This window comes from Cololabis saira, chromosome 12, assembly GCF_033807715.1.
Source record: "Cololabis saira isolate AMF1-May2022 chromosome 12, fColSai1.1, whole genome shotgun sequence".
Classification (NCBI taxonomy): domain Eukaryota; kingdom Metazoa; phylum Chordata; class Actinopteri; order Beloniformes; family Belonidae; genus Cololabis; species Cololabis saira.
In genome coordinates, this window is record NC_084598.1 from 34,395,307 (window position 1) to 34,539,485 (window position 144,179).

Here is a 144,179-nt window from a genome sequence, read left to right on the forward strand (position 1 = left end):
GTATTCATAAATACTCACACACTGCTAAATAAAAGTATTATGATATACTGTAATTATACTCACACACATACCTATACATACATACACATAGTTGAATATTTCTATATATTTGTACCCCATATAAATATTTATATAAATATACTTATGTATTAACTGCATCTGCTCTTTAACTATGTATATATCTACTCACACACACACACACACACACACACACACACACACACACACACACACACACACACACACACACACACACACACACACACACACACACACACACACACACACACACACACACACACACACACACACACACACACACACACACACACACACACACACACACACACCAGTACACCAGTACACCAGTACTTGAGTTGTAAAAAATCAGGAGGGATGGTGGATTTTATCATATGGGGACAGATAATTTGTGCTGATTACAAATAATATAATATATTACAAATAATAGCACTGCCCAAAACACCTGCAGAAATACTGCAGGAATAACATAGCAGCAGTTAAATGCAGCCTTCTGTAAGCTTTAAATATCCACTGGGCTTACATCAAATACATCAAAACACAACAATAAAAAACAGTTTTCTGAACTTATCAATATGATTCTGTCCTTCACAGGATAAGTAAAATGGATCACTGCAAAAACTCAAAATCTTAACAAGAATATTTGTCTTATTTCTAGTTAAAATGTCTCATTTTAGTAAAAAAAATCTCATTACAGTTAAAACAAGACTCATCACTGGAAAAAACAACAATTTTCACCTGTTTCAAGTAGATTTTAACTTAAAAAAAAGTACAAAAATCTGCCAGTGGAACAATTTTTTTTTGCTTGTAATAAGAAGATAAATCTTGTCCCACTGGCAGATTTTCATACTTATTTCAAGTGAAAATGTACTTGAAACAGGTGAAATTTGTCAAATAAGTTATTTTTCTGGTGATGACTCTAAATGTTGAAATAGCAGTAAAACCACATTCATTGATGAAATGACATAAGGGATGGAAAGGGGGGATGACAGTTTTACAGGGGGGATGATTTGGACCGTTTATTTCAGGGGGGATGCCGTCCCCTCTCATCCCCCCTGAACTCCAGTACTGCATATACCCATACATACACATGCATGCATACACACACATAATTAGTTGCCCATTTCTGTACACAATTATAAACAAATTCACCCAATAGTGTTATTTCAGGCCCTAAAAGCCGCTAAACCCCTTCCTCTTTGTACCTCGTGAAAATCATTATTTTATATCTGTTTTTAAACTGGTTAATGTTTGGACATTGTTTCAATTCTGAATCCATTCTGTTCCATAGTTTAACTCCACTGACTGATATAGAAAATCATTTCATAGTTGTTCGTGTTCTGCAAGTCTTAAAATGTAGAGAACCCCTTAAATTAAGACTGGTGACGTCACGGTTCCTCCAATATGGACGTGAAAGGAATAGAAATAGAAATAGAATAGCTAAGCCAAGCTCCCAGTGGTGACAGCTAAACCAAACACACCACACTAAACACACATTTAATCAACACGCTCCTCGTGGGACCAGCTCGCCACGAGATAACAAAAGTACAAGGTGGTTCGGTCGGTTATCTGCGCACTCACCTTCGGCATAATTTGCCGGGCGGGTTTCTGTTTTCGATCGTCGACGTCGTCGTTGTTCGCTTGTAGTGTCCGAGTCGGCTGGATTCGGGTGGCCACGGACGTCAGGAGATAATTTACGAGCCGCGGCGGCGCTTCCTCTGCAGCTCTGGGCCCGGAGACGCCTCCTCCTCCTCCTGCTCGGTGTTTCCTGCAGTGAAGTTCAGCCGGAGGTCACAGCGTCCCACCGCCGTTGCCCCGGCAACGGACCGACTGTTCACCTCGCAGGCGTTGACATCAGGCCCCCAGTCTCGCGCTCAGCAGGCACGCCGATTTTTTCCAGTGGCCAGCCGCGGTACTGCAACAAAAAATCCCATGGGGCCCAGAAAGCTTTTTTCCCATAGACCGCAATAGTAAAAGAGAAGCCTCTAAAACTGTTCACAGGAAACCTCCAGCTGTAATCACCACCAATTACTAATCTTTGTATTCTATATTTTTAAGTCATGGACTTTATATCAGTCAAAAATGTTTTATAACGGCCAGAAAAGTCAAAGAAAAGTCTCTTTCTGGGCGTGACGTCACGGCTGTGCCGTGGACTCGCAAAGCGCGGTCGTGTGTGTCTCGGGAACGAGGATGGCTGAAACTAAGCCGTTCGGCGGAATAATCACTCAGAAACACATTGCATTGCCAATTTGCACCAAACAGAAATGTTTAATAGCAAGAATAATAATGGTTTGTCATTCTTGTACTTAAACATTTCCGTTGTAGCCAACGGTGTATGGTTTGTGAAAATAAGATATCAGGCAGGAATAACACAAGTCTAAGACCCTGTCCACACGTAGCCGGGTATTTTTAAAAACGAATATTTCCCCCCCTCCGTTTATAAAAACATTTGCATCCACACATAACCGAAGATCTGCGTTTTCGACCACATTCATAAGCATTCTAATGATCCTAGATCATCTGCGGCTCCGCGGAGGCGCAGGTGTGGGTGTTTCCACTGAGATCCTCCTGCACACACACACCTAACGCACTTCAAATATGTATTCTTCTGTTGCTCTTTCATTTGGAGGCAGCGCCCTGCACGGGACTAAATGAGGGTCAATATTAACAAAATGAGCTTGTGGCGTGAGATCCCCACCTCACAATAAAACTGACCTCCATCAGGTTTGAGCAAACGTGCAGGGAGAGAGATGTGTCGTAGTTGTTGCGACGGTGCCGTGGAGTTTTAGATGTCATGTGTTTAACATCATCTTAACCCTTAATCCTCAGCTTATTTTATGACAGTGCTCCCGGGGAAGCTGCACCTCCGCAGCTCCGCGGGCACTGCGAAGCCGGGCAGTGCCCGCAGGGCAGTGGGCAGTGGGCAGTCCGCGGCTCCGCGGCTCCTACGCCGTAGGGTGCGCGGAGCCGCGGAGCCTACGGCGTAGCCTCTGTGTAACGCAGTAAATTAACCACATTTAAACATAATATTTGACATATTTAAACATAATACTTGACAAAACTTGTAATACAAAAAATATTTGTCTTAATGTAAGTAATAAACTTGGGAAGTTTCATGGTGATACCTGCTATTTACATTTTTACCCTATTTTAGCCTATTAACCTGGGGTGTCATATCTTAAATAAAAATGACTCGTTTTATCTTTAATTAAAAAAAACACACAAATGAACCATGTATAGTCTATAACCATGACTTTGAGAACAGCATCGGTTGATTTGCCCTATAAATCCCTAATTTCATTGTGTACATCTATCATTACCGGTCTGAAGGACTCATGAGCGCGCAGCGCTTGTCCAGAGCGCGCAGCGCTCGTTCACATTGCCCCGGGGCATGATGGGAGGCCCCAGAGCATCATGGGAGGTGACTCAACTGCGCATGCTCTATGGGCCCGTGTACCAGGAAGTAAACCAGGAAGTCAGAAATTTTTTCGGCGGATGCGCTGGGTGAGCAAACTCCATTGACCTGTTTAGTCTGACGTCACACCCTTTCAAAATAAGGCTTCCGGGTCCTGACGCTCTGACAGATAAACAAAACGAACGACAATGACGGACCCGGTGAACTTGTTTACAATCACTTCTTTCTTCACTGAGGTACCAGAGAGACTGAAAAACTTTTGATGTAAACGAAGATGAAAAACTTATGTCAGTAAAGTTATAGCAGGTTTTCTTCAACAAATCCTGCGTTTCTCTCTGTCTCCTCCCTCTTACAGAGTCAGACACGCTGTTTAATTTCCTCATTCACTCAGTCTGTAACGAAGCTCATTCATTAGCGGAGGTTTACTGTCTGTCACAATCTAAATCCTGGCTGGATATTATTTTGTTACTCGGTACTATCTAAAGTTACCGCTTTTACGCGCAGCAGTCATTTCTTTGAACAGCGGTTCAAATATTACACAGCGTGAATTCACTCAGCTCAGAATCAAACCTCTGTATGCCCTTCTTTTAACTCTGTGACTCTGTGAACACAAGACGGCTGTCAGTTTGTTAGAGCAGCTCCTGCACTGAAATGTTTATTACACATGATGTGTTATTTCAGTTTAAATTCAAATAATCGGTATTAAGCTTTAGACACGTAGGATCAATGAATAATGATCTCTATCACTCATGACGTCATTGATCGCACTGATGGAACATAATTATTATAATATTGTAGATTATATTGTAGCGACCCTCTCTGCCTGTCACCGGAATGCACGGGATGTCATGAATGGTGCGTGCCGGTGGTGGGTAGAGGGGGGGGGGGGGGGGGGGGGGGTTCAGAACTCCGGGTTTTCTTCTTCTTTTGTTCTTGTTAAGGGGTTGTTTTAAGTTCTACCGGAGACGTTAGACGTTAGAGAGTCAGTCTGCCGTTGGGATGGTCAGAGAACCTTGTTGATTGTTTTCCTGCTCGGTAAACTGGCAAGAAACTACGAGCCGTCTCCTCCTGGTCTGTCACTCTCATTACAATATCTTAATATTTCTGAGTGAGCAGGATCGTGGTGCAGCTGCAGAATGTAGACCTACGTTAGTTTAAAATAATAATTAATATGGTGCATAATCTGAACGTGTTTTAACAGCATTTCAATGACAATGTTTAAATTTACTAAATTTGTTGAAGTTCAGGATTAGGTTCAGAGTTTCTTATCAACTGCAGCCATTTCCTCTTCTCTTTCTCGTCGCAAGGAGAGCGGAAGAATGACAGTGGTATCAATGTCTTAAGACTCAGATCTGTTGTTACAACGGGGAACACAGCACTGTGGCATGTTTGAATGACAAGGAGCAGGACCCGGAAGCCTTATTTTGAAAGGGTGTGACGTCACGACTAAACAACTCAATTGAAATGAATGGGCGGCCATTTTCGATCCGGTATCCAGTTATATAATACATCCATGGTTGACATGTAGACGCAGACGCCCCGTCGACCGCTACTGCACATGCGCAGCATAGACATGTGTGCATAGGCGCGTCATGGACCGCTGCTGGCGCTGTTGGCGCTGACGAGCCGTGCGGCCGCCATCTTGGAGCGGGCACCCGCTCAACTCAGTGTCATCTGTCTGGCTGGCGCAGTTAAGTGTCAGCGCATTTAATCAGTCATAACTCGCAGAATACAAAACTTATTTTCACGGGGGGGGGTTTCTGCACAATATATATATATATATATATATATATATATATATATATATATATATTTACATTAGGGCTGTTCGATTTTGCCCAAAAATAAAATCTCGATTTTTTTCTCTCAAAATCCAATTTTCGATTACGATTACGATTATTTTGTGAATTGACAAAAGGCAAAGAAATGATTTCAAATATGCTGTTTTTTTATTGAACATTTTGTCCTTCACCAGAAGTGAAGGACATTTCTCCTTCACCAGAAGTGAAGGAAACTTCCCATTGGGCTTTAAGTGCAAACTTTGCTCTTATTAAACCAAAAATTAATGAATAAAGTGCAAAACTCTGTAAAATAAGTTGAAAAAAAGTTTTAAAAAATATAATAAAATATAAAGTTTTATCTCTGAAAAAAAAAATCAGCAAATCAGCACTTGCAAACATACAGTAAGTTATATTTCCAATTAAATAAAACAAGACATTTTCTAATTAAACTAAACTGGGTCTTTTCATGCTAAATAATAATGCAACCCATGAAGGAGGTAGAGGTGTGTAGTGTCAGTCATTACATTTGCTATTCACATTTGCAAGTTTTTTGCAAGGAACACGAGCCGGTCTACGGCATCTGGCTTGAGGGATGCCCGGTGGCACGTTACAACGCCCCCTCCTACACTAAAGAGCCTCTCCCATGGGGCACTTGTCGCAGGTATTGAGAGGTATTTCCATCAATCATTAATATGGTATCAATCATTAATATGTGTGCAGACAAGGTGTAAAAAAAAAAAAAAAAAAAAGTGAAAAATCGATTTTACGATTTTCACGTTTTAACATCGTTATAATTACATAATCGCGATTACGATTTAAAATCGATTAATCGAACAGCCCTAATATACATATATATATATAATACACACATACTTTTTTTCCATAAACATCTCCATATAGTATCCATAATATATATAGACACTATGGCATGCTGTTCAGGCAATTAATCTTTGAATATATGGAATGAAACAACTACCGGTAGATTAATTGAAAGAAAGATTGATTTCCTGAACGGCATGCCATAATACACATATAAATCTACTATGTATATCTATGTATATATATATATATATATATATATATATATATATATATATATATATATATATATATATATATATATGTATATGTATATATATATATATATATATATATATATATATATATATATATATATATATATATATATATATATATATGGTATATATGGTATATGGTATATATAACAACAACACTGCTCTGAGGGAAGATTTGCACGTTATTTCATGTTGATTTTGAGAGGCTTTACATCCCCAGTAACACTGGAAATAGTTGTAAACAGTCACGAGCAACATTAAAAATAGCATTTCATCGTTTTAGCCAACGTTAGTGTTGACTACTTGAATTATGTTAGGTTGGTGACAACAAGGTTCAGAATACAAGAATTGGCTTTATGATATTGATTTGAAACACATATCACACATATGCAGTGGCATAACTTCAGAAACGTACCCTTAACGTTACATCCCAAGGATGTAAGTTAGTTAGTTAGTTACGGCTGCTGCGTTCATAGCTGCCAGTCGCTCTCCTAACTGGATTTGATGGGCCAGGGGAGACATTTCGACTTTATTCACGAAATTGTATTTCAACTTTATTCTCGAAATTTCGACTTTATTCACGAAATTTCGACTTTATTCTTGAAATTGTATTTCGACGTTAATCTCGACGTTTCAACTTTTTTCTCGAAATTGTATTTCAACATTAATCTCGAAATTTCGAATTTTTTCTCGACATTTCGACTTTTAACACAGAGCTTTACCACTCTAAAATTTGTGAAGATATGTGTAAGGTTAAATAAAAACTTTTATGAAGAGTATGCATTATCACGGAAAATATTTGAATTTTGAACTCAGAGACAGTCAGAATTCTCAACAAATTGTTCCTGATGTTCAAATCACATTTTGATTTTTTTTTTCTTTTTTTAAACACATACTTGGTTCTGTGATTATACACGGTACAGCGCTCTGGCATCTTCAACACTGTTCTGTCTTATGCTGTCGTATGGGTAGGATGCCCGGCCCAAGATGGCGGCCGTATTTCTCGCGCCCCAGCGGTCGATGACGGGTCTGTGTATATATGTCTATGGTTCACCTCGCAGGCGTCAACGAAGCAGCCTCCATTTTATTTATCCTCTGGCGCGGGAACATCGCGTTTCTGTCGACAATGAATTTAACATAAATTAACCCTTGCAATTTCTTAATAATTTAATTTCACCGTGAATAACTTGATAAAATTAAATTATTCTTGATTAGAGGTTCAATGATTTATTTTTCCAATAAAAAATGAATTGTTGCAGACTGTATGTCACTAATATGGTCAATTACTGTCCCAGAAAATCTATTTAGCAGAATCATCACACCAGCCGAATGTGACGTCCCATGGCTGAAAAAAAGAAACAGATTCCCCCCACTGTTGTTTCCAAAGTTTGACGTCAGTCTCTGCAGAATGAGTTTCCTCCAAAAAAAAAGATGTCTTTTGCTCTTTACAAAAAAGAAAAAGTTGCCTCACGTTTAACACTGTTCTTTAACCCCACTGGAGTTCAAAGAAAGAAAAGATAACATTTGCCAAATTGAGGAAGTCCTTAGGAATGTGCCAGTAACCTGACGGATATTTACTTTAGCATTGAACATGTGTGCTAATGACGCCATAAACTGTTTAGATGCGGTGAATTTGTCACACAAGTCACAGCGAGGTTTCCATCGGAAGCTGTGGTTTGTAAATGTCATGAGGTCGTAGAAAGGGTGAAAACAAGATGCAGTTCCCAGAGTTGTCCACAAGAGGGTGCTCGAGGATCGCTCCCTCTGTGTGGTTGATGAATCTTAGTGAAATGCAACTAAGAGGGAGTTTATGGTTTTTGTGTTAATTATAATGTTTTATTTTTAAACGAGTGTTATGCTTATTAGAAACTTAAACTTGAAACCGCAACACGAGAATGTGATGACAGCTTAAGTAGCTCTAAAATAATATAAGATGTCTTTACTGTGGGATTTTTAAATTATATTAAGTATGATTCCAGTCTATTTAGGTCAAAGAAAGCCAGGCCCCTGGAGATTATGTTTGTATTTCTAACAGACTTTGATACACAGTATAGCACTGCAAGAGTGGCACTGTGTTATGCCTGCTCTGGCCATTTTAGGATTTTCTTTTTTCACCAGGAATTAGGGCTGTGCGATTAATCGATTTTAAATCTAAATCGGATTTATTAATCACAATCGATGTTAAAAAAAGGAAAATCGGAAAATCGATTTTCCTTTTTTGCAGCTGGCTGCATTACAGACAGAGCTCGTCTATTAATCTTTGTTTGGTCAAGAAAATGGTAAATGTTGTCACTTTAATAAACTCAAGGAGGATTTACAGTATCTTTCAATTGGACTTCATTCCCAATAGGGAAATTTGTTTGCTATTTTTCTTTAAAAATAAAGATAAAATATTTGAAACAATTTTTTCCATTGTCTTTTGTAGTTTTACCTAAAAAATCGAAATCGAAATCGAAAATCGGGTTTTCAGAGAAAAAAATCGGGATTTTATTTTTGTCCAAAATCGCACAGCCCTACCAGGAATGTCTTAATAACCTCTACTTTTTAATGCTCCTCGGCCTCCCTGGTATAAGGTGCTTGGGACAGTCTGATCGATAGTTGAACCTCAGGTTCAGGAGGAGCGATGCTGGTTCTGTCATGGCCGTGTAACTCTGGTCCGGTGTTCTGCCAATTTCTGCTGCTTTGCCAAGAAATGCTACCTAATAGTTTTCCACCTTTGTAGAGCTACAATTTTACTGTGTTTTACTACCTAGCCCACTTCCTTTTCTCCCAAGTGGTCCTTGTCGCTTGCCAGGCCGTTATTGTAAATAAGATCTTGTTCTTAATGACCTGCTTGGTTAAATAAAGGCGAATGACTGAATGAATATCAAATAAAGCGATAGAATAGTTTTTTTTCTCTTTATCGTATAATGTTCACAAAGTGTAATGCAATTCATGTCATGGGTAGTGTATTTTGACGGATCAAATACTCAACATCCCATATTATCCATTTTACATCGTGCAAGAAATGATGCAAACTTTGAAAATCGACTGTGCGTAAGCGCAGAACCACAAAGTAGCATTTCTCGGCAGGGAGCAAGGATTGGCAGAACACCGGCTCTGTACCCCTCCTACGGTCCTAAGTGGGATATGGGAGTTTGCCCAACTGGTTCACATGTGTTTTGAGGACTTAGACTGTTTTTAAGTGCAGCCAAGGAAGGGAGCGGGGTCCGATTTGGTGATCGCAGGATTGCATACTCTGTCCTTTGTGGATGATGTGGTCCGGCTGGCTTCGTCAAGTGGTGATCTCACTCTCACAGTGACGGTTCACAGCCGAGTGTAAAGTAGCAACGATGAGAAGCAGTGAAAAGGGCGGAGTGTCCTCTCCAGGTCTGGGATGAGGTGCTGTCTCAAGTGGAAAAGTTTAAACATCTGAGGGTCTTTTTCACAACTGAGGGGAAAACTGGAGCAAGAGACAGGTGGCTTGGGACGGTTTACGCAGTAGATCAGACGCTGTAGCATTTCTTGTGGTGAAGAAAGAGTTGAGCCAAAAGACAGAACTCTCTATTTACTGGTCATTTTGCGTTCCAACTCTCACCCATGATGTTGAAGTGTAGGCGGTGACTCTCCTGTCGACCTTTTTTCTCTCGCTCTGAAAATATCATCTTATTTGTTTTTGTAGCGCTAAAGAACTGCATCCAAAGGCAGTTTGATAAGCAACTGTTGGTGCAGCCCTTTAGATGTTGAGGCCCTATGGATCGTTTTCAGACACTTAATCTTATTAGATGTGGGTTTGATCTATCAGGGTAGGAGAGTCCAGGAAGGTCCACCTTTCATGAAGGACTTGGAGCAGAGCTGCTGCTCCTCCACATCTAGAGGAGTCACTTGAGGTGGTTTGAGCATCAGGGGCCGGATTCACCAATATGTTCTTAAGAACGATCTTAAGAAATGTCTTAAGATCTAAAATTAAGAAGTTCATAAGAAAGTTCTTAAGTACAATTCCTCAATATTTTCTCAAGAACTGTCTTAAGAACTGTCATTTCTTACGAATTTCTTATTTTTCCTACTTAAGAACTTCTTAAAATATGTCATTGCACACGCCAACAAACAACATTTATACAGGTAGTTTGCGTCTTAACCGTCAGTCACTCACTAAACATGGAGAAGGAGAAAAAGAGATGCAGGAACTTTTCAAGGTTATGGTGGATGAGATTAATGTGCGAAAAAAATACTATTGGGGAAAATTAATAATAATTAACTACCACGCTAACTAACATGCTAACTAACAGTTAACAGGTTCTTTGTGTAATTAATTACAAAGTATATCCTCAAACTATGACCTACTAGTCTAAACTTATCTAAAATGTGTTGAAAAAGGTGATATTTTCTTTTCACAGAAGAAATTTTAAGACAGGTCAAGGTTGTCTTAAAGTTAGGAAAAAAGTCAAGAACAAATTTGAGAACTTTTATTTCAAGAATACCATTTATTCTTAAGTTTTTTCTTAAGAAGAAACTTAAGAAGAAAGTTGAGAAAATACTTAAGAACTTTTTGGGAGAATATGACTTCTTCTCTTTTTTCTTCTTAAGACTGAACTTAAGAAAAAAATGACACTTAAGAAGATTTTTTTTCTTAAGAATGTTTTGTGAATCCGGCCCCTGGTTAGGATGTCCCTTTGAAGCCTCCCTAGGCAGGCGTTTCAGGCATGACCAACCAGGTTTAGTTCCCTGTCTCTGGGCTGCTTTGGGAACTCTGCAGTTTTCCCCTGGGAAAGCTAGAGGAGGGGACCAGGGAGAGGGAGGTCTGGGCCTTTTGCTTAGGCTGAGGCCCCATGACCTCAACATGGATAAGCAGAAGTTAATGGGCGGAGGGATGAATTGTTGTTTCAGGTTTCAGTTGCACATTTGAACATAGATTGTCAATGGAAATTCACTCACTTATGGAGCCACCCCCTAAAGGCCATTCAAGGAACTCAATGTTTTCATTCAACTGTATTGTTTCAGCTTTGAAATCCAGATGTTGCCCCTTGTTGTTAAGTCTATCATGCCAGATGTATCATATTTGATACATGAATTTCTGAAACCTCTGAACCACCGCCATGATCAAAAAAAGAAAAAAAAAGTTTTATACAAACTAAAAAATATATAAACAACTAAATAAAAAAAATACATACACTGCCAAATTTTTTGTTGTGATTTTACAATAAATAATTGGATAAGTTTGACTTTCACAGTAAGGATTACAGCAATATACTGTGAAACAAGTTCACAGCAATTTATTGTAATTTCCTATTCGTGACATTACAAGACATAGTTGTAAAAGCACAACTGTAACTTTACAGCTTCAATGACAAAGCAGTTCCTGTGATATTACAAAACATTACTGAGGAATTACAGCCTTTTGCTGTGCATCATTACAATAAGGCATTAGGTAAGATTATAAACTTAATGTATTCATACTGATAGAAAAACGAATTATTTAGAAATTGTTTAATACAAATTGGGGAGTGTTTTTCATTTGAATATATAATCAACACTTCAAATAAAAAAAATATTTTGTTTAATTCATATGCCACGCATTAATTCATCAAGACCTAGTGACTGCTTCTTGAATATATGTTTCAAATATAAACTTAAACAAGACACTTTTTTCGCAACAAAATATCCGTTTCAATTTACAAGGAATTACTTTGAGGTAGCACTGTTCAGTCCTTGTGGTCTTCTGTCCCATCTGCAAGGGAAAAAAGGCCCTTTCTCTCTCTTGCTCTCTCTGTCGTTGACACACAAGTGTACATGTGTGTTTTTGGTTTTCTCAGCTAAATGTTGTGATAGGACTTTTGTATTTTGTCAATTGTTCTACTTAAGGACCAAGGACTGAATTAAACGGAAAGTAATAATAACTATGTTTTTAATGTAAGATGTGCGGATTGTCCACCATTCTAGGCTCATAAAACATTCAGATTGTCAGGCTTAAATGACCTATATATATATATATATATATATATATATATATATATATATATATGTATATATATATATATATATATATATATATATATATATATATATATATATATATATATATATATATATATATATATATATATATATATATATATATATATATATATAAGAAGTTGCAGGTAGCATATAATGATGCGTTCAGGATCCTCCTTAAGCTTCCAAGATGGACAAGTGCAAGCACTTTATTTGTTAATTGTTATGTCCCCACCTTCCATGCTCTGCTGAGGAATCTTATGTTTAAATATGTGTCGACTCCATCATGAGTCAGAAAATTGTCTAATAACTGCAATCACACATCAAACGGAGTGATACAAGGTACACATCTGGACTAACATTGGAACAGATGTTTGCATGCGTTTTAATGTGTGACCTGTAATTTTTATGTATTTTCATGTATTTTATATGGAACCTTTTGAGTCTGTAATAGTATTCATTCATACAGGACTGTCTCAGAAAATTAGAATATTGTGATAAAGTTCTTTATTTTCTGTAATGCAATTAAAAAAACAAAAATGTCATACATTCTGGATTCATTACAAATCAACTGAAATATTGCAAGCCTTTTATTATTTTAATATTGCTGATTATGGCTTACAGTTTAAGATTAAGATTCCCAGAATATTCTAATTTTTTGAGATAGGATATTTGAGTTTTCTTAAGCTGTAAGCCATGATCAGCAATGTTAAGATAATAAAAGGCTTGCAATATTTCAGTTGATTTGTAATGAATCCAGAATGTATGACATTTTTGCATTACAGAAAATAAAGGACTTTATCACAATATTCTAATTTTCTGAGACAGTCCTGTATATCTATATAAGGGAATAATAATTTATTGATGGCACAAAAATGTGATCAATTGGACACAATTCGTGCTGTTTTATTACAAAACTAAATAAATAAACTAACTTGTGTATTTATGGAGAGTGCTGTTTGAAGAGGACACCTGAGTGTGAGAAACGGGACCCAGATTGGTGTGGCCCCTCATGTGTGGGAGGAGAGACTTGGGGAGGTGGTGTGAGGCGGTGTCATCCTGCAGGCAGCAGGTTTCCAGTCAGCGGAGGAGAGAGCAGGCTGTGCGCGCATGTCGCTTCCTCGCACTGATGTGTGACCGCAGCAGGAGCCGCTGTGGGCTGAAGTGGCCCCCGGGGCCCCGCACTGTCCCCGTGCCGGAGTCTTAGCCAGTCCAGCCGAAGGGTCGGCGGGTGCCGGCTTCCTTTTCGGACGCGCAGTTTTGTCGGACCACTATGAAGGAAAACGTCCCTGCGCGCCACGGCGGTGAAAAGCGATGGATCACTTTCTGCGCCGAAAGCGGGGCGGCTTGCTGAAGTCCCTGCTGAGTCTGTGCCTGGTGTTCGCGTCTCTCCTGATGCTCCACAAGCTGAAAGTGTCTGAGAAAGACGCTTTTTCCTACAAGAAGAGGGTGGTGAAACCCGCTCCGTGGAGCTCGGAGTCCCCGGTGCCAAACGCGTCCTATAACGGGACTCCGGCCTCCTGGGACGCGCAGACGCTCAACTGCAGCGAAAATGCGTCCATAAGGAGCCAGGACTGGTTCAAGCGCCTGGACCCCAGATTTCACCAGTTTGTCCTGCACAGACACTGCAGATACTTCCCCATGCTCATCAACCACCCGGAGAAGTGCGCGGACGGAGACGTGCATCTGCTGGTGGTCATCAAGTCCGTGATCGAGCAGCACGACCGGCGCGACGCCGTGCGTAAAACCTGGGGACGGGAGCGCACCACGGTGGACGGGAAGAACATCCGAACCCTGTTTCTCCTGGGGACTCCCACCACTGGAAAAGACACCAAAAACCTCCAGAAACTGATCGAGTTCGAGGACCAGATCTACAAGGACATCCTGCAGTGGGACTTCATGGACACCTTCTTCAACCTGACCCTGAAGGAGGTTAATTTTCTCAAATGGTTCAACATCTACTGCCCCAATGTGAAGTTTATATTCAAGGGAGACGACGACGTGTTTGTGAACACGCATAATCTGCTGGAGCTCATCAGCTTCAAGGTGGAGGAGCGCAAAGAGGCCGACCTGTTCGTCGGGGACACCATCTCCAAGGCGATCCCCATCAGGAACCGGCAGAGCAAGTACTACATCCCCAAGGAGCTGCACGACCAGCCGTACCCGCCCTACGTGGGGGGAGGCGGGTTCCTCATGTCCTCCCAGCTCGCCAGGAGGCTCTTCGCGGCCTCGGGGGAGTTTGAGTTGTACCCCATCGACGACGTGTTTCTGGGGATGTGCCTGAAGAAGCTGAACGTGGCCCCGGAGATGCACCCGGGCTTCAGGACATTCGGCATCACCAGACGCAAGCTGAGCCCCATGAACAGGGAGCCGTGCTTTTACAGACACCTCATCGTGGTGCACAAGCTGAGCGCGCAGGAGCTGCTGCGCATGTGGAGCGTCGTGCACAACAAGGAGCTGGTGTGCGCACGGAGGAGCTCCATGTGATGGACCACATATTTATCACCAAAAACCTGAACTCATAACTGATCAAACTATTCGTCCGATCTCATCAGTGTTTTTTTTATAGATATAGTTTGATTTTTAAATGACTGATCTACTGTAAGAAAAAATGCAGCACATTTGAATCGTCTGTAATATGGAAGTATAGGCTATTAGGGCCAGGCAGGAGAAAAATAAAAGTAATATTTTAGAGGAGGAAGATTTTTTTTTTCATTATGCACTTCGAGAATAAAGTCGAAATGTCGAGATAAATGTTGAAGTACAGAAAAAAGTTGAAATGTCGAGAAAAAAGTCGAAATGTCGAGAATAACATTGAAGTACAATTTCGAGAAAAAAGTTGAAATGACGAGAAAAAAGTGGAAATGTTGAGAAAAAAGTCGAAATGTCGAGATTAGTGTCGAAGTACAATTTCGAGAAAAAAGTCGAAATGTATTTCAACTTTATTCACGAAATTTCGACTTTATACATGAAATTTCGTCTTTATTCTTGAAATTATATTTCAACGTAAATCTCAACATTTCAACTTTTATCTAGAAATTGCATTTCAACGTTAATCTCAACATTTCATCTTTTCTCTAGAAATTGTATTTCAACGTTAATCTCGACATTTTGACTTTTCTCTAGAAATTGTATTTCAACGTTAATCTCAACATTTCAACTTTTCTCTAGAAATTGTATTTCAACGTTAATCTCATTCGACTTTTCTCTAGAAATTGTATTTCAACGTTAATCTCAACATTTCAACTTTTTTCTTGACATTTCCACTTTTTTCTCGAAGTGCACAATAAAAAAAAAAAATCTTCCCCTCTCAAATATTTTTTCTCCTGCCTGGCCCTAATACTCTTCCGTACCTGTATGTCTGATAAAATTGTAGAAAAAAACTTGACAGATGTTAATTCTCGGTGCCATATGAATCCCAACCATTCATTCATAGACTGAGGTGTTTTACATCCGGGGGGGAAATGTGTATTCACAAAGACAGAAACGTCCACTTGGATTACTTTCACAGATTTATTATAAAGCTTCCGAGAACAGAGTTTGGAAAAGTAAAACCAAAAAGCAGGGAATCTACTCCATCATCTCGTGTCATGCAATCATTAAAGATATTTAAACATTGTTTTCTTAAAATTGCATCAGAAATATTTCCAGCATCGTTTGGAGCAGCCGCGGTGACGCACACCAGTTACGCACGCACAATTAGACGGATATATTTGTAAAAACAAATAATAAAAACATCTGCAGGGTGAAGTGTATTATCATTGTAGAAAAAACCGCGCACATGTCTCGTGGTCTGATGGGTTTATGAACCAACCCCCACCGAAACGCCATTCTCTGATTTCAGGACTTCATTGTTCCTCCACACTGGCCTTTGTGGGAACAAACACATGCATTTATAGTCACATCATTCTTTTGAAAGCTATTCTGAAATTGTCAAGCAAATGATTTGAGAGTTTTTTCCTAATATATTGATATTAGATAAATGTTTAATACTGGATGTGAAATGAAGCATGTATCATGTACAGAGTCAGGATTAAATACCAAAGAAGGTACGGCTGCAATAATGCAGATTCTTGTATAAAAACTGTAAATAAAACTGGAAGTCTCTGGAAGGTCTCTGTAAATACACAATCATTGTTTCAATCATTTAATTTCTCAGTGTTTGAATAGCACCATGGAAGGCATTTGACAAAATAACTCAAGGCAGTTTCAGATGGATGAAAATACATTATATAAATCTCTTTATAGAACTACCACAACCATTTCTCTTAGTTTTACATGTCCTAAAAAAAGAAGCAGAATAAAGAAAAGAGAAAATGAATGGGATACTGTAGCCTGGCGGGAACACGCCCGCCTCATGCTAGTCATAGCTGCAGCTCCTCCAGCGGAGGCATAAAATGATACAAATGAAGTTGAGGAGTTGAAGTTGCTGGTAAATGTTTGTGGCCAAATATCCTAATTCAAATGTTACTTTGTGGCAAAATCAGAAATACAAATAGCATTTAGCTGACACTTGGGTAGCAGAAGATACCTAATGCTAAGCTAAAAGTAGTAGCATGTCGATGATTGATGAAGACTATGCCCCTAATTATACATACATTTGATATAATTTGACCTTAAATACCAAAAATAATAAAAAAAACATCTTGTACAGCTGTCATGGACATGAAATCTAGCAATGAAGACCAAAATCAATCAAGTCAGAGATTGACTGCACCTCTGGTGGCCAGTCCATGAACTGCAGCCTCTTATTTCTGCACTGGTATCGAACTGGAAGTTCGATTGTTGGCGTTTGACCTTAATAGCAAAGATGAAGATTGTTTGCATCATGTGTGAGAGGAGAACTGTTATACTAGTTTTAAAAGTAAATTTAAACAGACAATTTAGAGCCTGTTAAAATGCAGAATATTTAGACAATTATACTGATTACTGTCAATATAGTTATTGGAAACATTGCTTTGGTTAAAGTACTTTGATTTTTATGAGTTTTCTTGTCTTCTTTGGGACTGCATCATGTCAAAGAATATATGGCAAATATATGCCAAAAACCAAAACAATAAAATAAGCAAATCACTTAATAATACATGTCTGAGCAAGTACAAAAATGGGTTAAGCGTAGAACTTAGGGGGGAAGAACAAAAACAAAAATATTTGTTCAAGTTTTTTTGTTAAAAAAAAAACTATATTTGTATAAACCTGTTATAAGATCATAACTCCAGGTAACATTTAAGTCATCTAGACCAGAATTATGTATGAGACGCATAAATAATCATAACTCCAGGCAACATTTAAGTCATCTAGACCAGAATTATGCATGATATGCATAAATAATCTGGCAACACATGTCTTATTGGTTGTGTAAGATTGTGTCCCCTTGGGTCCCCTTGGGACACAATCTTGTGTCCCAAGATTGTGTCATGGAGTCTCCATGAATACAGTCTTGTGGTTGCCAGAGAAAAGGCGTTTTAGACTCAACTGATAAGAAGAATGTAATTTGATTTGTATATTTGTTTTTTAAATGTATCAAATGCATGTGTATGGCATTCCCAAGGATCTACAGTATTACATTGATTTTTATGAGTTTTCTCGTCTTCCTTGGGACTGCATCCTGTCAAAGAATATATGCTAATTATATGGGACCTGTAGAAACACAAGTGGGCTAAGTGTAATGAAGGGAACATTTGTGTGGATCCCACCTACAGTAATTGGTCACCACTTCACCGGTTAAACTGCTGGGTCCCACCCAGAAACCAAGTGGATCCGCCCAGAGTTCTCATGTGCAAACACACGCAGGCCCACCAAGGAAACCTGCAGACAAATCCACTTAGGACCCGTATTTGGAACCCACTTCTAAAGCCACACGGGGCCCTCATATAAACGCTAGCTGGGACTTCCAGTCCTGCTGTTTTCCCTTTTAACACGAGACCTACTAACTACAGGAAATGTGACACTTCTGCTGAAATATTAAAGAAGACATTTGCTCATTTGACAGTGCATCTGCAATGTTCAGTATACTGAAGCTTTATTTCACAAATATAAATACATTTGAAAAGGGAAAATAGCAATAAAATAACAAATTCATTTTTCAAAAAATACTGATGACAGTGTGAGTTAAATACCATAAAATACCCACCATTACCATCATCTCAGTGCAGAAGCATAAAAAACAGACTGTTAAAGTTAGAAGTCAAATATGCTCGCTTAGTTATTTAAATATAAACTAGTGCTATTTAAAAAAAAAAAAAGGCGGATAAACATTTTTTGTAAAGCCTGATGTCTTACAATCATTAGCATTGTAGTACTGTAATAAAGCAGCCAGATTAAAATAACATTTATTACTATAAATCTTTAGCTTTCAGCCTCTGAAGTGTTACAAACTATTTGTTGGAGTCAGTCTGCTCCTAACGAAACAATACCTGTACAAAGTGCATTAATTTATCGTTCTTGTCTTTAATTTCCTTCAAATGATCCAATGAAAAAAGCTTTTCATTCATCTCTCTCACTTGTGCTCAAGATAACCAGTAGGCATTAATTGGGGAAGCAAATCTGCAAACAGTTGTAAGATCTATTTGAATATGTCTGAGTTATATCCACCAGTACGGTTTGGGGATGACATCTTCCTCAGAGTCTGCATTTTGTAAGCATAGAAAGATCGTGGGGAAAGGACGCGGCTGGTCGCATTAAAGAAGATGCTACAGTCTAAAGACAACATATCTCCACCACACCTGCTTTCTTTTTCTTTTGTAGTTCACTTCAAGTCAACAGAGATCTCCTCCTCTACAGAGGCTTCAACTGGCAGTAAACATGTTGAAAAATAAGAGCCTAAGCCTCTTGTAAGGAGATATCACTTAACTGCGCACAGTGTGCTCATGTTTATAGGCTCTGGAGACACGATATATGGGAGAGATGGAGCGAGTCAGTTTATTTCATTTTTCTGAGTGAACTTCCCATCACCGATCAAACAGAGAACAACATCTCAGCTTCGATAACACATACAATTTTATGTTAAGCTGGTTTGTTTGTAAGCTAAAAAATTAGCTTAAAATGTTAAATGTTTCCTCAGCATTTATCAAAAGGTGTTTGACGACTGTCGTGCGTCAGAGGACACGTCTGAAACCAGTCACGTGTTGAATAAAAGTGCAGACATGCAGGGAAAACGCCGTTGGCGTTGCTTGTTGCTGTCGAGTTCCTCGTGTAGGTAAAGGCGCTGTGACGGTGTAGGTTTATTTTTTCCCTGGCGTATACCTCCTCGTTAAAGGTGCCAGGGCTGGAATCCTGCTGCCTCTGCGGACGGGCCGGGGTCTGGCTCCGACAGACCAGGCCTGCTTCAGCTTCACTCCGCCTGCAGCCCTGCCTGAACGCAAACAAACACCCAAGAGTCCAATTAAATTGTATTTAGGAACATGAATTAGCTGAGTGAGCCATCTTATCAGGGCAACCCGCATTGCTTTTGATGTGAATACAAACAGGGCGATTCTGTGACATCAGCAGCTTGTGATGATACCAGCGCCTGCCAGGAAAGCCTGTGCCCTATGATTGTAAACTATAAAGTTTACCGCTGTAACAAGACTTTCCATAATAAGTCATATACCGGAATTACGAGAGCATCAAACCTCGTAATCACCACACAGTCGGTCGGTGTGTTTTAACGGAAACATATTATGTCATTTCTTTTCAAAGCTGACACAAAAAGCAGAGTTCTTGCAAATCAGCACACTAAAACTGGATACAATGATGTTCATCACAGTACACTGAAAATTACAATCTTTTGCAGTTTTTTATCACGAGTGTGAGGGAAAACGGTCATAGATAGAAGGCCACGGCATGAAATCTTCCCACCGAGCACAGGCTCTTTCTATAGCTCTCACACTGCTCGTTGGGGAGGGCGGAGCCAACGGGAGTTACATGAATGCATTACCTTGTGCTGGCTGGGTTCTCTGGCCGACCGCAGTCCTGCGTGAGTTTTGTTTGCAGCCCTCTCTGCCCATGAGGTGAGCCTTCCAGGCCTGGAGCGGGGGACAAAGTGGCTCAGTGAGTCTGTTCCTCTACCAGGAACTTTTCTGGACTGGGACGACCACAGGTGACTGTACGCCCAGTCAGGGCCTGAACGATCGCCCTCCCCAGCACCGACAGTGAGCTCTTTCATTGGGCTTACACTCAAAGAGTCCAGCAAACAGTACCTGGCTTTTTTTTATTTTTGAATATGTGAGGTGAGAAACTTGCAAGCTGTGACTCTTATGGTTGAGTGTGTGTGCCCCATCGAAAAAAAAAAAAACAGAAAAAAACTTAAAAAAAAAAAAATCAAACAATGTTTGTTGTATTTTTAAGTTTTATAAGTGAGTTATTTATTTTTGCTCCTCTTCCTGCTTGTTGGCTGGTATTCTTAGACCGATAACAATAATAACATTCATGACAAAGCGCTTTTTGTGTGTTCACACGACGCTTCATGTGGCAGCTGGAGCGGCACAGTTACAACTAATTTGACATATTAAGTCATTTTAATCCAGACTTTTTACAGTGAATGAGGCTTATTTAGCACAAAATTCCATGAATCTGAAATATCGTCTTTTTTTTTTCAAATAACACATCAGGAGTTAACACCAAATATTTACTTTTCTTCCACTCCTTTTTATTTTAGATTTTTTTAGGATGTAACTGGTGCTTTTCCTTGTACTTCCTTTGTGTCAACACTAATGCACTACATCTCGTAAGTGACTGGGTACAAGTCAAACCATCCATCCATCATCCGTCCATCCATCCATCCATCCATCCGTCCATTCGTCCATTCGTCCATCCGTCCATCCGTCCATTCATAATATCTGATCCATAATAGCTACAGAGACTAATCTTACCTTTCTTTATAATTAATTAATTTCACTTTGGGGATTAATTAAGTATTTTTAAAAGGAATTGTATTCTTGTTCTTTCCTTTCGGTTTGTCAAACTGAATGCAAAGAGAAACTGTCAGAAATCTACCAACTATGATCAGTAAAATAAAAAAATTGTATTTTATTAATCTATAATCCATGGTTTTCTATGACATTGCTGCTGGTAAATTAACCTGTACTCTTGAGATGCCCAAAAGGTTCCTGCAAACTAAAAGGTGCAGTTCCAGGTCATGTGATCAGATTGGTTTCTTGAAAGATAAGTTGCATGATTCATTAGGTCTCACAAAGACAGAAACCTGAAAGTAAGAGAAGTGAAAGGAGACACCATTGTGACATTTCCTTATGAGGCTGAGAATCTTGTATACTGCATATCGACTCCAAGACCGGTGAAATATGACCGCTGATTATTCAATAAAGATAATAAGAAGCTCTTGTCTCTGTGGCTTTATTATGTAATTGTATCACCTTGGAGGCAAATACTTAATACATCTTGTAGTTTTAGTTTGTCCTATTTTGAACATACTCCCTCTGCAGTGCAGACTCTTGAACACTGAGGTGGTATGACAATGAAAACTTGAACTGAAACCGTTTCCTGTTACAGAATAAACTTTACATGCATAAAAGACAACCTTATCTTTATACAAAAGAATGAGGAAATGTAGCTCAGAGCGTGTGATTAGAGCACGTTATCCAAAAACACAGCAAAGACCACTGTACTACACTTATTAACAGCTGATCAGAGCATCTTTGAAGTCTCATCCTGAAAGTAGCAGGAATGTGAAGAATGTGATGGTATTTTTGTGCAGCCTGTTAAGAACAAAGCCTCTGACCTCTTTGATGTCTTTAACACCTAAACACTAGCTGTGTTTTCCCTCATATAAGACCCTTACAAGGTTTTATGTTAATGTGAAACATACTTGACATTTACACTTTTAATTATTTTCTATATCTTAATCCAGCATGTTCGATGAGACACACACAATCCTGTGTTTTTCTGCTTGAGCTATTGTTGAATAAGTGTTTATAACTTGCATTAACTCTGCCTCACCTCCTCTCCAGGCAGGAAGTTGGCGTGACACAAAGGACAGTGGTTGGAGTTTTTGCCCGCGACGGAGGCTGAAACAGAAATACAACATTTTTAAGCCACCTGTTATACAAGTAAAGAAAATCTTCCAAAACCTCAGAGGGGGAAAAAAAAAAAAACAAAACAGTAAAATAACATGACCGGAAAAAACAGCCTCAAAGACGCCACACCTTTCAGAACCTGGAATAAAAATCCACGCTAAATTAAAAAAAATTAAAATTACGAGAATAAAGTCGTAACATTACGAGAATAAAGTCGTAATGTTGCGAGAATAAAGTCGTAATAGAATAAAGTCGTAATATTATGAGAATAAAGTCGTAATATTACGAGAATAAAGTCGTAAAATTACGAGAATAAAGTCGTAACATTACGAGAATAAAGTCGTAATGTTGCGAGAATAAAGTCGTAATATTATGAGAATATAATTTATGAGAACTCTAACAGGAAGAGCTATTTATAATATATTATGACTTTATTCTCGTAATTTTACGACTTTATTCTCGTAATATTATGACTTTATTCTCGTAATTTTACGACTTTATTCTCGTAATATTATGACTTTATTCTCGTAATTTTACGACTTTATTCTCATTACATTATGACTTTATTCTCGTAATTTCCTTTTTTTGTTTTTTTGTTTGGCCCTAATACTCCGTCGTAGACTTCAGGTATATTTGAATACAAAAACAGTTTCACTGGAGTCACTTATTAATGAAATAATAATGGGGAACTTTGATCAACTAGCTTGTGACTGCAAGAAAGATGACGATGCTGGTGCGTGAAACCTTTGTTTGACTCAATATAAAAATGGTGAGAATAGGCTTGGTAGTTTATCACATATCTGCTGAAATCATGGAAAAACATGTTCTGTTGAATTTGGAAAACTGAACTTTTTCAGGATTACGCTTCTTTGTGGCCACAAAAACCCCTGTACATGCAGAGATGTCAATATTCAACAATTTGAGCCAATTAAATCAAATAATAAATGAAAACAGACAAGTGAAACCTTTGCACTCATCCATCCAGAAGACTACAGTAGCAGAGGCATGTTGGTAAATAAATGTAATGATTGAACTAAATCAGGAAACTAACACTAAAGGGTTGGGGGAGGAGAGGGACTTAGAAGTTACAGATGAGGAAAGGGGCTTAAACTGCAGCACCAAAGTTCCAGCAACAATAATTAAATAGTAACCATCGTATAGCTGACCTGGTGCTTTTCAACAGACCGTTGAAAGCGTTGCAACACTGCCTGAGACCGTTGTACAGAACGTGGAAGTTGGGTCAGTGTCAGGCCTGTCAACAGTTTCCTACAGGAGCGGCTGCAGCATTAAATCCTAATTATCCTCAGAGTTTCTGAAGCGCTTTCACCATTAAGTTGATACGCTCTGGCCTTTCTCTCATAGATCAGTGCACAAATAGTCTTTTTTTTGTGCATGTGAAACTTTTTCCCTCACACTGGGCTGGCGTATCGGCCCACAGGCACCTGTAGCTCAAGAAGTGGAGGGATTGTCCTTTAATAGGAAAACTGGCAGACTGTGTTTCAAACTGCCCTTGGCCTGATGCTGAATGCAAACAGAATCTAGATCTGGGTCATTGTCACATCAGCAAGGAAATCTGCCACGAAAAAAACAACAACTTAATGCCGTCAAATAAAGCGGAAAAGAACAGGTTTTTGAGCACCGTGGTCAGAGAGGCCGGGGCCGGTTGGACTGGCTGTATTATGAATTTTGTGACTCACGTTGCAGCATTTGCTACACACACCCTTTTTTTTGCTCTCTATTCCTAATTTTGCAGTCGCATGACAAGACTCTGGCATCTGCACTGTGGACGTGTGTGAACGGAGGTGCCTCAGTGTATCTGTTGGTTTTGGTGTTTGTTCATGTTTGTACCCGACTGGGCTGCTGCACAGAAACTGCCCTTCGAGGGACCAATGACGTATTCTGATTCTAAGTTCTGAGATGTTAGGGCCTCATTATTGTGGGCTGTAAAGTTGAGGAAAGTGACCATTTTAAGATTGCAAAAGGTTATAATGCTTTGCAAAACCACAAACGGGAGGTGAGAATATTGCGCCTTCGTAAGATCACCGTGAACGCACAGCTGGAGAGGGGAAGCACAATAAGGAGGGGATCACCGTGTTTGTGTGAAAAAATAGTGTAGTGAAGGGAAAGATTTACATGACGACACAAGACCACATCTATAATGCTTGGATACAGGAGCACACGAAGCAGAGCTGGAGCTGGAAGAGCTGAATATGTTAAGATTTTTTTGTTTAGGACTGACGAGGATCAGTATAGGATCAAAATCAAGCACATCGCAGGAGCAGCCAGGGTTAGACATCTTAGAGATAAAGTGAGAGAGGCATGGCAGACGTGCAGAGAAGAGTAGAAGGATGCTGGAGGTGGAGCTTCCAGGCAGAAGGAAAAAGGGGGAATTTTTAAATGTGGTGAAAGAGGATGAGTTGGGTGGTGAAATAAAGGAAGATAGAGAAACTAGGGTGGGATGCTCTGCTGTGGTGACTCCAAATGTCAAAAAGGTTAAAAAAGGAAGAGGATGATGGCACAATCCTAGGGAGCCTGAACCCCACCAGTCAGTCAGACCTGAAGATGCCTTTCACATTTCTATACATAATTCATATTGTGCTAGGAAAATAAGTCATGATTTTACTTTAATTTTGCATCATGATATAGTTACTTTATGATTGCAAAACCTGTTAAAACCTGGTGCAGAAGTAAAATGCTGCTGACTAACCGACATCTCATTTTGTAATCCAGCCTTCAAATGCTGCAGACAAGTTTAAAATGTTGAAATAAATTGCTCCAGAGGTTAATGTGGTACACTTCAAAGCAACATCCGTGGAAATGTAATTCAAAACAGTTCCTGGTTCAGTGGTAAACGAGCGGTTAAGATTACTGCATGTTTGTTTAGTGGACGGTAAAGACGTAATTTCACCATCTGGTTCGGTCTAAGACAACAGAAGAGAAAAGAAATAAATGGCTGTGAAAATAAATTGCAGCGTTTGCATAATATAAAACATTCTCTGAAGCTTTCCACCAGCGTGAAAGGAGGACAGAGAGCTCACGGTTGCAGGTTGGACCCTGAACGTGGCAGGCGAGCTCCTCGGTTCCCACAGCCTCGGAGCAGCGGGAACACCGGCTGAACTTGGACCTGTTTTCACATTCGCCCAAAAGGTGGTCGGTGAGACTGGCTATCTCAACTACCTGTGAAGAAAAAGCAGAGCTGTTCATGGGATCTCTTGGTTTCAGAAGAAGAAACAGTTTGATTTTTGAATGTTTTAGAAAATAAAGTGCCAAACTTTTTGATTCCATAAAAATCTACCTGTTTACATTCATCGCAGCGCTGAAGCATCGGACACTGTTTCCAGTAGTGAAGGTCCAACCCGTCTTCTGTGAATGACTCGTCCTTTTTCCCACAGAATATACACAAGCTGAAATAAAATCACCAAACACCAAACAATTAAACTGTTAACATGGCAGATGACTAATACGGCTCTTATGCAAAGATCATTTGGCATGACTCACTTGTCCAAATACTTCATTGGTTGTTGTATATTTACATTCTCTGCTGTGGTGGTTTGGGGGCCTTTTGTGACACCTGAAAATGAATATTTACACATCTGTTACTTATTCAAAAGAATTCAAGTTTTTCTTTCAAGTATAAAGTAAATCATATCCTTAGGACTCAAAAGAAAAATCAAATTGAAGACTTTATAAAATTAAATAAATAAACTGGTTCATATTGTGATGGAAAATCTTGCCTTGGATTAAACTAAAACTGCTGAGAGCAGCAAAATATATCCTTGGCCCACTTAGAATACTACAGACCGGTAGTATTCTTAAAATCATTATGCTTCCTCTGTTGTATTGTAATTCTGCATCGAGACGCCTCATGTATGTTTTGACCCTTTTGCATGCAACTATTTCATTAAATCTACTGAAATCTGGATCATCTCTCAAGTCTTATTCTTGGTAACGTAGACACTCAGTTTCGGTCCAGTTATTCACCTAGTTGGAAAGAACATATTAAAGAGCGTTTAATAGGTTTTTCCACGACACATGTGTAAGTCAATAGCGCGCTGGCTCGCGCTCATTGAGCTATTAAAGTTTGGGTAGAAGATCTTTTACTGAAAAAGCTTTTTACTACTCCCACGGACTGTGCTATTGCAGGGATTACACAGCATTTGGGTGATTTAAGTCCGTCTGTAAAGTCAAGTCTCAGAAAGTCATTTTTGATGATGTCCCTGAAACATCAATCCTAAAAAAACCAAACACAAAAACCCCTGAAGGAATTGCTTTTGTAAATTGAGTAACATCTCTAAACTCAGAACAATGGTGCCCAAGGATGAGTTTGAGATGACAATCCATGCTTTTGTGTTTTCAGGATTAGTTCCAACGCGTGTTTAAACCGGAAGGAGTTGACTTCAGAACTCTGCTGTGACGCTTCTGACCCACCAGTCTCTTCACTAGATTCCAGTTGATTACAAAATGAACGTAAAAATTCTGCTCCATCCATGGACAGGCCCCTCGTTACATCGCGGATGTGATCCGTTCCTGTAACCCTTCTCATAGTTTGAGGTCATTGGATAAGAACCTGTTAAAAGGTTCCTTGCACTCGAGTTGGGACTTGAGGAGACAAATCCTCGAATCCTCAAATCCATCGACTCTGGAACAAACTCCCGCTCTTTTTATGGCCATTGGACTGTTGATGCTTTCAAAAGGCATCTTAAGAAATGTTTATTCCCACAAGCCGTTTAGCCAAACAAAGGGCTGCTATGGCGAGTTTCCTCTATTGATTGTTGATTGTCTCAACCGTCTTTATTGAGTCTTATGTTTTTAATATGTCTTTTATATTGTGAAGCACTTTGTGACTGATGTCTGCGAAAAGTGCTAAATAAATAAACATTTCTTACTTACTACTATATTACCGTACCCAAAATTCTCGTCTCCAGTCGAAACTAAAAATCATTGTGTGTTAGCGACAGGGCTCTAAAGAAAACCGCCTCAGCCCTGCAACCGACTCAAGTGAAAACCCCTTTTCTTCTTTTAACACTTTTTTCAAAATATCATTGACGACTGTTTTTTCCAAAACCTCCTATCTGAGCTTTAAAATGTAAAAGGCAAGGAAAATTAAACATCAGTAAAAGAAAAATAGCAACACATTGATTTGTAGCATGAATGCTTGAATTTGTATTGACTATAGCGTCCTTACAAAATACATTTTTTACTGTTATGGACATGTTAAGATAACCATGCTACTTACGCAATTAAACTCTTGAGAGCGCTGCTGCTAAGCAACGGTCAACAGACATGAAAGGCTGCCTCTCAAAACATTCAATCATTTATTTATTTATTTTGAGCGTTTGCACTTTTCAATGCCATATTGAATTAACAAAAATACAAAAACAGAAGAAGTATCTCCAATTTATGTGACCTCAGAGCATACAGCACTCCACAGTAGATCTCGTGATGCCTTGTTTGACCCAACGTATTTTTTTTATTTCTAATTTCTTTCCATATGAACATACTTGCTTTGCTGGCTTTTTGGGACACTTTCTCAACTTTGTGATGCTCCTTTTTAAGGATATGTGTTTTAGAGGTGTCATTCCCTCTCTCCTACAGAAACAGAAATACAACAATGACAGAAATTCAGATTCAACCAAACCAACATTTTAACAGCAACATAGGACAGAAAGTTTGGATAAATTGTGCAATTCCAGTGGATATAATATAGACATGGACACATTTTTTACTACCCTTCCATTAAAGAAAAACAAAAAACAAAACACACAACGCCTACACCCATGCATAAACCTGACAAACGACAATATTAAATAATAATTTACTGAACGTTGACCAATGAATACTAGAGAATGCTTTTGAAATGTGGTTCCAAAGAAACATTAAAAAGTAAACTAATGAAACTGCCCTCTACCACTAGAAGAGACTCAACATAATTTACTTTGACATGTCACTATGATCATTGTAATTAGTGTTATTAAGTGTAATTAATTCACAAGTGTCTTCAATCTTGCAATCAGATGGTAATGATCTGGGGCTGCGTTGCTGCAGCTGGAAGAGATTCTATTGAATCTGTTTAGACATGTGAAATCTCAAGACTGTCAAGGTATTCTGGGGAAAATGTGCTGCCCGGTGACAGAAAACTTGGTTATCAGTTGCAGGTCATGGGTCCGTAACAGGATAATGACCCAAAACGCATAGCTAAAATCACCCAACAAAACTGGACTGGACTATTCTGAAGCGGCTCTATGAGTGTTGATCTAAATGCTACGAAAGATCTGTGGAAAGAGCTGAAACCCTTCAAACCTGAGACAGCTGGAGCAGTTTGTTCTTGAAGAGGGGACCAAAGTACCTGTCTACAAGTACAGAAGTCTCATTGAGTTACATAAATCACTCGATTAGGGTGATTGACTCAAAAGGTTAAATATTAAGCTGTTGGTCTCTTGGTTTTTCCAGACAGTTTCATTTTTATTTTTTTTTAAGTGAGTCTGGTGAACCGACATTCGTCTGATTTTAATTCCTCAATTTTCAATAAATTATAATTCATTATTATTTTAATCAGTTTGAATTTATGACATTGACCTTTGTGGTTTTCCTTCCCTCTTTAATGGTAGGATACCACTAAATGTATCTGTGTGTGCGCGTGTGTCTGTCTGTGTGCATGTGTGCGTGTGTGTGTGTAAAAGTTCAGTTTTGTTTCTAAATAATGTCATATGTAGCCGCTACCAGAAGGAAGGTTTCACCAAGGTTGTTTGAGGCAGTAAACACACTTTAACAATCCTCATGAGACGTGATGTAATTGCAGACACACAGCAACTCCACCTACTGTGATCTCTTTCAAGGCAGCCAGCTGCTCCTGAAGGGAATGGATCTCCTCCTTCTCCTTTTGTCCACCCTGCTGACTCTCACCCCACTTCAAAGTCCAAGTAAAGAGCGACATGCCATTAACTTATTTGTTAGTTATCTTTGTCTAGTTTTGCTCTTTATCTCACCCTAGTAACACTTTATCATAATCCCGAAGCTCCTCCAACTCTTGCAGCTACAGCAGTGTGGTGTGACTGTGATTAGCAAAACTCAAAACCCTTCTCATAGTACAATCAAGACGGCTAACACTGGTAAGAAACCCTACTCTGAATGGGTCATATTTGTTATCATGTGCAGAGATTTTTTCAAAAGCCAATGCACTAGAGAGTAAGGGTTTCCTTCAGCGTGTTTGTGTAGGTACATGTAAGTCACTGCCAATATTGGTACAAATTCATAAACAAAGTGACTGGGTGTCACTTAACAGTATGCAAACAGCCTTCCATTTACTTTATAGCATGGATAAACACGTGTGCATATGACTGGCAATTTGTTTAAACAAATTATCAAAAGAAAAAAAAAAAGACAGCAGATGTTTGTACCAGACCAAGGGCATTCAGTTGCATAACATTAAAAGCCACACATCTTCTTGTAATGGTCATCTTTGGGAAACAAAAGACCGACTTCAATGAGAATGGTGAAGGGTTTCATTTTGAGAGAATTATCAGAGTAGAGACATCAGGAAAGGTTCAGAAATGCATTATACACAGACAGCGGACAGCTCAAATTCTTGGTTTTACTGAGGAAGAGACAAAAAGAGAAATGAAATTGGAGAGGAGAGTAACAGCGCTTGCCTGAGTCTCCGTCAAGTTTCCGTTAATCTTGGAAAAGCCATCAAAGAGGGTTTTGTAGAGGAAGTTCTTGCGTGCGGCAGCATCGCTGGGCGGAAGGTAGCTGAGAACAGCACTCCTGTGTTGCTGGTACATGAATAAGATGATGCGGACGGCCAGCTCTCGGACCGCTTTAGCACTGTGTTCCAACGCCGCTGTACAGAACTGAAAGCAGAAAAAAGGTTTTAGATGAACACAAATGACTAAATACTGCAATTTTAACTTAATGTATAATCCAACACTGACATTTATAATGAAATAAATATAAAAATTACCGGTTAGATATGGCAGGGGATTTGATGTTCGATAAACAATGGAAATAAAATCAGTTTTCCAAAGTATTCTCACTTTCTAAAAATGATATAAGATAAGATAAGCTAATCCTTTATTTTCTCCCTCAGTGGGGAAACTTATTTTGTTGGCAGCAGTACACTTAGCACACACATGCAGGGGAGGGGTAAAAAGAGACTAAAAAGTAAAAAAATAAAAAAATATAAAAAATATATATAAAATATGTATAATTACAGAAATATGAGCAGTATATACAGTAGATTGAAATAAAATAAACAGTTTAAATATTGTATAAACCTTGTTTAGGTGACCTGTCATTTTCCCAGCTAATGTAATACACCTTTCTGACAGAGGTCAGGACCCACTCATTTAGTGCTAAAGTAGTTTTTCTGAACTTGTGAGCACATTTCCTTAGTCTGCCTGGTGTGATTAGTGGTTATCATTTTAAACATGCTGAGCGTTTAGTATGGTATGTCTGCACAGTGCTGTGTGGTCAACCTCTATAAAATTGTTGAAATACTCTCACGAGCAATTTTCGAAGAATTAAAATATTTAACTAACTTGGAGGACAAAAAAAATATGACAACAATGATCATCATCATTGCTTAAGTAAAAGTGGGTGAGAGAGTTTCATGTGGGACAGCAACTGTCAGGACGTTTCACGATGGGGAGGACGACCGGCCCCCGGGAGGTGCATTCTGGGAAATGTGCAGATCCCCGTACAGACAGTTCCCCCGGTTATCTTCTGAGAAAAGCGATTCTGCCTCAGCTTCTTTGGATTCAGGTGCAGGACAGAAGTGGGTGAGAGAGCAGGACATATTTTGACACCTGCAGTTCCGGATCAGTCAGGATTTTCCGACCACCCCCCCCCCCCCCCCCCGATCCAAACTGTCTGCAGTCCTGCAGCTCTGTGAGCAGTTTGGACATAATATTAGGAATAAAGAAGAGGACAGATGTTCTTAAACACCCTGTTTATCACCAATCTGTCTGTATGATGGCTAGCATTAATTAAATGCTATTAAAAGGTCTGTCTGAAAGGTTGCATGTTGTCCCCCATGCTGAGTTTCTAACTTGTGCCTGAAAGCAGGATGAATTTGCAGATGAAAGTTACTTTTTAGCTACAAAGTCATAACCAGGTTGATGTACTTTAGATCCATACTCAGATTAAAATTCCTAATGTTTCACAAGGTGATATTTTCCATATCTGTTTGTCTTGTAACACAGCAATACTGTTGATTATGTCATAACCATGATGTAAAAAGAGCCCATAATGAGACATAATCTGTGTGAAGAGTCCAAGCACAATGGGGATGTATCCAGTGGGGAAGATTAAAATGCAGATGTAAACTCCGCACAAAGGGCACACACCCCTCACCAAACAGGCCCAGGGACAGTCGGCCATTATTCTGTTGTCTCTGCTGACCACTTCTCAATTTGATTACAGGAAATTCAATCACCCCCCTTTCTTTGCCGAGGCCCCGCCTCGGAGCAGATCACCCAGGTAACAGTTCAGGAAAAAGGAAAAATGTTTGAACTATAGCTGAAGAGCTGTAAAGAGGGTTTGTCACATGAGACAAAAGAGCTGTTACGAAAAACGGAAAGATGCTACGGCAGATTTTAGATGTAGATTCAAGGATCCAGACAACATCTTGATCTCTTTTTCAAGCATAATAAATGAATTGATCAAACTTTTCATTTATTCAATTTAATGATCTAATTGGAGTTAAATCTGTCAGGGCAACTTTAAGAGAAAATAAAGTTTCTACATCAGTACATGGATATACGTATATATCACTGCAGACACTATAGGATTGTTTTGGTTTCTAAGGATTTGTTTGCTTGCAGGAGTAGGAAAATTACGTAAGGCTAAGGTTTGCACAATAATAACATGACAGGACTGTGAACATTTTTCATGAAGAGATTATATTGCTAGTTATTCTAAAGTAAGTAAAAAAGTAAATAAATAAATAAAACAGTGTCTGGTGAGACCATTTAACTAATCTGGTTTTAGACATTCATGGCAAACAAAAGTCAAGGATCCAAAACATTTTAATGACCTTCACCTAACCTTGTGGATATTTGTCCATCGCTGTGACTTGATAAAGTCGAGGCTGATGAAGGTTTTCTGATACACAAACAGCTGAACTGAATAGTTAATACAGCTGATTATCCAGTCTGATTGGACTATTGAAGACAAAGTATGTATAATCTAGAGGTTTCGGTTTTAACATGATGATGACTATTATATGCTTCTTCTCCAACTCTTTAACGTGACAGTCAGGAGAGAAGGGAAGCAGGAAAATAAAGTGCAGCTCTGCCATCACGTCTCAACCCAGTCTGGAAATACTTTCAAAGCAAACAAACGAGCCGGTAACTACAAAGGAGTCTGTTTCTGAGAAAACATGCCAAAACATGTCAATACAGGCCACAATCCTGCATGGCTTTCAGCTTCAGGAAAACTCTGATGGCAAGCCTAATAATTTGTCCTCACAGGTCAAGCAGAGCCGAGAGAGAGAGAAAGCTTGGAGGGGGGATGGGAGGAGGAGAGGTTGTAAACCGAAGAGGGGGACGGGACAGCTTGCCGGCCTGTCCCTGCAGGTCGACAGCTGGATAGTTTGCATGAAGATATTAGGTCACTGCAGGAAACCAAAGGAGCAGAGGGTACATAGGTGCCAGCAGTGACAACATAAGCCCAACTGACTGGAGCCTTCAGGCAGTTTGTTTAGATGAACCGAAAAGTTAAATGTTATGTTAAAACCGAAACACAGAAAAACCAGGGAGGAACTGGCTTCCATTTAGTCATTGTAATAATAACGCCAACTGTAACAGAAAAGTCTGATGAAAGTCTGCCTCTGAAAGCAGAATAACGCAGGCTCCATACTGCGTGAATCTTGTACAGTGTAAGCTATATCATGTTGTGTGAGCTAGTGTCTACTGTATTTTAATCAACACCATAAAGGAGGGATATTTCAGAAAAAATATTGGGTGTTTCTGCCAAATTGGGGTGGGGTGGAAGTGCATAATCTTCTCAGTCAGATCGAATGTCACTCCTATCTCAAAACTAATTCAAACCAGATGACAAACTCAAGCCATCTAAAAGGTGATCTAAAAGCCAAAAGGTTAACACCTATTTATATTTTATATTATCAACCATTTACTCAGGGACTGCTTTGTGATGGGGTAATGAGTCAGACAGCAAAGTTGACGAAGCTCCAACCCTATCAAATTGCACACACAGCGACCTCTTAAATCTAAATTTGATTGCTGAGGTAAACAAACGTCCGATTTGTAGAGATTATGAAATTAACTCATGAGCCAGAATCAGTTCAGAAAGATCACTGCAACCACAGGGCCTCTCAGCTTCATCCGAAACCTTAAACAATTCGATAAAAGACGTAAACATCACACACAAAAGTATGCAGAAGTGCATTTGATGCGTTTCAGGTTGTTTACCATGATGACATTTTGCAGGGTGAAGCCTGAGTTCTCAGTACCCAGTTCAGCGAGCAGCTTCTCTAACAGCTCGGCCCGACTCTGGGCGAGACGGGAGGGGAAATTGGACTTGAATGGCTTCACTAGTTCAACCGGTATCAACTGCAGGGCTCGCACTTCCTTAAAAGCAGCAATTTCCTAAGAAAAGAAGACACAAGAGAGGAAAAATGACTTTGAACTTAACAATGCTGCATTAATTTCATGTGTTTATCGACTTAGACCTTTAAAATAAGTAAAACGTGAGCTTTGGGTGCCTGACGGAGGCTGTAGGTAGTAATTTATCATTCAACATGAGCCTCTCAAGGAAGATGAGTCACGTCAGGAAACATGTGTGTACCAAACGTAAAAATGCTCGTAGAAAACCTCCCCTCTCATTGCCGTTTATGTCTACACAGCTGGATGGAACATGCTGTGTGTTGGAAACATGGGACACAAAAAAAGTGTAATTTTCACATGTCAGAGAATCACTAAATCATTGCTCCAACAGACGTCTGAGTAAAACCCAGATTCCGGGCGGGCTGGGTAGTTATGTCATGTCCTCTCTTACTCAACACACACACACCCATGGATGAGTTCACCGCGTTAGATTCCACTAAGCAAATGCACATACGCACTTGCGCGGCCTCAGCCCAGTAACACGTTCTCGTCTCACCCAAATGCACATGTGAACGCATCGGCTGAGCAAAAAAAAAAAAACCTCAACCTTCCCTCCTATAAACCTCCACTTGCGGCTTGGCTCCGGTTCTGCTTGAAGGAGCCAGTCTGGGAAGTCTGGGAAGTCAGAGTGACTTCAACATGACGCTTGTTTCGAGGTTGAGGCTGAGGATTACAACATCTCACAACACATCGTTTCTGCAATACAGGATGGAGTCAGTGAGGCCAGAACTACATCAGTCTTGGTGGCTCGGTGGTAAGAACTGTGGCTTAACAGCCAGACGGGTGCTGGTTCAAAACCTAGCTGGGGATGGAGGGACATACTACTCCATTTTAACAGAATGGGACCATGATTTGCAGCCATTTAAGATGAGGCTAGTTTATTTATATTAAACATTTCATACATACTGTACAGCAAATTCTAACCGCTTGACCAAATTGATTCAAAGGATAAAAAAAAGAATCAAGAATATATTACAAATGATAAAATACAGTACAACACATTAAGCTCATTAAAATAATTCCTTATGTACATATTACATTAAAAATAGTCAAAAGATAATATATCAAACTGAGTAGAGTTCAGTGCTCATAATCCAGCCTTTTTAAGAAAGAGCAACGTCTTCAATACACACTCAATACTTAAAAAGACTTAATGATGACTTGTTTTTAGATTAACAATCTTTTTATAAGTAGAGATGGTCACATTCACCACATTGTGATGAATTTTAAATCAAATAATTGTGCAGTTGGGAGTGGAAAAGGATGATGATTACAGAGATTATAGGTTACGGAGAGAGATCCGAACCAAACGGGTTCAGCTCCATCTACGTACCATTTGCCCTGGTACTGATGGTCATGTGGAAAGGAGAGTGCAGCCTTTTTTATTTTCTAAGGATTTATGCATTGAAGGGCATTTGTTTTTTTTTCTTTACTATGTCTTAAAGTCTAGGTAATATCAAACGAACAATACATGACATGTAACACCATGTTGTTTTTAATGGAAAACAAAAAGTATTTTCTTTTTCCACAAGTATATTCTATTCTTTATTAATCTATTCTATCTTATTATGAAGGGTTCTGTGTTTAAACCGTATACTGTGTTCAGAGAACCAGTTACCTGTCGTTGGCATCAGCTCTCAGTCAGTGACCGCAAAGCCTTATGCTGAATCTCTGTGCTTTGATTCAGATGTAGAGCCTGTAACATTTCGTTTCATTCAACCTGCTGAATTGTTTTAGATGCAGAGGCTCAGCTGAAAACAAGACTTTCCAAACCTAGACTTGAGCCCTGGTTTAATGAGGCTACGCGTGCCGTCAGGTTACCGTACAGGAAAGCGAAAATGGAAAAAGCATAAGCTACAGGCATCTTTCCAGATGTTGAGGGACAGCTGGCAATTTTATCAGGGAACCATGAAAGCCACAAAAACTAAGTTTTTAATTAGATATTATGCCTTTAACCATCACAATCCTTGGGTTCAGTTCAAAACCATAACTCTGTTCTTAATGTCCCAGAAACAGTCTGCCTGGGGAACTCTGCAGAAGTGTGTGAGATCTTCTTGAGCTTTTTTAAAAAAAAAAAAAAAAAAAAAGGTTACAACCAATAGGCTGCTTTTTAGACCTGTCTCCATTTCTGTCACATGCTCTGCTGCTTTTGACCAGTTTAAGTTTATGAGTCTGTCTTCTTTGGGGGAAATAATTGGCAATATGAAACCTGATGGGTCTCCTCATGATCCAATTCCACACCATCTTTTCTTTCCACACTGAGGAGGTGTGCATTTGTGGTGCCTCAGGGTAATGTCCTCAGCACTCCTCTCTTCCTCGTACTTGCTACTGCTTGGATTAAGTCTCTGAAAACATGGGATCTTGTTCCACTTTTATGCCATCGAAATTTATGTTCCACTAAAACACGAAGGCGCTTGCTTTGTGAAACAACTGCTCTAGTGCATTGATGAAATAAAGGCAGGGATCTTGATACATTTTTACATTTTAACAGAAAGAAGAATCATGTTATTTGGGCCTAGCAATGCCTCCAAGGTGCATATCAACCCAGGTTCTTTAAGTAAACACTTAAAACCCAAGAAGCCCAGACAGCAGTATTTAACAGCAATCTTAAACACACATTACCTTGGTATCCAGCTTTTTTCAACTGAGACAACTGTCCAAGGCTATGCCATTTGTTTCTATGCATCACTTTGTGATTTGAATCCAGGCTTTTATCACAACAAGTCTAGGCTACTGCAATGCAGTCTTTGTCGGGGTTAGCCAGAAGTTAAAGAAGGCCAGTTTGACTACCCCATCAGCTTTTAGCCAGAGACCGTAAGCCCTTAGTCAGTCTTTTACCCAGAATCCTTTGATGCCAGCCTGGTCTGTTAGCAGCTTTAATGTTTTATATTTAGTTTTTACGTGTTTATAATTCCATTGTGTTTTGTTTGTCCCTATGTTTGTGTTCAACACTTTGGCCATCTTTGTAGTTTTTGAAGCGCTTTATAAATACAGCTTAGCTGAACCGAGTTAACTATGGAATCCTCTAAGGGATAGAGTGGAGAAAAAAACCAAGGGAATTTTTGCGATACATTGCCAAATATTTGCGTTACAACACAAAAAGTTTGCAAGATAACTTTTGCAAATGTTTCGGAGTCAGATTTGATGTCTTGCTACAACCATGGAAGAAGGGACATCTGCATCTTCATGCAGGCAATTCATCGATTTTCATTTTCACTTTGGCGTCAAATATAAAGATATTGAGTCAGTTCTTGACGTTAGTCATTGAGTTCATATTTCAGAGCGACATCTTAGCTCCTTTTTAAGGATGCTCCATCTTAAGCATCGTATTGACCGTGATGGGGGGCTTGCCCATCGCTAGGGCTTCTCAGGTTTGGCTGCTCTGGTTAGCTTCATTAGCAATCAGCTGCAAGAATCATGATATCGTCTGACACATATCTTGACCAGAGATAACCAAAATGCGATATCTTGCAAACATTTTGCATTCTCTCGCAAATATTTTGCAATATATTGCATTTTGTCCCAAACATACAAAGTTCCCCTTTTTATTTATTCTCTACTGTGTTAGACTGAGTGTTGTACACATTTATGCTTTTCATCTAATCAAACGCAGAAAGTGTAAAAAACCCAAAGAAGCTTGAAGATTAATACATGGTACAGCAAGGGCATGTGTCCACAAGCATTTATCTATGTTTTATTTGTTGCAACTCATGATCACTACAATAGTAAATAACTGTGCACCCGGACAGAATTTACACTATTTATCATCTACAGTGTCAAAGATTATAGGTTCTGTAAAAGAACGACACGTAAATACCAACAGTCCGGTTACATATTGTCAAGAGGGAAAAATAATCCCGTGTCACATGTATGAGCAGAAAATGTTTGAATTTTTATGGCACGGTGCTTGAAAGTAAAAGTAATTTACGTGATTATCAATATGCAGTTTAATCATTTAGAACAGTGCTTCTCAATCCTGGTCATCGAGTACCACTGTCCTGCATGTTTTAGATGTTTCCCTGCACCAACACACCTGATTCTAATTAAAGGTCCTCATTAGCTTGTCACCAAGGTCTGCACAGTTCTGTTGATGACACAGGTACTTGTATCACGGTGTGCTGAAGCAGGGTAGCATCTAAAACATGCAGGACAGTGGTACTCGAGGACCAGGATTGAGAAACACTGATTTAGAACATAAAAATAGCAATACAGTAGATGTACATCATACATACTTCATTGTCAAATGTAAATATAACCTTTTGCTTAGACTGGTGCTCCCTTTAGCAAATGCGTCCGACTGTGGGCAAAATTTGCATGAATGCAAACCAGTCTCTAATATCAACTCATAAAAATATTTACCCATGCACAAGGTGATAAAGTTATCAACTTTTAATGGTTTTGCATGGGTCCGATTTGCCTTCCATCAAAATATCTTATAACGTTGTTTTTTTAAAAGTCTGTTTTATATGACATTTGTTAAGTACTGTATCAACTTTATGTATGAGCATGGAGGAAAAAACATTCGCTCGAATATGTCGATAAAGCCAACAATTTCAATAAAAGAATAAATTAAATGAAAATATGTATTTTATTTACTACATGTAAAACATAATAGTTTTACAACATAGGCTTTAGATGTAAACCAATGCATTAATATCTCATCTCATATTAGCTGATTTTTGGAAGGTTTCAACTGCATAACATTGTCATTTTAGGCTTAGATATGAGAGTAAAGGATCATCATACAGTGCACATATCTGTATCTGTGTTATTAGAGAAATGATTTGAATGCACAGAACTCAAAGGATTCCCTTTAGCCAAAGGAAAGAAACCAGCAAGTAACACATTGGGGGCATTTTGACATGTCAAGTGAGGAGGCTGAGGGTTTAACCAGCAACCTCAAAGCTGTAACAAATACAGTTACTTTGAAGATGGGCCATTATTGTCTAGTAGTGCAGAGTCTCCCCTTTAAACCAGCAACGAACAACGGTAGATCTCCGATCAAACATAATTTGTAAAGCCATCATAAAAGCATTTCCAAGTGTTCTTGACATCAGCAATGGGATACATTATTTTAAGAGTTTTAGTCAAACAGTCATGAGCAAAACCTTGATTCTAAAAATGTTTCACATGACGAGTCAAACTGCTCAACCTTAGCTGTAACAATTACAACGTATGAGGACCACCAGCTATAAGGGTGTTTTCCCACTCAGGACATGGTGTTAAGTGTTAAAACACCAATAACCAACACTTTTTCTGAGTTCCTCAAAATGAACAATGTAAGCTATCAAAACTCTGAACATTAAGTTTCAAAATAATCAGATACCGTTTGTGACCTTTCCACTTGAGGTCTCGAAGAGGAAAATTTAAATCAGATAAAGGTTTTGCTAAGGATGTTTGATTATCTGTGATATCGAGAGGTCTGGATGCATTTAGATCATAAATGTAGGGATACTGGTTTGGCATTGGTTTTACATTATTCCTCACAGCCCTCCGCTTTTGTCCAGGCGTGGGACTGGTGCTATGAGAACACTGGCTAGTGACCCCTTAGTGCCTGAGGCAAAGGGGGCGATGTGGAGTCAAGTGTTCTGATCAAGGATACTTTACATCCTGATGGGGCCAGGGATTGCTCTGAAGACCTTCCAGTTGGAGAGAAACCCAGGAGCCAAATTTCTTACTGACTTTGATGAAAGAAACTAATGTTTGAGAAAATTACAACACCTGTTTCACATTTGAACCATTCAGTCAAACAAACATAAGCCACATCAAGGCAGATGTCTTTGTTAGAAAGAGATTGTTCCACCCAAAGTTTTAGATGAAACTATATAAGAAACTGTGAAACGTGTACATGCTAGTTAACAAACTTCAGATATTCAAATAGATAACACCAAAACCAGTCCTTGTTTAGATATCCATCTGGAGGAGTGACAAAACAAAAATGAAATTTTGAGGCCTGGTCTATGTTGTACTTTCCAAGAAATGAAAAGCAATAGAAAAATTATAGGAAACACTGATGCTGAATTGATAAGATAGATAATAAAGTTGTCATGAAGGACACTGATCAGATGAGACAAATCCACATCCCAAGAGACTGGACTCCAACACAGCCCCGATATGTTCGGCGACATGTGATTGCTGAAACAAGGGACCACATATGTAGCGCGTGTGTGTGTTTGTGTGTGTGTGTGTGTGTGTGTATGTTTGGTTGATTGGAAAATACTTTGTAAAAGTAAAATAACCCTTAGTAACCCTTAGTACCTTGGGAGGGTTAAGAACCAAGACAAGGTTTAAATTGAGCAATACAAGAGCACACCATTTACCTTTACCTACTTCTTTTCAAAGGAGTAAACGACAAAAGAGCTTCACATTTTTCAAAACTATGAACAAAAGTGTGCAAGTTGTTCTAGAAAGTGATACAAGAGGAGCAAAGCAGACAAAAACGCCACAGTCATCTTCTCTTCTAAACTAAACAAACAAAGCTGCTAAGTTATCCCTGCCGTTGGAAAAGAAAGAGCAACAGGCAGACGGAAAATCCAGCACTGACACTCTCAATAGTGCAAAACAAACAATGTCAGCCCGGTGTGTTAGAATACCTGAATGAAGGTGACAGCTGCAGCCCGAGGCCGACTAGCGGAGTCTCCGGTCCTGGCCAGCAAGTTGGGAAACGTCATCTCCAGGCAGTGGGTAACCTCAGCCCGGCCAAGGCCCAGACCTGGGATCAGCTGACTCAGCATTAACCGCAGCAGCTTCAGTGAAGCGTAGAACACCTAGGAGCCATTTGAAGTAAAGTGGAAAACTTAGCAGACTTTCCAAAAAACAGCTTGTGCCACAGTGATTTGACTTAGTAGAGAAACTAAACTTTACAGTGTTTATCTTGGGGTAGCATGCAGAGGGTAGGATGCAAAGCAAATGTGCCAACTAACTGCTTTTCTTAAGTGGTGGGTAATATTTCCCTATTTTTGCATTTACTTAGCAGGGTTTAATTGTAACATATGTAGGCATATATAAAAAATACAGACATGTATATGATGACTGTACTCACAGTAAGAGTTGACCAAAGTGTTTATGAATAGACGCTACAATAAAACTAATTTGTGGAACCTCAAATTTAGCTCAGACCCTTATGTGGCATTCTGCGTATCACTGCAGACTGGAAAACAGCTGGATTTATTGCTGCACCAGTCTTTTCATTACCATACAAACTGGAGGCCTCCTCCAGAGAGGGATTACAAGGCCATCCCTGTCAAAAAGATTTGTTTAAAGAAACAGGCTGTGAGAATCCGATCTAGGTTTGCAGGCAGTACAAAGAGAAACATTGCTAAGAGAGTGCTGATGAGAGTCTGTGCTTGTGTTTGAGTGACAGGGATGTTTGTTCTATTTGAAAAAGGAATTTAGGGCCAATCCCAATTCTCCTTCACTCGCCCTTCTTTTCTCCACTCGCACTTCTTTTCTTCCCTAACCCCTAAAAAAGAAGGGGGATATTTTAGGGCACTTGAGATCTAGGGCACTTGGCCCAGGTGCCTGTCCCATTTCTCCTACTCCCCCTCGTTTTCATCCCTAACCTGAACAGGAAGCAGAGAGCCAAAAGCTGTTTTAATTTCAGCTGTAGCGCTGTTAATATGGCACTTTATTAAGTTTTAATATTTTTTCAGGCATAAAGGTAACCTTAAGATCCGCAACCTGGGCTCAGTTTATCCAAATAACGCCTGTTAAGAAATTTGACCCGATGTTTTCGGAGATGAGAAGAGCCGCCGCCCCCGGGGAGCAGTCTCAGCTCACAGCCTGAAAACAGACGTGTCTGCCGGGTCAAGCTGCTCCGTCGTCCCGGGAGAGAAACTCTCTCTGGGATGCAGCTCTGTTGAGAATTACGCCGGCTGAAATAAATCATTTAGGAAGATGTTGGTTTAATAGATGAAATCTAACAGTTGTAGCTACGCCTGTTAAGAAATTTGCTCCGAAATTTAGAGATTTCTGTCTGCCGGCTCCGGAGTTTGGGTCCGCGTTAAATCGACGCAGAGCCTACGGCGTGGGGTACGGCGTACGGCGCGCGTCGCCGCGTACATTGACGTACATTGACTTACGGCGTGGGTTACGTAACCTCCGCCGTAGGCTCTGCGTTGGTGTAACGCGGAACCATAAATCCCTTTATTCTGGCGTGATCTTCTACAACTTTATCTGAAAGTGTGTAAATTACCCAGATAACAGCTGGATTACTTTGTGGTTTCTGAAGACTATTATATCAGAAACATCCAAAACAAATCTGACGAGTCACAGGATTGTTTCTCTCTATTTCTCTGAGACGAGTCTGCCTGTTTGCCTTCGGTCGGCGAGCCTACGGCAAGAGCCTACGGCAAAAGCATTCTGGGAAATTTTCATACCCCCTCGCTCGCCGAGGGAGCATCTGAAATCCCTCGATTTGAAGGGGCTATTCTCAGCCCCTAGCCCTCGTTATGCCCCCTCCCCCTTGGTGAAAAGAGGAATTGGGACACCACTACCTTCACGGGAACGCGCAAAAGTTAGGGTTAGTGAAGAAAACGAGGGCGAGGGGGAGTATTGGGACGCAGCCTTAGTGACATACAATACAGTCTGAAAGTCTTAGGGACCCCTGTTCTTGTTTGAATCAAAGTTTCTTGATTGTAAGAAATCAACAGCAAACTCCAAAGGTAAAGTTTTGCCACAATAAATTTAGTTACAGGTTGGATATTCCACACTAATTCACTTTGAATCCTGCAAACTCTCATTTAATTAGACAAATAAGACACAACAAGCTGCGTTGGACCATGGAAGGCAGGGGCTTTCTGAGACCTGGATAGGGGAACACTTATATTGGAAACTTGAACACTGACACAGTAAACATACCCACTCTGCCTCAGCGGGATCGTATTTCCCACCAAGCCAAGCTTCCACCAAACCAAACTCACAGATGCGACTTTATCCAGCAGGGCTTTCTTAACCAGGAAGACTGCAGCTCTCATCATGCTTCTCAGCTCCTCCTTGGGGATGGTGGAGGAAACCTCCGACAGCTTCTTTTGAACGGCCAGCAGAGCATCCTCCCTGCAGCACCACGTTTTAGAATATGCTCCAGCCACCTAGGAAAAAGATAGAGAAAAATAACAGGAAAGAAGTTGGAAAGACATTTAAAGTATGATACAAATCCAAAAATAACAATTACACCAGACATTTATAAATTATACATATTATAGTATGAAATACGTTGGTGTTACAGGACATATTGATTGAGAAATACATATATTGTGATACATGTGTTACCTGGAATGTCTAATTAAGTTGGTAATTCATTGACAGATAGCAAAGATCAAATATAGATATAAAACCTATACGGATTACCAACAAATTATATTAAAATGAAAAAAATCTAAATTATTCTTTAAGTGTCCCCCCCTACTGTTACTCTGAGTGTAACTGGTTGAGGTGAACACTAAGGCTGCGTCCCAATACTCCCCCTCGCCCTCGTTTTCTTCACTAACCCTAACTTTTGCGCATTCCCGTGAAGGTAGTGGTGTCCCAATTACTCTTTTTACCAAGGGGGAGGGGGCATAACGAGGGCTAGGGGCTGAGAATAGCCCCTTCAAATCGAGGGATTTCAGATGCTGACTTGGCGAGCGAGGGGGTATGAAAATTTCCCAGAATGCTTTTCGTCGTCATTTGCGGACTGAATCAAAAAAAAAAACATGGTGGACATTTCTTATTTTTTTGTGAATAAAATCAATATTTTGAGTTAGTTTCTGCATAAAAATGCATTTTGATTACATTTCTAGGCGCAAACCAATATTTTACTTTCATAATATTCACTCAGTGAATGTACATAATCCCTTTTTTGTCCGTTGTTCGCTAAGATTGGGCCGGAATATGGTTACGTAACCTACGTAAGCGACGCCATAGGTTACGTAAGCGACGCCGTAGGTTACGTAAGCTACGCCATAGGCTGCGCCGATTTAACGCGGACCTAAACTCTGGAGCCGGCAGACAGAAATCTCTAAATTTCGGAGCAAATTTCTTAACAGGCGTAGCTACAACTGTTAGATTTCATCTATTAAACAAACATCTTCCTAAATGATTTATTTCAGCCAGCGTAATTCTCAACAGAGCTGCGTCCCAGGAGAGAGTTTCTCTCCCGGGACGACGCAGCAGCTTGACCCGGCGGAGACGTCTCTTCTCGGGCTGTGAGCTGAGGCTGCTCCCCGGGGGCGGCGGCTCTTCTCATCTCCGAAAACATCGGGTCAAATTTCTTAACAGGCGTTATTTGGATAAACTGAGCCCCGGTTGCAGATCTTAAGGTTACCTTTATGCCTGAAAAAATATTAAAACTTAATAAAGTGCCATATTAACAGCGCTAAAGCTGAAATTAAAACAGCTTTTGGCTCTCAGCTTCCTGTTCAGGTTAGGGATGAAAACGAGGGGGAGTAGGAGAAATGGGACAGAAATGGGACAAGTGCCCCAGATCTCAAGTGCCCTAAAATCTCCCCCTTCTTTTTTAGGGGTTAGGGAAGAAAAGAAGTGCGAGTGGAGAAAAGTAGGGGGAGTATTGAGATTGGGCCTAATACTGCAACGAGTGACTGACCAAGAGATCAGAAGTGTCAATTTTAGACAGTTACTACATTAACATTGTGATCTTATCGTTATGATGTTAACAATAATATTAATAATAATACCCTACCACCTGAGCCACTCCTGGCCCTAATGTAGTAGTAGTAATGAAGTAATCTTATGAAAATTACTGACTAATATTCTGATCAAAGTGTTCACATGAGTTGCTTTAAAAATATTCACTTCTTATTCCAGGTTTACATGTTAAACAGCATAGTGTAATTAATCTCAACAACATGGACATTATATATTGATTAAGCTGTTTCCATTTTTTAATAATTCTCCACATGCATTTATAGCTTACTTTGATTATGACCTTATGCAGATTGAGGCTGCTGTTTACATGGTCATTTCTTAATCATAGTATTATCTTAATCTGATTAAAATTAGAGCGTAGCTGTCCATGAAAATGCACTCAGTGTCGTAAAAGCAACTTAACCTACATGCCTAGAGAGGAACCCACTAAGCTAAAAACTGATTTAAAGCCATGGGACTTAAAGCGGGTTACTCAGGTGAATTTGTAATGACTCAAGAGTAATTGGCTTTTTACAAATATTTTGTCCCAGAAACATAGTCGGAGAATAATATCTTGGAATAACATGCCAGAGAACAGTATCTTTTAAAGGTAAAAAAAACAAAAAAAAAAAAACAAGGAGAAATTAAAATCACGCTAGCACAATCGGTCTAGCTGTTCACGTTTCCACCTTTCTTACCAGAGTCTCTCCAAAGACCTCTATTGGAAGGCCTGCTTCTCTCTGGGCTTTCTCTGTTAGCGGCTCTGGCTCTCCATTCTTCTCAGAGCTATGTGGTGGCCTTTGCACGTCAGATTTTGGGGAGTGATCATGTGCGGGGCTCTGGATGTTCTCCACTGGCCAGTTCTTCCTTTGAAGGGCTGGCAATGGCCTCTCATCATAGGGCACACAGTTAGCCTGCCCACAAAAGTCAGATACATCAAAGGTATATAAAGTTAAACCTTATGTATATTTACGAATGTATAAAAACAACTTGTACATTTCTTTTATTCAGTGCCACAGTATCACACCAGCCTTTACTCATTCCAGCATTATTCATCCCTGATGTCCTTGCTCTTTTAACTATTTATTGGGAGGGAAGGGGGTTAATTGGGAGGGAACGGGGTTATAATTTAAGGAGAAACCTAAACTTCGAATCTTTATTTGTGCGTACAACAAGAAGAGGTTTTTGTGTATCAGTTTGTGGAATCAAACTGTGGAATGATTTGAATTTGGAGTTAAAAGAATGTACAAACATAAAACAATTTAAAAAGAAATATAAAGACATAGTTTAATTGAGGTATAAAAATGAAGACTGTGTTTAAAGATCACCAGCTGTGTGTGTTTTGCTATTTCGTCATGTTGTCTTTGTATGTTTGTATAGATATACGTATTATATTTATATCATAGTTATATTTATATCATAGTCATAGTATATTTATATCATAGTTATATTATATTTATGATAGAGCTTACATTTGGTATTAATCAGGTTATTTTTGTAAAAATGATATATATTTATTTATTTATTTATACAAATTAGTGTATAGTATAAAGCGTAAATACAGGCATATAATTTATGTTTAGTTGTGGAAAGGGGGTGGGATTAAATAAGTTTATACTTCCTCCCACTCCTTTTCGAACATGTAACTGAAATATGTTTTTTGATGTGTTTTTTCTTTTTCTTTATGAGGCGGAATGCCCACCTGTATTTGTTTCTCTTATCTTTTTTTCTTGTTTTTTTTTTTTTTATATATATATACATGTTCGAAATAAATAAAAACGAACGAACTAACGAACTAAAATCACAGACGTTTTTATCAGTGAATGGACGATCATTCAACATCGGCAAAACAATGACCGTTAAGTCTCCAGTACACAAACCAAAGTGCTAGCCAGCAAACACGGTCTCCTGTCCCTCTGAGCCAACTGGCACTCTTTTGCTTAACACAAGGCTCAAAGCCCTGCCTTGAGGCCAGGTTGGCAGCCGCTGAAGTCAGCCAACTGTTGCACGCTTTTAATTAAATAGTGAAACTCAAACCTGTAGTAGGGGCTGGTTTTAGTAGGTGGTGAGTAAAGCATAAAAGCCACCGGTGGTCATAATCTCCCCGTGTAGAGCAGGTTCAAGCACTACAGAGGTTTAGTCAGGAGACACGTTCCGAAGGTGTCCCGAGGCTTGATTACAGTTTGAAAAAAACAAGAAAGCAAGAAAGTGGAAGAAGCTACAGGTCTAAAACTGGATCAATAATGAGAAAACAGCGTGTTCCATCATCACAGGTTGTCCAGAGGATGCTCATCAAATAAGTATTGGACAAGTTGTTTCAAGTTGTGTTGAATCTGCTATTTGCTGTGTAATAGTGTGGCTATGTATATTTGATGAGGAGAGATGCTTACATTAGCGTTAGCTGTGGCTGCAGAGCCCAAAGGTGTGTCAAACAGGCTGCTATGTTTGGGCACAACAGCTTCTGTGACTAACTGTTGATTTTGACCAGAACTTGCTTTTTTCCCCTTCTTCAATGCCTCTGTGGACACAAGTGGCTTGATGGGCGCTAAACGGTGACCTGGAGAAGCCAGAAGTGGGGGAGGGTAGCGGGTTGGTGACGAGTCTGCTGCCCTGGTGATCTGATGACATAATGGAAACACAGAAGAGGATATCAGTTAGGCAGAAAAAGTCATTGACACACTTTTGGCAAAGTGTAGACATGCTTAACAAAAACAAAAAAAAAATATATATATATACAGTACAGACCAAAAGTTTGGACAAACTTCCCCATTTTTTTGAATGAGAAGGTGTGTCCAAACTTTTGGTCTGTACTGTATACAGGACTGTCTCAGAAAATTAGAATATTGTGATAAAGGTCTTTATTTTCTGTAATGCAATTAAAAAAACAAAAATGGCATACATTCTGGATTCATTACAATCAACTGAAATATTGTAAGCCTTTTATTATTTTAATATTGCTGATTATGGCTTACAGTTTAAGATTAAGATTCCCAGAATATTCAAATTTTTTGAGATAGGATATTTGAGTTTTCTTAAGATGTAAGCCATGGTCAGAAATATTAAAATAATAAAAGGCTTGCACTATTTCAGTTGATTTGTAATGAATCCAGAATGTATGACATTTTTGCATTACAGAAAATAAAGGACTTTATCACAATATTCTAATTTTCTGAGACAGTTCTGTATATAGTATATAGCTATAGTCGCCTGGCATCATCATCATCAACAGCTGACGACTGACCGCTGTCATGTCCAGCAGGTTGTGGACTTCCAGCTGCTGGTACACACTCTTCCTGTACTCTTTCATGAGCTCTTTCTTCTTCTTGGCCAAGTCATAGTCCTCCTTTTCGATGGCACATCGCTTCTCCACATCATATCGAGCCAAACGTTCTCCAACCTGAAAGAGCAAGGAGAGGTAAGGGCAGCTCTGTAAATATAGTGACCCGACATTTCATGTTTAGACTGACCATTTAGAGAACAGTTTATGAGTCTCAGGATGGGGAGAAGCATGTCTGATTGTGATAGCATTGGCTACCTCTCTCTCTTGTATGCTTACTGTTATCCGACTGACAACCTAAAGGTTTATTTTCCATGTCAAAGGTAAATCAAACACTTCTTGTATGTGGTGAAAGGCAAAGAAAAAACACTTAAAACTGTACTTCATCATACTTCAAATAATTACAATCACACTTCCTGTTTTAGTGCAGCATTGTGCTCTTTCTCAGTTTAACTTCCAAATAAAGCTACTTAAATTAACAAACCATCAGGTGCTTTCCAACTATGACTTTATTTGAGTGATATCACAAGATCTCAGCAATAACTTGGATGAAAACAATGTTTGTGCAGTTAAATAAAAATTAAACTCCTTTACATTTTGAAGCTATCTGGAGCTGAATTGAGGACTGCCTTAGACTTGAGCTGGGCATTTTCTGCTTCACATGATGTCACAGCCATAAGTAAGCTACTGAAGTGCCACATATTGAGTCACTGCAATTTAACGGATGGAAATTTTACAACAAGCTTCCAGAGAGTCAGACATGTCATCTCTGTGGAAAAGAGGAGGAAATTCCATTCAGCTGAATTCAGTAGCTAAACCAGATGCCAGCCTACAACGTCTCAGTTCCAACTCCAACTGTGAATCTTCTCTTTTAGGCAAAATAACTAGTGCATGTATACAGTATATGACGGCTCTTTCTTAAATTTGCATTGACATTTTGCAGGCTCTTTCGTCCAAAGTGACACACATTTGGAGCAACATTCAGGTTTTTGCGGAATAAGCAGTTTTGCTGTAAGCATTAAGTTCTGAACATATTTAAAGAACAAATTACAAGTTGGAAAGAGCAGGTAAAGAAATGCAAAGCAAGTGCCAGTTTGGTATGTGAGGCCATTAGAGGTGTTAGGAGGGTGCTCTTAGGAGAGAAAGGTCTTCTTATTAAGGATTTCCAAACACACATTAGCTCTTCGTTATCTTTGAACTTTGCAAAACACACAAAAGGGAAAACAGTCAACAGTTATGTGTTGTCAAATATCATTTAAAGCTAGTCTCTGACATCCTGCCGGTGCGATGAGAGGGGATTTTCAGCATGACTACCTTGGCACCTGCTCTGCCCACAATGATAACATTCCACACTAACAAGGTGGTACCATTAGTGTATCTGTGTGTTATCTGGTTACAGGAGGGCTTGTTACCGGGAGTTGGAGAGACACTACCCAAGCGCCCCGACGGCAGCTGCTGAGGTTGTAAAGTATTCATGGTCTGCATGGTAACATTGTACACAAAGAGGGTCGGTAACAGGAATCTGAACAATGTTTAACAGCTATTGTTTCAAACAGCGTCGAAAGGACAAAAGACAGCTATAAAATCCAAAAGTCTGGGGATTTACAGGAAAAAATGTTGTAAACAGTTGGGAAAAGCCTGGAGTCTGTTATTATTTCTAAAGTTTTTGAGGTTTTTAACGTAATTATATATCCCTGTTGTTGCTTCCATGGCATAATGAGCTATTAAGAGACTCTTTTAATGTGTCTTATAAATACATCGTTTAAATCGTGTGGTCTTGTTATATTGGAAATGAGGGGGTAATAATTACCAACGTCTCCAAAATAATAATACATCAAAAGCAACAGAAAACATAGCTAGAGTAAGTACAAAAGTAAAAGGAAAGTAAAAAGACGTAGTGTACGCGAAGTACTATCGATTTATTTACGCAAGCTGAGTGCCTGCGTACTACTTAATTAAATAATTACTCATCACAGTGCAACTGCTGTAATGGTATGGTTTATAAGTTCCTGAATATAAAATATTTTGCTTAAATTTATTGTTTTCTGCCAGTTAGCATCCTGACGGTTACCTTCTGCAAATCTGCAATCGCCTGTTTCAGATTCTTTGCCTGTTCAAAGTCTTCCTGCAGAACCATCTCCTGCTTCTTTTGGTCCAGAAGACGAATGATGTGAGCAACTTCGGGGTCCTGATACATATCAAAAGCCAAATCATCCAAGGGGGAAATGGACTCACATTTGCTGCATAAAAAAGAGAAAAAAAAGACAACATTTAGAATAGATATAAAACAATGTGTCTTTACCAGTTAAACTATCAAAAAGATCCGGAATTATCAGCCCCCCAAACATACAATTTCCCATACAAGTGGAGAGACCCAGAGGTGAAAAGTCCCTTGGGGGTTGAAATATAAAAAAAATATATATTTCGAAATGTTTTTTTGTCTTTGGACAGGCCGGCACCTGCTTTGTCTTGAAATGTATGTGACCTTGAATGACTTATTGGTTGGCTTCCAGACTAAATGGCTTTGCTGAACAGCGCTTTCGTCACAAGACAAAGAAACCAGGGTTCAATGGCCGAGCCTCACCCCATGAAAGCTGTGTCCAAGGCAGCTTCCTGCTGGGTACTGTTGAGGTAGTGTTCGATCAGCTGCTCTCTGCTTGGCTGGGGGGAAACAGATGGACAAATTACAGGCACGTGTATATACTGTATACTCTTGTAATACTGTGCTATGTAAGACCTGGAAAAAAAAAAGAAAGAAAAACATGCACACATAACCCCGAACCCAATTATTACTCAATCCCTTCAGGCTACAAAGATTTACTGTAGTTACTATTATCACCATATAAAGTTAATAACCTTCAGACATCTTCAGTAGCCTGTTTTTGATACCAACACTCCATCAACATTCAAGTTTGTCACTACAAAAGTGGAAACAAGGAGTGCACACTATTCATAAACTAACTGTAGGCTGCTCTGACACTTTAAGGGGACTCTATTGTCTCCTTTGGGAAATTTGTTTAGGACTCACATATAAGCCTTAAAGTTGCAACAGCTACAGACAAAAACAACACCCATGCTAGTGCTTAAAAATATTGCACTCCCCCCACAAGGACAACAAAATAAATACATAATACTCACAAAAAAGGTTGCTGGAACAACTAAACAATAACAACTAAAAACAGTCATCAATAGAAAGTACTCTCGGTCTACAGTACAAGAGGAAAGAGGAAAACCACCACACCAATCTTTTTTGAACGTTTTTCCCCCCACCAGATGTAATTATTTAATATTCATATACTAACAGTTCTAACAGAAAAACAATGAAGACCAGACTGATGGTGCTTGGATGTAATGTAGTGTAGATATAGTTCAAGATGCCGTCAGCCTGTAAATGTCATGTTTTCCTCATTATTTGAAAACACAGACCAGAGCTTACGGTTTTGTTTTGCCATTAGCACATTTACATGTAATACAACTAAACAGCATTTTTAAACAACTTCCTAATGCGTCAGACCATCCACAGACCAGGAAACAAAAATACAGCTGGGCGTAGATTGAGTCATGGAGTTTGGGTTCTTTGGTCCAAATTTGTTTTATAAATACAGACACTTCAAAAGTCATGATGCCGAGGACGCCTCCACAGCTTACAGCAAAACACAGACCTTTCCGTCAGCAGAAATGTAGAAAGTAAATGAATAAACGCTGATTTTAACCAAATTGCTTCGGTGTCTTTATTAAGCTGAATTCAAACCAGTGGCATGCGCATTCACGCGACACCATTCCTCTGCAGGGGAAACACAACTTCCAGCCACAGAGCAGATACAGGAGAACAAGATCTCGCCGTCCCTCCAGCCAAGATCATTGCTGTGATGGAGCTGCTCAGTCGGATTAGTGCAAAAACAATGCACGGCCTGTTCACTGGAATCTGTGCAAGAGTGTGTCCGTGTCTCTCCGTGTCTCTCACTGTGTGTGTGCATGTGTGTGTTTTAAGACGCTCTCGCCCCTCTTGGAGCCGTCCATCTGCAGGACTATCTGATTACACTGACTTACTAAAGGCCTCCTGTGTGATTACATAGTGCCCTCCCTTTGAGTCTTATTACTCCATGTGTGATACACGTATATGTATATATATACACACACACCCAGGAATACACAACTCAGGTAGGGACGTGCACATGCTTACACCTGGTGACCATAAAGTTGTGTAGTACAACAAAAAGAAATTCTTCCAAAAATCTTGAAAGCAAATTTAACCAAAAACTAGATTAGCATTACATTATGTGAGCTTTCATTTTCTCAATCTCCATAAATATTATCAGACTGTATAATAACAAACTTTAAAAGGTCAAAATAGTGCTATTGGAACCATCTAAATGTGGTAAAAATGTGTTCAATGAGAGGCAACATACAGTCAAACATCAGAGAGATGATGATGATGACGATGATGATGACGATGATGATGATCAAAGCTGTTCTGAAGGACTGACTAGAGAGCATTTATCGAGCAACAGCGCCACCTTCTGCTGTGCAGACGTAAGGGAGCCTACAGGGAGCCAAATGAACGTGAAAAAGTGGTCACTTACGATTGTGTTAAAAGCATTGCCATCCAAAGGATCTCCTAGCACGTTAATGGCAATCAAAGAAACCTGAAATCATAAACACAAACTGATAAGTATGAGGCGATTTAATGAAGCAGAACTGTGATAGAGAAGAAAATCGATACATGTGATCAACAGGTGAGTGCTGGAAAGTTCACAGTGGATACACTCAAGTCTAGATTGAGAAGCTTAGCTGGATACATGTTTTTCGTTGTTTACCAATTGTATGAAAAGAAAACCAATACTCAAAGGGAAAACCAAAAATTATTCTCAATTATGAAAAATTAGCTTATTGACATACATACATACACACAAAACATTTCAGAGTTAAAACTACCTCAGGGCTATAGTAGGGCGTGTAAACTTTGGTTAGGAATGAAAAGAGTGTGAAATCATCAACAAAGAGAATCATGTTCCTTTAAAATCATCTTGTACAAAGGTAGTCCTGAACAGAATGCACTGTTTATTCCTGCTTCTCTAACAATTGTCAAAAGTTATAGTTCCCAGATCTAAGTAATTTAGCCTGGTCTAAATATGAAACTACATCCTGCATGTGGGGCTGTGTTGAAACACCAGAGGAGGAAAACATGTTCAGTTTACATGAGTGGAGAGAAAAGAAAGAAAGTTGCAATAATTATGATATTTTAAAAGCTGTGGACAGAAAACATCCTCCGATTGATTATCTTAATTGGAAGTAGTTGTCTGACTTATCAATTGAGCACTTTAGGTGAAAATGTAATATAACTTACAAAATTACTGTGTTCAAGTCCCAAAGGAAATTTCAGAAGAGTAACACATTCCCTTTAAAGTCCACAAGACCTTATGAAAGACATTTGTGTAAATGTATTTATGTTTTGTGAGCGCTTTAGGAGAACTGACATTATAATAGACTCAACATAATTGGCTTGAAAACTGATATAAAATACTTAATTATTTATTTCACAACTGACAATGTGAACCCACATTCAGGGAGGAGAATACTAAGCAAGACACATCTTAATTGCAGTTAAAATATGTTTCAGGAGAGTTTTTACCATCATACCTGGTTGTAGTGATTGTAGCGGTTGACATAGTTCCTATGGAGGGTTATTCTCAGATACTTCCCAATGGCATCTAGATGGACCGACTTCAACTCCCGAGCTTTGAAACCAGTCTTCTCATTATCTGACATAGACACATACCTGTTGAGACAGTGAATTAAAATGTTGTTTTTTAACACTAAAATACTGTTCACTGTGTACCTAATCTGGCGATTGCTATTGCTTGTTGTTTTTTTGTTTTTTTTCACATCTACCTTTTTAATTTACTTATTCTTATATTTTAGGCTACTTAGATGAAAGGAGGCAACACAAAGAACTTCCTTACATGGTTCATTTTATTATGTATATGAAGATAAACTTCTTGAATCTTGAGGTATCTTGACCAAAGACTCGGAGTCTGGAGAAGTTTAATGTCCAAAATCCAATCGACCCATATACGTATCTCTAATATATGGGTACTTTATTTATCTCTTGGTGCTACTTTAGTGTTTTGTAGACTTGAACTATACATTTGGATTCCATTAATATTTACTTTTTTTTAATATATTAACATAGGTTATTACTGAAAGCAGTTGTTGGTGGCTTTACTGTTAGATTGAAAGGCCATGAAACAGATGTCACTGATCATTTGGAATATTTGACAACTACATATGGTTATGTTTGTGTGTGCTGCAATAACTATAAAGTGCCAACACTAAGCCCGGCCAAGTGTGCAGTCTCACCCAAGTCTCCGAAGATGCCCGGGAAACCCTGCAGGGCTGGTTTCAGGGAGGCTGTCTCCAATATGGAACTCAACCTTGGCTGGGATCAGGTGCTGGTGAGCCAGCAGCTGCAGTTTCTTTATCCTACTTCTCTCCAACAGCTGGAGGATGATGTGCTGAGGATAGGAGCACAGCCTGCAGAATATTTCATTTAATTAATCTTCAGACGCATAAAGAAAAAAATAATGAGGTGGCTGTAAAGGGCTATACAAATAAAGTACATTTACATTTACATTTACATTTAGGCAAGGCAAGGCAAGGCAAGTTTATTTATATAGCACAATTCAACACAAGGTAATTCAAAGTGCTTTACATCAACATTAAAAGCGGCAAGACATAATTAGACAGTAAATAACAAATAAAATGAAATAAAATTATGAGAAAAGAAGGTAAAATAATAAAAAGCACAAGTTGCCGAAAACTAAGGGCAGTAGAGTACAGCAGGTAAGTATTTAATTTAGGAGTACGCTTCAGTAAACACATTAGTGTCATTGTCTGATTTTAAAGTTCTTACAAATGCATTTTTTAATGACTCTATTGGTGTGTGTGTGTGTGTGTGTGTGTGTGTGTGTGTGTGTGTGTGTGTGTGTGTGTGTGTGTGTGTGTGTGTGTGTGTGTGTGTGTGTGTGTAGATAAGGTGATGAAAGTAGATACATAAATTGACAATATTAATTCGAGAGTAAATAAGTTAAACAAATAATCTGAGGATCCTGACTCCCAGAACTGTACCGCTGTTCGATAACATCAAGGACGCTTGGCTACTCTCGGGGAGAAAGGTCGTCGGTCTTACCGCGTTACAGACTCTCACATACACACTGACACACACACACCTCCCTCTCCCCATCCAACCGCCTTCCTGGCTCCCTCTCTTATCAGCCCCTCCCGACAAGGACGTCCGGGTTTGAGCGCCAGCTACCCGGCCCTCACTTGGATGAACTGTGCCGGGACCACCACCCCCCCCCCCCCCCGACTTGCCCACCCCCAATCACCCACATGTAAGTCCTGTGACGTCTGTGCTTCGTGTCTGCGAGGTGTTTTTTTTGCAACTTGATATTGTGTATTGTATGATATTCAATGTGAAGATGTATTTTTTTTCTCCTCCCCCCCTATCCCAGTGTTACCCTTTGGAAAACAGGCGCATAATTCCATCAGTGCCGCCGCCGGTGTATCCGAAGTCAATAACAGTTTTCTAAACTGACTCAATAAAGCTGATTCTGATTCTGATTCTGATTCTGAAATAATTATCATATGGAGGGGTGTAGCACTATACAATGTAGAATAATAATATAGTGATATCCTAATAAAACATATTTTTTATAAATTTATATCATATAACCAAATTATATCACCATACTATTATATATAACGATAAAATAATATTATAGTTAAACATCCCATGAGATTTCATAACTTAATATAATAATAAACTATGAAACAATATATCATGATAATGCCAAGAATAATTATTAGAATTAAAATTAGTAATTTATGTATTGCAATGAGGGGTGAGGTCAGACCGGGGCGTCAGGGAAGCGAGCAGGAGGCCCCCACCAGACTCCAGTTGCCCGACCGGAAGCCCCAGCAGGAGGCAAGTAGGACGGCAGTGAAAGGAAAGCTCCCCTCTCTCTTTCATTTTAAGTATTTTTAAAATTTTATTTGTCTGTAACTTTTAAAGCTGACATTTTTGGCCAGGTCTCGCTTGAAAAAGAGATCCTCGATCTCAATGGGACTAACCTGGTAAAATAAAGGTAAAATAAAAAAATGTATTGTACCTGCTGGATCTCCATCCGTTGACTGTGGGTGCATGGACCATGAGCTCCTTGGCACAAAAGGTATCCTCATGACTGGAAGAGCTGACCACAATGAATCCTATCTTCCCTGGCATTCCTCTGATGGCCACTATTCAAAAAAGACATTTTTATTCAACCTTCAAAAACTGAAAACAATGAGTATTTCAAAAAGTGGTTGAGGGTAATGCCACAGTTTAGATGATTTTGTAACAGTGTCCAAACTGTGTTAAAAACGATGTGTTTCAAATAAAATACCTTCTATTTAAAATATATACTTTACATATCAGTTCATAACAGGAAAATCAAATTAAGCCGGAATATTAGTTAATTATTAGTAACTACAACTCAAACAGCCACATAGCTAAGCTCATAGTCAAACAGTGTCTGCATTGTACAGGAAATTTTACGGGCTACGTTTTAATAAATGTTCTGGCACGTTCATTTTTATTCCCTAGTTTTGTAACTGCAGAGTTGAGACAATACTGAAGATATCTTACCGGGAACATTACAATACTGTTGACAGCTCGTAGTTCCATTTCATCTCCATAACCACCGCTGACAACAACCATTGTGCACATGCGCAGTCGTAGAGTTATGGATGAGCCGCAGTGGATTGTGGTCCTCGTAGTTTTCTTTGTATTTTCCGTTTTACGTCTTTATTTTTATCGAGCAGTTTTTCATAATGCTTTTTAAATCGGTTGTAAGAGTTACTAAAAAAAAACTACACAATTTTAAACGGTAAAAAAAGCCTTATAAACGTTTAGAAATATTTGTAAAGCGTTATTGTAAAGCTGATAGTTTACCATAGACATATATACATAGACGCCTCATCGACCGCTGGGGCGCGAGAAATATGGCCGCCATCTTGGAGCGGTCATCCTACCCATACGACAGCATAACACAGAACAGTGTTGAAGATGCCACAGCACTGTGTACTATTCCTGTACAAATCTGCGAACAATTGCGACCAGGGATATAAAAAAAAAGAATAAATGAATTAAAAATAAGGTTACACCACATTCCCAAACTCACCTCTCTTGATCTGCAGAAAGGGAGCATGAGATATTCCTCTCTCATGGCTTTTAGCAAATGTGTAAATATGGTTTGTAAGATATATAGGTATATGTATATATACACATAAATATACATAGATGTATATGTGCGTTATGGCATGCCGTTCGGGAAATTAATCTTTCTTTCAATTAATCTTGTTGTTTCATTCCATATATTCAATGATTAATTTCCTGAACGGCATGCCATAGTGTGTGTGTGTATATATATATATACATATATATATATATATATACATATATATATATATATATATATATATATATATATATATATATATATATATATATATATATATATATATATATATATATATATATATATATATATATATATATATATATATATATATATATATTGTGTCTTGCAAAATAACCTACCTAAATAAAACATATAAAAGATGTTAAAAATATTCTATTACTGTTAAACCTACTATGACTATTAAAATACGCTGAATCCGGTATCATGCCTAGATGTATAACGTTTGCAAAAAAAAAAAAACGGTGAAAATCAGTTTTGTATTCTGCGAGTTATGACTGATTAAATGCGCTGACAGTTAACTGCGCCAGCCAGACAGATGACACTGAGTGGAGCGGGCGCCCGCACCAATATGGCGGCCCCACGGCTCTCAGCAGCGGTCGATGAGGCGTCTGTGTACACCATGGATCTAGGTGTATACATGTCTATGGTAAACTTCTTCCTGGGGACTGAAGCGGACAGCAAGTTAGATTGACGAATAGTCGACAAAATAAAAGCATGACATCTCGCCCCGTAAACACAAAAGATCGGATTACATACTTTTAGAAAAACACAAACTTATTTCCAACTATATGAGGAGTGATTGTGAAGTATAATGAGCCAAAAAGGGCCACTTGACTTACTTCACAGACTCATAAGTGAAAGGTTTGAAACATACTTTGAAAGGCTTCAACGGAAGTAGTATAATTTGGGATCTTCTCGAGTTTACTCTTTTTTCTCTGAGTGCAGCAGCAGCATGGATGACATGGATGTTTGGCCAGAAGTAGAGAAAGCAGCTACAGATAAGAGGCGTGAACTGGTTTTACAGGGCCCTGCTGTTGACACAAGGATATCCTCCAATGGGGGGATCAGCCCCGCTGTTTATTCCCTGCGTCTGCTGAATTACCTGGAAGTCAGTCAGTGCCCCAGTCTGACAGAGATCCACGAGGACATCCGGCAGCTGACCAACCTGACCAGCCTCATTCTGTGCAGAAACAAGCTGGGCTCCTTCCCCGATGTCATCAACAACCTCAAAGCACTCAAGGTTAGGTTTTATTATTATTTTAGACAGGATTTTATCTAGTTATCGAGTTTGCAATGTGGGTTGTATTTATATTAATTCAGTTAAATGTTCTAATTTTTTAGATTGCATTGATTCATAGATTATGAATATTCTTATGGAATTGAAATTTGTATGGGTGTCTGTATCTGTGTGTATGTATGTATGCAGTACTGGAGTTGAGGGGGGATGAGGGGGGATGGCATCCCCCCTGAAATAAAAACAGTCAAAATCATCCCCCTGTAAAACTGCCATCCCCCCTTTCCATCCCTTTATGTCATTTCATCAATGAATGTGGTTTTACTGCTATTTCAACATTTAGAGCCATCACCAGAAAAATAACTTATTTGACAATTTTCACCTGTTTCAGGTAAACTTTCACTTGAAATAAGTTGAAAAATCTGCCAGTGGGACAAGATTTATCTTCTCATTACTAGCAAAACAATCTTGTTCCACTGGCAGATTTTTCTACTTATTTCAAGTGAAAATCTACTTGAAACAGGTGAAAATTGTTGTTTTTTCCAGTGATGAGTCTTGTTTTAATGGGATTTTTCTACTAAAATGAGACATTTTAACTAGAAATAAGACAAATATTCTTGTTAAGATTTTGAGTTTTTGCAGTGATCCATTTTACTTATCCTGTGAATTATCATATTGATAAGTTCAGAAAAGTGTTTTTTATTGTTGTGTTTTGATGTATTTGATGTAAGCCCAGTGGATATTTAAAGCTTACAGAAGGCTGCATTTAACTGCTGCTATGTCATTCCTGCAGTATTTCTGCAGGTGTTTTGGTCACTGCTATTATTTGTAATATATATTAAATTATTTGTAATCAGCACAAATTAACTGTCCCTATGTGATAAAATCCACCATCCCCCCTGAATTTTTTTTACAACTTGAGTACTGTATGTATGTATGTATGTATGTATGGATGTATATGTGAATGTGTGAATATATGTGTGTGTAAATGGATGTGTATATGTATAGGTGTATGTATGTGTTTATATATGTACGTGTGCATATATATATATATGAATATATATGTTTATGTAATTGTATTTTATATATAATTGCATTGTATGCTGTGTGGCGATGTAGGGGGGGCTGAACTTGATAAGCTTTGCTTCCTTCAGCTCCTTCTCGAACTTGCACTGCATCGTAATGTGCAGGGGTGCACACAAGCCAGGACTCGAGGGCTAGTCTACTGCATGTTTTAGATGTTTCCCTGTCTTCAACACACCTGATTCTAATCACTGGTCGTCATCAACATGTCATCAAGGTTTACACAACTCTGTAGGTGACACAGCCTTGTCTATCAGGGTTGTGTTGAGGCAGGGAAACATCTAAAACGTGCAGTAGACTGGCCCTCGAGTACCGGCTTGTGTGCACCCCTGGTAATGTGCTCTTTTTTATATTGTTATATGTACCGTTTGTTTTATGCTTGTGCATGTTTGAGACAAATAAAAATCAAATCTATTCAAATCAAAAGGTCCTGGACCTGTCCGTGAACAACCTCACGGTGTTGCCCGAGGGCTTGAGTCAGCTGAAGGAGCTGAACACGCTCAACATCAGCTGCAACAGTCTGGAGGTTCTGCCGGACGGACTGAGCCAGTGCACCAAGCTGGCCACCATCAACGTCTCCAAGAACCGCATCACTGCTTTCCCTGCAGCCCTCTTCTCTGAGCGGCTGGATCTGCTCAGCAGCCTGGTGGCGTCTGATAACCTCATCCATGAGCTGAGTGGGGATGTGCACAGGCTGCCAGCACTAAAGGTGATATTTGTTTTGTGACAGCAAACGCATATAAATCATGCAAAAGTTCAATTCAATTTTATTTATATAGCGTCTAATACAACAGATGTTGTCTCTGGACGCTTTCCAGAGACCCAGAACATGACCCCCGAGCAATTATTACATAAATAATGGCAGGTAAAAACTCCCATAGTGGGAGAAAAGCCTAAAGCCAAACAGTGGCAAGAAAAACCACGTAGGCAGGTGGAAGCAGCAACGGGATGACCGGGGGTGGGGGGGATACCGGGACCAAAGGCCAGCACGCAGCTCCCGAAGCTCCGGCCTGCAAACATGCACAAAAGAGAAAAAATGGGGGCCAGCACAAGAGACTACAGGAGCGATGGACAAAAATGATGGCTATGAGATACTTATAATAAATAAAAATGGAAATGGAGAAGAGAGGAAGGGAAGAGGAGAGGAGAAGAAGGGTGAGAGGCACCGCCCAGCGGATCATGTCGGTGCCCCCCTGCAGCATAGGCCTATAGCAGCATATCTACCACAAAGCTATATTTGAGACTAACTATTATAGTCTTGTTCTATAGCTGCAACTATGACTACTGACTCTAACACACTAGAGTTTACACTACCTAGAGATTTACCAACACCAGCTAGAGGTTTACTAAACACTAACTATAGGCTTTACTAAACAGAAAGGTTTTGAGTTTAGTTTTAAAGGTGGAGGTGGTGTCAGCCTCCTTAACCCAGATTGGAAGTTGGTTCCATAGTAAAAGTTGACATATCCTCCACCACACTGGGTCCTGTGTGTGCTTTTGAGAAGTTAAATTCCCTAAGACATGTTTTTTTTTATATATTTTGCACATAATTGTTTCCATCTCTTCTAGGGCCCTTATGCAGGATTCTGCTTGAGGGCCCCTGGTTCCTAGATATGATATGATATGAATACTTTATTACAGACTCAAAAGGTTCCATATAAAATAAATAAAAATACATAAAAATTACAGGTCACACATTAAAATGCTTGCAAACATCTGTTCCAATGTTAGTCCAGATATGTACCTTGTATCACTCCGTTTGATGTTAGTGAGTGGAGTTATTATACAATATTCTGACTCATGGAGTCAACACATAAATTTAAACATAAAATTCCTCAGCAGAGCATGGAAGGTGCAAGGTGGGGACATAACAATTAACAAATAAAGTGCTTGCGCGCTAAAGGAGGATCCTGAACGCATCATTATATGCTACCTGCAACTTCTTTAGCTTGCCGGTGGTATAATTACACCAAAGGTGAGCTGTGTAAAGAGGTGTACAATAGGCTTTGAATAGATTTACTTTAACATCAGCTGTGGAATCTACGGGCAAGCATATTGGCCTGAGCATGGAGCTTACAGCACTGACGCTGGATGTCATCATCATCAAAAAGATCCTCATTTATTCTCTTAACAACATCTAAGGGGCGGTCAGACAGTAAGAATGGGGGAAATTTTTGTTTCTGATCCTCCTTAGCTTTAACAATCAGAATAACACTCTTCTTAGGGTTAAACACAATGTCATACTGGACTCCATAGCTAGAGCACACTTTAAGCAGTTGCTGTAGCCTAGAACCATAGTAGCACAAAGAAACATTTTATAATATTTATCTCAGAGCAAGTGTCTCCAAGTGGGTTTCTACCATGTTTAAGCAACTTTAAAGACCTAAGATTTATTTGTTTAGTCACTTTTGAGTCACCTGTAACAGTGGTCTTCAACCCTGGTCCTCAGGACCCCCTGTCCTGCATGTTTTAGATGTTTCTCTGCTTCAGCGCACCCTGATACAAAGGACTGTGTCATTAAGAGACTTGTGGAGACCTGGATGACAAGCTGATGAGGACCGTTAATTAGAATCAGGCGTGATCATGGGAGGCAACATCTAAAACATGCAGGACTGGATCCCGAGGACCAGGGTTGAAGACCACTGACCTATAGTGGCCAAGCAATATTCCAATTCTGAATTGAAACCTTTTGTGGAACAAATGGAAAGAATAACGCAGTTCATTGTCTGACCTCAGCTTGCTCAATAAAACCTCAACATAAGATCCATCTATATCAAGCCCAGAAAGGGCACATGTTACACCGAGGTTCTATAACTTGCACAGGCTACCTGTGTAATAATGCATTGTGTTATGATTTACAGCTCTTAGCCTCACACTGGTTGTCATGGAAACATGCCCCTCCACCATAACTGATAATCACCAAAGACAAAACTGAGCATTGGTGCATCACCTCTAGGGGTGGGTATTGGGAAGGACCTCACGTTACGATACGCGTCACGATACTTGAGCCACGATACGATACACATTACGATATCCCGATTATGCGATATCCCGATTATTATATTCTACATAGTTCACCGAAAAATTTAAAAATGCATTACACATCTTAAAATCCAAGTTGTATTATGTACATCAGATGATAGTGATGGATCTTAAAATCCGAGTTGCACGTTCATCCGATTACAGTGACAATTCATGGGACAAACTGAGTCAAAACAATGTTTTATTATAACTATACAAGCTAAAGTTACAACTTATTTGTATATGTTTTTCATATTATTTACATCATATGAAATTAACATTAAATTTAGTATGAGGTTGCTTTAATTATGTGGCAAATGATAATAAACACAAGAAAAATGGGTACTGAAACCAAGGACAGGCACAGTGATCAGTCAGTATAGATATAAATCCATAAATAAATAAACCTCTGTCCATTATTTTTCATTTTTTAAGGACGGGCAATTGTGTTGTATAAAAAATAAATTATAAAATGAAATGAAACGTGAAATAAAACCTGAGCTCAGTGCAGGGCCCTCCAAAGGTTGGTAGAGAGTGGCAATGCCCAGGACTGTCACTTAGGTAGGAGCACTGGGTGATATAATGGGAAAAAGATCGAGGATAAAAAAATAAAATTAAAAAAAAAAAAAATCGATATTCAAATTTTGAATATCGGTATTGAATCGGCTGGAAAAGTATTGCGATATATTGCCATATCGATATTTTTGCCCACCCCTAATCACCTCTGGTGAGGCATTTGGACCAGAGTGAAAACCCGGAAAGCAGAGAGGGACAGTCGACCTTTGGGTTGAAAAATAGACACCACATTACAGCAGTTTGCAAAACATTTGTAGTTATCAGTGTTTCATTTGTCAACACACTAGATTTTTTATTTCCTCACATTTTCAGAAGTGGCATTGTTACTACTAGTGACTTTAATCTTCACACTTTATGTGAAAAAAAATACATCTGCAGGTGCTGGACCTCTCAAACAACAAGCTGAACGAGATACCTTGTCATCTGAGTGACTGCCACAAGTTAAAGGAGATCAACTTCAAAGGCAACAAGCTGAGCGACAAGCGTCTTGAGAAGATGGTCAACGGGTGTCAGACCAAGTCCATCCTGGATTACCTACGGGGAAAAGGACGAGGAAAGCAGGGTGAGGATGATGCTGATGGGGGACGTGATACTGACAAGAAGAAACGGCAGCAGCAAAGGAAGAGGAAGGAGAAGGTGGCGGAGGAACAGGATGAGGTGGAGGACCTGAACAAGATGGTGGTGAGGGTTCTCCACGTTTCAGACGCGGCGACAGAGCTCACGGTCAACGTGAATGCGGAGGTGAAAGATGTCCGACCGTACTTGGTGTGCTGCTTGGTCAGAGGCATGAACCTTAAGTTTGGGAATTCTCTGAAACGCTTCTTGATGGCTCAGGTGAAAGGAGTACATTCAAAATGAATTGGAACTTCACAACTGTAATAACAACTAAGAAGTGTTCACCAATAACTTTTGTTTTTCTAGACAAAGCTCCATGATGATGTGTGCGGTAAAAGGACCATTGCGACCATTGCAACCCATGATGCACAGCTTCTCAAACGTCCACTGATATACGACGTGAAGCCGCCGACCCAGCTGAAGGTACCGCAGATTAACTGAACCCAGTTCTGTCTTGGGTTTTTCCTGCTACATTGAACATTTTGGTCATTGTTACTGTTGGTGGAAAAAAAAAACATATCCAAATGTCACACCTGGACTGACACCTGTTAGATCGTGCCGCTGGGTCGGAAGGAGATGACGGCTGTCGAACTGATAAGACAACTTCAACTAGAGGCTGATGAGATGAGGAAGCAGAAGAAGAGGCAGAACGTCACAGGCCTGCACAAGTCAGTACCACATCCGACTCTTCGGAAGACATTAGATAACACTATCTTCTCACCTTCTTTGGGGCCCACCTATGTGTGAAAATGATGCCATTACGTGAGGAAGCGAGATTTACAGGGAAGTGTGACATCACACCAGTTACACCATTTCTGTGTCTTCATCTCCACCCTTTTCACAATCTTCCTCATGAGCTGTGCTTCTGTCGGCTGCAGCCCAAAGCTCTTAAACCAATGTCAAGAGGAACACCACAAAGCGGAGAGGGAGAGTCAAGTTAAGATCCTGACTCTGTTGCCTCAGACCGGCTGCTTCATGTAAACACGTGATTAAAGAAGGAGGGTTGTGTATTTGTTAATACCTCATGCAGTTGTGTTAACGTCTGACGTTTTAGTTTAAACCTTTGGGTTGAAAAACGACACAACATTATAGCGTGGCAGCATGAATACAACGTGCAGGATGTTATCACAGAATTTCTCTCTGATATAAACTTAAACTTAACTTAAACTTTATTTATTTATATAGCGCAACACAAAGAGTGCAACACAAAGTGCTTTGCATTAATACATAAAAAGAAACAGTCTCCCTTGACCCCCCCACTTCCAGTTTCCTCATTCATGCAACAAACACACACATACACACAGCATACTATACAGATGCATACACACCCGGCGCCCCCCCACCCTTGTGATAAAAATTGAGTATGGCTGAGCACCGATGGATGGCAAAATGTCTTTCAGCTTGCTGCTTTGCAGTTTAGAAATGAATAATGTCTCTTATTCTTTTGGTCAACTAATAAGTTGATGTTTTTGTTTCTTTACAGATATCTGCAGCTTCTGCAAGGAAAATCCCTTTATCCGTGCCTCGTGGATGCTGAGGGAGATGTGATATCATTCCCACCCATCACTAACAGTGAGAAAACCAAGGTGCCAACATTTCTTTAATTGTGGTAACCATAATTAGTGTATGTACCGACTTTGGTGTGTTGGACCGAGATGCAGGAGACAAAGGTGGCAGGATTTCCAAAAGCGTTGGGTTCAGTCAAAAACTGAATGAAACCAAAACCCAAAAGTGTGATAATTTTCCATTGCCTAGTTTTGTGGTTTTTGAAGGAGCCGTCTGTAAGAAATGGCCAAAACTGGTACTGCAGTCACTTTCAAAATATTGTTGAGCGGCGTGTACCCTCCCCCTCCTCCCCCCGACCAGAGGTTGCCAGGTAGGCTGCAGAATGCAGCAGGAACGTAGGCTGCCATGGCTGCCATAATTAGAGCCGAGCTGGCAACCCGGATGCCGAAACAAAACTGACTTGGTGATTGGGAGATAGGTGGAGGGTGGAGCTTCAGAAACAATACTGACTTGGTGATTGGGAGATAGGTGGAGGGTGGAGCTTCAGGCCAAAACAAAAAATGACAACATAAACATCAGTTGAGGGCTGCAACTCCTCTTTTTAAACTGGAATATCCTGGCTTGAGTGCTGTTGTCAGTGACATAAGTATTTGAAAGGGACATGATTTTTAAATGTCTGTTGACATATCGGGGTCATTTTATGATTCGTTTTATTATTGCTCTTACATACAGCTCCTTTAACTACAAAGGAACATATTTTTATTGATTGAGATCATTTGAAATGCAGAATCAGGTTGTGTTTTTTCCACATTATCCAGTTATAGCCCACTGTGTAGTCTGTCTGTTTAGGGAATAATTATTACATTGACATTGTTTTTCCTGCACAGATCAAGAAGACGACCAAAGAGCTGTTCTTAGAGGTGACAAGTGCAACCAGCCTGCAGACCTGTAAAGATATTATGGACGCTTTGATTATAGTAAGCTTCAACACCTCTGTCGATGTCACATAATGTGGAAAAAACAAGAGAAGTGGTGGTGGGGGAGGGGGTTTCTCTCTTAACCCCCCCCCCCTCTTGTGGCTGTGGCGGTTACATGCATCTGCTACGCCGACATGCAGTGAGACGCAGCCCTCATTTGACAAATTGAGATAAGACTGTGAGAGATTTCTATCATTCAGTGCAGCACTAAGTTGTTTAAATGAATGCCCGGTGTGGCTCTCTCAGCATCCAGTCCCACTGAGCTGTTACTGGTCATGTTTCTGAGTTAAACAAATGTAAATGATGGCAGGACTGCTGGAAACACAGTCGTTCAACACGCCTCGCACTGGTAAGATTTACAGATATCTGCACAAATCAGTATCAAAACAGTATAATTCGTGCAGTATCCGTGGATGGCAAGGTTTTGATAGAGCTGTACATTTTTGATGCCCAAAACACATCCAAAATATGATGACAGTCAATCTCCATGGTAACAGCTGTTGCAGAATGCGTATGAGCCTTTTTAAAGACCTACCGTACTAACAATTACATGTTGATTGTGCAATTGTTGTGTGGAAAGTAAAATGCAACTTGATGGCAAAAAGAGATAAATAAATTATGCTACAAATATTTTTTGAATCATTGAAAGTCAGGAAAAGTATAATATAGGTGCTTTGAGTTAAAGTTAAAGTCCTATTTTCTCACAGAAAATGGCAGAGTTGAACAAGTTCACTGCTGAGCATCAAGAGGAAACGGGGTCAGACGGGGACGGGGACGGTGTACTGGAGCCTCCCGCCAGCTCTGAGGCCTCCAGCCAACTCATCGTCCAGCAGGTCCGGACAGTCGATCAAGACGGGAACCTGAAGGTGGTCTACCCGTCAAAGACGGACCTCTCCAACGACATCAGCAACTTAACAGTCATTTGGTAGTCGGGCTTTGGGTTTCTTCTCCAATGTTTATCCACTGACAGGCAACACAAAGTCATTTTAATGAGTTAACCGTTTGACTTTGACTATGTACTTTTTTTAATGGAAACATCATTATCTAACAGTTAACTGAAGAAGATATTTAGTTGTTTGTTTTTTTTTTGCCTAAGAGCATTGAACGTCACAAAATGACTTTATTTTTGCATAATTTTAAGCTGAACGATGTTGGTCAGCTTGTAATATTAAATCACTAAATTGAGCACGTCATTAATTTGTAATTCTGCAAAAAAGTTTAATTTACAAACCTTTTAAAATTTGCAGTTCTTTCTTTAAACATGCACAGATAATGTCTGATGAGCATTTAATAAATGTGTTTGATTAAACTGACTGGTGATATTTTTTTTGTTTTAGAAGTCTGTTCAAAAAAGAAGAAATGGACCCAATACATTTTTCCATAGCTTTTATTTCACAAGTGTTTTGTTTGGGTTTACAAACATTAAGAAGAAAGGATTAAGTTATTTTTATGCGGGAAAGGAAACTTGTAACATTATTATGCACTTCTAACACTATCAGCATTATCACAGCTTTTTTTTCACAGTGCACAGCCACAAGTTTTCCATTTATACATTCGTACAGCAATTTCTTGCCATTTGCACGGTTGACATGCAGAGAGCGCCTCTCGCCACTAGGGGGCCCCAAAGCTGAATGTTGTCTGCAGGGACGTTGTTGACAGCTCACACTTTCACCCTCACTCTCACATATGCTGCAACATTAAATTGCATATGAAGAAAGGGTTTCGTTTTGCCAATCTTGAGAATAACCCATCATATATTTGCAGACAGTTGTAGAAAAAAAGAATAGGTAAGAACCACAACCGAGGCAGTGTAACTGACGGCGTAATTCCAAATCCACTCACTAAACAATGTTTAGATAAAAACATACATTATATATCTGGGTCTGTGCCATAAATGTGTTATGATGTTAACTTGACAGTCAAACCTAACCGTGACTATTAAAATAACTCCTTGAAAATAAATGTAAGATATAAGAATAAAATAAGGTCCAATGACGAGCTTGGATAAGTCAGTTCAGCTTTATTTATATAGAAATAAATCACCAGGCAGGATGGGAATGATTGACGGGTGTTCATCACTCCTGTTTCTGGCCTACCTTATTTATTTATTTATTTATTTATTTAATCATTGTTGTGAGGTGTCAGAATTAAGTTGCTGTGAAAGTTGTGTTGTTACTTATGTGATTTAAAGTAAACTGTATTAAGAAAAATAGTTTTTTTTAATGTCCTAGGATTTTTTTTTAAATATATTATCTTTTTCTTGTCACTTGTCTTGATTGAGTAGCTCAACTTAAAACGTTAAAATGTGAAATGAGAGATTATCATGACTGTAGCCTCTTGAAGTCTAACAGACTGGAATGTTCGTGGATCATCTCATGGATTATCTCCATCATCGTTGGTAAACTATTACCAATGAAACTTGCTCAGGAGCCCATGATAAGAGTTATGAGAAATCGATTCACAAGTGTAAGCCACCTCAAGGTACTTGTATGTGTCTGAACAAGGATCCTTAAACACTGAGTTGGTAGCTGGGATTTTGCAGTCTTGTTTCCCGTTACACCTGTGGGCATAAATGAAAATAGGTCAGTAAATGTTGCCGGTGGGGAAATGTGTCACTTAATGTGGAATTCATGATTGTCATGTGTCATCTTAAACGCTGTGAGCTTTTGTTTCCTGTAATTTACAAAGTGAACTCTGCAAGAAATGATGTTCTTTTATACTGCACCAGTGAAAACAGACCCTCCCTTACCTTGCAGCAACTGCTTTAGTGGGGTTGGAGCAGTGGACGTTCATAGTCTCGGACCCCGGTTTCTGATAAGAGCAGGTGGTCTGGTCACGACGTCCATAATTTGCACCGTAGACGGAGATAACCTGGCCTTTCCCTGAAGAAGAGAGGGAGATTGTGGCTTTGTCAGAAAAACTAAAGTAGGTGTGCTCACGTCTGTAACATTGAGCCATTCTGAATGCTTCTTCTTACCACACGTCAACCATGCAAGAGACTTCTGACACACAATGAGATGAGCTGTAGAAATAAATAACATGTTTTTAATTTTAAATCTCACAATCAAGTCGGTGTATAACTTAATGTATCAGATCAAGTAGAAACATGTTACTGACTCGCTGACAGGCATTGGTAGATGGTTTTAAGATACTTGGAGGTGTCTTTGCATGGATCATTCCCATTCACCAAAGTCATGTTGAACTCACACGATTTAAGGCCATCGCACCTGTTGCAATGAGATGGAGTGCAGAAGTACAAAGTAAAAATGAATACATATTGTGCTGCTGTTTAAAATATGTAGCGGAAATCTTTATTGATTAAACTCAATGTATCCCATAATCGGCAGAGAATTATAATTCTTTGAATCAGACTATATTCTGGTCACTCTGGATTCAACGTTTTGTTCCAGGGAGCATTACCAACATAGTGACAAGGAACTTCTGCTTTTTTTTTCTCACCAACAGCTCTCAAACCATCTCTGTTTCTCTCAGTTGCGCCTTTTCTTTTTACTGACTGATTCAACACCCTACGTCGAGTCATTCATGACATTGACAAAGTTCTCATCTCTGATAAAGAAAGGACAGACATTAATAACTTACATCTGCTTGCTGACATTCAAATTTTTGGTGCTCTGATGGTGACGTAAATCGCTGCGTCACTCAGCAGCCAGTGATGTACATCTTGGTAATGTTTTGTTATTTGTGTCAGTGAGTGCATTTTGTCTGAACATGTGCAATTTGAGTCTTAAGGACATATTTTCAACTATCAAAAAAAACAAACAAAGATGTCCAAGTTTAGGAGGAGAACTTTACTTGAGATTCACAACTCACATTTAAAACACAAGTTAAAAAAGTTGTGAATAGAATTAAAGTTAATCTGGCAAATTTTAAACACATTAGGAATAATCTAATGCTATGATTCTCTCGCACATGAACTACTGTCTTACCAGCTGGTCGCAGATAGGTAGGACCGCATTACAATCAGTGGAAAAGCTCTATAAGCAGCCTTTGAAAACATTGGATAAAAAGTCAAATTTATATCATCATTGTAATATTCTAACTAAATATGGTTTATTAAACTGGGGAAATATGATCGAGTTTGCAGACATTTTACTTGTATATAAAATCCTTCATGGTCTGGCCCCCCCTCCACTCAATTAATTTATTAAACAAAATCAAAACTCATCTACCAGAGCTGCCACCTGAGGGGATTGTAAAACTGCACATAGAAAAAGTGCCTTTTCTTATCGAGCAGCTCATACCTGGAACACTATACCCATAGAACTAAGGAACATCACACCTCTTCATTCCTTCTCTAAAAACACAAAGCAGTGGTTACTTGATAATCAAACATGCTGTCATAATCTGGTATAGGGAACAGGTTATTGTTTTTACTACCTGTTTGTGCTTATGTGCTTTTGTGTGAGTGTTTGTGTGCACTTGTCCTTCATTTATGTTATTTGTCATTATTCGGTGTTATCTCACGGTTTTACTAATTGTTTGTACTCTGTGCTCTAGTGTTCTAGTGTGTTCTCTTTCAATGTTTTTTATATATGCCATCAACCTGCCAGGGACTGCAGACGTAAATTAGCCTGTATGGCTAAATCTGGGACATTTACGTGATGGACTCAAGTGCTCATGTTAATTAATGTTCGTTGTCCCTTTCTAAATAAATCAAATGAAATTAAATATTCTATATTTTGGGGTAAATATTGAAGTATTGCAAAATCATAATGGTCTTTTTTTTTTACCAAAACGGTATACGTATAAGTGTGGTTTTGTAAGTTTAGCTACGGTAATTGCAGAACTTTGTTACAACAAAAGCTGAGACCTTTCAAAAGACTGATATGTAAATAGTGGACCACAGTTTAGTGAATAGACTGTGGTCAATTTGCTGATTTGCTTTAAAAAACAATAAAAAAAAGAAGTAGTGTTGAATAAAACCTGCTGTTATGTATCCAGATTATGTAATCTAAATATAATCTTGCTTTAGTAATGGTAATAATATTAGGAGAGATTAATGAGGTAATTTTGCAGAATCTTTCCCCACTTCATCGGCCTAACGCCAACCACCTGGCTGTGAGACGGTGAACACTGGGACAATTACAATTTGACTCAGTTATACAATGTTTACCTGTCCTTGACGATGTCGACAATTCCATCTTGGGAGCATTTAGTATTGACGCGCTCATCTGGAGAATTGTCCTCACTGCAGGTCTCACGGTCGTCACGACCATACAGCGCTGACTTCACAACGATGGCTCCACAAGCTGTTACACACCAAAGGACCAAGTAAGTGAAAAGGGTGGACTTTAGATCATCGTTTCCCAACTGTCCTAATGGCACACTGTCCTGCATGTTTCCCTGCTTCAATGCACTCGGATACAAATGACTGTGCCATTGACAGAGTTGTGCAGACTTTCATGACAATCTGATGATGAACCATTTTTCTGAATCCGGTGTGTTGATGCAGGATGACATCTAAAACACACAGCAGAGTGTGCCCTGAGGAGCAGGGTTGGGAAACACTGCCTTAAATTATAATTTATTCAAATTAGTATCTTAGTATGAGAGAAATCATGGGGAAGAGTGAGGCCAGACAGAACTGTTATTGTGTAACAAACAGAATGTTAAACCATTCAAATGTTGTACTTACTGCACTGCAAACGATGGACGTTGCCGGGGCCTGCGCAGGTTATGGCTTTCTCTGTGGACAGTACTAAAATAACAAAAATCCGAACATAAGTTACATTTAATGTGCTTGTGCTGTATGTATGACATAAATCAAGCATTTTCTCATCTACCTGGATGCAAGGCCAAGCAAGCGGCCGCAAGCGCTGGAAAAGAAGAAACGCGTAAGAGATGTGTAATATCTACAACTGGCCGGCCTTCCTGATACATTTCCTCCTCGTTTTAACAACAGATAATCCATCGAAGTGACTAGATAGGATTGGACAAGGGTTGTGAAAAACAGATTGTTTCATTGTTACATACAGACATTGTAAATTCCTCTAAAATCTCACGCTCTGTAAACTAGTGTATTGTTCTAGTCAGGATTCCTTTCTATACTCACACAGTGCAGTGGTGAGTCTGAAGAGCAGCATGGTTGTAGATGATCCCGTCTTGAGAGAAAGATGAAACTGATGCCGACAGAGAAGGAAGTGCTTGTATTTATACTGCTGCGTGAAGAGATGACGACGCAATCTCCTCATGTGCCCTGAATACCATATTGTTGTAGTGTGCAAACATGATGAAAGGCAAAACTGATGATAATAGCAAAAAAAAAGATGTCTCAAGCATCCACCTCCCATTACCAAGATAATGAGAGGACTGTCAGAGTTGAAGAGTTGTAAATATTATCATAATAGCGCTGGTTCTTTCTCCTTCACATGTGTTTATTCATGTTAAATTTTCAGTTTTTTGTTTGTTCACCAGTTGTCTAATCTGTTGTCTTTTCTTGAAAGAGTGCTGCTTCTTGTGTTTTGTGACATCTTGTATGTAATTGGAACGGGTCTTTCGAGGCACCTGCAGGTTTCTTCTGTTTGGGAAGGAAAAAACATGCCAGAAAAGATTAGTTAAGGTATTAATTATATGAAATTATATACTTGATCTCCACATTCAATACTGATTTACCATTATCCAATTACAAAGCCTTTATTCGTTGCTGCAGATTCTTAATCAGAGACAGGATGTGCTCCACAAGGAGTACTTTCATGAGTACACAGTGCAGTGTTCTTATGTGCGTGTGGTGTATGAAAGTGCTGTTCTTTGTAAAATGATCACTGTGCATTTAGTGAAAAATGATAACTTTGTTACTTTACTTGTGTTGCCATAATTATTTGACTTTTCTTAAATTGGAAGTAAAAAATTCAACACAATTCCCTTGTCATGTATTGATGGTGTGTGAGCTGTCCGTCATTCCATGTTCATTTTACTTGCAGTGTATCACACTACAACAGGATCGACAGTGTGAACCCAATTCTCCACTAAAAAGGGCAAGTATAAGTGTGTTTTTTTCCTGTCACTTGCTGAGTCAGTCCAAAGTTGCCAACACAATTTTTTGGTCCCTCTGTCCCAGCGGTTCAGGTTTGAATGGAACTGAATTAGAGCTGAAATTGGCTTCAATAAGAACAGCTGCATTGTTTTCTTGAATCAAGTCAAGTATTTTATCAAATGTTAGATGTCAGATGTTAAGTTTTTTAATCTCCAGTTTTTATTATGTGCTGGCTGTGGTTGATTAGCAGTACACAAGATTTGATAAGGGAACGTATTGGGCAAGCCTTTTTTTCTCTGAAGGTTGATTAAGATTTTCTGCAACGTATTAAAACAGGGATGGAAGAAGCTTACATGTCGGGCCGTGGCTTACCCTGAAATGAGCCATGAGTACACACAGTACTGTGGCCTGGAGCAATCAAAAATCAGTTAGAACTTGCTGCTGTGTTGTTTTCTGGCTGTTGAGGCTGATGATGATTGTGTTTCCAGCAGGGAGGGAAGCGTGGTGGGTGCTGGGGACCGGCTTCTTCCAGCAACAGTTCCAGATGACTCAGGTCGGGCAGGGCTTTTTGTAACAATGGTCTTTTTGGAATCCTGCAACTCTGCATTCATCCGGTCAGAAGAGTTCAGATTTGGGAAGAATTGAGAGAGAGAGGGAGGGAGGCTGGATGAGGTCGCAAAGGGCTTGCTGAGAGGAGACTTTGACACATCTAAAGGTTCAAGCTTTCCTCAGAACAGAAGGGATGAGAATTGATTCCAATTCCCTTTTTGGTTCAAACGATTAGATTCTTTATCAATTTCAAACGATTCGATTCTTTATCAATTTCCTTATTGATTCTAATTTAAAAAAAAAAACAACAAAAAGTAAATTAGCATAACCAATATACAATTTTAATAATAATAAAATAAATATAGTTCTGTAGAAATAAACCTAACACAACATAAATTATTCTCTGGCAATTCCACGAAATTGTCCAACATTTTTCTTATAGAAATTAAAATTCTCCTTTATTTTTATTTGTTTACTTGTTTATTTGATAAGGATCCCTTATCAAATATAAGGATAAGGATTTTTCCTGGGTTCCACACAAAGACATACAAAAGATTACAATAATCACAAATCAAAAAGGGTGAAAACATTCACCAGAATTCCTAAAATAACAAGTTAAAACAAAAAAAAAAAGGAAAGATTAAATAACCAACCAAAAAAATCAACATCTTAAGTAACAATATTTGCTACTATCACCAGGGGGGTATTCCAAGAAGGAGGTTTAACAAACACTGAGTTAAACCCCCAATCCCAAACTCTACCCTAAACCCTCAAGCCCTGAGCCCTCACAGACTTTCAGTGACGTCAGCGTCACGTGATCAAGTGTGCGAGGGTGTGAGGGCTCCAAATGGTATAAATAAAAATGGGACAGCACTTAGCAGAAACCGGAAACAGGGCAGATCAAAATACCGGTATTATAAGTTTGGGAATGATCATCCGGATGTTTGAAAACAAAGTGGTAGCCTATATAAAGGAAATAAAATTCAACAAAGAACACAATTTAAACATGCGCACAGTACAATATGTATTTCCTTGTTAACATTGTCTTTCTTTCAATCTACCCATACCAGCGCATCCAGTATGCCAGGCTCAATCGCCGAGTAATTTCATTTTTGTAAGAGAGCGTATAAATTGATGGTAACCTGAGCTAAATATTACAGTTATATTATTACTATTTACTGCAACGTTTTTGTTCAATTTGCTGAAATTGTTTAAATTTTGTGGTCATAAATAAATTAATAACCAAATTACTGCCTGACTTGTTTGTGTTGGATCTAAAACTATCTTGCTAGTATTTACATGTATGCATTTCTGTTAACAAAGGAAATCTTAATTCAAACACTGTTCTCAGATTAAAGAAAAGCAAGTCTTGTTTATTCAACACCAGCAGGTCAACTGAGGATTTGTCTAATATAAAATGAAAACTGTTGTGTGGGTGTATCAGTGATTTACCACACCGTATTCAGGAACAGAACAGGACTTTATTCAACATCAATTCAACTTCATCATCCTCCTTCTTCCTCCCCGATGGAATGTCTAATACTCATCCATTGCACAGTGTAACAGCGCCCTCTGCCGGTCATAAAATATAACCGCCAGGCAATTGCAGTGCAGGCATATAATTCTGATAATTATTTATCGCATGAACACAACATCTTCCCCTCTTCAACAAAGGATACTTCTTGTAGCATAAAGAGTATTTCAACGCAGCAAAGAACAATTGCATACTACACTCTGTACTATGTATGGAACCAAAATAATAAAATAAACTTTCACAGATCTATGCATTTCTATTTACTCTAATGCACATTTCCCTTTTCTCTCACTTAAACATGACAAAGTCCTTGGTCCAATTAGGTGGGTTTCTACTCCTGGTAGGTCTGAGTGGGGTACCAGAGTCAGATTCAGGTGGTTTGTCAGTCCCTCGTTCAGTACAGTCCATTGTATTGTCAGATTCAGGTTCTGGGGTCAATTCTGGCAGTGCAGATAACCGAGAGGCGTTCCAGACTCTTCCATCATCCAGCAGATAACTGTTTGAACTTCTCCTAGTAACAACAGTCTTTGGTTTTGTGAACTTCAGTTCTCCTTTCCTCACTTTCCATGGCTTCCTAACCCGTACTTGGTCACCAGGCTGGAAGTCTGTCTCTTTGGCATGTCGGTGAGCATCTGTGTATTGTTTTGATTTCACTTGTTTTTGTTTCACTCTTTCACGCACCACGTTTTTGTCTGTAGACGGTACAGGCATATCCTTTATTACAAGCTTTGTTCTCATTCTTCGTCCATGGAGCAGTTCTGAAGGGGATACTCCAGTGGTAGAATGAGGCGTTGCTCTGTAGTCCATAAGGAATGTTCTCAGGAATGCTTTCCATGGTTGTCTTTGGATTGTAGCAGTCTACAGGCAGTCTTTTATAACGCGGTTAAATCGTTCAACTTCTCCGTTAGCTCGTGGATGATAGACTGACGATTTCAGATGCGTTATCTCCCTCGTCTTGAGAAACTCTGCAAACTCAGCGGAGACAAACTGAGGTCCATTATCACTGACCAGCTCTTTTGGATTCCCCTCTCGAGAGAAGACAGTGGTCAGGAACTGAATCACAGTAGCTGTGTCAGTACGGGGAGCAAAAGCTACTTCAGGCCATTTACTATGGTAGTCTATCAGTGTTATGGCAAACCTACAGACAGCAGGTGCTATCTCGAATGGGCCTACAATGTCCACTGAAACCTTTTCCCAGGCAGCAGCTGGTAGAGGCACAGGATGAAGTGGAGCATCATGGGTCACAGTCGTTTTATCATTCTGTCTGCAGGTTGTACAGTTTTTAACTAGTGTCTCTATTTGTGAGTCCATCTTGTACCACCAATACAGTTCTCTGAGGCGTTGTTTAGTCCTCACAATGCCTTGGTGCGTTTCATGAGCGATGTCAATGAGTCTTTTCTGTACAGACTCAGGCACGAGCAACCGATGAGTACCTCTGACGACACAGTCCTCTATGACTGCAAGCTCATGTCTGATCAGGTAATAGGGCTGTAAATCAGAGTCAAGTGCTTTTTTCCTTGAGGGCCAGCCTGTCTTTATCTGTGTACGGAGTTTTGTGAGCACCGGGCAAGCACGGCAGGCCGACTGGAAGTCATTCTTGGAGATAGCCCTCAGATCAGCTAGAATGGTTGCAACAGACTCTACATTTTCTGCGTATGCAGTGTCTGTCTCAGGAAGCGGAAGTTTAGATAGACAGTCAGCGACGCTGTTCAGTGATCCTTTTCTGTATTCCACATTATAGTCAAACTCCATCAGACGAGCAGACCATCTGGCTATCCGTAGGCCAGCACGGTTGTTCCCTTTGGTCGTCAGGAGCGTTGTAAGAGCTTGATGATCAGTGCGCAAAAGGAATTTTCTCCCCCAGAGCCATGTACGCCACTTCTCAGCAGACCAAACGCACGCCAGTGCTTCCTTTTCGACGATCGAATATTTTCTCTCAGCATCCGACAGACTGCGAGAAGCAAAGGCGACACTCAGTTCTTCACCACTGTTGTCTATTTGAGTCAGAACAGCTCCAAGCCCGTAGTCTGAAGCATCAGTAGAAACTATAGTAGGCTTGGCAGGGTCGAAAAGCGCTAGTGCAGGGCTGTTCACGATCAGCTGTTTGACTTGATCAAAACTCACTTGTTCTACGTCATTCCATCGGAAAGTACAGTTCTTTCGCAGCAGAGCTCTCAGGGGCTCCACCACATCAGCATAGTTGGGCACAAATTTACTGTACCAGGTTGTCAGACCCAGGAACGAGCGCAGTGTAGCAAGGTCGGTAGGAGGCGGAGCATGTAGGATTGCAGTTATGTGAGAGTCATCTGGTAGGAGACCCTCTGGGCTGATCTTGCAGCCAAGAAAGCTCAGAGTAGTTTGACGAAACTTGCACTTATCTGCATTGAGTTTCAGGCCTGCTGCATTTATCTTGTGTAACACAGCCTTGAGATTGTCCTCGTGCGCCGCTTCAGAAGTTCCGTAGATGATTACATCATCAAGGTAGCACTGTACTCCTTTGAGGCCGCTGAGGATCGTTGACATCATCTTCTGAAATGCGGCAGGGGCGGAGCTAAGTCCGTAAGGAACTCGGCGGTATCTGTACAGGCCTTCATGTGTTATGAAAGCGGTCAGCCCTCTGCTATCTTCATGCAGCTTCAGTTGGTGATAGGCAGATTTTAGATCCAGCGTGGAAAACATGACAGCTCCACGCAGCTCAGACAGTATGTCCTCGATCAACGGCAAGGGATGACCATCCACGACGACGGCTTTGTTAGGTTCCCTCAGATCCACGCACATGCGGATGCCACCAGTCTTCTTCTGGGTAACTACAATTGGGGATACCCATTCAGACGCATCAACTCTCTCAATAATTCCATTTTCCTCCAGACTCTTTAGTTCCCTTGTTACTGCATCACGGACTGAAAGTGGTAAACGGCGGAGCTTTTGTTGTATAGGCTTCACTTCTGGCCGCACTTTCACCTGATGTACAAAATCTTTTGCACATCCGAACACAGCTGAGGTTGTCACTTCCTGTTTGCAGGTTGTAGTCGAGGATTTAGTTTGGTGGAGGGTTGCACAGACAGTAGCATTTTCAGTTAACAAGTGTCCTCCTTTTATCTGTAACTCAAGAGCAGTCACAAGGTCCATACCTAGTATAGGTGTTCCGGTTTTGACTATGTAAAAGTCAGTAGTTGCACACTTGTCATGGTAAGTAATGTCAGCTTTAAGACATCCTAGCACTTTCAATGTGGCCGGGTGGAGAGGTTGACGGGACACGCACCTGTGTCCCATCCACCTGAGGAGCTGCTGTCATGCGGAGGTGCTTGTGCACTGTGTGTGGGTGGTCTGGGTGTTTAATTGAGAAATAAAAAGGGTCTGCACAAGCTTCGTGTCTCTCCATCCTTCGGGCGGGCCCCCGTGGCACGCACCCTGCCACATCTGGCGCCCAACGTGGGGCCTTCGAAGGTGGACGAGAGAGGCATGCAGCGGGCCCTGGACGCGCTCGCCCAGGCCATGGCGGGCATGACGGCCAGGGCGAGCGGCAGCGGGCCGCAATGGAGGCGCTCATGGCCGCGGGGAGACCCACCCCGGCGCCAGCAGCGCGGGAGGAGATGCCAGCGCCGCAGCTAAGCGGCCGGGAGGCAGGAGCTGCGGGCCGCCAGGCGACGGCTCCCGAGACGGCGGTACCGACGGAGCGACCCATCCCTGCACCCCGTCTGAGGTTCGCCGCGACAGCGCTGGTGGCGGAGCTTAGGGGCCGCGAGGCAGAAGCTGCGGGCCGCCAGACGACGGCTCCGGGGATGGAGTCAGCGGCGGAGACGGAGGGGGAGGCGGAGTTGGCTGGGGAGGCGGCTGCGGAGGCGCAGCCGCCCGCGACGGCGGGTCCCGCAGAGACGGGGCCGGAGCAGAGTGTGGGGGAAGAGGCGGTCCTGGAGGCGGACCAGCAGCCGGCGCAGGGCTGCGTCACAAAGGAGGGCGTGGTCCGGGACGCACCAGCTCCAGGACGGGGCTGCGCCGTGAGGGACGCGGTCGTGGACGCACCGTGTGGCCCGAGGCCACCGTGTGGCCCGAGGCCACCATGGGCCCGGCCCCGAGAGCGTCTTCCACGGCGGGCGGGCCGACGCCGGGGGCGACCCCCCCGACCATTGCGCTGGTCAGGCCGACGCCGGGGACGACCCCCCGACCAGGAAGGCCCGGAGGGTTCCGGGCTTCCTCTCCCGCTCCGAGGGGGCGGGGGGGGTAGGCTCGTTCCGGACGGACCCCGGCTCGAGATTGGCGTTGGGGGTGTGTGGCCGGGTGGAGAGGTTGACGGGACACGCACCTGTGTCCCATCCACCTGAGTGGCTGCCACGCCTCCACCCGGCCTGCCTTTATAACGCAGAGCTGGAGAGCAGAAAAGGGTCGGAGGAGCTGCTGTCATGAGGAGGTGCTTGTGCAATGTGTGTGGGTGGTCTGGGTGTTTAATTGAGAAATAAAAAGGGTCTGCACAAGCTTCGTGTCTCTCCATCCTTCGGGCGGGCCCCCGTGGCACGCACCCTGCCACATTCAACTTATCTTTAGAATAGGTAACAAGTTGCACTTTAGGTACATTTAGCTTACTCAAACTAAAATGATCACGGTACACCTTCTCAGGCAAGATAGAAACACCAGACCCTGTATCAACAAGCAGCTCAATATCACAAGCCTGTGCAGTAGGTGCAGTAATAGTAGCAGTACACATCAACTTATTTATGTCAATGCTACTTCTCACAGTCAAGACAGTAATTTCAGGCACATTTACTTCCTTACTATCATTAGAAACTTCATTTACAGGCTTAACAGAGGATTTGCACACTCTAGAATAATGACCAATTTTACCACATGTTTTGCATTTACATTCTTTAGCAGGGCAGGATTTATCATTAGCAAGATGGTTGTCTGACCCACAACGATAGCATGTAGTGTGTGTTCCGTCCATCTTTGGCTTAGCACATTTTGGCTTGAAGTTGCCCGCCTTCTTTTTCACATGCACAGCCGCAACATCCTTTGAAGTATCCGCAATGGCTTTTTCATTAGCTATAGCAGTGCCAGCTTCAGTGCGCCTAGCTACATCCAGAGTTCTGTCCAGCGTCAGATTCTCTTCCATTAGCAGCCTTTCACGTATGCGAGGATTATTGGTCTTCTCTACAATCTGATCACGCAGCATCTCATTCTCCATGCTGCCAAATCCACACTGTTTAACAAGCTTGCGCAGTGCTGCCAAATAGTGATCCATTGACTCACCCACAGCTTGTGCTCGTTGCCGAAAATGGTACCTCTCGGCGACAACATTCACCTTTGGAGAAAAGTACTTTTCCAAGGCACTCACGGTTCCTGTGTAGTCCACAGAAGCAAGCGGCAAAGTGCTGTAGATTCGTTGTCCTTCTGTTCCCAAGCAGTGAATGAACAAGGCTCTCTTCCTCTCGGCGGGAAAGTCTTGTCCCCCGATAGCCAGCAAGTAGTTGTCATACAACTTTTTCCACGCATCAAATGCAATCTTTGGTTCACCTGGGCAGTCCAGGAAAACAGCAGGTGGTTGCAAGGAAAGCAAAGCCATATTTTCATCACCACTATCCTCGTCGCACTTTGTTGTGTGGGTGTATCAGTCATTTACCACACGGTATTCAGGAACAGAACAGGACTTTATTCAACATCAATTCAACTTCATCATCCTCCTTCTTCCTCCCCAATGGAATGTTGTTACGTATACTAGTATGTATGGGCAGTTTGGTGTTTTCTCCTCTTTGCTCCTGCTTCTCTCTCTCTCCCTCCACTCTGTCTCATACTCACAGGTCCAGCCCATTCCCTCCACTCGGTTCCACCCCTCTCCACTGGTTGAGCCACCACTCAGTGGTCCCACCAATCAATTCAGCTTGTCACCATATATAAAGCACCTGTGTCCCAGCCATAAGGTCTCTTCTCCTCCAGCTGCAATCCTCCTGTGCTCCAGCCAGCAGTCTCAGTACTTGGTTTCTCAATTCTTATTTTGTGGAGTCCTCAGTTAACCTTCCACAGTAGTGCATTTTCAGTTTGCAAACTTTCTCACTTAGTTCCTTACGGGGAAGGGACAGGGTAAGATGGGGTACCCTGTACACTGCATCACATAGGTAATTTTTTGTTAAGTACACCAGGTTAGAGGTGAGTGCCACATGTTGTAACTTCTTTTTTTTAGGTAGAGTAGGAAGTTTTATTTTGGCTAGGTAGGTTAGATTTTGTTGACTATTAGAATAGCATTGTTTTGATTGTACTCTTTATTTGGCACCACCAGTCCCTTCCCTTAACCTTTTGTGATTTTCAGAGACTTTTCGTTAATAAACAAGTCTTTTCTGTTCACTTTAAACATTTGTCAGTTTCCATTTCTTTCAGTTTTGGGTATACACATGTTAATGTCCCTATCGAGCCAATTACCACCACCTTGGGACATTACAAATGTCTAATACTCATCCATTGCACAGTGTAACAGCGCCCTCTGGCGGTCATAAAATATAACCGCCAGGCAATTGCAGTGCAGGCATATAATTCTGATAATTATTTATCGCATGAACACAACAAAAACAAATGGAATTGAACCTCAAATTATGAATGAAAAAATGATGAAGAAAACAACATTTTGTCCTCCATCTTCCCACAAATGTCAATTAACTTAGATAACTGGTCATCCCTCTTCCTTTCCCTCTCCTCCTCCTTTCATCCAGCTCCCTCAGCCTCTTTTCCTGTCTTTAGTGTTGAAGAAAGTCCAAAACGTCATTTGTCCTTTTTTTGGTTTTCTTCCCTCCGTTTGAATGAATGAAGGAGTGAATGAAAAACTTTATTTCGAACATGCTCACAAAGAAAAGAAAAATGAAATATATATATACTATAAAGAACGATAGTTAAATAATATGTTTGTTGATCGCTGTAAAGGAAATAATAGGGCCGTTGAAAAATCATCACGGGACAACAGTTTCTAAATTTAAATCACCAGTGGGCTATGTATTTATACTTATAGGTGAACTTCTTTCTTCTCGCAGTCGCACATGGTTCCTTTTCCTCCGCCCCCTGTTTTGTTTACATTCTCCCTGGTAACCTCCTTTCATGTCACAACGCAATGAACTGTGGGTAATTCCCTTTCCCAAAGTGTGCAGGGATGCTGACTTGCGGGAAGGGGGCAGTAAGGGCTGAAAATGGCTGCCGGAAGCCCTCGCGCACTTAACCACTTGAGGAATGGGACAGCCCTAAGCCCTTACGCAAGGTGCGGGAGCGCGCACGTAAGTCTGCGAGTCTGTGAGGGTGCGGATTGGGATTGGGGGAAAGTGAGCATCTTGAGGTTACTTGAACCCATGACGACGAAACCCGCTCAGTTGGTTCCAACACACCGGTTATGAATTAACTCAACTAACCCCTGATTGGTTAACCCAGAGTTGTGCGCGTTCCCGGTGACTCTACAAAGACATCATCTATCGAGGGTCGAAAATCGAAAAGATGGCATGTCGAAGAGCAACATATTTCACTGAGATGGAGCAGCAAATCCTCCTCAAGGCGTACGAGGAGGAGAGGCCAGTGATCATAAAAAAAGTAACACCAATTCATCTGCCAGAGCACGTGGCAGAGAATTACTGGTCGCATCAATGCGTAAGTTTAGTCCATTATGTGAATTTTATATTAAATTAAATTAAATCCTGTTTTCTAATTAATATGATGCTTTCTAATACAGACTAATTTTTAATGAATGATTTATTTATTAGATGCAACCCTGCCCGGTGGGCAAAAAAGAACCTGGAAACAGGTCAAAATGAAATATAAGAACATTGTCCAAATTGGTAAGTATTTTTTTTCGGATATCATGTCTCCCATATGGGCCTTTTATTGTCATGCTCCAACAAGATGCATCTATTTTAAAGCTAATAAGAAGACTGCAGAGGCGAGAAGGACGGGCACAGGGGTAACTGAGCCCCTCACCCAGGCTGTCGGGGAGCTGGCAGTATCAGCGAATCGGGGCCGGCCGATGATGGAGGGGATTCCTGGGGGGGATTCCTGGGGGGACGTCATCAGAGCCGGCCACCTCCCAGGAGGAGCACACTCCTCTTGTCCAATGTATTTTCCTAATTACGCCTAATAGTCAGCCCTTCATGTATCCAGTATGACCTATTGCTGTTTCCTAGGCTTATTTAATATAAAATATTAAATTGGAATATTCAATTATTATCTTTTTAATTACCGTATTGTATAAAAAAAACTTATTGTGTGTTAAGTGTTGCTTTTACACGAAAATGACCAATTTGTCAACCTCTTAGTTCAAGGTGGAGTACTGCTGCTGGTGGAGCAGCCACCACCCATAAATGCTGATACTGCTGCTGTAAGTCCTTTTTTCATAGTCAGGCATCATGGGGGGTCATCCGCGGGCCATGCCCCCCCAAATGAGTTATTGTGCCCCCCTCCACTCGCCCACAAGCAGGCCAAGCCTTTGTGCCAAACTTTGTATTTTATTGATTACTTATCTTATTGAACGTGAAATCATCCTTCGTAAATTACATTTAATTAAAACCCGTGCTTATTAATCACAAAACACAGGTTAAACATCATGACCAAATCCGCTCCGACCTGGTGTATCAGTATCAGCGCAGACAGACTGCAGCTTCGCCTGAATTATGGTTCCGCGTTAAATCGACGGCGTAGCCGACGGCGTAGAGTCGCGGTGCGGTGTGCGTCGCCGGTTCTGCGTTGGTGTGACGCGGAACCATAAATCAGCCACCGGGAGCAAGGGGTTGGGGGAGCTGGGTTGATGTTGATCCGCGGACCAAACTTGTTAAGGAGCATCAAACTCACTCTTATCTACGCGGAAATAACGCTAAAATATAAAGAAGGCTTCCCAAGTGTGATCTATGGTGAAATAAGAAAATTAAGATGTGCAACTCTTCTAAAGGTGAGACATGCATTTAATTGACTTCATGGCGCCAGCCTTGGTGTGGTAAGACGCACTTAAGTGCTTATTTGTGAGTGCGCAGCCTTGACCAATGGCGTGCGTCGCCGGCCTATTTAAGGGGAAGTGATGGTGAACCCGGAAACAAAGCGCGACTCTTCGCCCCCGCCCACTGCGGGTTCCAGTCGGGTTCCTGTCTCGTTCCTCATCCACCTGTGGCTTTGGCCGGCTCGTGTGAGAAGCGGATCTTGTGGCAAGACTTCATGCAACTGGTACGTAGTCGGCTGGTTACAGCATGCTGTGACGGCCCTCTTTGGTTACTTTTGTCTAATTTACTGCCGACCTGCATCTGATCACTTTTCTAGCACGTCCGTTGTTCAGCGTCCTTTCAGTCGGTCGCAGCTGCGCCTTCTGAGGATGATTGGCTCGCTGGGAGCGTCTGCAGCGCAGACGACTCGTGAAATTCAGCGAGCCGCTTTAGAATGATTAAGAAGCCTTACATCGCCTGGTATGTGTCTTTTTTTTATGAATCCCGATCTCGCTGCAGTTATTTGTGGCATCAATTAAGTGTTGTGTACGTCCTTAGGTGTTGCTGGTTTTAGCCCCCACTGCCGTTCTTGCCAGCGTCCTTGCCTACGGGAAAAACACAGAGCCGTGGTCTGGCTGGACTGACGCGGCCGCTCACGTGAAGAGGCTGCAAAACCATCGAGCATCCAAGACTTTTTATACTAAGTTTTAGCAATTGTGCGCGTGTGTGTGAGGGAGTGTGTGAGTGAGTGTGTGTTTGGAGCGTGGTGTGAGGGATATTCTTCTTTTGGGTTAATTTGTGTTCTTTTTGTTGCCCCCTGCTTTAAACCTATTGGCAGGAGGTCCATTTGTATAACTGCAGATAACCAATAAGGTTTTTGGGCCGGGTTTATTGTGTTTTCTTTTTCTTTCCATATCTGTTATTTGTTTTAGGGCTCGAGAGCTTGTTGAGTTCATACGTCGTTTGTGGTTGGTAACCACATTGGTTAATTTCTTTTTCTTTCTATTACTTTTGTGCTGTTTATATTTGGTTTTGTATGTTTGTTCATCTCCTAATACCCTTTTTTTTTGGTTTCTTTGCTTTCCAGGTGCTGAGCGTCCACGGCGGGGTGGCAAGCCAATCCTTTGGGTGATGGTGCTCTATTTTCCGTGTGTACGAATTTCACGTATGCTTAGTTTTCCTTAGTTTGCTGTGCTTCTTGATTTATATTATCCTACGTTTGCAGTTTTTGGTTCATTTAATTTACTTCCTGTTGGTTTACAGTTAGTGTGACACGTGTGTCTGCATGGTGTGAATCTTTGGACCATTGATCCATTCCTTGGGTTTTTCGGGTCGGATCGGGTGTCTATATGCGCCATTTTAACTCTCCAATTAGCAAAATACCGGATACCTTCCCCATCATCATCTGGGCTTGCCTCGACGCGGGGCCCCGCGGCTGCTTGAGACCCGGGCGGATCGGTGATTTTTGTAACAAATGTATCAAACGTGCCTTTCTGAGAGGCATTAAACTCTTCCATTTTCTTAGTTTTTTTTCTTTTTTCATCCCCTGATGGAAATTTCCTGATTCTGTCTCGTTCTCTCGACATTGTGTGACAGTTTGTTCCAACTCCACCCGTCTGGATCAGAGCAGCTTGTGTCTGCGCTTGGTCTGATCAGTTGTATTGAACAGTGTTGTGGAATTTATCAAAAACCAGTTCAGAAGTCCGCTCGTGGTATAGAGAGGTTTTTAATCAGTAAGCCGGGGTTCGACATGACCAACTCAGATCGAGTCTGTATTTGGTGTGTCGACCCAAATTGGTTTGTTCAAAGGGTTTTTATACAAAAGTTACAGGAATAAACCAGCCCAGTGAGAGAGGTGGGACTTTTAGCTTTGGGACCACCCCTGAGGGATCAGGAAGTCCGTATATGTTCTTTGTCTCTGTGGGGGCTGGAAGTCTCGGCAGGGATGCAAGACGCCGGACCTTGCGTGACAATGTCCCGGCATGGGTCCCCAGGAACTGGAACCCGCATGTCTATGAGCATAAGGGGGGGGCTTGAGCAATCTGCAAGGCGTCGTTGTGTCCCTGCAGGGGGGCCAAATGGTCAAAATGCTTCATCAATTCACAATTTTTTTTTTTTTTTTTTTTTTTTTACAGTGGAGTACATCATTTTAGTAATAGTTTGAGTGATACATATGTTTGCAAGTAAACCTTAGACATGTGGTCGGAAACCAAATAACAACAAGCCAACAAAGCAAATTCAAAAATCAAGTAACCAACGTGTCCTAACTGTTCTTTAAACCATTGAAACAAACTACTTATGACAGGTGTATGTAACATTTTGGCAATATCTTTCAAGTGATGCGTTATTTCTTGGACTGTGGCATTGCGGGTATAAATGTACAACATTCAGTTTTAATGACAGCACAAGTTCCCCCTTGAGAAGCTAATAAATCCATCATCCCTACAGCAGTCATTTCTTGTGAGAGCATAGGCATGTCTTTTGCAGTGGTGTTGGCTAATCTTCAACTGCATGGGATAAATCTCTTATCTGTTCCAAAGCTGCCATGACTCCGTAATTTGGAACGAGGGCACCAAAAAATCTTGTCCATGGTGTTTGTGTGTGTGTGTACAATTCTCTTCTAACAATGTGAACGATTCTCATGGCTGGTACCGCATGGCCCAAACCACATATTCCAGACCAACCGTTTGGAAGATATTCACAAGCCTTCACGCCACAAATCCAGTAAACATCCTTTGGTAGAGGTATGGAACAGCGATTAACCATTGTAGCAAGGTAGCTATAATCCTCAATGGAATCGGGCAGTGGATTTTGGCTTGTTTTAGGCTTAACAAGCGGTTCTTCAGAAGGAGAGCATGTGGAGTCACAGTTTGGCCTGTGCTGCTCCTTTGCTCCCCTGCTCCCCTGCTCCCCTGCTCCTCTGCAGAGGTCCCAGGTGCTGGAGCTCAGCTACTTCCGGGCAGGAAGAAGAAGGAATCGGCTGGTTTCCGCTGCATGGTCGAGGAGTTGTGTTCTTGCAGTGGGATGCGTGGAACCAGGTTAGACGCCCCTCACACTTGACGGCGGTGTTGGTGGTGAGCAGGACGTGTTGAGGTTTAGACCAGCGAGGTTTCAGGGCGTTTTTCCGTCGGAACTCCCTGACACAGACCCAGTCGCCGGGTTGGAGGTTATGGCACGGTTTGTCACTAGGAGGAGACTGGACAGCTTTTACTTGTCTGTGGATTGACTGGACAGCAAAAGTTAGAGCAGAACAGAATGATATCATGGATTCATCCATGGCATGGAAGTCCATCTTCTTCATATATACAGAACTGAATTGCTTGGTATGTTCATAGGACTACCCATAATCCTTTCATGAGGCGTGAGTTTTGTGCTTCCTAATGGGTGTTAACAGGTGTCAACATTGTCCATTTAAGTCCAGTTTAAAATTCTCTGCACATACAAAAACATTTTCATACATGAACATTTTCATACAAGAATAATTTCATATCCCTCACATAATGTCTATTTGTAGAGCTTCAAAAAAAAAAATCACGGTGGGGGGAAGTGTTGATAATGTTTGCAATATTTTTATAGGATGCAAATCTTGGAGCTTATCAGTCTTTCAACACTATCTGACACATTCCCCCTTTTGCTCATCTGTGATTGCTAACTGTGATCAGCTATGCGACATGCATGTTATTTACGGGTACAAGGATGTGGGTTTCACAACGCGGCCGTCGTTGCTGACCCACAAATTATTTACATTTTTACAACCATGGGAATGCTACAATCCGTTTTTTTTTTTTCTTCACCTCAGTAGTCTTCTTGTAGGAGAGCTACATCATTAGGAGAAACCAGGTCGTTAGCGGGTATAGAAGGGCAAAGTTTTACATAGACAGGTAAGCCAAATTTGGCAGTTTCTTTTGCTGCATGGTCAGCTGAAGCATTGCCTAGTGAAAACAGGGTTGGACTGGGTGTGGGCTTCACATTTAACAAAGCAATAGATGAAGGTAGTTGACAGGCTTGTAACAGTTCACCAATCAATTAACCACATTTAACGGGTGTCTCCGAGGATGATAAAAATGCTCGGTTCGCCCACAATATATAAAATCTATAAAATACAATATACACAACCAAAAGCATCTCTGGAATCTGTATAGATTGTAACAGTTTTACCTTTTGATCAGTATATAGTTTCATCTACTTGGGTGGAGCTGGAGGAGGAGGGCGCTTTCAACAATTAAGAATTATCACAAATTGTATAACCTGCGTATGGTATTCCATTTTTATAAGCAGAGCCGTCAGTGAGGAAAACAGGAAAAGTCAGGACGAGTGTTAAAGACAGAGGTGTCAAAAGTATTCACATTCATTACTCAGGTAGAAGTATAGATATTAGAGTTCAAAAATACTCCTGTAGAAGTTGAAGTATCAACTCAAAATTTATTTATTTATTTATTTTTTTCTCAAGTAAAAGTATAAAGTACTGGTTTCAAAAGTACTTAAAGTACAAAAGTAAAAGTAATATAAGCGGGGAAAAACCATTAAGGCTAAAAGCCATTGAAAATGAATGCATCTTAGTATAATGCAAATATACTAAAGAACCATATATGTGCATTATTGAGCATTAACATGTGTTTCAGAGACCAGACACGTACAAACCAAATATGTTTATACTTCTCATCCAACCACAACCAAATTCACTCTATCCGGATGGCACAATTTAACTGGATAGTTTTTTTTAAAGGCCGAAATGAAATAGAGTAAGGCTGTTTTTAAAACGTAAGGAGTAAAAAGTAAAGATAATTGCGTGAAAATGTAAGGAGTAAAAGTAAAAAAAAACGTCTGAAAAATAATTACTCCAGTGAAGCATACACAACCAAAGGTTCTACTTAAGTAAGGTTATGAGGTATTTGTACTTCGTTACTTGACACCTCTAGGTAGAGATTAGTTATACATGCATTCAGAGACGTTATAGTAGGCCACAGACAGATTTCCATGCACTTACATGATGAAGTTACCATAGGCAGGATAAGATTATGTAAATTGGGATGCTCTGATTTGGCTCTCCTCTCAGCGCTCAACCTGTGTAGGAAACACTTTTGAAAAAGACATTAGTATTTTCATACATTTCAGATTCTTTTCTTTTGCGTTATCCAGGCCTACCCTTTGTGGAGGGCAATTAGCAAATATATATTTTGCATGTACCCTGGAGGGAATCCATCAATCTGATCTCGTGACAGACCACAATTCTCTTACTATTATTTGGCTCCAAATTTTGTAGGCAACAGATCTTGGATTTTTTGTAAAATTCAGTCGTCATCAGAAGTGTCATCGTCATTTGATTCTTTAATCAGTTTCACCGGATAAGGGTTTTGATTTTATCATTTAACTGGTTCTCTAATTTCATTTTCGTCTGCGTTGTGTTTTTAAATCCTTGTAGTAGAGCCATCAGCTTTTTATTTAGATCAGTAAGCGAAGCTATTTGGGATTCTGCATTACGGCGTCTACTTTCATCCCTCCAAAATCTGAGGGAGTTTGAAGTGCTTTTTAGTTATTTTAACAATTTAATACTAACTAAGTAACAAACAAAACTAACAAATAAAACTATCGGTACCGTGATTACCATACATGTATTTAAAGAACTGAAAAACTTCCCAAAAACTTTCCAACTATCAGTCTACCTGAGCATATAAATCATTCCTGTTGATGCAAAGAAGAGCGAGTCGATTCTTGCAGAAATTAAATATACCCCATTTTGGGAGAGCGTGTCATCCCCACTTATAAAATAAAAACAGTTCTTCTACATATATGTCAGTTTCCCACAAGTATCTCAGTGTTCCAAACACTTCTTTTTGGACCTCAAGTCCTGCATATGCTATAAGTCCCACTGGACTACTCAGACCAACATGGCATTCTGGCCATTATTTCCTTAATGTTACCAGAGATATTAAACCTTTTTAGAAGAGCGAGTCAGATTCTTAAGGCAGGAGAAGCAGAACATTCTCACAACGCAATCAAATTCAAGTGTTATGAAATTGCCAGCGTTCCTAAAAACATCTCTACAATAACGTTCCCAATAACACAAAATAATAAAAAATAACCCTCACAACCACACAGCGGACTTACCTAAAATCTCAGGATGACGTCAACCATTCTCCGGCACTCCAATTCACAGACTTTCGACAACAACTCAGCAACAATAATTTGGGATTTTGTAAGTGGATCCCTTTACCTCTAAAATTTTAGATAGAGTCGCTGATTGCGCCGTCGTTCTGGAACAGGAGTTTCCATCGAAGGTCTATTGTCATCCGGGTCAACGGCACCAAATTGTTGTGGAATTTATCAAAAACCAGTTCAGAAGTCCGCTCGTGGTATAGAGAGGTTTTTAATCAGTAAGCCGGGGTTCGACATGACCAACTCAGATCGAGTCTGTATTTGGTGTGTCGACCCAAATTGGTTTGTTCAAAGGGTTTTTATACAAAAGTTACAGGAATAAACCAGCCCAGTGAGAGAGGTGGGACTTTTAGCTTTGGGACCACCCCTGAGGGATCAGGAAGTCCGTATATGTTCTTTGTCTCTGTGGGGGCTGGAAGTCTCGGCAGGGATGCAAGACGCCGGACCTTGCGTGACAATGTCCCGGCAGGGGTCCCCAGGAACTGGAACCCGCATGTCTATGAGCATAAGGGGGGGGCTTGAGCAATCTGCAAGGCGTCGTTGTGTCCCTGCAGGGGGGCCAAATGGTCAAAATGCTTCATCAACAGACACGCGCATCATTGCACATATATTTATTGATATGCACAGACTAGTACACATTTAGGTCTGTAATGGAACGTGACTGTTGATATTTATAAGGGAAAAAAGGAAAAAAAAAAAAAAAAAAAAAAAAAGAAATTGGGGGAAAAAAAAAAAGGGTCCATAGCGCCAGGCTCCTTGGGGCGCGAGGCCCCGTGGGGCGCAAGGCCCCGTGGGGCGCAAGGCCCCGTGCGGTCGCACGGTTCGCACATCCCTTGCGGCGGCCCTGTGCGTATGTATGCGTATATATATATATATATGTATGTATACTAAATATAGTAATAATGCACATATATATATGCCTTAGGTTTTTACCGGCATGGTATCAACCATTAATATGTGTGCAGACAAAAAACCCTGTCCCTCTGTCTGGGCCCCCCCTGTCAATCGGGCCCTAGACACATGCCTAGTTTGCCTTTGCGTTAATCCGGCCCTGTATATATATATATATATATATATATATGTATATATATATATATATATATATATATATATATATATATATATATATATATATATATATATATATATATACACACATCCATTTGGATATTTGGATATTTTTTATATTTGGATATATATACATGTGTGTATCACACATGGAGTAATAAGACTTAAAGGGAGGGCACTATGTAATCAAACAGGAGGCCTTTAGTAAGTCTTATAACATGTATTTATATGACATTATAACATGTTTATATATTATTACATTATGATGTATTTATATCATGACATTATAACATCTGTGTATATGTATATATGTATATATATATACATGTTATATGGTAATAATATATATATGTATATATGTTATAATGTAAATATAAATATTACTAAGAATACTATAGAAATATTGATTTAATATAAATACCATGTCATAGCTATCTGTTTCTGGTTATTTTCATATAAAAGTACGTTTTTCAATGTTTATAGTTATTCACAAGTATACATACATCTCTGACGTTCATAACAAACCAAACTGTTTGAAAATCTGTTGAGAATTGAGCAAGTTATGGTTGTTTTGCAGTACAGGCACCATTAAACACAATGTTAAAGTGAGTAAGCTCTCCTGTGGCAAGATGGCCGCTGTGTGACGACGTCGCAGCAGCGCGGACGAGTCATCTAGCCTTTATATATGTCTATGCATGCGTCCCATCGATGCATCCAACAACGTTTGGAAAGCCTGCAATTTAGTCATTAAATCAGGGCCGCAGAGACTGTTTTTAAAAAAAGGCTCAAGACCAATCTCTTTAATCAGGCTTTTAACTGACTCATTTAGCTCTTTTAAATTTTTATCTCAATGCAAAATTGACTTATCTCAACTTAGCTCAATGTTTTATCTAAATATTTTAGTCGTTATTTATGGTCTATTTTATACATTCTACTGTCTTATTCTTTTAGTTTTTAATGTCTTGCATTCTAGGCATACTTTTAGGATCTTATGTTATGTTATACTTTTTAAACTCTATTAGTGTATTTTATCCTGCTTTCTTCTTAGCTCCAGTGTTTCCTCATGGGGAGCCTCCATGCTGGCCTGCAAGGGGTCGTCCAGGGGGTCTTCCTGGGGGTCGTCCTGGGGGTCGTTCTGGCTTAGATGGTGGTGGAGCTCTGCACCACGGCTTTACCGCTGTGGTCCTCTATCCGTCTGGGCTGGGATGGTCTCTGTGGAGGACACCCTTGTAGATGCGGGCTATGAGACCTCCTGGCGTAGACGGCTCCCTGTTACCGTTTCCTCACCTGGATCCTCTGTGCTTAGCCATGTCTACACCGTGTGTCTGCGTGTGTGTCTGTGTGTGTAACTCGGGTGAATTGTGGTGTGCTTGTGTCTGTCCGTGTGTGTGCGGGGAGGGGAGCAGGGCATTAATACGTTTTATGTTTGTTTTATGAAAAGCAATTTGTGTTGCATTTTTGGTATGAAAGGTGCTTTATAAATAAAGTTTGATTTGATTTGAAATGTAATCTCACCAGCAATGATTTCTGTGCATATTTGAGAAATCTAAGCGATGCTGACCAGCCAGTTGGTGGAACTCCGTCTTAATGACCATCGTAGGTTTGTGGCCAGGAAAATGAATAAAGTTGTGCATGAAGCGCTTTAGCGCAAGGCACACTTTATGCACCAACCGGCAGGCAGTTGCTTTCCCAATGTGTTCAGCGTCTTCAACACTGTACAGGAAACTCCAAAAAAGATGCAAAAAAACGAAGAGCAATGCACATTGTTTGCAGTGACGAGAGGGCAGACCCACTATGCGTAACGTTTGCAATGTATGGATGGAGAAGGTTACTTAAATACATCAGGGATTCTGCGGAAAAACGGTAGCGCTCTCGCAAATACTCGGGGAAAGATAAAATGTCATACCGTGGTCTTATCATCCTCTCACGGTGAATTGCACGAACAATTTGGGCTTCTACGTCGATAATGCGACCTTCCTCAAAGGGAAACGGCATTGTGTAACAAGTTACGCAGCAGCCCTCCTGAACTTAAATACCCGAACATAACTGGGTTATCTGAACAAAACCTGAACAAAACCGGCATAAAACCAACCCCCTACCAGGTTATGTTCAGAGCCTATGGTCATGAGCCATGGTGATTTACTTAACCTGACCATTTTGCAACGGAAATCCCAGGTTTACCATTTACCCAGGGTTAACATACCCAGTTTAGCCAGTAAACCTCCTTCTTGGAATACCCACCAAATCTGTATCCACTTATGAACAAAAATAGTTGCAACAACAAAACCACAAGGTTTTACATAGGAACCATTTTTAGAAGGATATATGAACTGAGCACTCAGCCAGTGACAAATACAATCAAGTAAAATCAAATCAAACTGCGCATTTTGCAAATTTTCAACTCTAACCCTTTTACCTTTGACCTGTTGTCGTCTTTTTTACTGAAATGGAACCAGACTTTCGACTATTTGTATCATTTGGGCGCAATTTAGTATTGTACTCAACAGAGCTCTGTCAAGTAGTTTCACTGTAAATCGTGGTATTTGCCAGGGATGCCCAATTAATCCTTTATTGTTAGGGCACGAGCACTGAGGGTGCGAGGACCCTATTGTATCTATAGCGTTTATTATTAGAGGAGTGTGTGAAGATTTGCGGCAACGGGTGGAGCCTGAATTATGGTTCTGCGTTAAATCGACACAGAGCCTATGGCGTACGTAGGGTCTGCGTTGGTGTAACGCGGAACCATAAATCAGCCTTGACACATGACGAGTGCGCGCAGGGAGGATTCAATTCAATTCAATTTTATTTATATAGCGTCTACTACAACAAAAGTTGTCTCTAGATGCTTTCCAGAGACCCAGAACATGACTCCTGAGCAATTATTACATAAACAATGGCAGGTAAAAACTCCCCTAGTGGGAGAAAAACCTTAAGCCAAACAGTGGCAAGGAAAAACTCCCGTTTAGGAGGGAAGAAACCTTGAGCAGGACCAGGCTCATAAGGGGGGACCCTCCTGCCGAGGGCCAGACTGGGGGTCAGGGATGTCAACAGCACAGCAGGCAGGTGGAAGCAGCAACAGGATGACCAGGGGTGGGGACTGCAGGCCAGCATGCAGCTCCCGAAGCTCCGGCCCAATCAGCAAGTCCCAGGTTGGGGTACAGGGTCGGGGAAAGGTTGAGAAGGGGCAGGGCCAGGGAGAGGAGTCTTGAGGGACGAACCTTCTCCCCTGCCCAAAAGGGGCCGTTACCCTGCCCCCCTCACTCCCACACTGCAGGTTCCAGTGTTTTGTATTCAGAGATGCTCTCCGCCACCGGCAGAGGATGCTGCACCATGTACAAAAGAGAAAAAAGAGAAGAGAAGGGGGGGCCAGCACAAGAAACTACAGGAGCGACTCTAACACACTGGCGTTTACACTACCTAGAGATTTACCAACACCAGCTAGAGGTTTACTAAACACTAACTATAGGCTTTACTAAACAGAAATGTTTTAAGTTTAGTTTTAAAGGTGGAGTTGGTGTCAGCCTCCTTAACCCAGATTGGAAGTTGGTTCCATAGTAATGGTGCCTGATAGCAGAAGGCCCCCTTCCAAATCTACATTTGGATACTCTAGGAACTACGAGTAAACCTACACTCTGAGAACGGAGAGCTCTGACAGGAACATAGGGCACTATCAGGTTTTGCAAATAATGCGGAGCTAAGCCGTTTTGGGCTTTATACGCAAGTAATAAAATTATAAATTGGATTCTGAATTTTACGGGTAACCAATGGAGCGATGCTAACACTGGAGAGACGTGGTCTCTCCTGCTGATTCCTGTCAGTACTCCTGCTGCTGTATTTTGGATCAGCTGGAGCCTACTCAGCAAATTACTTGGACATCCTGCTAATAACATATTACAGTAATCTAGTCTGGAAGATACAAACGCATTAACTAGTTTTTCTGCATCACTCTGCGAGAGGATTTTCCTAATCTTTGCAATATTACGGAGATGGAAAAATGCTATTTTACCAACCTGATTGACATATGGTTTAAATGACAAATCCTGATCGAAAACAACACCAAGGTTTCTCACAGTTGCACTGGAAGCCATTGCAACGCCCATCTAATCCCTTCCTAAGATGCTCTGGACCAAGAATGATAACCTCTGTTTTATCTGAATTTAGAAGCAAGAAATTTCTGGACATCCAATCCTTGATGTCCCTAAGACATGCCTGAAGTTTAACCAACGGTTCTGTTTCATCCGGCTTCATAGACAAATAGAGCTGCGTATCATCAGCATAACAATGAAAGTGTATGCCGTGATTCTGGATTATACTTCCCAATGGCTGCATGTATAAACTGAACAAGATTGGCCCTAGCACTGAACCCTGCGGAACACCATAACAGACCCTTGACTGTTCTGAAGAAACTTCATGTACATGAACATCCCTTTAATCCCAACAACATGCTCTAACCTGTGCAGTAAAATGCCATGATCTACAGTGTCAAAAGCAGCCCTGAGGTCCAGTAGAACCAGTATGGACACTAATCCCTTATCTGAGGCCATAAGAAGGTCATTCTTGACTCGAACCAGTGCTGTCTCTGTGCTATGATGCATTCTGAACCCTGACTGAAAGACTTCAAACAGATCATTTCTATACAAATAGTCACATAACTGGCTTGAAACTACATTTTCCAGAGTTTTAGATACAAATGGAAGGTTGGAAATTGGTCTATAATTAGCTAAGGTGTCTGGGTCAAGAGAAGGGTTTTTAAGTAAAGGTTTAATTACTGCAACTTTGAAAACCTGTGGTACATATCCTAAACTTAGGGATAGGTTAATTTGGTCCAGTATTGTCGCACAAGGAAGAAAAAAAATATTTTTGAATAGTCGAGTCGGGATGGGGTCTAACATACATGTGGTTGACTTAGCTCTATTGGCGAGTGAGGTCAGCTCAGGGAGGTCTATAGGATCAAAACAGTCTAGAGTCAAGTAGGAGCCTAGGGAAGTCACTAAAGCTGAAGAAACGCCCACAACCGGCTGGTTGATTTCTTCTCTAATTCTCGTTATTTTACTGTTAAAGAAGCTCATAAAGTCTTCACTACTGAGAGCTACAGGAATGCACGGCTCAACAGAGTTGTGACTCTTTGTCAGCCTGGCTACAGTGCTGAACAGAAAACGTGGGTTACTTTTGTTATCCTCTATCAACGTTGGATAATAAGCTGTTTTGGCTTTGCGAATGTTTTTTTTATATACTATTAGAATATCTCTCCATTCACGATAGGAGTCTACAGACTTACAAGAGTACCACTTCCTTTCCATTTTACGCACCTTTTGTTTCAACATGCGGATATCTGAATTATACCAGGGAGTTAAGCTCCTGTGGCTAGAAACCCTCCTTTTCAAAGGAGCAACTTCATCCTAAAGCTGAATGCAAGAAATCAGCAGTGTTACTGTCACAGTGAGACTGTCATCAGTTATTTTATCATTTGATCCTGATTTGTTTTCATACATTGTGTGGGTTTTTATCTTTGCTTTATATTATCATGATTTTATGATTGCATGTTTTATATTCTTGCATGATTGTGTTCTTATTGTGGTTTTATTGGTTTTACTGGATCAAAAACTGAACTGATGAGGGACACCTGGAAAACTGATTGTGTGACACACCCCACAGAGCACGATTGGTGCAGACGGACAAGGGATGGGTTTTAATTGATTGCGCACAGGTGAGCAAGGGAGGAAAAAGGCACAGCAGGTACGGCAGAGAAGGAACACGAGACGCGACACGAGCAGCAGTAACGGACGCCACTTGGGACTGAGTCGGAGTTCTTACCACGTTGGAAGAAAACGGTTTGGTGACGGACGCGGACCGACAGAGAGGCTACGGCGAGAGACCGGGCAGGCGTGAGAGGACGAGCCAGAGCAGGAAAAGACTTGGTTCAACGCCTAACAAACGATAAGTAAAGCAGCTGCTCGAGGGAAGGAGCCAGGGCGTTTCTGCAGGGCCGGAGCTGGGAGCAGACGGACACAGGACCCCACTGACTGACTTGCAAACGTAAGTGTGTCGGGGTTTGGGTGTATAGGACCCAGATACAGGAGACAAAGGTGGTAGGATTTCCAAAAATGTAGTTTATTAAATCATCTAGCACCTTCCTTGACAACCTTTTGTATAATTTGTATAATCTTTTGTATTTTTTTTGTGTAATTGCCCTGTAAAATTGTAAATAGGTTATGTTTATTTTTATTCAGAACTGTCCCTTTTTCTTTTCTTTTCTCTTTCTTTTTCTTTTCTTTTCTTTTCTCTCTCTACCTCAAACTGCTGCACCTTAAATGTTTATACGGTTTATTCTGTATCATAGAAATACCACATTTGTTTTTATTGTTTATTTTATTTTATCACCAAAGAGCGAAACTACCGGAGTCAAATTCCTTGTTGGACGAACCTGGCCAATAAAGATGATTCTGATTCTGATTATTAAACGTAAAGCGCTGCTGAGCAGGAATTACAACAGAACAAGAGCCTAAACTCGAGAAGAAAAAAAAAAAAAAAAAACGTGGACGTGGGAACAGTACCGATCAGCAGGGACCAAGGCAAAGACAAGATATACACAGAGGACTTGACGAGACACAGGTGCAAACAATCAGGGCAGATGACAACAAAGGAAGTCAAGACAAAACTTAAACACAAGCACATGGGAACCGGGAGCCTCCCGCCAGCTCTGAGGCCTCCAGCCAACTCATCGTCCAGCAGGTCCGGACAGTCGATCAAGACGGGAACCTGAAGGTGGTCTACCCGTCAAAGACGGACCTCTCCAACGACATCAGCAACTTAACAGTCATTTGGTAGTCGGGCTTTGGGTTTCTTCACAATGTTTATCCACTGACAGGCAACACAAAGTCATTTTAATGAGTTAACAGTTTGGCTTTGACTATGTACTTTTTTAATGCAAACATCATCTAACAGTTAACTGAAGAAGATATTTAGTTGGGGTATTTTTGCCTGAGAGCATTGAACGTCCCAGATTGACTTTATTTTTGAATCATTTTAAGCTGAACAATCAACTTGTTTTGTAAAGTTAACTCACTAAATTGAAGAAGTCATTAATTTGTAATTCTGCAAAAAAAGTTTAATTTACAAACCTTTTAAAATTTGCAGTTCTTTCTTTAAACATGCACAGATAATGTCTGATGATCATTTAATAAATGCGTTTGATTAAACTGGCTGGTGATATTTTCGTTTTGTTGTAGAAGACTGTTCGAAAAAGAAGAAATGGACCCACACATTTTTCCATAGCTTTTATTTCACAAGTGGTTTATTTGGGTTTACAATCATTAAGAAGAAAGGAATGATTTTATATTTATGCTGGATAGGAAACCTGTAACATTATTATGCACTTGTAACACTTCCAGACACGTCCAATCAGTAGAGAACGTAGGCTTGTGCTATGATTTAATTTCAGCATGCTGCATAAAAAACTACTCTGGAGAATCTATAGACTATGCTAGACAATAGAAAAATCTTACATTCAGGCAAATATATATTGATGTGCACTATCAGCATTATCGCAGCTTTTTTTAAATCACAGTGCATAGCCACAAGTTTTCAATTTACGGCGTAACTCTAAGTCCACTCACTAAACGATGTTTAGATAAAAACATACAGTATATATCTGGGTCTGTGCCATAAAGCTGTTGTGTTAACTTGACAGTCAAACCTAACCGTAACTATCAAAATGACTGCTTGAAAATAAATGTAGGATATAAGTATAAAATAAGCTCCAATGATGAGCTGTAATAATTGTTTTTGTGGCATGATTCGTTCGATTCAGCTTTATTTATAGAGAAATAAATCAGGCGGAATTTCATCTCAAGCACTTAATGATTAAATTAAAAATCATTGGACGCCGCCTTCACACAGTGACGTCTGTCACCAGGCAGGATGGGAATGATTGACGGGTGTTCATCACTCCTGTTTCTGGCCTACCTTATTTATTTGTTTATTTTATCATTGTTGTGAAGAGTTCAGAATTAATTTTCTGTGAAATTTGTGTTGTTACTTACGTGATTTAAAGTAAACTGTATTAAGAAAAATATTTTTTTTAATGCCCTATAGAGGATTTTTTTCTTTTTTCTATTATTTTTTTTTGTCACTTGTCTTGATTGAGTAGCTCAACTTAAGACGTTAAAATGTGAAATGATCATGACTGTAGCATCTTGAAGTCTAACAGACTGGCATGTTCGTGGATCATCTCATGGATTATCATCGTTGGTAAACTATTACCAATATAACTCGCTCAGGAGCCCATGACAAGGGTTATGAGAAACTGATTTACAAGTGTAAGCCACCTCGAGGTACTTGTATGTGTCTGAACAAGGATCCTTAAACACTGAGTTGCTAGCTGGGATTTTGCAGTCTTGTTTCCCGTTACACCTGTGGGCATAAATGAAAATAGGTCAGTAAATGTTGTCATGAAATGTGTCACTTAAAGGAGCTGTATGTAAGAGCAATAATAAAACGAATCATAAAATGACCCCGATATGTCAACAGACATTTAAAAATCATGTTCATTTCAAATACTTATGTCACTGACAACAGCACTCAAGCCAGGATATTCCAGTTTAAAAAAAGGAGTTGCAGCCCTCAACTGATGTTTATGTTTTCATTTTTTGTTTTGGCCTGAAGCTCCACCCTCCACCTATCTCCCAATCACCAAGTCAGTATTGTTTCTGAAGCTCCACCCTCCACCTATCTCCCAATCACCAAGTCAGTATTGTTTCGGCATCCGGGTTGCCAGCTCGGCTCTAATTATGGCAGCCATGGCAGCCTACGTTCCTGCTGCATTCTGCAGCCTACCTGGCAACCTCTGGTCGGGGGGAGGAGGGGGAGGGTACACGCCGCTCAACAATATTTTGAAAGTGACTGCAGTACCAGTTTTGGCCATTTCTTACAGACGGCTCCTTTAATGTGGAATTCATGATTGTCGTATGTGTCATCTTAAACACTGTGAGCTTTTGTTTCCTGTAATTTACAAAGTGAACTCTGCAAAAAATGATGTTCTTTTATACTGCATCAGTGAAAACAGACCCTCCCTTACCTTGCAGCAACTTCTTTAGCGGGGTTGGAGCAGTTGACCTTTAAAGTCTCGGACCCCGGTTTCTGATAAGAGCAGGTGCTCCGGTCACGACGTCCATAATTTGCACCGTAGACGGAGATAACCTGGCCTTTCCCTGAAGAAGAGAGGGAGATTGTGGCTTTGTCAGAAAAACTAAAGTAGTTGTGCTCGCGTCTGTAACATTGAGCCATTCTGAATGCTTCTTCTTACCACACGTCAACCATGCGAGAGAGTTCTGACACACAATGAGATGAGCTGTAAAATAATTAACATGTTTTTAACGTTAAATCTCACAATCAAGTCGGTGTATAACTTAATGTATCAGATCAAGTAGAAACATGTTACTGACTCGCTGACAGGCATTGGTAGATGGTTTTAAGATACTTGGAGGTGGCTTTGCATGGATCATCCTCATTCACCAAAGTCATGTTGAACTCACACGATTTAAGGCCATTGCACCTGTTGCAATGAGATGAAGAGTACAGAAGTGCATTGTAAAAATGAATACATAATGTGGTGCTGTTTAAATATGTAGCAGAAATCTTTATTGATTACACTCAATGTATCTAAGCAATAAAAAAACAATAAAAAAGTAGTAGTGTTGAATAAAATCTGCTGTTATGTATCCAGATTATGTAATATAAATATAATCGTGCTTTAGTAATGGTAATAATATTAGGAGAGATTAATGAGGTAACTTGCATAGAATCTTTCCCCACTTCATCGGCCTAACGCCAACCACCTGGCTGTGAGACGGTGAACACTGGGACAATTACAATTTGACTCAGTTCCTGCAGTAAACCAGAATAGTCCTATGTAAAATACAAGGTTTACCTGTCCTTGACGATGTCGACAATTCCGTCTTGGGAGCATCGAGTATTGGAGAGCTGTTTTGAAGACCTGCCCTCACTGCAGGTCTCACGGTCGTCACGACCATACAGCGCTGACTTCACAACGATGACTCCAGAACCTGTTACACACCAAAGGACCAAGTAAGTTAAAAAGGGGGGACTTTAGATCATCGTTTCCCAACTGTCCTCATGGCACACTGTCCTGCATGTTTTACATGTTTCCTTGCTTCAATGCACTCGGATACAAATGACTGTGCCATTAACAGAGTTGTGCAGACTTTGATGACAATCTGTTGATGATCCATACCAGACAGAACTGTTATTGTGTAACAAACAGAATGTTAAATCATTCAAATGTTGTACTTACTGCACTGCAAACGATGGACGTTGCCGGGGCCTTCGCAGGTTATGGCTTTCTCTGTGGACAGTAGGCCTACTAAAATAACAAAAATCGGAACATAAGTTACATTTAATATGCTTGTGCTGTATGTATGACATAAATCAAGCATTTTCTCATCTACCTGGATGCAAGGCTAAGCAAGCGGCCGCAAGCGCTGGAAAAGAAGAAACACGTGTAAGAGATGTATAATATCTACAACTGGCCGGCCTTCCTGATACATTTCCTCCTCGTTTAAACAGATGTAACAAATTTGGTGCCATTGTCACATACAGACATTGTAAATTCCTCTAAAATCTCACGCTCTGTAAACTAGTGTATTGTTCTAGTCAGGATTCCTTTCTATACTCACACAGTGCAGTGGTGAGTCTGAAGAGCAGCATGGTTGTAGATGATCCCGTCTTGAGAGAAAGATGAAACTGATGCCGACAGAGAAGGAAGTGCTTGTATTTATACTGCTGGGTGAAGAGATGACGACGCAATCTCCTCATGTGCCCTGAATACCACATTGTTGTAGTGTGCAAACATGATGAAAGGCAAAACTGATGATAATAGCAAAAAAAAATAAAGATATCTCAAGCATCCACCTCCCATTACCAAGATAATGAGAGGACGGTCAGAGTTGAAGAGTTGTAAATATTATCATAATAGCGCTGGTCCTTTCTCCTTCACATGTGTTTATTCAGGTTAAATTTTCAGTTTTTTGTTTGTTCACCAGTTGTCTAATCTGTTATCTTTTCTTGAAAGAGTGCTGCTTCTTGTGTTTTGTGACATCTTGTATGTAATTGGAACGGGTCTTTCGAGGCACCTGCAGGTTTCTTCTGTTTGGGAAGGAAAAAACATGCCAGAAAAGATTAGTTAAGGTATTAATTATATGAAATTATAAACCTGATCTCCACATCCAATACTGATTTACCAGTATCCAATTGCTAGGCAACAGGGTCGACAGTGTGAACACAATTATGCACTAAAAACGGCAAGTATAAGTGTTTTTTTTCTCTGCCCCAGCGGTTCAGGTTTGAATGGAACTGAATTACAGCTGAAATTGGCTTCAATAAGAACAGCTGCATTGTTTTCTTTAGTCAAGCCAAGTTTTTTGTATTAATAATTATTAATAATAATAATAATAATAATAATTAATAAAGTAGATTATTTATCAAAATGAATGAATCAAAACGGGGCACCACCTGACATAATCAAGAAAATGATAACTAAAAAGCAAATTCAGTCTCAAGGAAGGAGTCCGAGCACAGACCTTTGCAACAGCAGTTGTGACAAATATGTATAAAATAAGCACAAACAACTTCTCTCATTCAAATTAATCAGAATTTATTTACACAAGTGTCAAAAGGATGATAAAACAACACTTAGGATAAAATCTGATGGGTAAACAACACAAAACAACAACTAACTAACAGTAAACACAAACTTCAGATTACATACAGTATGTGCGTGAATGAGTGTGTGTGTGTGTGTGTTTGTGCGTGCGTGCGTGCGTGTGTGCGTGCCTGCGTGCGTGCGTGCGTGCATGTTTGTGTGTGTTGCAATGGCTGTTCATACAGTGGTGAGGCAAAAGAAAAGATGATCCAGTGAAAACAACTTCGGAGGTTTTATGACCAAGATAAGAGTGTGCGTGCGTGTGGGGAGGGGGGGGGGCAGGGTTTAGTAGACACTAGAATAATTTCTCACTACCAGAAAACCAAGTTCTTCTGATGTTTCCCACACAGAGACACACCCAATGTGAAACTGACTTCATACGTGCACTCTGGTCATTCAACTGGGAAAGGAGGAAGTTTGTTTTCTGTTGTGGAAGAACATGTCATGATGATCCAGCAACGTGGATGCAACAATAGACAACGATAAAATAAACAAACACGCTTAAACTAATAAACCCAGTTGTGACGGGATCAGCGGTCCGGCTCAAAGTGTACAACTAAACTAGTTAAATGTGTTAACTATGTTTCTCTGCCCAGACACAGCCTCTTACATGGATCTTTGTAGTTGAAGAAAAAGGAGGACGCCAGCCCATAGCTAGTAGCTCTTCATGCTAAAATAGGAGCTGTGGCCTTCTTCATTGCTCACAGAGAACTCCATGGGACTGTGGACAGGTCTGAGGTAGAAGAGACCTGGAGGACCTGGAAGGAAAAGAGAAAAAGAGAGGGGGGAGCTTGCTCTTTATAGCTGGCCCAGGCTGTGACTGCCCCCCCCCCCCTGCGGATTGGGGTTCATGCCCAATGAGAGGGCTATTCCTTATCACTGCAGGGCCGTAAATGCAAATCCTGCTCTGGCTTTACATCATTACTACATCCTTTGTTCCAAACCATACGATCAGCTGTTAGGAAATCAAGGCTGGTCTCAGAGTTAGGCCTCAGAGATGGGCCTTAAAGTTCAAATTAAGGTTTCCCATGTTCACATAGAACTGTGGCCCAACAGCGCCCAAGTGATACAAATGCTTGAAAGTCTGGTTCCATTTCAGTAAGAAAGACAACAACAGGTCAACTGTCAATACTTGCCAAGTGGATGTTTCCTCAAAGGGTCAGAGTTGAAAATTTGAAAAATGCGCAGTTTGATTGAATTTTACTGGATCGTATTTGTGACTGGCTGAGTGCTCAGTTCATATATCCTTCTTTTCTATAAGAAAAATGTTGGACATTCTCGTGGAATTGCCACAGAATAATTTATGTTGTGTTATGTTAATTTCTACAGAACAGTATTTATTTTATTATTATGAAAATGTTATATTGGTGATGCTAATTGACATTTTGTTGTTCTTTTAAAAAAAACAACTTTAGAATCGGTTAGGAAATTGATAAATAATCTAATTGTTAGGTAGAATGGAAAATTGAACTGGAATCGTCAAAATCTTATCAATTATCATCCCTACTCTTCTGAGGAAAGCTTCAACCTTGAGATGTGTCAAAGTCTCATCTCAGCAAGCCCTTCGCGACCTCATCCAGCCTCCCTCGCTCTCTCTCAATTCTTCCCAAATCTGAACTCTTCTGACCGGATGAATGCAGAGTTGCAGGATTCCAAAAAGACCATCGTTACAAAAAGCCCTGCCCGACCTGAGTCATCTGGAACTGATGCTGGAAGAAGCCGGTCCCCAGCACCCACCACGCTTACCTCCCTGCTAGAAACACAATCATCATCAGCCTCAACAGCCAGAAAACAACACAGCAGCAAGTTCTAACTGATTTTTGGTGGCTCCAGGCCACAGTACTGTGTGTACTCATGGCTCATTTCAGGGTAAGGCACGGCCCGACATGTAAGCTTCTTCCATCCCTGTTTTAATACGTTGTAGAAAACCATAGTCAACCTTCAGAAAAAAAAGGCTTGCCCAATACGTTCCCTAAATTTATCAAATCTTGTGTGCACTGCTAATCAACCACAGCCAGCCCATAATAAAATCTGGAGATTTAAAAACCTTAACATCTGACATCTAACGTTTGACAAAAAACTTGGCTTGATTAAAGAAAACAATGCAGCTGTTCTTATTGAAGCCAATTTCAGCTGTAATTCAGTTCCATTCAAACCTGAACTGCTGGGGCAGAGGGACCAAAAAATTGTGTTGGCAACTTTGGACTGAATCAGCAAGTGACAGGAAAAAAACACACTTATACTTGCCGTTTTTAGTGCATAATTGTGTTCACACTGTCGACCCTGTTGCCTTGCAATTGGATACTGGTAAATCAGTATTGGAGATCAGGTTTATAATTTCATATAATTAATACCTTAACTACTCTTTTCTGGCATGTTTTTTCCTTCCCAAACAGAAGAAACCTGCAGGTGCCTCGAAAGACCCATTCCAATTACATACAAGATGTCACAAAACACAAGAAGCAGCACTCTTTCAAGAAAAGACAACAGATTAGACAACTGGTGAACAAACAAAAAACTGAAAATTTAACCTGAATAAACACATGTGAAGGAGAAAGGACCAGCGCTATTATGATAATATTTACAACTCTTCAACTCTGACCGTCCTCTCATTATCTTGGTAATGGGAGGTGGATGCTTGAGATATCTTTATTATTTTTGCTATTATCATCAGTTTTGCCTTTCATCATGTTTGCACACTACAACAATGTGGTATTCAGGGCACATGAGGAGATTGTGTAGTCATCATTTCACCCAGCAGTATAAATACAAGCACTTCCTTCTCTGTCGGCATCAGTTTCATCTTTCTCTCAAGACGGGATCATCTAAAACCATGCTGCTCTTCAGACTCACCACTGCACTGTGTGAGTATAGAAAGGAATCTTGACTAGAACAATACACTAGTTTACAGAGCGTGAGATTTTAGAGGAATTTACAATGTCTGTATGTAACAATGGCACCAAATTTGTTTAAACGAGGAGGAAATGTATCAGGAAGGCCGGCCAGTTGTAGATATTATACATCTCTTACACGTGTTTCTTCTTTTCCAGCGCTTGCGGCCGCTTGCTTGGCCTGGTATCCAGGTAGATGAGAAAATGCTTGATTTATGTCATACATACAGCGCAAGCACATTAAATGTAACTTATGTTCGGATTTTTGTTATTTTAGTAGGCCGACTGTCCACAGAGAAAGCCATAACCTGCGAAGGCCCCGGCAACGTCCATCGTTTGCAGTGCAGTAAGTACAACATTTGAATGGTTTAACATTCTATTTTTTACACAATAACCCTTCTGTCTGGCCTCACTCTTCCCCATGATTTCTCTCATGCTAAGATACTAATTTGAATAAATTATAATTTAAGGCAGTGTTTCCCAACCCTGCTCCTCAGGGCACACTCTGCTGTGTGTTTTAGATGTCATCTTGCATCAACACACCTGATTCAGAAAAATGGATCATCATCAGATTGTCATGAAAGTCATTTGTATCCGAGTGCATTGAAGCAAGGAAACGTGTAGAACATGCAGGACAGTGTGCCATGAAGAACATAGTTGGGAAACGATGATCTAAAGTCCCCCCTTTTTAACTTACTTGGTCCTTTGGTGTGTAACAGGTTCTGGAGTCATCGTTGTGAAGTCAGCGCTGTATGGTCGTGACGACCGTGAGACCTGCAGTGAGGGCAGGTCTTCAAAACAGCTCTCCAATACTCGATGCTCCCAAGACGGAATTGTCGACATCGTCAAGGACAGGTAAACCTTGTATTTTACATAGGACTATTCTGGTTTACTGCAGGAACTGAGTCAAATTGTAATTGTCCCAGTGTTCACCGTCTCACAGCCAGGTGGTTGGCGTTAGGCCGATGAAGTGGGGAAAGATTCTATGCAAGTTACCTCATTAATCTCTCCTAATATTATTACCATTACTAAAGCACGATTATATTTATATTACATAATCTGGATACATAACAGCAGGTTTTATTCAACACTACTACTTTTTTTTATTGTTTTTTTAATGCTTAGATACATTGAGTGTAATCAATAAAGATTTCTGCTAAATATTTAAACAGCACCACATTATGTATTCATTTTTACAATGCACTTCTGTACTCTTCATCTCATTGCAACAGGTGCGATGGCCTTAAATCGTGTGAGTTCAACATGACTTTGGTGAATGGGAATGATCCATGCAAAGCCACCTCCAAGTATCTTAAAACCATCTACCAATGCCTGTCAGCGAGTCAGTAACATGTTTCTACTTGATCTAATACATTAAGTTATACACTGACTTGATTGTGAGATTTAATGTTAAAAACATGTTATTTATTTCCACAGCTCATCTCATTGTGTGTCAGAACTCTCTCGCATGGTTGACGTGTGGTAAGAAGAAGCATTCAGAATGGCTCAATGTTACAGACGCGAGCACAACTACTTTAGTTTTTCTGACAAAGCCACAATCTCCCTCTCTTCTTCAGGGAAAGGCCAGGTTATCTCCGTCTACGGTGCAAATTATGGACGTCGTGACCAGACCACCTGCTCTTATCAGAAACCGGGGTCCGAGACTATGAACGTCCACTGCTCCAACCCCGCTAAAGAAGTTGCTGCAAGGTAAGGAAGAGTCTGTTTTCACTAATGCAGTATAAAAGAACATCATTTCTTGCAGAGTTCACTTTGTAAATTACAGGAAACAAAAGCTCACAGCGTTTAAGATGACACATACGACAATCATGAATTCCACATTAAGTGAAGCATTTCCCGCTGGCAACATTTACTGACCTATTTTCATTTATGCCCACAGGTGTAACGGGAAACAAGACTGCAAAATCCCAGCTAGCAACTCCGTGTTTAAGGATCCTTGTTCAGACACATACAAGTACCTCGAGGTGGCTTACACTTGTAAATTGGTTTATCATAACCCTTATCATGGGCTCCTGAGCAAGTTTCATTGGTAATAGTTTACCAACGATGATGGAGATAATCCATGAGATGATCCATGAACATGCCAGTCTGTTAGACTTGAAGAGACAACCGTCATGATAATCTCTCATTTCACATTTTAACGTCTTAAATTGAGCTACTCAGTAAAGATAAGTGACAAAAAAGATAATATAAAAAAGAAAAAAAAATCCTCTATAGGACATTAAAAAAACTATTTTTCTTAATACAGTTTACTTTAAAGCACGTAAGTAACAACACAACTTTCACAGCAAATTAATTCTGACAACTCACAACAATATGAAATAAACAGAAGTGATGAACACCCATCAATCATTCCCATCCTGCCTGGTGACAGACGTCACTGTGTGACGGCAACGTCCAATGACTTTTAATTTAATCATTAAGTGCTTGAGATGAAATTCCTCCTGATTTATTTCTATATAAATAAAGCTGAACTGACTTATCCAAGCTCATCAATGGACCTTATTTTATTCTTATATCTTACATTTATTTTCAAGCAGTTATTTTGATAGTTACGGTTAGGTTTGACTGTCAAGTTAACATCATAACAGATTTATGGCACAGACTCAGATATATACTGTATGTTTTTGTCTAAACATTGTTTATTGAGTGGACTTGGAGTTACGCCGTCAGTTACACTACCTCGGTTGTGGTTGTTACCTATTCTTTTTTTCTACAACTGTCTCCAAATATATGATGGGTTAATGTCAAGATTGGCAAAATGAAACCCTTTCTTCATATGCAAATTAATAGGGGCTCTCTGCATGTCAATAGTACGGTGGCCGAGAACCGCCATTGCGGAAAATTAAAGAAACGCTGCAAATAAAATAAACGCTTTGGAAATAAAATAAACGCTGAAAATAAAAACAAACGCCGGTGCAAATAAAAGAAACGCTGCAAATATAAAGAAACGCCGCTGCAAATTAAAAAAAAAACGACGCAAATAAAAAAGCCACAACGGAAGTGAATTACCGGGGACTATTTTTGCTGATGCACCGGTGTTTTTTACGTGAGAGGAGAAGAAGAAGACGAAGAGGACGTAAGTGAAAAGGAAGAAATAAGAAGAGCGAGGAATAAGAAGAACAACGAACGAGAAAATAATTGAAAAGGTTAGTGTTCAACGTCGCTACGTGTAACTTTTAATCTGCAACACCGGTGCATCGGCAAAAATAGTCCCCGGTAATTCACTTCCGTTGTGGCTTTTTTATTTGCGTCGTTTTTTTATTTTATTTGCAGCGGGGTTTATTTATATTTGCAGCGTTTCTTGTATTTGCAGTGGCGTTTCTTTTTGTTTGCACCGTTTATTTTATTTGCTGCGGCGTTTGTTTCTGTTTGCAGCGTTACTTTTATTTTCAGCAATGGCGGGTCTCGGCCACCGTACAATAGTCCTCAAATGGGAAGAAACGGCTCTCTGTGAAGGTATAAATTGAAAACTTGTGGCTATGCACTGTGAAAAAAAGCTGTTATAATGCTGATAGTGCACATGAATATATATTTGCTTGAAATGTAAGATTTTTCTATTGTTTAGCAGATTCTGTAGATGCTCCAGAGTGGTTTTTAATCAACATGCTAAAAAATTTAATCATAGCACAAACATACAACATTACGTTCTCTACTGACTGGACAAGTGTTAGAAGTGCATAATAATGTTACAAGTTTCCTTTCCAGCATAAATATAAATCATTCCTTTCTTCTTAATGATTGTAAACCCAAACAAACCACTTGTGAAATAAAAGCTATGGAAGAATGTATTGGGTCCATTTCTTTTTTTTTTAACAGACTTCTAAAACAAAACGAAAATATCACCAGCCAGTTAAATCAACTGCATTTATTAAATGCTCATCAGACATTATCTATGCATGTTTAAAGAAAGAACTGCAAATTTTAAAAGGTTTGTAAATTAAACTTTTTTTGCAGAATTACAATTTAATGACATGCTCAATTTAGTGAGTTAACTTTACAAAAAAGCTGACCAACATCGTTCAGCTTTAAATGATGCAAAAATAAAGTCAATCTGGGACATTCAATGCTCTCAGGCAAAAAAAAACAATTAAATATCTTCTTCAGTTAAAGTTATTCTATGCAACTTCCTAGAGCTAGCAAGATTTGAAAGTGGCGCTTCCTCTAAGCTCCGCCAGCCGCGCGGCTGGCGGAGCGCTGCGGTGCCGTGCACCGGCGCTCTCCGCTCTCGCCGCGATGGAGACGCCTCACCCCATACAGCTTCCGAGCGGGAGCTGCTGCGGCTCTTCACAGCTGCGGCAGCTCTTCGCGTCCCCACGGGCTGCTGCTGCAGGAGTTGCTGCTGGGGAGAGTCCTGCAGCAGCAGCCCAGTGGAAATAACTACTGGGCTCCGTGGCAGAGGGGAGGGAGGGGGGTTACACTGGGACACTGTGAGCCCAGGAGGACCCGTGGGAAATGGACACGGGTGGCTGTAAGCGAGTGCGCGCATGGGACAGGGCCGGGGGGCGTGGTTTAAAATGAAGGCATCTGATTGGTTCTTTCCCTTCCTGGACCTGGACCAATCCGTATCATTCGGACCGAATGGGCGGGGCTTAGAGGTGCCTCTTTCAAAATTCTTGCTAGCTCTTCCAGATCAGGGAGAATACCTTTAACTGTTAGATGATGATGTTTGCATTAAAAAAAGTACATAGTCAAAGCCAAACGGTTAACTCATTAAAATGATTTTGTGTTGCCTGTCAGTGGATAAACATTGTTAAGAAACCCAAAGCCCGACCAAATGACTGTTAAGTTGCTGATGTCGTTGGAGAGGTCCGTCTTTGACGGATAGACCACCCTCAGGTTCCCGTCTTGATCGACTGTCCGGACCTGCTGGACGATAAGTTGGCTGGAGGCCTCAGAGCTGGCGGGAGGCTCCGGTACACCGTCCCCGTCCCCGCCTGACCCCGTTTCCTCTTGATGCTCAGCAGTGAACTTGTTCAACTCTGCCATTTTCTGTGAGAAAATAGAACTTTAACTTTAACTCAAAGCACCTATATTATACTTTTCCTTCAAAGATTCAAAAAATATGCAGCACGGTGGCTTAGTGGTTAGCACTGTTGCCTCACAGCAAGAAGGTCCCCGGTTCGACTCCCAGGCCCAGCAGGACCTTTCTGTGTGGAGTTTGCATGTTCTCCCCGTGCTTGCGTGGGTTCCTCCGGGTACTCCGGTTTCCTCCCACAGTCCAGAAACATGCATGCTAGGTTAATTGATCATTCTAAATTGCCCGTAGGTGTGAGTGTGTCTGGTTGTTTGTGGGGACTGCGGGTGGAAACTAGCATTTCTGCTAAACCCGGTGTATTTACACTGCTTAAAGGAGCTTGAGGCTCCTTTTAAGAAATGAGACTCTCTAGCGCCATCCTTCACCACGACGGCCGTCGGGGGTACTGCAGCCAACAGCGAAGCCGGCACGGTAGAACGGGGAGAACGCGCATGCAGCGTCATGTGACGTCACATCCGCAGCCCAGCGCGGGAAATTCCAGCCCGGAATTGCAGCACATTTTGCAGCACACAGCCTGTTCAAGGCAACGGAGAGATACACTAGAGGGCTCATTCTTTTGGGTTTGGAACGCTTCATCTGACATTATTACTAGAAAACTTAAAACGTATAATTTTTCTCATAAATTCTGCCTCAATCCGGCCTCAAGCTCCTTTAATGTAGTGTTCATGAATATGCATTGTCCCGTCTAAAGAAACTTTGAAATTGAATGTGTAGCATCATTTATTTATCTCTTTTTGCCATCAAGTTGCATTTACCACGCAACAATTGCACAATCAACATGTAATTATTAGTATGGTAGGTCTTTAAAAAGGTTCATAATCATTTTGCAACAGCTGTTGCCATGGAGATTGACTGTCATCATATTCTGGATCTGTTTTGGGCATCAAAAATGTACAGCTCTATCAAAACCTTGCCATTCACGGATACTGCACAAAATATATTGATTTGATACTGATTCGTGCACCTGCGCGAGGCGTGTTAAACGACTGTTTCCACGAGTCCTGCCATCATTTACATTTGTTTAACTCAGAAACATTCAATTCAATTCAATTTTATTTATAAAGCGTCTAATACAACAGATGTTGTCTCTAGACGCTTTCCAGAGACTCAGAACATGACCCGCTCTGCAGGTGATCCTGATAAAGAGCCGCTTTCTCTCTTTCTCCTGCTCTCCTCAGTGTGGATGAGGGGAATGCATGAGCACAGCAGGGGTCACGTTCTTCGCAGGGGTCACGAAGTTACAGTTACAATTATTATAGAAGGCTTCAAATAGCGGAGATCAGCACCGCCTCGCAGGTATTCCACTGCTCTTCTGACTGAACCGCTGCATCCCGACTCTGTAGCGTCTTTTTCTCCTAAAGCCCCCGGTGCAGGTGTGTTTTTTCGAAAGAAAAAAATAGTTATGGGTCGTTGTTGTCGCTCTTTTTTCTTCTGGGCAAAAAGATTCTTATAAACCGACATGCCACCATTGGTTATATTTGAGACTAATAAACGATTCATCAAAGGGTCCCGTTCTTGAGCTGCTCACTGAAGCTCATTGGTCGTTCTCAGCTTGTTGCTAAGCGACCAACGTTATTGACACAGGAAGTGAAGAAGCGGAGAGACTGTTTAGAATGCAGAACACGATGCACAATGCAAATCCATACAGTACCATGCTGAGATGAAGGCTAGAGGGGCATTAAATGGGAGCATTTAAAATAATGTTTTTATTTAAAATAACTAAAAAGTTACTTTTCATAGTAACGCATTACTTTTTGGTCTAACTAACTGAGTTACATTTTAATGAAGTAAGTAGTAATGGTAACTAGTTACTATTTTTCAGTAACTAGCACAACACTGGTAGCTCTTCCTGCTAAAATAGTTCCCTGGGACCCTGGGAGCAAGAGTGGAGGAAAAAGAAAAGAGAAGAGAAGAGAACAATAGAGAGGGGGGAGTCTGCTCTTTATACAAGGGCCGCGGCCCCTCCTGCGGTTTGGGGTCCATGCCCAATGAGACGGCTCTCCCTTATCACTGAAGGGCCGTAAATGAGAGCTGGGCCTTAAAGTTCAAATTAAGGCTTCCCATGTTCACATAGAACTGTGGCCCAACACATACACATTGAATGTTGTTATCAAATGATGACTTCATGAGGAAGTATAAGTTAAAAGTTTTATGTAATGATTATAACAAGGTCTGTAAAGCAATTCCCATACCTTTACTTATCACTGTTTAGCCTTCGAGAGGTCTCATCGGATCAACTAAATAAAACACTGGTGAAAAGAGGTTCCCACCTGAAGACACCTAGTTAATTTTAAAAAAAATTTTTTTAAAAGATATCTGCAGTTTCAGCAAGGATAATCACTGTATCCGTGCCTCGGGGATTCAAAGGGACATGTGATATCATTCCCATCCATCACCAACAATAAGAAAACCCTGGGGACAAAGCCCATCTGGAACATCCTTTGTCCAGTATAGTGTATTTTATGAAGAACTTTGTACTGTATAAGTTGTAAGTTTGGGTTTTTAGTCATAGTAAACGTATTTAAGCATATTTGTGACCAAGAAAACTGGTCGGTATTAAGAGAGAAATATCTGATATCTGTTCACAGTGCACAGAGAACACCCCAGATAATTATATGCATGCTTTATGGTTCTGTACACCGGTACAGAGGTTCTGGAAGGAGATTTGTGAGGATTGATCCACATGGATCAACTACAGAATCCCAGTGTGCCCCACGGTATGTATATTAGGTCACCTGGGAGACATTCAAATAGAACCTAATTGGACACACCGGGTTCTCACTGCCTTCTAGTAAATTGGAAACAAAAATCCAGTTTATGTATCAACCATTTTAGGAATCTTTTATCAGATCATATTAGTAGTGAGATAATGTCTGCCTTCACTGAACAACATTCGGCTGAATTGCACTCTCTCTGGTCCCCGATTATTGGCTTCGTTACCTAGTGGGGGCGGGGGGGTGGTGATCTCGTAGCCCTTGGGGTTGGGGGTCGGCTTGGGGGGTCTGGGGCGCGAGCCTCTGGTGGCCCCTGGGGGGCGGTGGCTGGGGCCGTGGGGCCCTGTCCCTGGCCGGTGGGGGCGTTGGGGGCCTATGGGGGGGGTTACCTCATGGCGGTGGGGGGGGGTGGCTGGGGGGGGCTCGGGCGGGGGGCTGTGGCTAGGGCGTCTCCGGGTCTCCCGGGGGGGGCTGGGCCGTGGACGTGGGGGTCCCACTCGGAGGGCCCGGCCCTGCCTGGGTGGGGGGTGGCTGTCTGCGCTGGGGGGGCATTGCTGCCTTGGTCCTCCGTCGCTGGGCGGGCGCCGCGTGCCCCTGCGGATGTGGGGACTCCGTGACCCTTGGGGTGTCCGCCGGGGTGGCCCCGGGGGGGGGGTGGGGCCGGGTCCGGGGATCGGGCCTCCCCTGACCGGGGGGTGCACGGGCGGGCGCGGCGGCGGGGTGGCACCATTCCCAGGTGTCTATGTCTTATGTTGTCAGTATGAATGGGGGGATGTTGGACCGTTTCCCCCTCCGTCTGGGGGCTCCCACGGCGCGGGGGGCGCCCGTGGAGGTACGGTGGGGCCCTGGCCCGGCTCGGAGGGCCGGCCCCCGTCTACTGGATGGCCGGTGGGGGAGTGCGGGTGTCTTACCAGGGCCGGCTTTGCTGGTCCTGCCTCCTGGCTTCGGCCTCCGTTCCCCCTCCTTCCCCCCCTACACGATACATACGCACATAGGCGAGGGGTGGGGGGTCCGGGTCGTGGGGGGCATTGTCCCGCGTGGCCCGGCACTCCCCGCCTCACGCTGCCTCTGCGGCGGGGCGCCCCTCTGGTCTTGGAGGGCCACTTTCGTGGGGGCGGGTGCGCCTGCCCACGTCGGCGGCCGGGGCAGCTCTGTCTCTCCGGGCAGGCTGGCCCCCTGCCGGGTGGGGGTCGTTGGCCTGGAGGGTGAGGGCTTCCTGGCCACGTGTCCGGCCCGGACCGGGTGGCCGGGGATTGCCTGGGTCACGGTCCGCCGGCGCGGGATCCCTGGCTGCTTCTTTCCGCGCCGTGGGGGCCCCGCGGTGGGTTGCCTCCCTCCTACTTCTCCCCTCTGTGGGGTTGCTGGTGGCCTGGGTTCCGGGTTGTTCCGTGTCGGCCTCTGGTCTCGCGGGTGGCGGGGTTGCTCCCCCCCCCTCCCCCACTATAGATACACCTCAGGTGGAGCTTTGTTTGGTTTATTACACACACACACGCACGCACGCACGCACGCACGCACGCACGCACGCACGCACACACACACACACACACACACACACACATATAGCCACTCAGTCACATACATATTCACAAACATACACAGCCACACAAGCATATACATACACACACACACACACACAGCCACACAGACATGTACACACACACGTACGAACACACACACACACACACACACACACACACACACACACACACACACACACACACACACACACACACACACACACACACACACACACACACACACGCATGATCATATACATACACGCATACACACACATAGACATACACACTGGCTTGTTCACCTGCATGCTTGCTCTGTAGTTTTTGGGGTTAGGTAGCGGTAGCGGTAGCCTAGCTCAGACTGCGATCAGATCTCAAGATTTGGGTCGATTGCTGTTCATGTTTTGGTCGGCTCCGTGCCGGTTTCGTGTTTTGTTTGTGGTTTTTTGTTGCAGATTTCCAGTGCTTGACGTGTGTCTCCGTGTGTTCCTGCTTCCTGGATCCTGGATGTCGTCACCCCCCCCACCCCACCCCCCCCCCCCCCAAAAAAAAAAAAAAAATCACTGGGTTTGTATGTGTATATTTATGTATGTGTACGCATATGTATGCATATATATATGTATATATATATTAAATATAGTAATAATGCACATATATATACCTTTGATTTCTAAGATCATGGTATCAATCATTAATATGGTTGATACCATGACCAACATTTATTTTGATTATGGTAACCACAATTAGTGTATAGGCCTACTGACTTGCAAACGTAAGTGTGTCGGGGTTTTGGTGTATAGGACCCAGATACAGGAGACAAAGGTGGTAGGATTTCCAAAAATGTAGTTTATTAAACATAAAGCGCTGCTGAGAAGGAATTACAACAAAACAAGAGCCTAAACTTGACAAAACCCCCAAAAACATGGAGGTGGGAGATTGTGAGTGAAGAGATTTCTAACATTCAGTGCAGCACTAAGTTGTTTAAATGAATGCCCGGCGTGGCTTTCTCAGCATCCAGTCCCACTGCACTGTTACTGGTCATGTTTCTGAGTTAAACAAATGTAAATGATGGCAGGACTGCTGGAAACACAGTGGTTCAACACGCCTCCCACAGGTGCACGAATCAGTATCAAAACAATATATTTTGTGCAGTATCCGTGAATGGCAAGGTTTTGATAGAGCTGTACATTTTTGATGCCCAAAACAGATCCAGAATATGATGACAGTCAATCTCCATGGCAACAGCTGTTGCAAAATGATTATGAACCTTTTTAAAGACCTACCATACTTATAATTACATGTTGATTGCGCAATTGTTGGGTGGTAAATGCAACTTGATGGCAAAAAGAGATAAATAAATGATGCTACACATATTTTTTGAATCTTTGAAGGAAAAGTATAATATAGGTGCTTTGAGTTAAAGTTAAAGTCCTATTTTCTCACAGAAAATGGCAGAGTTGAACAAGTTCACTGCTGAGCATCGAGAGGAAACGGGGTCATATTCATGTGCACTATCAGCATTATAACAGCTTTTTGTCACTGTGCATAGCCACAAGTTTTCAATTTATACCTTCACAGAGAGAGCCGTTTCTTGCCATTTGAGGACTATTGACATGCAGAGAGCCCCCATCGCCACTAGGGGGCCCCAAAGCTGAATGTTGTTGGCTGAATGAAAGCGTGTAGAGACAACATATGTTGTATTAGACGCTTTATAAATAAAATTGAATTGAATTGAATGTTTCTGAGTTAAACAAATGTAAATGATGGCAGGACTGGTGGAAACACAGTCGTTTAACACGCCTCGCTCAGGTGCACGAATCAGTATCAAATAAATATATTTTGTGCAGTATCCGTGAATTGCAAGGTTTTGATAGAGCTGTACATTTTTGATGCCCAAAACAGATCCAGAATATGATGACAGTTAATCTCCATGGCAACAGCTGTTGCAAAATGATTATGAACCTTTTTAAAGACCTACCATACTAATAATTACATGTTGATTGTGCAATTGTTGTGTGGTAAATGCAACTTGATGGCAAAAAGAAATAAATAAATGATGCTACACATTTTTTTTTAATCTTTGAAAGTCAGGAAAAGTATAATATAGGTGCTTTGAGTTAAAGTTAAAGTCCTATTTTCTCAGAGAAAATGGCAGAGTTGAACAAGTTCAATGCTGGGGGACGGTGTACCGGAGCCTCCCGCCAGCTCTGAGGCCTCCAGCCAACTCATCGTCCAGCAGGTCCGGACAGTCGATCAAGACGGGAACCTGAAGGTGGTCTACCCGTCAAAGACAGACCTCTCCAACGACATCAGCAACTTAACAGTCATTTGGTAGTCGGGCTTTGGGTTTCTTCACAATGTTTATCCACTGACAGGCAACACAAAATAATTTTAATGAGTTAACCGTTTGACTTTGAGTGTGTACTTTTTTTAATGCAAACATCATCATCTAACAGTTAACTGAAGAAGATAATTGTTTTTTTTTGCCTGAGAGCATTGAACGTCCCAGATTGACTTTATTTTTGCATCATTTAAAGCTGAACGATGTTGGTTAGCTTTTTTGTAACGTTAACTCACTAAATTGAACATGTCATTAAATTGTAATTCTGCAAAAAAAGTTTAATTTACAAACCTTTTAAAATTTGCAGTTCTTTCTTTAAACATGCATAGATAATGTCTGATGAGCATTTAATAAATGCGGTTGATTTCACTGGCTGGGGATATTTTCGTTTTGTTTTAGGAGTCAAGGAGTTCAAAAGAGAAGAAATGGACCCAATACATTCTTCCACAGCTTTTATTTCACAAGTGGTTTGTTTGGGTTTACAATCATTAAGAAGAAAGGAATGATTTATATTTATGCTGGAAAGGAAACTTGTAACATTATTATGCACTTCTAACACTTGTCCAGTCAGTAGAGAACGTAAGGTTGTATGTTTGTGCTATGATTTAATTTCAGCATGTTGCTTAAAAACCACTCTGGAGCATCTACAGAATCTACTAAACAATAGAAAAATCTTACATTTCAAGCAAATATATATTCATGTGCACTATCAGCATTATAACAGCTTTTTTTCACAGTGCATAGCCACAAGTTTTCAATTTATACCTTCACAGAGAGCCGTTTCTTGCCATTTGAGGACTATTGACATGCAGAGAGCCCCTATCGCCACTAGGGGGCCCCAAAGCTGAATGCTGTCTGCAGGGACGTTGTTGACAGCTCCGGCCACCTAACAAATTTGGGTATAACCACCACACTTTCACCCTCACTCTCACATATGCTGCAACATTAATTTGCATATGAATAAAGGGTTTTGTTTTGCCAATCTTGACACTAACCCATCATATATTTGCAGACAGTTGTAGAAAAGAAGAAAAGGTAACAATCACAACCGAGGCAGTGTAACCGAGGCAGTGTAACCGACGGCGTAACTCCAAGTCCACTCACTAAACAATGTTTAGCTAAAAACATACAGTATATATCTGAGTCTGTGTCATAAATCTGTTATGATGTTAACTTGGCAGTCAAACCTAACCGTGACTATCAAAATAACTCCTTGAAAATAAATGTAAGATATAAGAATAAAATAAGGCCCAATGACGAGCTTGGATAAGTCAGTTCAGCTTTATTTATATAGAAATAAATCAGGAAGAATTTCATCTCAAGCACATGATTAAATTAAAAATCATTGGACGTTGCCGTCAAACAGTGACGTCTGTCACCAGGCAGGATGGGAATGATTGATGGGTGTTCATCACTCATGTTTATTTTATATTGTTGTGAGGTGTCAGAATTAATTTGCTGTGAAAGTTGTGTTGTTACTTACATGCTTTAAAGTAAACTGTATTAAGAAAAATTATTTTTTTCATGTCCTATAGAGGATTTTTTTTTCTTTTTTATATTAACTTTTTTTTGTCACTTATCTTTACTGAGTAGCTCAATTTAAGACGTTAAAATGTGAAATGAGAGATTATCATGACTGTAGCCTCTTGAAGTCTAACAGACTGGCATGTTCGTGGATCATCTCATGGATTATCTCCATCATCGTTGGTAAACTATTACCAATGAAACTTGCTCAGGAGCCCATGATAAGGGTTATAATAAGCCAATTTACAAGTGTAAGCCACCTCGAGGTACTTGTATGTGTCTGAACAGGGATCCTTAAACACTGAGTTGCTAGCTGGGATTTTGCAGTCTTGTTTCCCGTTACACCTGTGGGCATAAATGAAAATAGGTCAGTAAATGTTGCCAGCGGGAAATGCTTCACTTAATGTGGAATTCATGATTGTCGTATGTGTCATCTTAAACACTGTGAGCTTTTGTTTCCTGTAATTTACAAAGTGAACTCTGCAAGAAATGATGTTCTTTTATACTGCATCAGTGAAAACAGACCCTCCCTTTACCTTGCAGCAACTTCTTTAGCGGGGTTGGAGCAGTTGACGTTCATAGTCTCGGACCCCGGTTTCTGATAAGAGCAGGTGGTCTGGTCACGACGTCCATAATCTGCACCGTAGACGGAGATAACCTGGCCTTTCCCTGAAGAAGAGAGGGAGATTGTGGCTTTGTCAGAAAAACTAAAGTAGGTGTGCTCGCGTCTGTAACATTGAGCCATTCTGAATGCTTCTTCTTACCACACGTCAACCATGCAAGAGAGTTCTGACACACAATGAGATGAGCTGTAGAAATAAATAACATGTTTTTAACGTTAAATCTCACAATCAAGTCAGTGTATAACTTAATGTATTAGATCAAGTAGAAACATGTTACTGACTCGCTGACAGGCATTGGTAGATGGTTTTAAGATACTTGGAGATGCCTTGACAGGGATCATTCTCATTCACCAAAGTCATGTTGAACTCACACGATTTAAGGCCATCGCACCTGTTGCAATGAGATGAAGAGTACAGAAGTGCATTGTAAAAATTAAAACATAATGTGGTGCTGTTTAAATATTTAGCAGAAATCTTTATTGATTACACTCAATGTATCTAAGCATTAAAAAAACAATAAAAAAAAGTACACAGGACACCCTAGGCCGGAGGTCAATGATCGACTTTGTTGTCGTTTCATCTGACCTTCGGCCGCATGTCTTGGACACTCGGGTGAAGAGAGGGGCTGAGCTGTCAACTGATCACCACCTGGTGGTGAGTTGGATGCGCTGGCGGAGGGAGAGGTTGGACAGACCGGGCAGACCCAAACGGATTGTGAGGGTCTGTTGGGAACGTCTGGCTGAGCCCTCTGTCAGGGACATCTTCAACTCCCACCTCCGGGAGAGCTTCTCTCGGATCCCGGGGGAGGCGGGGGACATCGAGTCCGAGTGGACCATGTTCTCTGCCTCCATTGTCAACGCGGCGGCTCGAAGCTGCGGACGCAAGGTCTCCGGTGCCTGTCGTGGCGGCAATCCTAGAACCCGGTGGTGGACACCGGAAGTACAGGATGCCGTCAGACTGAAGAAGGAGTCCTACCGGGCTATGTTGGCCGGTGGGACTCCTGACGCAGTAGATAGGTACCGGCAGGCCAAGCGGGCCGCGGCTCGGGCAGTCTTGGAGGCAAAAACTCAGGTCTGGGAGGAGTTCGGGGAGGCCATGGAGGAGGACTTTCGGTCGGCCTCGAGGAAATTCTGGAGGACCGTTCGGCGCCTCAGAAGGGGGAAGCAGTACTCTGCCGGCACCATTTATGGTGCTGGTGGGGAGCTGTTGACCTCGACTGGGGACATTGTCGGACGGTGGAAGGAATACTTTGAGGATCTCCTTAACCCGACTGACATGCCTTCCACTGAGGAAGCAGAGGGTTGGGGCTCGGAGGCGTGCTCATCCATCACCCAAGCCGAGGTCACCGAGGTGGTTCGTAAGCTCCTCGGTGGCCGGGCACCGGGGGTGGATGAGATTCGCCCTGAGTACCTCAAGTCTCTGGATGTCGTAGGGCTGTCTTGGCTGACACGCCTCTGCGACATTGCATGGAGGAAGGGGACAGTACCACTGGGGTGGCAAACCGGGGTGGTGGTCCCTCTGTTTAAAAAGGGGGACCGGAGAGTGTGTTCCAACTACAGGGGGATCACACTTCTCAGCCTCCCGGGGAAAGTCTACGCCAGGGTACTGGAGAGGAGATTACGGCCGATAGTCGAACCTCGGATTCAGGAGGAACAATGCGGTTTTCGTCCCGGTCGTGGAACACTGGACCAGCTCTATACCCTCCGCAGGGTGCTCGAGGGTTCATGGGAATTTGCCCAACCAGTCTACATGTGCTTTGTGGATCTGGAGAAGGCATTTGACCGTGTCCCTCGTGCCATTCTGTGGGGGGTGCTGAGTGAGTATGGAGTCCGGGGCCCTCTACTAAGGGCTGTCCGGTCTCTGTATGATCGAAGCAGGAGTCTGGTTCGCATTGCCGGCAGTAAGTCAGACTTGTTCCCGGTGCATGTTGGACTCCGGCAGGGCTGCCCTTTGTCACCGGTCCTGTTCATAATTTTTATGGACAGGATTTCTAGGCGCAGCCAGGGGCCGGAGGGGGTACGGTTTGGGAACCTCAGGATTTCATCTCTGCTTTTTGCAGATGATGTTGTCCTGTTGGCTTCATCAGACCGGGACCTCCAGCATGTGCTGGGGCGGTTTGCGGCCGAGTGCGACGCGGCAGGGATGAGAATCAGCACCTCCAAGACCGAGGCCATGGTTCTCGACCGGAAAAGGGTGGCATGCCTTCTCCGGGTGGGTGGAGAAGTCCTGCCTCAGGTGGAGGAGTTCAAGTATCTCGGGATCTTGTTCACGAGTGAGGGAACAATGGAGCGTGAGATTGACAGGCGGATCGGTGCAGCGTCCGCAGTAATGCGGTCGATGTACTGGACCGTCGTGGTGAAGAGGGAGCTGAGTCGAAAGGCGAAGCTCTCGATTTACCGGTCAATCTACGCCCCTACCCTCACCTATGGTCATGAACTTTGGGTAGTGACCGAAAGGACAAGATCGCGGATACAAGCGGCCGAGATGAGTTTCCTCCGCAGGGTGGCTGGACGCTCCCTTAGAGATAGGGTGAGGAGTTCGGTCACCCGGGAGGAGCTCGGAGTCGAGCCGCTACTCCTCCACATTGAGAGGAGTCAGCTGAGGTGGCTTGGGCATCTGTACCGGATGCCTCCTGGACGCCTCCCTAGGGAGGTGTTCCAGGCATGTCCCACCGGGAGGAGACCCCGGGGAAGACCCAGGACACGCTGGAGAGACTATGTCTCTCGGCTGGCCTGGGAACGCCTCGGACTCCCCCCGGAAGAGCTGGAGGAAGTGTCTGGGGTGAGGGAAGTCTGGGCATCCCTGCTGAGGCTGCTGCCCCCGCGACCCGGTAACGGATAAAGCGGGAGAAGATGACTGACATGATGACTGACTAAAAAAAAGTAGTAGTGTTGAATAAAACCTGCTGTTATGTATCCAGATTATGTAATATAAATATAATCGTGCTTTAGTAATGGTAATAATATTAGGAGAGATTAATGAGGTAACTTGCATAGAATCTTTCCCCACTTCATCGGCCTAACGCCAACCACCTGGCTGTGAGACGGTGAACACTGGGACAATTACAATTTGACTCAGTTCCTGCAGTAAACCAGAATAGTCCTATGTAAAATACAAGGTTTACCTGTCCTTGACGATGTCGACAATTCCATCTTGGGAGCATCGAGTATTGGAGAGCTGTTTTGAAGACCTGCCCTCACTGCAGGTCTCACGGTCGTCACGACCATACAGCGCTGACTTCACAACGATGACTCCAGAACCTGTTACACACCAAAGGACCAAGTAAGTGAAAAAGGGGGGACTTTAGATCATCGTTTCCCAACTCTGTTCTTCATGGCACACTGTCCTGCATGTTCTACACGTTTCCTTGCTTCAATGCACTCGGATCCAAATGACTTTCATGACAATCTGATGATGATCCATTTTTCTGAATCAGGTGTGTTGATGCAGGATGACATCTAAAACACACAGGAGAGTGTGCCCTGAGGAGCAGGGTTGGGAAACACTGCCTTAAATTATAATTTATTCGAATTACTATCTTAGCATGAGAGAAATCATGGGGAACAGTGAGGCCAGACAGAATGGTTATTGTGTAACAAACAGAATGTTAAACCATTCAAATGTACTTACTGCATTGCAAACGATGGACGTTGCCGGAGCCATCGCAGGTTATGGCTTTCTCTGTGGAAAGTCGGTCTACTAAAATAACAAAAATCCGAACATAAGTTACATTTAATGTGCTTGTGCTGTATGTATGACATAAATCAAGCATTTTCTCATCTACCTGGAAACCAGGCCAAGCAAGCGGCCGCAAGCGCTGGAAAAGAAGAAACACGTGTAAGAGATGTATAATATCTACAACTGGCCGGCCTTCCTGATACATTTCCTCCTCGTTTAAACAGATGTAACAAATTTGGTGCCATTGTCACATACAGACATTGTAAATTCCTCTAAAATCTCACGCTCTGTAAACTAGTGTATTGTTCTAGTCAGGATTCCTTTCTATACTCACACAGTGCAGTGGTGAGTCTGAAGAGCAGCATGGTTGTAGATGATCCCGTCTTGAGAGAAAGATGAAACTGATGCCGACAGAGAAGGAAGTGCTTGTATTTATACTGCTGGGTGAAATGATGACTACACAATCTCCTCATGTGCCCTGAATACCACATTGTTGTAGTGTGCAAACATGATGAAAGGCAAAACTGATGATAATAGCAAAAATAATAAAGATATCTCAAGCATCCACCTCCCATTACCAAGATAATGAGAGGACGGTCAGAGTTGAAGAGTTGTAAATATTATCATAATAGCGCTGGTCCTTTCTCCTTCACATGTGTTTATTCAGGTTAAATTTTCAGTTTTTTGTTTGTTCACCAGTTGTCTAATCTGTTGTCTTTTCTTGTGAGTGCTGACTCTTGTGTTTTGTGACATCTTGTATGTAATTGGAACGGGTCTTTCGAGGCACCTGCAGGTTTCTTCTGTTTGGGAAGGAAAAAGATTAGTTAAGGTATTCATTATATGAAATTATAAACCCGATCTCCACATCCAATACTGATTTACCAGTATCCAATTGCAATTATGCACTAAAAACGGCAAGTATAAGTGTTTTTTTTCTCTGCCCCAGCGGTTCAGGTTTGAATGGAACTGAATTAGAGCTGAAATTGGCTTCAATAAGAACAGCTGCATTGTTTTCTTTAATCAAGCCAAGTTTTTTGTCAAAAGTTAGATATCAGATGTTAAGGTTTTTAATCTCCAGATTTTATTATGGGCTGGCTGTGGTTGATTAGCAGTGCACACAAGATTTGATAAACTTAGGGAATGTATTGGGCAAGCCTTTTTTTTCTGAAGGTTGACTAAGATTTTCTGCAACGTATTAAAACAGGGATGGAAGAAGCTTGCATGTTGGGCCGTGGCTTACCCTGAAATGAGCCATGAGTACACACAGTACTGTGGCCTGGAGCAATCAAAAATCAGTTAGAACTTGCTGCTGTGTTGTTTTCTGGCTGTTGAGGCTGATGATGATTGTGTTTCCAGCAGGGAGGGAAGCGTGGTGGGTGCTGGGGACCGGCTTCTTCCAGCAACAGTTCCAGATGACTCAGGTCGGGCAGGGCTTTTTGTAACGATGGTCTTTCTGGAATCCTGCAACTCTGCATTCATCCGGTCAGAAGAGTTCAGATTTGGGAAGAATTGAGAGAGAGAGGGAGGGAGGCTGGATGAGGTCGCGAAGGGCTTGCTGAGAGGAGACTTTGACACATCTCAAGGTTGAAGCTTTCCTCAGAAGAGTATGGATGAGAATTGATAAGATTTTGACAATTCCAGTTACATTTTCAGTTCTACCTAACAATTAGATTTTTTATCAATTTCCTTACCGATTCTAATGTTTTTTTTAAAAAAAAGGAACAACAAAACATCAATTAGCATCACCAATATAAAATTTTCATAATTAATCAAATAAATATTGTTCTGTAGAAATTAACATAACACAACATAAATTATTCTGTGGCAATTCCACGAGAATGTCCAACATTTTTCTTATAGAAAAGAAGGATATATGAACTGAGCACTCAGCCAGTCCCAAATACAATCAAGTAAAATTCAATCAAACTGTGCATTTTGCAAATTTTCAACTCTAACCCTTTGAGGAAACATCCACTTGGCAAGTATTGACAGTTGACCTGTTGTTGTCTTTCTTACTGAAATGGAACCAGACTTTCAAGCATTTGTATCACTTGGGCGCTGTTGGGCCACAGTTCTATGTGAACATGGGAAGCGTTAATTTGAACTTTATGGCCCAGCTCTGAGGCCTAACTCTGAGCCCAGCCTTGATTTCCTCACAGCTGATCGCATGGTTTGGAACAAAGGATGTAGTAATGATGCAAAGCCAGAGCAGGATTTGCATTTACGGCCCTTCAGTGATAAGGAATAGCCCTCTCATTGGGCATGAACCCCAAACTGCAGGGAGGGGGGGGGGGGCAGTCACAGTCTGGGCTAGCTATAAAGAGCAAGCTCCCCCCTCTCTTTTTCTCTTTTCCTTCCAGGTCTCTTCTACCTCAGACCTGTCCACAGTCCCATGGAGTTCTCTGTGAGCAATGAAGAAGGTCACAGCTCCTATTTTAGCATGAAGAGCTACTAGCTATGGGCTGGCGTCCTCCATGATCGTGACCAAAGAAGCGTCTGTCTGGAGCGCTGCAACGAGTGACCCACGAATGTTCAGATCCCCACATGAGCCGAAAGAGGGACCCTTGCATGCCTCAACGTGAACGCCTTTGGACCGACCTGGAGCTGAAGGAGGCCCATCTGCTGTGCTCATGCTGTACACACCTGTAATCAAAGTATTATTGAAAACATCCCAGTTAAGAATGAGGTAAAATACCTTGGTCTGGTAGTGACTAAAAATATCAATGATAGGTAGAGTGCTAATAATTTACCCAGGTTAAGCGCAATGCCAAAAGTTTTTAACTACTGGTTAACACGTAATCTATCAATACTACAATGTAGGTTGTGCATTGTTGTCGAAAACAGAGGGTCTATCAAAACGTATTTATCCTTGTCATTCAATGTTTACTTCCCCAAAAGTGATAAAGTCATTGTAGCACGGCGAGTGCTACGGGGCCGACCGACAGGACAGAGGACACAGGTTTCAGTGCAGGGACTCTCTCCAGACACACACAAGACACACGTGCAGAACCTTCTCCCAGCAGCAGCAGCCCCTTTCTGCTGTGCAGCCATGACTTATCAAGCCAGGCAGGTTGGAGAGGTTGATTGGGGCCACCTGTGCCCCAATCAACCTGAGTGGCTGCAGCTCCTCCACCCTGCCACACACCCCCATCGCCAACCTCAGGCCGGGGACCATCCGGCCGAGCCAACTCCCCCCCGCCCCCCTCGGAGCGGGAGAGGAAGCCAGGAACCGCAGACTGCGCCTCCGGGCCTTCCCGGTTTGGCCGGCTGACGAGGCCGGTCGGGAGGTCGCCCTCGGCGACGGGCCGACCACAGAGACCGGTCGGGAGGTCGTCCTCGGCGACGGGCCGACCACAGAGACCGGTCGGGCCGACCGCCGAGAACGCCGCTCTCGGGACTGGGCCCAGGGTGGCCTCGGGCCAGACGGCATCCGCGGCGCGTCCAGGACCACCCCCTCCCCGACGCAGCACTGCTCCAGCCACTGGTCCGCCTCTGGAGCTTGCACGTCCAGGACCGCCCAGGCGACCGACGTCTCCGCCTCCAGGATCGGTGCCTCCAGGATCGGCGCCTCCAGGATCGGCGCCTCCAGGATCGGCGCCTCCTCGATCGCCGCCTCCTCCAGGACCGCCGCCTCCTCCAGGACCGCCGCCTCCTCCAGGACCGCCGCCTCCTCCAGGACCGCCTCCTCCTCCAGGACCGCCTCCTCCTCCAGGACCGCCTCCTCCAGGACCGCCTCCTCCAGGACCGCCTCCTCCAGGACAGCCTCCTCCAGGACAGCCTCCTCCAGGACAGCCTCCTCCAGGACCGGCGCCTCCAGGACCGCCGAGGGCCTCCCTAGACGGTCCCGCGCCGCTCGCCTCACGTACGGGCACGTGAAGGAAAAGGAGTCGTCGTCCTCCGAGGACCGCCCTGGACAGTCCAGCACCCCTCGCCGCACGTCCGGGTAGCTGAAGGTGAAGGGGTGGTCCTCTGCGAGCAGAGTAGGCGGGCGACCCCACCCTGCCGGCTGCTGCGCTGCCAGCATCTCCAGCGCTGCAGTCTGCCGCTCCGCCTGGCTCCGGATCAGGGCCGCCAGGTCTGCCAGTTTCTGTGCCAGTGCCTCCATCCTGTCGGGCCCCACGTTGGGTGCCAGTGTAGCACGGCGAGTGCTACGGGGCCGACCGACAGGACAGAGGACACAGGTTTCAGTGCAGGAACTCCGTTTATTTTCTCCAGACACACCCAAGACACACGTGCAGAACGTTCTCCCAGCAGCAGCAGCCCCTTTCTGCTGTGCAGCCATGACTTATCAAGCCAGGCAGGGTGGAGAGGTTGATTAATTGATTAATTTTTAATCGTTGTCCTTACACTAAATTTAATTAAAAAGGTTATATATTAAAGTTACTTACATTTATATTCCTCCTTCTCCCTCTCCACAGTGCAATTAGTCCTTTCTGCCTTCAAATCACATCACTGTCCGATTGCAGCTGTTTTCTCAATAAAGCTTTGAGAAAAAAAAAGAAAAAAGCGCTGCCCGGCCAGGCCGCATTGCATTCTGGGATATACTAGGCAAGCTAGACTGGCCTGATGCATGCTGCAGATTTTTTTCCAAATCAGTAAAACATCCGGGTATTTTTCGCACACTGCAGATTTCCTTCTGTTCCCCCTCTGGCAGCTCCGAGGACCCGGGTTCCCCCTCTGGCAGCTCCGAGGACCCGGGTTCCCCCTCTGGCAGCTCCGAGGAACCTCTGTCCCCCAAAGCCGGCTCCCCGCATCCTGTCTGCCCCGAAGCCGGCTCCCCGCATCCCGTCTGCCCCGAAGCCGGCTCCCCGCATCCCGTCTGCCCCAAAGCTGGCTCCCCGTATCCTGTTTGCTCCGCCCAGACGGCGACCCCGCGAACTGTCTCGCCGGTCGGGCCGGCCTCGAGGGCGACCCCCCGAACTGTCTGCCCGGTCCCGAGGACGGCCCCCAGAACTTTGGCCGTGTGTTGGCCTTTGTGTGTCCTTCAATAATTATTAATAATTAATAAAGAAGATTATTTATCATATTGAATTATCAAAATGAATTAATCAAAATAGGGCACCACCTGTATAAAATAAGCACAAACAACTTCTCTCATTCAAATTAATCAGAATTTATTCACACAAGTGTCCAAAGGAGGATAAAACAACACTTAGGATAAATTCTGAGTGTGTGTGTGCGTGCGTGCGTGCGTGCGTGCGTGCGTGCGTGCGTGCGTGCGTGCGTGCGTGCGTGCGTGCGTGCGTGCGTGCGTGTGTGTCTCGCGATTGCTATTCATACAGTGGTGAGGCAAAAGAAAAGATGGTTGACAAAGTCACGTGGTGTCTGAGTCACGTGAGACTCAGACACCACGTGACTGGACAAGATTTTGTCTCATCCAGTGAAAACAAACTTGGAAGTTTTATGACCAAGATAAGAGTGTGCGTGCGTGTCGGGGTTAGTAGGAGAGGATGAGAAGAGAAAAGTAAAACCCAAGACACTAGAAATATTTCTCACTACCAGAAAACCAAGTTCTTCTGATGTTTCCCACACATAGACGCACCAATGTGGAACTGACTTCACACGTGCGCTCTGGTCATTTAACTGGGAAATGAGGAAGTTTGTTTTCAGTTGTGGAAGAACATGTCACCAAAATCCAGCAACGTAGACAAACGATGCAAGGGTCCCTCTTTTGGCTCATCTGGGCTCGGAACATTCGTGGGTCACTCGTTGTAGCGCTCCAGACAGACGCTTCTTCGGTCACGATCATGGAGGAGGCCGGCCCGTAGCTAGTAGCTCTCAGTGTTGGGACTAACGCGTTATTTAGTAACGCGTTACAGTAACGCCGTTAGTTTTGCGGTAACTAATACTCTAACGCATTACTTTTTAAATTCAGTAACCAAACGGTGCATTGTTCCATTATTTCTGGCTACAGTGAAGCTTTTTTTCACCACACGCAGAGACCAGAGGAAACGTAGAGTGTGTGCATTCAAAAACATGAGCGGTCATGAGACAAGAGACGGCGAGTTTCGCAGCGTGGAGATATTGTCATTACAGTAATCCCTGGTTTTTCGCAGGGGTTACGTTCCAAAAAGAACCCGTGATAAGTGAAATTCTTTTTACTATTATTATAGAAGGCTTCAAATTGCGGAGATCAGCACCGCCTCGCACGTATTCCACTGCTCTTCTGAGCCGCTGCATCCCGACTCTGTACTAGCGTCTTTTTCTCCTAAAGCCCGCGGTGCAGGTGTGTTTTTTCGAGAGAAAAAATAGTTATGGGTCGTTGTTGTCGCTCTTTTTTCTTCTGGGCAAAAAGATTTTTATAAACCGACATGCCACCATTGGTTATATTTGAGACTAATAAACGATTCATCAAAGGGTCCCGTTCTTGAGCTGCTGCTGAAGCTCATTGGTCATTCTCAGCTTGTTGCTAAGCGACCAACGTTATTGACACAGGAAGTGAAGAAGCGGGGAGACTGTTTAGAATGCAGAACACGATGCACAATGCAAATCCATACATTACCATGCTGAAATGAGGGCTAGAGGGGCATTCAATGGGAGCATTTAAAATAATGTTTTTATTTAAAGTAACTAAAAAGTTACTTTTCATAGTAACGCATTACTTTTTGGTCTAACTAACTGAGTTACATTTTAATGAAGTAACTAGTAATGGTAACTAGTTACTATTTTTCAGTAACTAGCACAACACTGGTAGCTCTTCCTGCTAAAATAGTTCCCTGGGACCCTGGGAGCAAGAGTGGAGGAAAAAGAAAAGAGAAGAGAAGAGAAGAGAACAATAGAGAGGGGGGAGTCTGCTCTTTATATTTATATTTATTTATAAGGACCGCGGCCCCTCCTGCGGTTTGGGGTCCATGCCCAATGAGAGTGCTCTCCCTTATCACTGAAGGGCCGTAAATGAGAACTGGGCCTTAAAGTTCAAATTAAGGCTTCCCATGTTCATGTAGAACTGTGGCCCAACAGATACAAATGGAATGTTGTTATCAAATGATGACTTCATGAGGAAGTATAAGTTAAACGTTTTATGTAATGATTATAACAAGGTCTGTAAAGCAATTCCCATACCTTTACTTATCACTGTTTAGCCTTCGAGAGGTCTCATCGGATCAACTAAATAAAACACTGGTGAAAAGAGGTTCCCACCTGAAGACACCTAGTTATTTTTTTTTTTTTTTTTTTAAAAGATATCTGCAGTTTCAGCAAGGATAATCACTGTATCCGTGCCTCGGGGATTCAAAGGGACATGTGATATCATTCCCATCCATCACCAACAATAAGAAAACCAAGGTGCCAACATTTATTTTGATTATGGTAACCACAATTAGTGTATACTGACTTGCAAATGTAAGTGTGTCGGGGTTTGGGTGTATAAGACCCAGATACAGGAGACAAAGGTGGTAGGATTTCCAAAAATGTAGTTTATTAAACATAAAGCGCTGCTGAGAAGGAATTACAACAAAACAAGAGCCTAAACTTGACAAAACCCCCAAAAATATGGAGGTGGGAGATTGTGATTGAAGAGATTTCTTTTTTTTAAAGATTTTTTATGGGCTCTAGTGGCCCTTTATTGAGATGCAGACTGGAAAGGGGTAGAGAGAGAACGGGGAAGACACGCAGCAAAGGTGCGGGGGCTGGATTCGAACCCGCGACCGCTGCAGGAGGAGGACTGTAGCCTCAGTATATGAGCCGCCGCTTAACCCACTGCGCCACCGAGCAGCACTGATTGAAGAGATTCTAACATTCAGTGCAGCACTAAGTTGCCGTGAATGGCAAGGTTTTGATAGAGCTGTACATTTTTGATGGCCAAAACAGATCCAGAATATGATGACAGTCAATCTCCATGGCAACAGCTGTTGCAAAATGATTATGAACCTTTTTAAAGACCTACCATACTAACAATTACATGTTGATTGCGCAATTGTTGTGTGGTAAATGCAACTTTATGGCAAAAAGAAATAAATAAATGATGCTACACATTTTTTTTGAATCTTTGAAAGTCAGGAAAAGTATAATATAGGTGCTTTGAGTTAAAGTTAAAGTCCTATTTTCTCAGAGAAAATGGCAGAGTTGAACAAGTTCACTGCTGGGGGACGGTGTACCGGAGCCTCCCGCCAGCTCTGAGACCTCCAGCCAACTCATCGTCCAGCAGGTCCGGACAGTCGATCAAGACGTGAACCTGAAGGTGGTCTACCCGTCAAAGACAGACCTCTCCAACGACATCAGCAACTTAACAGTCATTTGGTAGTCGGGCTTTGGGTTTCTTCACAATGTTTATCCACTGACAGGCAACACAAAATCATTTTAATGAGTTAACCGTTTGACTTTGAGTGTGTACTTTTTTTAATGCAAACATCATCATCTAACAGTTAACTGAAGAAGATAATTGTTTTTTTTTTGCCTGAGAGAATTGAACGTCCCAGATTGACTTTATTTTTGCATCATTTAAAGCTGAACGATGTTGGTTAGCTTTTTTGTAACGTTAACTCACTAAATTGAACATGTCATTAAATTGTAATTCTGCAAAAAAAGTTTAATTTACAAACCTTTTAAAATTTGCAGTTCTTTCTTTAAACATGCATAGATAATGTCTGATGAGCATTTAATAAATGCGGTTGATTTCACTGGCTGGGGATATTTTCATTTTGTTTTAGGAGTCAAGGAGTTCAAAAGAGAAGAAATGGACCCAATACATTCTTCCATAGCTTTTATTTCACAAGTGGTTTGTTTGGGTTTACAATCATTAAGAAGAAAGGAATGATTTATATTTATGCTGGAAAGGAAACTTGTAACATTATTATGCACTTCTAACACTTGTCCAGTCAGTAGAGAACGTAAGGTTGTATGTTTGTGCTATGATTTAATTTCAGCATGTTGCTTAAAAACCACTCTGGAGCATCTACAGAATCTACTAAACAATAGAAAATCTTACATTTCAAGCAAATATATATTCATGTGCACTATCAGCATTATAACAGCTTTTTTTCACAGTGCATAGCCACAAGTTTTCAATTTATACCTTCACACAGAGCCGTTTCTTGCCATTTGAGGACTATTGACATGCAGAGAGCCCCTATCGCCACTAGGGGGCCCCAAAGCTGAATGTTGTCTGCAGGGACGTTGTTGACAGTTCCGGCCACCTAACAAATTTGGGTATAACCACCACACTTTCACCCTCACTCTCACATATGCTGCAACATTAATTTGCATATGAAGAAAGGGTTTTGTTTTGCCAATCTTGACACTAACCCATCATATATTTGCAGACAGTTGTAGAAAAGAAGAAAAGGTAACAATCACAACCGAGGCAGTGTAACCGAGGCAGTGTAACCGACGGCGTAACTCCAAGTCCACTCACTAAACAATGTTTAGCTAAAAACATACAGTATATATCTGAGTCTGTGTCATAAATCTGTTATGATGTTAACTTGACAGTCAAACCTAACCGTGACTATCAAAATAACTCCTTGAAAATAAATGTAAGATATAAGAATAAAATAAGGCCCAATGACGAGCTTGGATAAGTCAGTTCAGCTTTATTTATATAGAAATAAATCAGGAAGAGTTTCATCTCAAGCACATGATTAAATTAAAAATCATTGGACGTTGCCGTCAAACAGTGACGTCTGTCACCAGGCAGGATGGGAATGATTGATGGGTGTTCATCACTCCTGTTTATTTTATATTGTTGTGAGGTGTCAGAATTAATTTGCTGTGAAAGTTGTGTTGTTACTTACATGCAGACATATAGAGGATTTTTTTTTCTTTTTTATATTAACTTTTTTTTGTCACTTATCTTTACTGAGTAGCTCAATTTAAGACGTTAAAATGTGAAATGAGAGATTATCATGACTGTAGCCTCTTGAAGTCTAACAGACTGGCATGTTCGTGGATCATCTCATGGATTATCTCCATCATCGTTGGTAAACTATTACCAATGAAACTTGCTCAGGAGCCCATGATAAGGGTTATAATAAGCCAATTTACAAGTGTAAGACACCTCAAGGTACTTGTATGTGTCTGAACAAGGATCTTTAAACACTGAGTTGCTAGCTGGGATTTTGCAGTCTTGTTTCCCGTTACACCTGTGGGCATAAATGAAAATAGGTCAGTAAATGTTGCCAGCGGGAAATGCTTCACTTAATGTGGAATTCATGATTGTCGTATGTGTCATCTTAAACGCTGTGAGCTTTTGTTTCCTGTAATTTACAAAGTGAACTCTGCAAGAAATGATGTTCTTTTATATACTGCATCAGTGAAAACAGACCCTCCCTTACCTTGCAGCAACTTCTTTAGCGGGGTTGGAGCAGTTGACGTTCATAGTCTCGGACCCCGGTTTCTGATAAGAGCAGGTGGTCCGGTCACGACGTCCATAATCTGCACCGTAGACGGAGATAACCTGGCCTTTCCCTGAAGAAGAGAGGGAGATTGTGGCTTTGTCAGAAAAACTAAAGTAGTTGTGCTCGCGTCTGTAACATTGAGCCATTCTGAATGCTTCTTCTTACCACACGTCAACCATGCGAGAGAGTTCTGACACACAATGAGATGAGCTGTGGAAATAAATAACATGTTTTTAACGTTAAATCTCACAATCAAGTCAGTGTATAACTTAATGTATTAGATCAAGTAGAAACATGTTACTGACTCGCTGACAGGCATTGGTAGATGGTTTTAAGATACTTGGAGATGCCTTGACAGGGATCATTCTCATTCACCAAAGTCATGTTGAACTCACACGATTTAAGGCCATCGCACCTGTTGCAATGAGATGAAGAGTACAGAAGTGCATTGTAAAAATTAAAACATAATGTGGTGCTGTTTAAATATTTAGCAGAAATCTTTATTGATTACACTCAATGTATCTAAGCATTAAAAAAACAATAAAAAAAAGTAGTAGTGTTGAATAAAACCTGCTGTTATGTATCCAGATTATGTAATATAAATATAATCGTGCTTTAGTAATGGTAATAATATTAGGAGAGATTAATGAGGTAATCTTGCATAGAATCTTTCCCCACTTCATCGGCCTAACGCCAACAACCTGGCTGTGAGACGGTGAACACTGGGACAATTACAATTTGACTCAGTTCCTGCTGTAAACCAGAATAGTCCTATGTAAAATACAAGGTTTACCTGTCCTTGACGATGTCGACAATTCCGTCTTGGGAGCATCGAGTATTGGAGAGCTGTTTTGAAGACCTGCCCTCACTGCAGGTCTCACGGTCGTCACGACCATACAGCGCTGACTTCACAACGATGACTCCAGAACCTGTTACACACCAAAGGACCAAGTAAGTTAAAAAGGGGGGACTTTAGATCATCGTTTCCCAACTATGTTCTTCATGGCACACTGTCCTGCATGTTCTACACGTTTCCCTGCTTCAATGCACTCGGATACAAATGACTTTCATGACAATCTGATGATGATCCATTTTTCTGAATCAGGTGTGTTGATGCAGGATGACATCTAAAACACGCAGGAGAGTGTGCCCTGAGGAGCAGGGTTGGGAAACACTGCCTTAAATTATAATTTATTCGAATTACTATCTTAGCATGAGAGAAATCATGGGGAAGAGTGAGGCCAGACAGAATGGTTATTGTGTAACAAACAGAATGTTAAACCATTCAAATGTACTTACTGCATTGCAAACGATGGACGTTGCCGGAGCCATCGCAGGTTATGGCTTTCTCTGTGGAAAGTCGGTCTACTAAAATAACAAAAATTCGAACATAAGTTACATTTAATGTGCTTGTGCTGTATGTATGACATAAATCAAGCATTTTGTCATCTACCTGGAAACCAGGCCAAGCAAGCGGCCGCAAGCGCTGGAAAAGAAGAAACACGTGTAAGAGATGTATAATATCTACAACTGGCCGGCCTTCCTGATACATTTCCTCCTCGTTTAAACAGATGTAACAAATTTGGTGCCATTGTCACATACAGACATTGTAAATTCCTCTAAAATCTCACGCTCTGTAAACTAGTGTATTGTTCTAGTCAGGATTCCTTTCTATACTCACACAGTGCAGTGGTGAGTCTGAAGAGCAGCATGGTTGTAGATGATCCCGTCTTGAGAGAAAGATGAAACTGATGCCGACAGAGAAGGAAGTGCTTGTATTTATACTGCTGGGTGAAGAGATGACGACGCAATCTCCTCATGTGCCCTGAATACCACATTGTTGTAGTGTGCAAACATGATGAAAGGCAAAACTGATGATAATAGCAAAAATAATAAAGATATCTCAAGCATCCACCTCCCATTACCAAGATAATGAGAGGACGGTCAGAGTTGAAGAGTTGTAAATATTATCATAATAGCGCTGGTCCTTTCTCCTTCACATGTGTTTATTCATGTTAAATTTTCAGTTTTTTGTTTGTTCACCAGTTATCTAATCTGTTGTCTTTTCTTGAAAGAGTGCTGACTCTTGTGTTTTGTGACATCTTGTATGTAATTGGAACGGGTCTTTCGAGGCACCTGCAGGTTTCTTCTGTTTGGGAAGGAAAAAACATGCCAGAAAAGATTAGTTAAGGTATTAATTATATGAAATTATAAACCTGATCTCCACATCCAATACTGATTTACCAGTATCCAATTGCAATTATGCACAAAAAACGGCAAGTATAAGTGTTTTTTTCTCTGCCCCAGCGGTTCAGGTTTGAATGGAACTGAATTAGAGCTGAAATTGGCTTCAATAAGAACAGCTGCATTGTTTTCTTTAATCAAGCCAAGTTTTTTGTCAAACGTTAGATATCAGATGTTAAGGTTTTTAATCTCCAGATTTTATTATGGGCTGGCTGTGGTTGATTAGCAGTGCACACAAGATTTGATAAACTTAGGGAATGTATTGGGCAAGCCTTTTTTTTCTGAAGGTTGACTAAGATTTTCTGCAACGTATTAAAACAGGGATGGAAGAAGCTTACATGTTGGGCCGTGGCTTACCCTGAAATGAGCCATGAGTACACACAGTACTGTGGCCTGGAGCAATCAAAAATCAGTTAGAACTTGCTGCTGTGTTGTTTTCTGGCTGTTGAGGCTGATGATGATTGTGTTTCCAGCAGGGAGGGAAGCGTGGTGGGTGCTGGGGACCGGCTTCTTCCAGCAGCAGTTCCAGATGACTCAGGTCGGGCAGGGCTTTTTGTAACGATGGTCTTTCTGGAATCCTGCAACTCTGCATTCATCCGGTCAGAAGAGTTCAGATTTGGGAAGAATTGAGAGATAGGGAGGGAGGCTGGATGAGGTCGCGAAGGGCTTGCTGAGAGGAGACTTTGACACATCTCAAGGTTGAAGCTTTCCTCAGAAGAGTAGGGATGAGAATTGATAAGATTTTGACAATTCCAGTTAAATTTTCAGTTCTACCTAACAATTAGATTCTTTATCAATTTCCTTACCGATTATAAAGTTTTTTTTAAAAAAGGAACAACAAAACGTCAATTAGCATCACCAATATAAAATTTTCATAATAATAAAATAAATATTGTTCTGTAGAAATTAACATACCACAACATAAATTATTCCGTGGCAATTCCACGAGAATGTCCAACATTTTTCTTATAGAAAAGAAGGATATATGAACTGAGCACTCAGCCAGTCCCAAATACAATCAAGTAAAATTCAATCAAACTGTGCATTTTGCAAATTTTCAACTCTAACCCTTTGAGGGAACATCCACTTCTCTTTCTCTTTTCCTTCCAGGTCTCTTCTACCTCAGACCTGTCCACAGTCCCATGGAGTTCTCTGTGAGCAATGAAGAAGGTCACAGCTCCTATTTTAGCATGAAGAGCTACTAGCTATGGGCTGGCGTCCTCCATGATCGTGACCGAAGAAGCGTCTGTCTGGAGCGCTGCAACAAGTGACCCACGAATGTTCAGAGCCCCAGATGAGCCGAACGAGGGACCCTTGCATGCCTCGACGTGAACGCCTTTGGACCGACCTGGAGCTGAAGGAGGCCCATCTGCTGTGCTCATGCTGTACACACCTGTAATCAAAGTATTATTGAAAACATCCCAGTTAAGAATGAGGTAAAATACCTTGGTCTGGTAGTGACTAAAAATATCAATGATAGATAGAGTGCTAATAATTTACCCAGGTTAAGCGCAATGCCAAAAGTTTTTAACTACTGGTTAACACGTAATCTATCAATACTACAATGTAGGTCGTGCATTGTTGTCCAAAACAGAGGGTCTATCAAAACTTATTTATCCTTGTCATTCAATGTTTACTTCCCCAAAAGTGATAAAGTCATCCAACTCTATATTTAATTTCATTTGGAAAAATAAAACTCATTATATATGCAAATCACAATTGGTAAAATATTATCAAAATAGAGGTTTAAAAGCTTTGGAGTTTGAGTCCATTATTGCAGCTTTCAGAGTCAAACTGATAAAAGAATGCATTACCCAGACTCAATCCATGCGGTATCCTTGTCAAGGTTGGGCACAGTTTTTGAGTTTCAGTTCTGTCCCTCCTGTTTCCCATCTGCCCTGATTGTCCGCACCTGTGTCTCGTTATCCCCTGTGTATATCTAGTCTTGTCTTTCCCCTGCTCCCGGCTGGTCCATACTGTTTGCTCCCTCTATCACTCCCTCCAGGAAACACACGACACCACGGTTCTTCAAATTACAGATGGCTTTATTCTTCCACTCTCCTTGTACCACCAACACCATCACCATCGCCACCATCGCCACCGTCAAACTCGCTGGCTGCACATAACCAGAGGGAAAATGAGTCTTCTTCAAAAAACCAAAAAACTTCCAAAAAAAAATGTTTCTTTCTCAAAAAGTTCTAAAAAAAACAAAAGGCTTTCTCCTTTAAACTTAATACTTTAAACTTTATCTTTAAACCTTAAACTTTCACGTAACTTATGCAGCATGACAAGTGCTGCTTCACATCACCTGCTGCAAGAGCTTCCGATTACTTAAAGTGTCCCTGCGCAACACAGAGCGTGAAGAAAGGTTCCTACCCATAAATACAAAAAACAATACAATACTGCTGGAAATAAATCCCATATCTCTTGCAGAAATAATAAAACAAATAAAATACTGACAAATAATATTTATGGCAGTTAAACCCTCCATGTTCTCCTCTAGTTCTTAGATCCCTGTTTCTGTTCTGCCCATTTTTGATCCTGCCCAGCAGCACTTTTGGTTTTGGTTTTTGTTAAATAAACCCTGTTTTAATGTCAAGGTTGGACACTTCCCCCAGTTTTTGAGTTTCAGTTCTGTCCCTCCTGTTTCCCATCTGCCCTGATTGTCTGCACCTGTGTCTCGTTATCCCCTGTGTATATCTAGGTCGTTTCCGAATTCGGACACTACCGCACTACATGCAACATATTGCAAAGTATGCAGTATATACTGCCTACTAAATTAAGGATTCAGTACGCTGCTCCAGCAGACCGTTCACACAGTAGTGGTGTATCCCAGAATGCATTTCGCACCAAAACGTCAGCGAAAGATGAGATTTAAAAGCAGACTAGAAGCTGTTTTAATTTCAGCTGTAGCGCTGTTAATATGCCACATTATTACATTTTAACATCTTTTCAGGTGTAAAAGTAACCGTTAAGATCCCCACCCTGGGCTCAGTTTATCCAAATAACGCCTGTTAAGAAATTTGATCCGATGTTCTGGGGATCAAAAGAGCCGCCGGTCCGGCCGCATCAGCAGCTCACGGCCGGAGAACAGACGCGATCGCCGGGTCAAACTACGGCGTCGTCCCGGGGAGAAACCTGCAGCCCTGTGGAGAATTGTCGCCGGCTGAAATAAATCATTTAGGAAAATAAATGTTGGTTTAATAGATGAAATCTAACAGTCGTAGCTGTCAATTTAGTTTGTCTGAATATAAAGTGAAGCTTCATGTTTTTACTAGATAGATAGATAGATAGATAGATAGATAGATAGATAGATAGATAGATAGATAGATAGATAGATAGATAGATAGATAGATAGAACTTTATTCATCTATCTAGTAAAAAAAGAAAACATGAAGCTTCACTTTATATTCAGACAAAACTACAAACTACAGACAAAACGAAGCTATATATAGCTCAACGGGTTGAGTAGGCGACTTACGTACAGCGAACGCGGGTTTGATTCCAGATGGGCCATATTTTGCAAATTTCATACAGTTTAATGCACTGATAAGATGCGCACGACTTTGATCATTTTTGCAGATCTCCCGTGCATCACAGCACACAACAACTTTCAGCCAGTTTGCCTGAACCGAGACGTCTTATGGGCTACCTCGTCAGCCTCCACGGCCGGGAGAGTGCTGCTCATCTATGTTTCACATCACATCACTGTCCGATTGCAGCTGTTTTCTCAATAAAGCTTTGAGAAAAAAAAGTAAAAAGCGCTGCCCGGCCGGGCCGCATTGCATTCTGGGATATAGTAGGCGAGCTAGACTGGCCTGATGCATGCTGCGGATTTTTTTCCAAATTAGTAAAACATCCGGGTATTTTTCGCACACTGCAGATTTCCTTCTGTTCACATACAGCATACTACTTACTACATTTTGGCCAAATCAGTGTATACTTGTAGTACATTATGCGAATTCGGAAACGGCCCTAGTCTTGTCTTTCCCCTGTTCCCTGTCGGTCCGTACTGTTTTCTCCCTCCATGTTCTCCTCTAGTTCTTGGATCCCTGTTTCTGTTCTGCCCGTTTTGATCCTGCCCAGCAGCGCTTTTGGTTTTGGTTTTTGTTAAATAAACCCTGCTCCCCCTGCTCCTGTGATGGTCCCGGACCCCCCGCAGCCAGCTCCGAGGACCCGGGTTCCCCCTCTGGCAGCTCCGAGGACCCGGGTTCCCACTCTGGCAGCTCCGAGGACCCGGGTTCCCCCCGAGGCAGCTCCGAGGACCCGGGTTCCCCCTCTGGCAGCTCCGAGGACCCGGGTTCCCCCTCTGGCAGCTCCGAGGACCCGGGTTCCCCCCGAGGCAGCTCCGAGGAACCTCTGTCCCCCAAAGCCGGCTCCCCACATCCCGTCTGCCCCGAAGCTGGCTCCCCGCATCCTGTTTGCTCCGCCCAGACGGCGACCCCCCGAACTGTCTCGCCGGTCGGCCCGGCCTCGAGGGCGGCCCCCCGAACTGTCTGGTCCGGTCCCGAGGACGGCCCCCGGAACTTTGGCCGTGTGTTGGCCTTTGTGTGTCCTTCAACAATTATTAATAATTAATAAAGAAGATTATTTATCAAATTGAATTATCAAAATGAATTAATCAAAATGGGGCACCACCTCACTTAATCAGGAAAATGATAACTAAACAGCAAATTCAGTCTCAAGGTAAGTTATTCCTCAGAATAATAGTGAAGGAAGGAGTCTGAGCACAGACCTTTGCAACCAGCAGTTGTGACAAGTATGTATAAAATAAGCACAAACAACTTCTCTCATTCAAATTAATCAGAATTTATTCACACAAGTGTCCAAAGGATGATAAAACAACACTTAGGATACATTCTGAGTGTGTGCGTGCGTGCGTGCGTGTGTGATTTTGTCTCATCCAGTGAAAACAAACTTGGAAGTTTTATGACCAAGATAAGAGTGTGCGTGCGTGTCGGGGTTAGTAGGAGAGGATGAGAAGAGAAAAGTAAAACCCAAGACACTAGAAATATTTCTCACTACCAGAAAACCAAGTTCTTCTGATGTTTCCCACACATAGACGCACCAATGTGGAACTGACTTCACACGTGCGCTCTGGTCATTTACCTGGGAAATGAGGAAGTTTGTTTTCAGTTGTGGAAGAACATGTCACCAAAATCCAGCAACGTAGACAAACGATGCAAGGGTCCCTCTTTTGGCTCATCTGGGCTCGGAACATTCGTGGGTCACTCGTTGCAGCGCTCCAGACAGACGCTTCTTCGGTCACGATCATGGAGGAGGCCGGCCCGTAGCTAGTAGCTCTCAGTGTTGGGACTAACGCGTTATTTAGTAACGCGTTACAGTAACGCCGTTAGTTTTTGCGGTAACTAATACTCTAACGCATTACTTTTTAAATTCAGTAACCAAACGGTGCATTGTTCCATTATTTCTGGCTACAGTGAAGCTTTTTTTCACCACACGCAGAGACCAGAGGAAACGTAGTGTGTGTGCATTCAAAAACATGAGCGGTCATGAGACAAAAGACGGCGAGTTTCGCAGCGTGGAGATATTGTCATTACAGTAATCCCTGGTTTTTCGCAGGGGTTACGTTCCAAAAAGAACCCGTGATAAGTGAAATTCTTTTTACAATTATTATAGAAGGCTTCAAATTGCGGAGATCAGCACCGCCTCACACGTATTCCACTGCTCTTCTGAGCCGCTGCATCCCGACTCTGTAGCGTCTTTTTCTCCTAAAGCCCGCGGTGCAGGTGTGTTTTTTCGAGAGAAGAAAATAGTTATGGGTCGTTGTTGTCGCTCTTTTTACTTCTGGGCAAAAAGATTCTTATAAACCGACATGCCACCATTGGTTATATTTGAGACTGTAATAAACGATTCATCAAAGGGTCCCGTTCTTGAGCTGCTGCTGAAGGTCATTGGTCGTTCTCAGCTTGTTGCTAAGCGACCAACGTTATTGACACAGGAAGTGAAGAAGCGGGGAGACTGTTTAGAATGCAGAACACGATGCACAATGCAAATCCATACAGTACCTGCCGAAATGAGGGCTAGAGGGGTATTAAATTGGAGCATTTAAAATTAGGTTTTTATTTAAAGTAACTAAAAAGTTACTTTTCATAGTAACGCATTACTTTTTGGTCTAAGTAACTGAGTTACTAACTGAGTTACTTTTTAATGAAGTAACTAGTAATGGTAACTAGTTACTATTTTTCAGTTTACTAGCACAACACTGCTCTTCCTGCTAAAATAGGAGTTCCCTGGGACCCTGGGAGGAAGAGTGGAGGAAAGAGAAGAGAAGAGAGCGATAGAGAGGGGGGAGTCTGCTCTTTATACAAGGACCGCGGCCCCTCCTGCGGTTTGGGGTCCATGCCCAATGAGAGGGCTCTCCCTTATCACTGAAGGGCCGTAAATAAGAGCTGGGCCTTAAAGTTCAAATTAAGGCTTCCCATGTTCATGTAGAACTGTGGCCCAACAGATACAAATGGAATGTTGTTATCAAATGATGACTTCATGAGGAAGTATAAGTTAAAAGTTTTATGTAATGATTATAACAAGGTCTGTAAAGCAATTCCTATACCTTTACTTATCACTGTTTAGCCTTCGAGAGGTCTCATCGGATCAACTAAATAAAACACTGGTGAAAAGAGGTTCCCACCTGAAGACACTTGAGACATGGGAGCCATTTCTGCTCACAGGAATAAAGTGAAGTTGTGCTAAGGTCTTTTACTGAGTGTTAATCTGTCTTTGGAGCACAAGTTTCTTGTGCTTAATTTTATCTTTAACTTTTGAACTTAGGTCCGATTATGCTTCCTTACACTTTTGATGTTTTAGTTAAAACCTTTGCGTTTAAAAAAGACACCAGAATAGAGCAGTTTGCAAAACATTTGTGCAACTTACTTTTGATTGAACACATTGTGGCAGCATAAGTACAATCGTATTACAGTTTTTCTTGATTGCCTAAGCATGATTTTCAAAACAGGGCCCGTGGTTTCAAAACACTACACACAATTAGCACAACAACACACCAAATTAGCAAAACACTACAGATCCTTTGCAAAATTAAACACGCTTGTAAAAACTATACACTTCTTTTTAAAAACCACACTTTGTTACCATATGAAACACACACGTTTCACATTACTATACTCTGTTTGCACGAGTTACACTCTGCTGTGATAAACCTAAAACACTTTTAGCACTTCTACGTCCCTATGATTAGAGTAGGCTACTATCAACAAAGTACAAATATACAGTTTTTCTTAATCGTTTTGGCCCATTTTTCCATTCAAAGTTTACTTTTTCAAAACAGCTCACACAAAGCCCTTAAAGGTGACCTATTATGGCATTTAATGTATATTTTAAACAGGCCTTGAATGTCTTAAAAACAATCTAAGGCTTGTTTTTTCTACATAAATCATAAATCCAGCCTGTGGGCCCTGTCACTAGTTTTACCGCTTCTAACCTCTTTTTCTGCGCCTCATTTTTAGGGAAGGGGGGGGTATGATAATGAGGCTCTGTGCTGATTGGCTCCCTGAATGACGTGTAGCAGGGGAGGAGCATAAACCTCGCTCCGCCAGAGCAGCCCGAGCCTGTAAATAAATCCCAACACTGAATTTTCACAAATGGCAACTTTATTGTTAAAAAAATAAAATATGAGTTGTATATAAATAACATTTATGCACTATTTAAGCCGGATCTACCCGGCGGATGCTGAACGCTGGCCCCGGAGCCACGCCGGGCGCCCGGGAGCAGCGCTGCTAGAGCAGCGCGCATCACCGCGGCTTTAACGGGGGAATCTGACCGGTTCCGACCGGCCGGGACCGCAGGAACCGGCCTGGACTGGTAGCAGGGACTCCCGGGGACCGACCAGCGGAATTTCAGCCGGATCTACCCGGCGGATGCTGCGCGACGGGCGCCGCAACGCCACGGCGGGCGCACAGATCCGCTCCGCGGCGCATCCGCGGCGCATCACCCGTTATCGGGGATCAAACCGACAGATTTGCCTGAAAATCTCAGAGGGTGAAGCTGGTCCGACCTGGGACAGACCCCCGAGGACCCAGCTCCCAAACCACCCGGGAACCTGGATGATTTAACCCGGATCCGCTCCGCCGTGGCGCCACGTCCGACTGGCTGAAGGATGGAGCGCTCCAGCCGGGGTAGAGAGCTGGTTGTGGG

At 41.6% G+C, this 144,179-nt stretch overlaps 6 protein-coding genes across 7 annotated transcripts in view; 2 read left to right on the forward strand and 4 right to left on the reverse strand.

The window, feature by feature from the left end:
- Positions 1-1,877, reverse strand: part of c12h1orf174 (chromosome 12 C1orf174 homolog) — an 11,888-nt gene extending 10,011 nt beyond the window's left edge. Inside the window, exon 1 of the mRNA XM_061736684.1 lies at positions 1,621-1,877. Within this exon, the coding sequence (XP_061592668.1) occupies positions 1,621-1,629 (9 nt within the window). The 5' untranslated portion in view covers positions 1,630-1,877. The remainder of the gene's footprint in view (positions 1-1,620) is intronic.
- Positions 1,878-13,370: 11,493 nt separating this feature from the next.
- Positions 13,371-15,037, forward strand: b3gnt7l (UDP-GlcNAc:betaGal beta-1,3-N-acetylglucosaminyltransferase 7, like). Its single transcript, XM_061735058.1, has one exon. The coding sequence runs from the start codon at positions 13,599-13,601 to the stop codon at positions 14,769-14,771; it is 1,173 nt and encodes a 390-aa protein (XP_061591042.1). The 5' UTR covers positions 13,371-13,598; the 3' UTR covers positions 14,772-15,037.
- A 3,600-nt stretch (positions 15,038-18,637) lies between these two features.
- cep104 (centrosomal protein 104) lies at positions 18,638-56,585 on the reverse strand. Of its 2 annotated transcripts, XM_061736685.1 has the most exons (22): positions 56,508-56,585; positions 55,993-56,119; positions 54,182-54,355; positions 53,462-53,600; positions 52,405-52,467; positions 50,406-50,482; positions 49,893-50,061; positions 47,786-47,941; positions 46,935-47,162; positions 45,243-45,458; positions 42,843-43,010; positions 40,515-40,688; positions 33,727-33,903; positions 29,947-30,147; positions 29,118-29,204; positions 27,799-27,886; positions 25,796-25,868; positions 25,593-25,701; positions 25,336-25,474; positions 22,221-22,288; positions 20,203-20,290; positions 18,638-19,638 (listed from the first exon to the last, which is right to left on the reverse strand). In XM_061736685.1, the coding sequence occupies exons 2-22, from the start codon at positions 56,103-56,105 to the stop codon at positions 19,508-19,510; spliced, it is 2,838 nt and encodes a 945-aa protein (XP_061592669.1). In that variant the 5' UTR covers positions 56,106-56,119; positions 56,508-56,585; the 3' UTR covers positions 18,638-19,507. The 2 variants fall into 2 exon arrangements, with proteins under 2 accessions (XP_061592669.1, XP_061592671.1); XM_061736687.1 differs by lacking the exons at positions 52,405-52,467; positions 53,462-53,600; positions 54,182-54,355; positions 55,993-56,119; positions 56,508-56,585 and adding an exon at positions 51,484-51,601.
- A 1,468-nt stretch (positions 56,586-58,053) lies between these two features.
- On the forward strand, positions 58,054-67,448 carry lrrc47 (leucine rich repeat containing 47). Its single transcript, XM_061736688.1, has 8 exons — positions 58,054-58,363; positions 59,868-60,149; positions 63,416-63,871; positions 63,959-64,075; positions 64,205-64,320; positions 65,136-65,238; positions 66,046-66,135; positions 66,843-67,448. The coding sequence occupies exons 1-8, from the start codon at positions 58,076-58,078 to the stop codon at positions 67,062-67,064; spliced, it is 1,674 nt and encodes a 557-aa protein (XP_061592672.1). The 5' UTR covers positions 58,054-58,075; the 3' UTR covers positions 67,065-67,448.
- A 347-nt stretch (positions 67,449-67,795) lies between these two features.
- LOC133456405 (L-rhamnose-binding lectin SML-like) lies at positions 67,796-69,331 on the reverse strand. Its single transcript, XM_061734881.1, has 5 exons — positions 69,253-69,331; positions 69,113-69,157; positions 68,885-69,017; positions 68,598-68,695; positions 67,796-67,824 (listed from the first exon to the last, which is right to left on the reverse strand). Exons 1-5 carry the CDS (start codon positions 69,329-69,331, stop codon positions 67,796-67,798), a joined length of 384 nt encoding a protein of 127 aa, XP_061590865.1.
- Positions 69,332-99,621: 30,290 nt separating this feature from the next.
- On the reverse strand, positions 99,622-138,102 carry LOC133456406 (uncharacterized). Its single transcript, XM_061734882.1, has 21 exons — positions 137,985-138,102; positions 134,557-134,692; positions 134,069-134,178; positions 133,929-133,973; positions 133,701-133,833; positions 133,411-133,508; positions 131,526-131,613; positions 127,270-127,535; positions 123,382-123,450; positions 122,876-123,011; positions 120,033-120,142; positions 119,893-119,937; positions 119,665-119,797; positions 119,324-119,473; positions 112,684-112,699; positions 110,769-110,986; positions 103,788-103,840; positions 101,292-101,427; positions 100,807-100,916; positions 100,440-100,572; positions 99,622-99,775 (listed from the first exon to the last, which is right to left on the reverse strand). The coding sequence occupies exons 1-21, from the start codon at positions 138,100-138,102 to the stop codon at positions 99,622-99,624; spliced, it is 2,457 nt and encodes an 818-aa protein (XP_061590866.1).
- Positions 138,103-144,179: the final 6,077 nt, after the last annotated feature.

Coding starts and splice junctions, on each gene's coding strand:
- b3gnt7l (XM_061735058.1), top strand. CDS start 13,599: ATGGATCACTTTCTGCGCCGAAAGCGGGGCGGCTTGCTGAAGTCCCTG.
- cep104 (XM_061736685.1), bottom strand. CDS start 56,105: ATGCCAGGGAAGATAGGATTCATTGTGGTCAGCTCTTCCAGTCATGAG. Junction 53,601..54,181: donor GGGCATCTTCGGAGACTTGG/GTGAGACTGCAC, acceptor CTGTCTCAACAG/GTATGTGTCTATGTCAGATA. Junction 19,639..20,202: donor GAGAACCCAGCCAGCACAAG/GTAATGCATTCA, acceptor GTTTGCGTTCAG/GCAGGGCTGCAGGCGGAGTG.
- lrrc47 (XM_061736688.1), top strand. CDS start 58,076: ATGGATGACATGGATGTTTGGCCAGAAGTAGAGAAAGCAGCTACAGAT. Junction 58,364..59,867: donor ACAACCTCAAAGCACTCAAG/GTTAGGTTTTAT, acceptor TCAAATCAAAAG/GTCCTGGACCTGTCCGTGAA. Junction 60,150..63,415: donor ACAGGCTGCCAGCACTAAAG/GTGATATTTGTT, acceptor ATACATCTGCAG/GTGCTGGACCTCTCAAACAA.
- LOC133456405 (XM_061734881.1), bottom strand. CDS start 69,331: ATGACTTTGGTGAATGGGAATGATCCATGCAAAGACACCTCCAAGTAT. Junction 69,018..69,112: donor TCTTGCATGGTTGACGTGTG/GTAAGAAGAAGC, acceptor TCTCTTCTTCAG/GGAAAGGCCAGGTTATCTCC. Junction 67,825..68,597: donor CCTTGAGGTGGCTTACACTT/GTGAATCGATTT, acceptor TTAATGTTGCAG/CATATGTGAGAGTGAGGGTG.
- LOC133456406 (XM_061734882.1), bottom strand. CDS start 138,102: ATGGTGGCGATGGTGATGGTGTTGGTGGTACAAGGAGAGTGGAAGAAT. Junction 119,798..119,892: donor TCTTGCATGGTTGACGTGTG/GTAAGAAGAAGC, acceptor TCTCTTCTTCAG/GGAAAGGCCAGGTTATCTCC. Junction 103,841..110,768: donor AGCAACTTAACAGTCATTTG/GTCGGGCTTTGG, acceptor TTTTCCTTCCAG/GTCCTCCAGGTCTCTTCTAC.